We start from the raw sequence: 144,179 nt of genomic DNA, 5'->3' as shown, positions 1-144,179 counted from the left end.
TCCGGGTTTTTGACCCAGTGACAGTGAAGGTACGGCAATGTATTTCCAAGTCAGGATGGTCTGTGACTTGGAGGGGAAGGTGCAGGTGGTGGCGTTCCCATGCATCTGCTGCCCTTGCCCTTCTAGGTGGTAGAGGTCATGGGTTTGGAAGGTTCTCTCGAAAGAGGCTTAGCGAGTTGTTATGAGTTCAAATATCAGGATTGTAAGTTGTAAAACTGAATTTAATAAATTTGTTAATAATTGGCACCAGAAACAGTGTCCATGAAGGTTGGCAGATTGTCATTAAAAACTCAACTTGTTCACTAATATCCTTCAGAGAAGGGAGCTTGGAACCCCTACCCAGACTGGCTTATGTGTGACTCCAGTCCCACACTAACTGGCTGATTCTTATGGCCCTCAAAGCCCCAAAGGAGAAGCAATACTTGCCAGTGTCACCTACATCCCAAGAACAAATTTTAAAAACTTGAGTATTGCTGAAAACTTACAAAAGTCAGAACATAACATTTAATGTTAGATGTGATTTTGCAATTGAACAGCACTTACTGAACAATCCCAAGTGTGCTAAGAATTACAATAACAACCAGTTTAAGATTATTAGTCAGGCTTGCAATGTGGCTCACTTATGCTTGCTAGAAGCGACATATATTCATACTCAAGGAACTGTCCTCTGCAGCAAAAGGAACATGTCCAGTCATTGTGCCTTTTCTGAATTAAATGCATTGGGGAACAATAGTTCCCTGGTGCGTTCTCCATGGCAATGCCTCAACCAATGAGAATCAACTTGCCAACCAATCAGCAGCCTTTTCTCATGCAGTATAAATTGTTGCTTCCTTCAAAATTTGGCATTCTTGCGTTTGTCCTAATGAGTGCAAGACAAAAGGCTTCAATAGCATATTTCTTCTCAGCAATACTCAAGTTCTGTACTAGCAAATTTTAAAAAAGGCCTACACTTAATTTTAGAACCTGCTCTCACCTCCAGCGAGGCTCTGTGCTATCAGTGAAACCTTCCAAAGTCTGGCTACTGTGCCAACTTGACCTTGATTCTCAGCACTGAAAGTTATGCCAGGAATAACTTTTTCTTAACCACCACCCCACCCCCAACAGAATAGCCTCTCTTTCATTCATGAAAATACTGGTGATGCCAGAGCAGTTTCACAGGTGCTGCCAGCATTTTTGATACCTTGCCCAATTAGCCATTCTTCATGCATGAGCCTACACAGGAAATGTTGGCAGGCTGCTGTACCGCCAAGGTCATTATCATTGTTCACTCCTGTTCTTATCCAACATCCACACGTGAACTTTGCAGCAGGGGGTCTCTGCATATTGATCAAAAGCAGGAATCCTGCCTGATTTTGTTCATCTATCTAGGCCGAAGCTATTGAGGAAAGCCACTGCTGGTCTCACTCAGAGCAGCTAATGTAGTACTGGACAATACAGGAATCAAACCTGGAATCTTCTGCAATGATGCACGTATTTATTGAGCCACAGGCAAAGCTGGGAATAACCATTTAAGATGTGAAGAAAAATAATTTTGCAGCAATTGTGGGAACCTGACTCTCATTATTTAAGCATTGAGTTAGGTGTCAGCTGTGGCTCAGTTGGTGGCACTCTCAATTCTGTGCTAGAAGGCTTTGGGTTCAGGGTCTAGACTCAAAGGAAAACAAAGTGGTATTTCCGTGCAGTGCAGTACTGAGGGAGTGTTGCACTGTCAGCGGTGCTGTCTTTTGGATGAGACATTAAACTGAGGCTCCCTCTGCTCTATCAGGTAGGTGCAAAAGATCCTGTGGCGCTGTTTTGAGGAAGAGAGGAGTTATCCCTGGTGTCCTGACCAATATTTCTTCCTCAATCACAAAAAACAAATTATCTGTACAGTATCATATTGCTGTTTGTGGGAGTTGGTTTGTGCAAATTGACTGCCACATTTCCTACATTACATCAGGGACTACACTTCAAAAGTATTTCATTGGCTGTAAGACACTTTGGGACATCCTGTGGTCATGAAAGGCGTAAATGCAAGTCTTTCTTTCTATTTACTGTAGCAGATTCGATAGTTATCAGATTGTTTCTTTGGGGCCTTCAGTAGGCAAAGAATGAAGCCATGCCTGCTCTCAGCAAGCAAAGTCCACTGGGTCTATTAAGAATGAGGTGATGGAATTTCTGGGATAGATTGGGAACTCCACAAGATATGCTCCACTGCTGGTTGTGGATAGAACAGGATGGCCTAAGAGGCAGCCTCCCTTCTTGGTGAGTTATTTGTGGAGGAGCTTAGTTGAGGCCTAAACATGGCAGCTTTGAGTTCAAGCCCAAAATTATGCTCCCCCTCACCAAAATCACACTGGAGTTCTGCACTGCCCTCACCATCATTCTCCCCCATCCTGCCAACCAAAATTTCAAGCCTTACATAGCTATGAGCAAGTGTAAACCAATAGTTAAAAGGGATTTAAATCAATTACAGTACTTCAGCAGTTTATGAGGTGATCAGCATCCTTCAATTAATTGTTGCTGACTCCAATCTATCCACTATGCTCAAAATACAATGAAGATGATTGAAAGGGTTAACTCGCTGACACAATCTGTGCTAAAATAATACATCAACAAAAACTCCCTCTGGCATCCTTTCCAACTCTTAGAGTAATAAAATATTGCAGAACAATTCAGAATGCTGTAACAGACTTCCTTGTGTATATTTCATTGTCATTTATGAGAAAGTTTCAATAAAAGATATGGTCAATGAGCAATGCCATTCAAATAACATCTACTCTGCACCATATCTCTCACTTTTAAATGCAGTAATATGTCAGTTTGTCACTGGAAGAGATCACGCTCACTGCTGTGGCTTAAACAGCTTCTAAACAGTTCAAGAAACAACTTGGCCATTCATATCTCCTGGACTGGAGTTCACTTGCAACAGGACAGGAATGGATCAAAGAACAACAAAGACCTTCTTTTCCATTTTGTTTTAGTTTTTCTGGCAAGTTTTCTTTAAAGATTACTTTCAGTTTCTGAAATAATTACCCCTGTTTCAGTTTTTTTAAAAAGTACGTTCTACTGAGCTGTCTCATAATCCTAATAGAGTCATACAGCACAGAAACAGGCCCTTTGGCCCATCGTGTCTATGCCGGCCATCAAGCACCTAACTATTCTAGTCCCATTTTCCAGCACTTGGCCCGTAGCCTTGTATGCTATGGCATTTCAGGTGCTCACCTAAATACTTCTTAAATGTTGTGAGGGTTCCTGCCTCCACCACCTCTTCAGGCAGTGTATTCCAGATTCCAACCACCCTCTGGGTGAAAACGTTTTTCCTCAAATCCCCTCTAAACCTCCTGCACCTTACCATAAATCTATGCCCCCTGGTTATTGACCCATCTGCTAAGGGGAAAAGTCTCTTCCTATCTATCCTATCAATGCCCCTCATAATTTTTTATACCTCAATCATGTCCCCCCTCCGTCTTCTCTGTTCTAAGGAAAACAATCCTAGCCTTTTCAGTCTCTCTTCATAGCTGAAATGCTCCAGCCTAGGCAACATCCTGGTGAATCTCCTCTGCACCCTCTCCAATGCAATCACATCCTTCCTATAGTGTGGTGCCCAGAACTGTACACAGTCCTCCAGCTGTGGCCTATCTGGCATTTTATACAGCTCCATCATAACCTCCCTGCTGTTATATTCTATGCCTCGGCTAATAAAAGCAAGTATCCCATATGCCTTCTTAACCACCTTATCGACCTGTGCTGCTGCCTTCAATGATCTATGGACAAGTACACCAAGGTCCCTCTGACCCTCTGTACTTCCTAGGGTCCTACCATCCATTGTACATTCGCTTGCCTTAGTAGTCCTCCCAAAATGCATCACCTCACACTTCTCAGGATTAAATTCCATTTGCCACTGTTCCGTCCATCTTACCAGTCTATCTATATCGTCCTGTAATCTAAGGCTTTCCTCCTCACTATTATGACACCACCAATTTTCGTGTCATGCAAAAATGTATATCCAGAAACCCATTGGTGTCTCTCGGTTGTCTCTTGTTGCAATATTCTATGCATCAAGCAGGCATTTTGTGCAGGATTTCATGATGTCACAGGGCAAGTTCCATACAAAACAAGGTCAATCTTAACTTTGAAAGATCGTGTAAGATGGGTCTTGATGAGTCCGCAGCCCATTTTACACAAACGCACAAAGCCAAGATCTACTCCTTGTGTTTTTTGATTGGCTTTTATGAGAGGTGACAGGATTCAGCAGTGAGCGAACAGATATCTCCCTTTATTACATTCAGGACTGTCGCCTAATGCATGAGGATGTGCTTCCTCTTTAAGCACTGATCTATCAATCATTGTAGTTATTGTGCCATTTTAGATCAGGGTCTGAGGCAGCACTCCACTCTGCCATTCATCTGGTTCAGAGATATCTGGATGCGTAAATGTAGATATGAGGTGGGTAATGGGATCGTTGCCCACTTTTGTGCCCAATGTGTTTTCTGCCAGATGCTGGAAGCACCCAGCCAGTCATGAATGGACGCATTTAAACGAGGTGATACTGGTGGAATGGCATTTCCCATCATTATTGCCTCAGTAACACTGGTTCACACAAACACCAGCATGCAGCAGGCATCCAGTATTGCTAGCCAATCGGAACCTTTAAATGCCTAAGCAGGGACAGTGAGGGAGTGAGGGGCTTATGAATGCTGAAAAGGGAGAGAGGGGAAAATGGGTTTGATGGTGGCATGACCCTGGAGGTGGCGGAAATGGCAAGAGATATCGGTTGAATGTGGAAGCTGGTGGGATGTAAACTGAAGACAAAGGGAGCCATTTTATAATTTTGAGAGGTGGGGTAAGGGGTGAGAGCAGAAGTGTATGAAATAGGTTGGGCACAGTCAAGGGTCCTATCAACATAGTGGAGGGGAATCCTCGGCTGAGAAAAAAGGGAAGACATATCGGAAGTACTGGCGTGGAAGATGACATCATTAGAACAAACGTGATGGAGATGGAGAAACTGGGAAAATGGAAAAGAGTCCCTCCAGGCAGTTAGATGGGAGGAAGTGTAATCAAGGTATCAATGGGAGTCAGTGGGTTTATAACAGATATCGGTTGACAGACTAACACCAGAATGGAGATAGGGAAGTCAAGGAAAGGAAAGAGTTGGAGATGGGCTATGTGGAGGTGAGGGAGGGATGGAAATATGAAGTAAAGTTGAAGAAATTTCCCAGTTTGGGGTAAGAGCAGGAAGCAGCACCAATACAGTTATCAATGTATGAGAAAAAGAGGTGAATGAGGGAACCTGAGTGGGACTAGAAGAAAGAATGTTCCATGTATCCCACAAAAAGACATGCAAAGCTAGGACCCATTACAACACCTTTTATTTAGAGGAGGTGAGTGGAGTCAAAGGAGAAGTTGTTCATTGTTAGAATAATTTCAGATAGGAGGAGGCTGGTAGTAGATGGGGACTGATTGGGCCTCCAGTCAAAGAGGAAATGGAAGGCCCACATGCCAGCCTAGTGGAGGATGTAGAGGGATTGGATGTCCATGCTCAAAAGGAGATGGTAAGGGCCAGAAAACTAGAATCTGTTAAAGTGGTGAGGGCATCAGAAGAGTCATGGATACAGATTGGAAGAGACTTGATAAAGGGAGCAAAAAATAGAGTTAAGCTGGGAAGAAATAAGTTTATGTGGGGCAAGGACTGGCTGAAATGATGGATCTACCAGGGATGTCCTGGTTGTGGATCGTATAATGGTGGTAGAAGGAGCCTGTGCGGGGTTGGAGGCCAGAGGAGTAGATCTGCAGAAGGGTTGAGGTGAGTGACAGTCTGGGCAATAGTAGCTGATGCTCGGTGGTGGGATTGTGGCCCAGAGGAGGTAGGAGGAAGTATTGGAGTGTTGGCGGTCAGCATCCACAAGTTTTGTTTGCGAAACAACAACAGTGCCTTCCTTGTCAGCAGCTTTAATGACAACATCAGGATTAGACAAGAGAACGGAATGCTGCAAGTGCAGAGAAAGGTTAGTTAAAATGCGTGAGCGGACTAGGGAAATTGAAGCAGCCGATACCACGCCAATCGAAAGATCAAGTGAGGGTAAAGGCCAAAGGGAGGAGTCAAGGTGGAAAGAGAATTATGAAGATGGATCCACTGTGCTGCATGGAGAAGACAATGGAAGAAGAGCTCAGAGTTGTGTCAAGCTTGAAATTCATTGAGGTGAGGTGCAAGCAAATGAATCTGAAGGTTTTGCTGAGGACCCATCATTCAAGATCAGAGAGGGGATGGTCAGAGGGCATCGTGAAATCATGACAAAGGGTGAGACTGGAAGGAGGGATGGGATTAGTGAAATAAAAGAAGGATCAGGAGGGAAGTTGTTATCTGAAGAGATCTTGTTAATGCAGTGGACTAAGAAGTTAGGACTGAAGCCATTGTTTTGAGTACCCACTACAAACTCTGCTCCCTCCGACTGTATCCCTTTCCCTGGCTGAGATTAAACCAGACTGTTCACAATATTGGTGCCATAGTTGACTCCGAGATGAGCTTCCAACAACATATTTACGCCATAACTAAGACCGCCTATTTCTACCTCTATAACATCACCTGACTTTGCCCCTGTCTCAACTCATCTGCTGCTGAAACTCTCATTCATGCCTTTGTTACCTCTAGATTTGACTATTCCAGCAGTTCTGGCTGGTCTCCCACATTCTACCTTCTGTAAACGTGAGGTCATCCAAAACTCTGCTGTCTATGTCCTATCTCACACCAAGCCATGTTCAACCATCACCCCTGTACTCACTGAACAGCATTAGCTCTGGGGCAACAGGAAGATGGTGGCATCGTGGTAATGTCACTGAGCTAGTAATCCAGAGCCCAGGCCAATGGCCTGGGGACATAGGTGCAAATCTCACCCTGGCAGCTGGTGGAATTTAAATTCAAATAATTATTTTTTTTTAAATGTAGAATTGAAAGCTAGTCTCAGCAATAAGTGCCATAAAACTATCATTCATTGTCATAAAAAGCCATCTGGTTCATTAATGTCCTTTAGGGAAGGAAATCTACTGTCCTTACCTGGTCTGGCTTACATGTGACTCCAGACCCACAGCAATGTGATTGACTCTTAACTGCCCTCTGCAATCACCTAGCAAGACACTCAGCTGTCAAGGGCAATTAGGGATGGGCAACAAATGCTGGCAACATCCACATCCCATGAAAGAATAAAAAAAGCAGCATCTTAGTTTTAACATTCTCATCCTTGTTTTCAAATCCCTCCATGGCCTCACCCCTCCCTATCTCTGTAATCTCCTCCAGCTCCACAACCCTCTGAGATATCTACACTCATATAATTCTGGCCTCTTGAGCATCCCCGGATTTAATCTCTCCACCATTGATGGCAGTGCCTTCAGTTGCCTAGGTCCTAAGCTCTGGAAACCGCCTCCTCCGCCACCCCCCCACCCCCCCCACCCCCGTACACCTCTCTGCCTCTATACCTCACTTTCCTCCTTTAAGATGCTCCTTAAAACCTACCTCTTTGACCAAGCTTTTGAACATCTGACCTAATATTTTGTTTTATAATGCTCCTGTGAAGTGCCTTGGGACATTTTACTACATTAAAGGTGCTATAGAAATATAAGTTGCTGATGTTGTGTAAGTACAAGAGTTCTTATTTAGTAAGCAGGGTAAGTGTTACTGACAGATAACTGGATTGGAATCATTAGTGAAGCAAGGAAAAGATTAAGCCTATTCACTTGTTATTGACTGCTATAGTATTTGGTGGGGGTGGATTGTGGATATTACCCCTGTTTTAACTGAGATTAGATTTGTTTTGTATTTTAATAAATGAAAGATCCTATTGAATTCTAAAGCATTTCTAATTGGAATCAGGCCTCAGCGTTTCTCACATCGTAGTGTTTGTGTTTATCTGTGATTGTTTGTGTTGGTAATTACTCTGGGTGAAATTTGATATTTTAACAGTTTGTGCGGTGAATGAACCAGAATACCTTCAACATTTGGTGGACTATATGCACTAATATAAGACTGTAACCAAAGCATCACGTGCTTCAGTCGGACAGATTAAATGTTCGATGACATCTGTTTTCTTACTTGTAAGCAAGAAAATACATTTGCTGTTAAATACTACTGCCCGTAAGGAGGTTGGATGTTTTGTATCATATTTAACAGTCATAAAGATGGCAGTGTGCCAATCCAGCTCCTTGAGATTTTACAGAAAACATCATTTTTAAATTTTAAACTTGTTGCTATGAAGAATTTGCCATTGAGAATACTCAAATTGTTATTTCGTATAAATTCGCAGAAGGCTTGATCTGTCTGCCACCTTCTCAACTTAACAAAGCAAGCTGCTCCATCAGTAGCAGAGGCCTGACATGCTGGGCTGCTGTCAGCAGGATGTTCCTGCTTCAATGCAAAACCCCTGACAGTACAAGACCTTGAAATGTTCATTCCAGACACAATCCTACAAAAAAAACATTCTTGCATATACAATATACACACTTGGGAATAGCAGAGTATGAAAGATATACACTGGGGAAGAATGAGATTAGGTTTACTGGGTTGCATGTTCATGGGTTTGCTGGGGCTGTATGTTTATTTTTCTTCATTCATGGCAGTGGGCATCATTGGCAAAGCCAGCAATTATTGCCCATCCTTAATTGCCCTTGAAAAGGTGGTGGTGAGCTACCTTCTTGAACCGCTGCAATCCATGTGGTGTATATTCATGGGTTCTCTGACGTTGTGAGTTCATGGGTTTGCTGTCATTATGCGCTGGTGCTGCTGCTTTCAGATGGACTGCCAATTGCTTTGCTGCATTCTGCCCAGGAGCAAAAATTAAGCTGTAAGGGATTGATAAAATAGGGAGGTAAGATTGTGATCAATCAAAATGAAAGTTTTCTTATGGCTTAAGACCATTTCCAGGCTCCTAAACATGCTTATGTTACTGTTTTACTGAGTATGTACTTAGTTTTACACAGTTTTCTTGGTTGTGCTTACAGTGGGTTTGGTAGTATACGAATCCTAATTTTAACACTGGGCCAGTTTTTGGTGGATATTTTAACATCTCCGGCCTCATTTAAATCCTGCCAACTGACTTCTGACCCTCTTCGGCAGCAGGTGAATGGCAGGATTGGCTGCTGGACCATCTTGTGGGACACCTGCAATCAGGATGGTGGGGATGAAGAGGAGTGAGGGGAGGCACGTTCACTGCAGGAGAGGAGCATTACAGCCCGTCCTTGTTCCACAAGGAAAGCAAAGAGAAATAATTAAAATGTAGCATTTTCTGCACCTCTACAGGCCCCGATATTCTTTACTGGGTTGGCCTGGTTGGTCGTTTCCCATATCGGCCACCTAGTCAAAATTATTGTCATTTTGAGGTCTGGTCCTCAGTTAAATAGAGCTGGCAAGCTGCAGGCGCCAAACAGATGCAGTTTTCTGGATTCAGGTAATACTAGGCAGCTGGGAATTGTAGCTGCCCATTTGGTGATAAGGTATAACATGGGGGCAAAGAGGAAGGCCATGATCATAGAGGTGGGGAGCCACAGCTGCAACTGCCCAGTTTAACTTTGTGGAGTGCCTCCTGGCACCAGAAAAAATAATTAAAAACTTGGCCTTTTTGGGGGCCTCTTTGGCTGTACTGCTGGTAAAATTGGGCAGAGTGTGCACAGTCCATGCCCCGCCGAGTTGTGTCCTAAAATGGCAATCGGAGTCCTATGGTCATCTTAGGATCCTAGTTTGCAAATTCGAAAGGGGCCTACCGCCTGATATAGACAACCACTTTGGCTGCCCAGTGGTAGGCCCCTGTCAAAGTAGCAGTGACTGGAGAGATAATATTAACGAAATGCTAAGTCTGCCCGACCCCATTTTGAGACCGTTTCCACCCCACTATCATCAATTTCAGTGAGTAAAAAACAAGCCCCATTGACTCTGTTTGGCCTACAATGCAAAATAATTCTGTTCTGTGCCTATATCCTTCCTTCATATAGCTCTGACAGAGGACTTTGCGTGTCATCTTTTAACATGAAGAAGCCGGCATGCAGTTGAGAACCACACAATCTTAATAGGTTGGCAATCTTTGCCCAATGATGTGGCAAACACTGACGACTGGAGAATGTCAATCCTACTGCAGCCTTTATCCGCCTTCATTGCCATGCGCACACGTGCATCATTCATTCCCCTATTCCACCATTGAGGACTTGAAACACATGTTATTATTGAGATTCGGCCCTCTAAATCCGCCCAGATCAGCGTAGCAGGCTCACCCCATGCAGGTTTTAGCTATGACGGTCTTGGTGTAAAGACAAGCTGTGAACAGAGCCACAACCAGTCCGCCTCCCTGGGATGCAAGGACCAATACCAGCGGGAAGTTGCTACTCAGCAAAGCCCTTTAAGCATGACAGACGTCATCCTCATTTCAAGGGACTGACAGCAACAACAAAAATACCTCAAATATGTCTTTGGAGAAGGAGGTTGCCAGGATCATGAATATATTGAAACCCACAAAGCAAATAGGAGTAAAGATAGAGATAAATAGAGATCAACAACATTGCACTTAAACCTTAGCATCATTCCCCCTTTCCAAATGCCTAATTATCTTCATTCATATTTATACTTATGTCCGGATTTTGATTCAAAAGCTAGGAGAGAGCAGCCAGTCTTTGTGGAACTATACTATATCATGATAATCTGATTCCCTTCATCTCTTCATTGATCACTAGGCGGCTTTGGCCAGTCACCTCCTTTTGTTTATTTTTACAGTTATTTGGTTATAGTATGAAGTGGTGACTGATATAAAACTTCATTATAAACTGGCCACTTGTTGCTATGGACTCGATTGGAACAACATTTAATTTTTGATGCATATGACATGCTGATAATGAACTTACCCATTTTAAATGGGTCATTCTGGATTAAGTCATAGTTATTTCCATTCCTTTTATTTCACCCTGAATGCTACATGTGGCACATGTCAACATGATTGCTTGAAAGTAATAATTGTGTAAATTTGTACATCTAGCCCATATGTATTTTCTGCCTAGCTTATGAATTTTGCTGTAGAGCTTACGTTTGTCACCATTATAATTTAGTGTCTGGTTGCAAATCCTAGGAGCTGTCCAAGCTCACGTGGCATTGCCAGCTGTGGCTCAGTACTGGCACTTTTGCCTCTGAGCCAGAAGCTTATGAGTTCAAGCCCCACTCTAGGTACTTGAGCACATAATCTTGGCTAACACTTCAGAGTAGTATCGAGGGAGTGCTGTACTGTCAGAAATGCTGCTTTTCAAATGACATGTTACACTAAGATCCTGTCAGCCTTCTAAGGTAGATGTAAAAAAATCCTGTTGCGCTGTTTTGAAGAAGATCAGAGTAGTTCTCCCTGGTTTGCTGCTAGTGTTTATCCCTCACCCTACACATTATCTGGTCATTATTACATTGCTGTTTGATTGACCTTGCTGTGAGTACTTCGCTCACTGTAAAGTGCTTTGGGATGTCCTAAGGTTGTGAAAAGCACAGAATGCAAGTTCTTTCTTTAAATCTGTTTCTCACCAGTATAGATTTGCAATATTAATGAATGGAATGGTGTTGTTGAGTTGGATAGGTGGGACTGCATTCTGAGAAAATCTTTTTACACATTGCAACTCATAAGCACCACCGGGCTGGATTTTCTGCTCCCGCCGCCGTTCCCGGCAGCGGGCTAAAAGAAATGGCGGCCCACATGTGTGGACCGCGTGCCCGCCATGCCGCCGCGATCTACCTCGCGGTGCCCCAGTATAATGCAATGGTTGGGCCAAACCCCCCCCCCCCCACCCCAAATCACTTGGAGGGGGTGGGTTCTGCAACGCTAGCAATGGTGTCAGCTGCCTGTGCGCGTGCGCAGGCGCGGGCGCCATTTTTAAAGGGCAGCCAGTCTTGCCGGTACATTTAAATTTTTAAAGTCCTAACCACCTCCCCACCCTCAATGTACCACAGAAAAAACTATTACACCTTCCCCCCCATAACAATTGAATGCAATATTTGTCCTCTCCCCCCCACCAAAACACTTCCCTGCAACACTTGACCTTCACCACCCCCCCACCATATTGATCAAAGTGCATTAGTCACCCCTTCTCACCCTCCCCTACACTAGTAATTTACATTTGACTCCATCCCAACCCCCTGCACCCCCCCCCCCCCCCCCGCCCCCGCAACTGCAGTGAAAATCATAAGTTTCCCACTTCCCCACCACGGTGGCGCCTGCTTTCTCTGGATGGGAAAGTGAAGGCAAGTGAGTGCCAACTGCTGCTCAGAAGATCCTGGAAAGAAGGTAAGATGACGGTGAATGGTATTTAAATGTATTCATTGCCTTTATTTAAATTTGTAAAGCCAGGTCCCATCGCCCAGCGGCAGGGGGGCCGCCACGGAGTCTCACCGTTGCCGGGAAGATCAGGCCCAGCACTCCCGGTGTCAGGCTCTTTGACGGGCTGCTGCCAGAACAATCTTCCGCACCCCTCCCCACCCATTGTCAAGGAGCCCGATGTCGGGAGGTCAGTAAAATTCCAGCCACCATGTTAACCCAACAGCCAGTGCTAAGAAGTTAGCATAAAAGACATTACAAATCATTAAACAGCCTTTTTATTCCAATGCACCATACCAAGAATATTTTTAATTACTGATGCTCATAGATTCCCTTTGATGCAGGATTTTTATTGGGTTTTACTGGGCTTTGGCCTAATTTGGCCTAACCATCAGCCTCAAGAAAACGAACATCATGGGATACGACGTCAGAAATGCCCCATCTATCAATATCGGTGACCACACTCTGGAAGTGGTTCAAGAGTTCACCTACCTAGGCTCAACTATCACCAGTAACATGTCTCTCGATGCAGAATTAAACAAGCGCATGGGAAAGGCTTCCTCTGCTATGTCCAGACTGGCCAAGAGAGTGTGGGAAAATGGCGCACTGACACAGAACACAAAAGTCCAAGTGTATCAAGCCTGTGTCCTCAGTACCTTATTCTACGGCAGCGAGGCCAGGACAACGTACGTCAGCCAAGAGCGACGTCTCAATTCATTCGATCTTCGCTGCCTCCGGAGAATTCTTGGCATCAGGTGCAGGACCGTATCTCCAACACAGAAGTCCTCAAGGTGGCCAACATCCCCAGCATATACACCCTACTAAGCCAGCGGCGCATGAGATGGCTTGGCCATGTGAGCCGCATGGAAGATGGCAGGATCCCCAAGGACACATTGTACAGCGAGCTCGTCACTGGTACCAAACCCATCGGCCGTCCATGTCTCCGCTTTAAAGACATCTGCAAACGCGATATGAAGTCCTGTGACATTGATCACAAGTCGTGGGAGTCAGTTGCCAGCGATCGCCAGAGCTGGCGGGCAACCATAAAGGCGGGGCTAAAACGTGGCGAGTTGAAGAGACTTAGCAGTTGGCAGAAAAAAAGACAAAAGCGCAAGGGGAGAGCCAACTGTGTAACAGCCCCGACAACTAATTTTATCTGCATCACCTGTGGAAGAGTCTGTCACTCTAGAATTGGTCTTTATAACCACTCCAGGTGCTGCTGCACAAACCACTGACCACCTCCAGGCGCTTACCCATAGTCTCTCGAGACAAGGAGGCCAAAGAAGAAGAAGTCAGTTATATTAATCAAAGTTGTATTTCATGTTGTTATTTTAAAATTGAGTTTTACAGCCAGAAAACAAAAGGAGAAAGGAATCGCAAACATTCAAATGGCATTAGCAATGAAAATATTTGCAGTCAGTAGAAGTGTGGTAGACATACAATAAAACTGTGCTAAGGGCAGTAGGAAGTTTTTTGTAAATCATTTCAAAGTATAGCCCCAGATGAAATGAATCCTGCAGTCATGGAAAGCATGATTACCTTAGTGTGGAAGTTATAATAACGAATAAGGGTTACATATCCAATTTGTTCAAAGAAGGGTAAACAGCTCTTTTTTTATTGTTCTTCGCTACTTGCTAAAAAAAAAAATGGCAGCTTGTGTGATTCTTGATGTGGGCAATTCTGCACGATATGATTTAGTTAATGGTAATGATAACAAAACGGCCAATCACAATTCAACTTTAATAAAGACTCTTGCATGTGAAGCTGTGGCTCAGCTGGTAGCATGCTTGCATCTGAGTGAGAAGGTTGTGGGTTCAAGTTCCACTCCACAAACATCTGGGCTGATACCCCAGTGCAGTATTGAGGGAGTGCTGCAACATGGGAGGTGTTGTCTTTTGGATGAGATGTTAAACCGAGACTCTGTCAGGCCGTCTCAAGTGCAAGTAAAAGATCATATGCACTATTGTGAAGAAGAGCAGGGGAGTTATCCCTGTTGTCCAAATTTATCCCCCAAACAAAACAACATCACAATATACTGATTATCTAGCCATTATCACATTGCTGTTTGCGGAGCTTGCTGTGTCCAAATTGACTGCTGTGGTTCATACATTACAACAGTGAATATAATTCTAAAAGTACTTCATTGTATGTAAAGTGCTTTGAGACGTTCTGAGGTTGTGAAAGGCTCTATAGAAATGCAAGTCTTTATTTCTCAAGCCACTGAATCAGCTTAAAGGCCAGATAGTTCATTAATCTAGTCCAATTATTGTGCAAAATAGCTGACGAAAAATTCCAATTTTACCCAGAAGCTGCTGCATTTCCAGGCACACATCCACTGGATTATAAAAAGAGTCAGGTGTGAATGCTTACAGCTCCTTCGCAGTTGTTATCGTAGCTTCACACTTCTCCCTTAGAGAATAGTGTAAAGTAGTGGAAGGATTTACAGGCTGGTGGAGAGTCTGACAGGACACAACGTGCGTGGCTGTTTGTATGGCTGTGACTATCTTTATATCAGCTTATATGATGGTTAATTTTATACTGCAGGAGGGTTTAATGGACTCCCACAACCCATGTGATGGTGGTGGTAGTGGGGATGGAGTATACCATCAACTCAGAATTCAGTCAGAGCCCAGACAAATTTCTGCCCCAGTTTGTTGTTAAACTATGCATATGTTCTGTTCCGAGAAAAGTCTAATCATGAGGGTTTTAACAATTTAAGTGGTGTGAGATCTTGTTTCTTTATAAAATAGTGCCGATTAATTTATTCCAACTACTGTGGATCAGCAAGCAAAGCTCAGAATGCCCAGTGAATGCTACGTATGCTGTTCTAACCATTACAGATACATTAGATAAAGTATCAAAAACCCCAGTTATATAGAGGCAGATATTGTCAGATCTCCCCCAACCCCCTTAGAAAATAAATCTTGGGCCTTCTGCACTTGTAACGAATGTGTAATATTACCTGCTCGCCAACTGCTTTTAAAGTTGAATAGAATACACAGCAATCTACTAATCAGCTTAAAACAACAATTTTTATTTTTATTTTCTTTTGTTTTAATCCTCTTCCCCCACATCATATGCTGTATTCAGGTTGATAGATTTTTGGATACTAAAGTAATTAAGGGATTTGGGAATAGTGCAAGAAGTTGGAGCTGAGGCACAAGGCCAACCATGATCTTGTTCAATGGTAGAGCAGGCTCGAAGGCCCAAATGACCTATCCAAGCTCCTATTTCTAATGTTCTTATGTCCCATCTCTGGCCAACAGACTAGACCAGCTGCTTCAAGGCCTCGGCCTCTGCCTTTCGTGATGTTTTGACAACTTCCCTTTCATTTATGTCACTAATGCAAGGTCTAAGTCGGAACAAAAGAGTCACTTTTCAGTTTGACTATGCAACAACAACAATTTACATTAATATAGTGCCTTTAACATGATAAAGTGTTCCAAGGCACTTCACAGGAGTGTTATCAAACAAAATTTGACACCGAGCCGCATAAGGTGATATTAGGACAAATGACCAAAAGCTTGGTCAAAGAGATAGGTTTTAAGAGGAACTTAAAGGAGGAAGAGAATTAGGGAGTGAATTCCAGAGCTTAGGGCCTAGGCAGTTTAAGGCACAGCCGCCAATGATGGAGTGACTCTTTAGTATTGTTTTACAGCATTCTATTTAAATAAGGCTTATAAATGCAGCTAAAAATATGCACATTTCATCATTAATATCATCGACGAGACTTAACAAGCAAAAATTGTTCTTTAACTCCGTGGTTGCTAATGTTTTTGAATCAGTTTATTTTGGGAAGGTTAGAAATGATCAAAACAGCAAGGAACAGCAATAAAGAGCTGGATTTTGCTCTCTCCCAGGTGTTGGGTTCCATGACAGGGGGGAGCCTGAAGATGCCTCCGGGAGAGGGCCACTACGCATCCCGTGTCTGGCGCTGATGCCATTTTTAAAGGGCTTTGAGCCCTACTGGTAAACTTAAAGTCTTAAAGTGCAAGTAAATAAAAATAAATAAAGACATTTCTTCTGTCTCTCTCCCATTCCCCCCCCCCCCCCCAAAACACTTACCTTGTCCACTTGACCTGTTCCCCCACAAACTGCATAAAATGTAAACTATAACCCTTCCCACCATCCCCTAGCCAGACCTCTCCATGTGATTGGGGAGGGTGTTGCCCCGGCTATTTAAATGAGCCAGCGCATGGAAGATTGCGGAGGCCTGCATGGGCGGTCTGCTGTGCTCTTTGCCCACCATCGGCGGAGGGCACAGAAGATTCAGCCCAAAGACTCTGTCAGTGTTTGGCACAAATTATGTCACTTTTACAAATATCATATTGGAAGGGACATGCTCAAGCTAAGGCTCCTGTTTCATGCTTGTCCACTATAGCTGCCCTAACCTCATTTTATAATTGAGCATGTCACCTTTGTTTTAAAAGCAATGTGTCCATGACTCTAAGTTTCACTTATCACTTGTTCAGTTGAAAGGGAAAGTTTTGCAGAGTTATGGGCAAAGGGCAGCATATTGGGATGGATTTGACTAGCTCTTTCAAGGAGTCAGCACAGGTACGAAGGGCAAAATCATAAAATAATGGAATCCTGCTCTTTCAAAGAACTATCCAATTAATTTCATTTCCCTACTCACTTCCCATGGCCATGTAATTTTTATCCCTTCAAGTATGTATCCATTTCTCTTTGAATTTTAGTATTGAATCTGCTTCCACCACTGTTTCATGCAATGCATTCCAGATCACAACAACTCACTTTGTAAAAAATGTTTCCTCAACTCACCTCTGATTCTTTTGCCAATCACCTTAAATTTGTGTCCTCTGGTTAATTATCCTTCTGCCAATGGGAACAGTTTCTCCTTACTTACTCTATTACTCTTTTACTCTAGTTACTCCCTATTTCCTCTATTGGGGAGGCGGTGGCGTGGTGGTATTATCACTGGGCTAGTAATTTAGATCCCAGGCTAATGCTCTGAGGACATGGGTTTGAATCCCACCATAATAGATGGTGAAATTTGAATTCAATTAATAAAACAAGTCTGGAATTAAAAAGCTAGTCTAATGGTAACCATGAAACCATTGTTGATTGTTGTAAAAACCCATCTGGTTCACTAATGTCCTTTGGGGAAGGAAATCTGCTGTCCTTATCTATTTTAGCCTATATGTATCTCCAGACCCACAGCAATCTGGTTGACTCTTAAAATGGCCTAGCAAGCCACTCGGTTGATGGGAAATAAATGCTGGCCGAGCCAGTGATGCCCACATCCCACAAACCAAAAAAAACTCAATTAAAGCCATTTGTGATTTTGAACATCTTCATGAAATCTCCTGTTAAGCTTTTCTGCTCTATGGAGAACAACCCCAGTGTCTCTAATCTATCCACATAACTGAAGTCCCTCACTCCTGGTACTATTCTAGTAAATCTCTTCTGTACCTTCTCCAATGCCTTGACATCCTTCCTAAGGTGTGGTGTCCACAATACTCCAGCTGAGGCCATACCAGTTATTTTATAAAAGTTTAACATAACTTCCTTGTTTTTGTACTCTAGTCCTCTATTAATAAAGCCAAGGCTCCTACAATTTTTTTACAAACAGCCTTCTCAACTTGTTCTGCCACCTTCAAAGATTTGTGTACATACCACCCCTCCCCCGCACCCCACCCAGGTCTCTGTTCCTGCACCTCCTTTAAAATTGTACCACTTAGTTCAGAACGCCTCTTCTCATTCTTCCTACCATAATATATCACTTCACCCTTTTCTGCCTTAAATTCCATCTGCCATGAGTCTGCCTATGTTACTAGTCTGTGGTCTGGGCTCCAGTCAATGGCCACGTTCTGTGTTGTATTATTCTCCGATTCTCTGATTATGGACTGTGGAGTGGGAAAAAGGAAGAGGGAAGTTTTGAAAGTTGAAAAATAGCACTCATGGCAGCTTAGCGTGAAATCAACTTAACAACAAATCCTTTCTGCTTACCATGCACCAGAGACAATACATGAAAAATTCCTGTTGCCATTCGTTCTGGGCAGAAGATTTAACATTTGAAGTGTGGTTTGACAGAAAGGGTATGTCTCCCTGGACGTGCAGTTGATCTCTGTCTTAGCTGTGGCCTTGATGGAGCAAACTGATTTCCTTCCCTCTCACTGCTGCGATGATAAATAAACTCAGAACAGGACAGCACTCCAAGAAATGCTAGCTGACACTGACTGAACACTCTGACCTCCAAATGGAGAGAATTGAGAGCTGCTGTCATTACTGAATGAAAGCAGCAGCTAGTGTCATCAGGAAACACCAGTTTGAGAGCCCCTGGGCACCAAGCCAAGATGGCCAGTAACAGACTGACACAAACTGGCAGCAGGCTCAGTGGGTGTCAACATATGTAACCGTGAGATGTGATCTAGGGTGACCTCGCCACCTTGCCATGATATCCAGGTCAACTGTGACAGGAAACTTCTGCTGGGTGCATAGGGTACAGACTTAAAAGATGACAACTAGCAAAGTTAAATGGTTTGTGTGGCTATGACAGAACACTGGAGCTTTCCTGGGTTGGTTTTACATTGGGATGGTATTCCTTTTTAAGGGGACTTGCAAAGACCAAACTGGCTTCTGCCTGTGTTTTCCAGGGTCATAGAATAACACAGCACAGCAAGAACTTATTTGGCACATATGCCGGCTACTCGAAAGAGCTATCCAATTTGTTTAAAAGATTCTAATTGGCTAGTTCTCTATTTATTGGCACAGCATTTTCTAGAAAACAATCTCAAAAAACTTTAAATAATCAGCACTGTCAGGAGAGAAGTAGCGCTATTCTTAAAAAATAGTTACAGGCTTATATAATAAAAGCAAAATACTGCAGATGCTGGAAATCCAAAACAAAAACAGAAAATGCTGGAAATAGACAGCAGGTCAGGCAGCATCTGTGGGGCGAGAGACAGAGTTAATGTTTCAGGTCAGTGACTGATGAAAGGTCACAGACCTGAAACATTGGGCTGGATTTTACCAAGCCCTCGACGTGGGCTCTGTGGCCAGGGGGGGCGAGGTATGCCAAAAGATAGAGCCTGCAGTGGTCCGCCATGGAGGCTGACGCTGGGAAAGCCTGGCCCGATCCTCCCGGCAGCGGTGAGGCTCCATGACAGCCCTCTGCCACAGTGCCATGGGACCTGGATCTCAATATTTAAATTAATTACATGCATAAATTTAAATGGAATTGCCTTCAATCTTCTGGGCCCACCACGGTCTTCAGTTCAGCAGCCGGCACTACCGCACCTTCAATTCACCATTCAGGGAAAGCCAGTGTGACGCTGGTGGGAGGGGGGAGGAGTAAAAATTTTCAGTGCTGGGGGTGGGGTGGGATGGGGGTGCGAGAAACGGGGTCAAATAAACGTAACGGCTGTAGGGGATGGTAGGAAGGGGTGAACTTCAAACTTTGTGCAGTCTGATGGGGGAAAGGTTAGATTATTTTAAAGGTGTTTTGGGGGGGGAAGGGCGAATAGTTAATGTAATTCTTATTAGGGAGTGGGATAGGGACGTTAGAAATTTATTTAATAGATTTCGGGGAAGTGTGTCTTTAAAAATTCAAATATTCAAATTGACCGGCAAAGCTGGTTGCCCTTTAAAAATGGCGGCAGTGCCTGCGCACAGACAGCTGATGCCATTGTCAGGACAGACAGCCCGTCCCCACCACGAGATTGTGGCGGGCGGGGGGTGGGGGGTGGGAACGGGTGGCGGGCCGCCCCAGCTATTTAAATGAGCCGCCGCACGTTGGATCGCATTGTATCGCGGCGGCTCTTTGGCGTGTGGCCTGCACGTGCGTGCTGCCATTTTTTGAGCTCGCCACGGAGATCGGCGGCAGGCTCTTAAAGTTCAGCCCGTTAACTCTGCTTCTCTCTCCACAGATGCTGCCTGACCTGCTGAGTATTTCCAGCATTTTCTGTAATTACAGGCTTATGCAGTGAGTGCATATCTGCCCCAGATGTCCAAACAGGAGGTGGACAACTTCCTGGAAGAGACTGAAAATGCAAAAAGTAGATGGGATGTTGAGTAATGTGCCTCTTATCTCTGAGAACTTGATTTTGGTTGCCTTTAGGAATCAGAGAAGAATTTCCCAGAAAACCTGCTCCAAAGGTCAATGACCCTCTGCAAAAAGAAAAACCTCCTGACATCTACCCTAATTCTAAGTAACAAATAGATATGTCTATTCATTCTCTCAAACTTATTTAAATACTCTGTTCACCATGCCACAATCAAGCCATTCAACATTTTAAATACATCAGTTCTAAAAAATCCCACTCCAGCCAGTAGAATAAAAAGAATGAAATACTAGCCCCAAAGAAGCTAAAAATGATCCATCCTGAAATGTTGGGCTTTCATCTGATTAAAGCACAAGGTTTCAGACCCTCAGTTGTCTAAAGCAAATGAGTCATTGAAGTCTGGAATTATTTCATTGCACAAAGCACTATGAGATGTTCTGTTGCGATAAGGTGCTATATAAATGTAGGCGTCATTACAGTGAACTGACTCATGCTGCAAAGTTCTAATAACAGTAATCTATTCTAGTGCACTCACACAGCAACAACCAGCATTTAAACAAAACAAAATACTGCAGATGCTGGAAATCTGAAATGAAAGCAGAAAATGCTAGAAGTACTCAGTGGACAGGTAATATCTGCAGAGAGAAACAGAGTTAACGTTTCAGAACGATGACCTTTCATCAGAATTGAAAGGTCATTGACCTGAAATGTTAACTCTGTTTCTCTCTCCACAGATGCTGCTCACAAGCTGTTCCCTTTAAGATACCACATAGCCGTGCAAAAAAATGTAAAAGGTGCCGTACATTGAAATAAACAGGCTGCGCACAACAAAGAAATTTAGAGAGATTATTAGTTGTCGGGGTGGAGGAGGTTATAGACTTACACTATTATCTCAGCAGGAAAAATCTCAATAAGACCCTATTCTTCAGATGGGAGTTAAAATGGGTTGTGCTTTCAGTGCTCTTGGGGCTCCTCTGCTTGTGTCAGCCAGGCCTATGTGATTCTTTTTTAATTTAATTCTTTCATGGGATGTGGGCGTCGCAGGCCAGGCCAGCATTTGTTGCCCATCCCTAATTGCCCTTGAACTGAGTGGCTTGCTCGGCCATTTCAAGGGCATGTAAGAGCCAACCACATTGCTGTGGATCTGGAGTCACATATAGACCAGACCAGGTAAGGACAGCAGATTTCCTTCCCTAAAGAACATTAGTGAGCCAGATGGCTTCGACAATGGTTTCATGGCCATCATTAGACTTTAAATATTCTTTAAAAATTCCTTGGGAGAAGGTCATTTAAATGGCAGGGGATGTTGGAAACAGAGGCTCCAAAATAAATGGAAGCTCCCACTTAAAGGTAAGTGGTTGCATGGAAAGGCAAAATATCATCCAGCCTTCCTAATTACTGAAAAAATAGTTTTAAGAGATTTTTCAGCCTTTGTCAGGTAAGGAAATGGCAGACAAAGGAAGGCAAAAGTGAATAATATGGAAACATGAAATGGAATCTATGGGCAAGTGGTTGAATGGCACAGCTTTCAAACCCATGTTTGGTGGCTGGTGAAATCAGATTGCTGGTGCATGAGGTAAGTAATGTAAGCCTTGACCTGAATGGTGCCCTGGGCACCCTCCACAGAAGGCAGCACTGGCAGGAGGTGACAGCCAGACTGAGCTCTATCTTAGATATATGAAGACAGTTTCAGGAGAAGACAACAGACCTTAAGGGATCTGGCAAGATGGCTGTAAAGATTGATAGGGTATCTTTTTTGGGCATCTTTCATAGCTTTGACTGATCAAGTGACAAGCTAGAATATAAACTCGGGTTGTCCAGCCTTTTCACATTGTTCAACTCCAGAAAGCTTGTTATGGAAGGATAATGCTGGAGCCCATATTTAGTCAGTTTCTCATTTATCGTGTACAGTAAAAGGATTACAAACATGTAACTCCTCACTCAAAATCCTCCACTAGGCTCAGTGAATGTCTGCTTATATGTAGACAACTAAGAGCCCAATTAACACCCTTCACCTGCATATAATCAAACCATTGATACACAATTAACAGATTAACACACATTACAATTTTTGTCTTACATAGGGGGCCGGTGAGACAATTTCAGATAGATTATTTAAAAATGTATCTATTAATCAAAACGACAAATGTATATTTTTATGAAGAAGCTTTTAATGATGAGACTAATTTATTGACTTACTTTCTCTTCACTATGTTGGACACTGATTTAGTGAGATACCTAGCATTTTTATGCTTGTACAAGTAGTCAATATTTGCCCGCACACTTGATGCAGCCATGCAGAGTATTCCGGATAGATGTCATTCTGTCAGGAGTGATCTTTATCATTCTCTCTCCCTCTCTCCCTGTCTCTCTCTCGCTCCCTATATCCTCTCTCTTTGAGTTGTCCCCCTCTCTGTATCATCCTCGCTCTCTCTGTCCCCCCTCTCTGTCACCCCTCTTTCTCTGTTCCCCTCTCTCTCTCTCTCTGTTCTCTCTCTGTCCCTCCACTCTCTCTGTCCCCCTCTCTCTCTGTCTGCTCCCCCCTCTCTTTCTGTCCCTCTTCTCTCTCTGTTCCCCCTCTCTCCCTCTCTCTCTCTCTCTCCCTCTCTCTGTCCCCCTATCTCTACAGTTGCAGAGAGCGGGAATGCTCGGCAGATGGTTGGTCAGCTTTTTTTTAAAAAGATCGCAACTCAGTTTCACAGCTGGCAGCTACTGATATCGAGAACAGCCATTTCCTAACTTCGGGCTGACTCAGTGTTTTCCGGGCAATTCCAACTCTTTTTTAAAAGGCCGCTAGAAAACCCTGAGATCTTTGAGATGAGGTGCTGGAACTTTCTAAGAATGACAAGGCCTCAAAAGTGATCAACTTGAGAAAAGCAACCGAGTATGCTAACAGGCTAAAGGCAGAGCAATATAAACTGAATGCAGAGAGAGAAAAAACTTCGGAAAGAACAGCAACAGATGAGACACAAAGTCCCCAAGCGAGTATTGTCAAACCATCGAGATGATATATGGACTTTTGAGCCTCTTTATTGTAAAGTTCATAATCTCTATCCATGTGTAAATAATACGAGACTTATCTTTGGAAAGAAGGGGGATGTTGTGTGATTGCCTTTAAGAGTGATGTTCCTTTAAGATCCCAGTCTCCTAGTGCCAGGATGCAGTCATGTGAGTACAAGCCAGTCACTCTATAACTAATGCCAAGAGGCAGCTTCTGTAAATAGTTTGCTCTGTGCTGTATATAATAGCTGCTAATAAACCTGTTTGAGATCTTCAACAACCTGAACTCCACACATCTCATTTATGTTCCATCAGACAGCATAAAAAGCTTCTCATTGCATTAGATGATGTAATTGTGTCAAAGCTTTCAATTGTAGATTGTATCTGGGCTCTCAGTTCGCCGGCATATGCAATGAGAACTACAAGATTGCATGAGAACTGATATCAGAAGAGCAGTAAACATAGACTACACTTTATGGCACATGTCAACAACATAGTGCATGATGCTGTTGGTTGGTCTTGCCTTACCAGAGTCCCACAACAATGTTAAACTTGACAGCTCTGTCCTGCCAGGCATGAAGCCCTGCCATTTTGGATATACTAAAAAGGCCGCACCTTCTCATGCTCACCTTATGCAGTAGAACATCCACTTCACTAGCCCTCAAATAAATGGTCAAGGGGGAGCCCTGGTCTGCCATTTTCCCATAAAGTCTATTTTATGATTTCATCCTACGATTATGTAGAATTACATAGAACCAGAAATAGGTCCAACTGGTCCATGTCGAATATTATGCCCCACATATGCCTCTTCTCACTCCTTTTCATCTAACTCTATTAGCATACCCTTCCACACCTTTCTCCCTCCTGTGTTTATCCGGCTTCTATGCTATTTGCCTCAACTATTCCTTGTGGTAGAAAATTATAATTCTAACCACTCTCAGGATAAAGACATTTCTCCTGAATTTCTGATTAGATTTATTAGTGACTATCTTTTATTTATGGCACTTGGGGTAGAACTATAGAAACGTCAGCTGGAATACGCAGAGAGCCGAGATCCATTTTCCTGGAATTGCAGAATCAACTGTTATATCCCATAGTTTGTGCAGGAGAAGTTTGGAATCCAGCTTCTTTTTCGAACGAAGGTTATGGTGCACATGCCTAATCTGTTAGCTGACAACATGGAAGCCAAACACTGATTTTTTTCCATCCCCTCACTCAGCCTCAACTAAGAGAGCTACACCCCAGAAATTCATTCTTTGCTGCCACTGGGCCATTTTGCAACCTTTCCATTGGTGCAGGACACACTCCACATGCAGTATGGGTCATTTGAATTTCCATTCTGATTGTAATGCTGCTGCACTTTGCACAAGGACAAAAATAGCAACTCTGTCAAAATGTGAAGCTGGCAAAATTTGTGTTACATTAGTGCTGAAAATAGCAATTGAAATGCAAGAAAGTAAAATGGTGTCCAATTAGCATGATAGCTTTCATTCAGCAAGCTGTCACAACAGCTTTGTGCAGGACATCCCATCCCCAGATCATTATCTGATGAACATTAAAGAAGAAGCCCATCACAACATGCACATGGTTGGGAATCCTGACAAGAGTTTCAAAAGTTAAGCATCAAAATTTAAAGTGATTGTAAGGGGAAAAAAAAGGTCTCCATTCTAGGAATGTAATTTATTTTTTAATGTTAGAAACATGACTCTGATAGATCCAGTGCTCAGATTTTTCTCAATTTAATGAATGTGACTGATTATTTTGGGAAGTTGTTTTCGTTGCAATTCCTTTATGAGCGCCAGTGTCATTTTTTGTTTAATGCAGTACATGAAGTGACTTGTTTAAAAAAAGCCCAATGGACTGTTTACAAATCTTTGCAAACTTAATTATGTTGTTGCTGTTGACTTTCCAAGGCTAAATAATCCTGAAGCATCCTGCATTAGAAGGCTATTGCCTCAGACGAAGCAGTCATGTATTCTTTTCTGGATAGAATGAGTGTATGTAGACGGCAGTGATAAACAGTCCTCGGAGACCGCAAACATTCCAGACTCACTATTAATGTCTGGATATGCATTCAGTAAAGCCCTGCAGGAACTTTGGGGAGTTCAGCTTCAGTAAAACAAAGTGGTCAGTAAAATGGGAAAATAGATGCAAGCTAATAAAGGATAATGGGTCTTGTGACCTGGTTGAATCTGGTTAGTGTGTTGTGCAACATGAGGTCAAGTATTTATTTAATCAAAGTGGAACTTCAATTTTCTCCACCCCCTGAAAAAAAAACTTAATAGCACAAAGTAATAAACACTAATTTTTACATTCAGAAGCTCGCTGGTTTCAGTGGGTGGAGAGGGGGAGAGTGGCTCACAAATCTTGCTGGTGACGGTGCAGACTCAATGCACAATAAAGTGCATACATGTGGCCACAAAAAAATTGTTGTTTACTTAATAGCCCAGAGAAGTAGTAATCTTCAATTCTCACACAAGCCACTGTAGCCACGCAAAGAAACAGCAGCTATTGTCCTGACCGCACAGCCGGTCATGTTGAGCATGCTGCAAATTGTACCTGGGAAGGGTCGTTGGGTAAATGCAAGTTGCTACAACCCATGTCCATGTTCTTCACTTTGATACCTGAGCATCCAGTGGCCTCTGAGCTCTTGCCATGCTTTTTAGCAGATTCTCCCACACTAATTCCTGCTACTCTGAGGCAGACCGCCCATTAGACTTGGCCATATGTCCCACACCTATCATCACCTGCCACAGCAATGTTCCTGACAGATTTTCTTAGGAACTTCCTAAGCCATTTTGCATTTGTTTCTACGGGAGAATTTTCCATATAAACTTCCAAATACTCTAACGGCAGCAGTACATACGGATAAGGTCCAGTTCTCCACAGTTGTTTCCAGATAGGTCTGACAATGACTGCATGTGTGAGTGCTTGTAACTTGGCGGGTATGGCCAATCAAATGCTACTGGCTGTTGATCTCCCTGTCAATGACAGTTAGTATTAAGTGAAAGAAGTACAACTGGTTGGGGTAGTTCTGAGGAAGCCTGCAATGTCATGGTTAGTCAGGCCTTCACATATCTTATTTGCACTGTCCAGTCTGCTGCCGCAGATTTCTTTGCAAGTAAGAAAGTAGGAGCTTCTTCATGCACTAATTCTCTCCCAATGCGAGGCACTTGCACATTTGCCTGAAGATTAGGGTGTGAGCTTATCCATGGATGGGTACAGAATACTTCTGGTTCAGACTGAATTGACTGGAATTTCTGCTTTGATTTTCTTCTTCCAGAAAGATAAGAAAGGGAAGTTTGCATTCGGAAATCCATCAATATCATCAAGGGTGCTAATGGGGAAAAGAAAATGTACTGAGCAATGAGCACAAAAGCCTGATGAGAACCAAAAAAAACCACATAAAAATGTGAATAAATGGTGCAGAAGAAGCCTGAAAACACATTACAGCTTTATTTTATTGTGCTCTGGAAATAAACACCTAGGCTCCAATGACCTTTTCAAGTGGAAATAAAAGATCCCATGGCACTATTTCAAAGAAGGGTAGGTGAGCTCTCCCAAGGTCCTGACCAACATTAATTTTTCAACCAATGTTGAAAGTGAATTATCTGGTCATTTATTTCATTGCTGTTTATGGGATTTTTGCTGTGCACAAGATAGCTGCCATGTTTCCTACACTACAACAGTGACTATACTTCAAAAGTGCTTCATTTGCTGCAAAGCACTTTGGGACATCCTGAGGTCTTGGGAGGAGCTACAGAAATGCAAGTTTTTCTTTTTATAAGTCTTCCCAATCCCAAGCTACCCTGTATTCCCAGTTTGGATGAACCTTATTTACAATGAGTGCCCTGTGTACAGGACATTAGGAAATTCCAGGCAGGATGCTATGACTTGCCTTTCAATATTTAAATGATGCTCCTGTGAGTTTCAGGTGGGACCTTTCTCCCCCCACCCCATCTCCTCCTGGGAATCCACATCTGGTGTAAAAGGCCGTTGCAGATCTATGCCCATTTTTCTGATTCCACGTAACCCATAAGCTAATGACACACAGGGGCATAAATGGGCATGAGAAGAGGAGAAAACTACAAAAATAATTGACGAGTGTGAAGGGCTGAATAAAATACAAATCATGAAGGTAAACTTGCCTAGAGAATAGGTGATGAACAATTCAACATAGAAACAATGCTTAAAAATAAAATAGTAATTGTGTATTTAATTAATTACTACCTGCATTGACTTGTTGGAGCCAATGAGGTAAATTTGCAAGATCCGTATAAACAGATGAAAGGGCACATTCCCTAGTTTTTTGCTCCTGCCGCAGAGCTTCACTCAGAAGTGCACATGTCAGAAGTAGGGGTACCAGGTCCCGTAATTTGAATGGGTTATGGGCACACAAGCAGGTAATACATGATAATGAGATTCATTAATGAGAGTCAAATTTGGCAACGCCGGCTCATTATTCTGTCGGAACAGATTTTGGGCTCCACGCAGGCCATTTAGCGAGAATCTCTGAATCAGCCATATGGCCTCTGTATAGAGATTCAATAGTAGCCAGCAACATGAGTATATAGCTAACACCCCCCTCCAGCAAAGAAAGTTGTGATCAACAGTACTGAAGATAATTAGCAATACCTATTAATGGTGATTCTGCAATTACGATGCTATTCCTACAATAAGGAAGCTGAACAGGAATGAAGCATGAACTGGAGATCGGGCTACAAGATTGGAGCCCTGATTCACTTTGCCCCAGTCCCTGTGAGTGCAGCTCCCTGCTGGAAGTGCAGATTCACACATACTTAGTCAATCAAGAAGAGTCAATATCCAATTGATAATTATGAGTCAAGTCTAGTCCATTTAAACTGCTGTGGATGGCAAGTAATTCCTTGTTTGAATTGTTTTGAGGCTTCAGTTCCTTTAAAGAAGTTTTGCAATAGCAATTTGTTGTAACAAGGTTCCATTATATAAAAGTCAGGAAGCTCTTTCTAGGCATTAGCCAAGATATTCCAATTTGGGGGAAACCTACTGTATTGGCAACAAGACACCACTTCTGCCCATCCATTTGTCCCAGTGCTGACCCCTCCGACAATTCCCAAGATTAACCTAAAGTTGGCGGGCTCTTGACAGAGTTCTAGCATGTTCTGGGGAATCCCAGAAGACGAGGGAAGGAAAATCTTTGATGAAGGTAGCAAACAAAGGCTGGCTGCCTCTGAAGCAGCTGGAGGGGAGTCAGGTTTTAGCTTAGGTTATGAAATGTAGCAGAGTTTGCAAGTGTAATTGATCACCCTGTGAATTGTAAATCTCTTCCCACCCAACAAAGCAATACTGGCCACCAGCAACACTTTGGTATCCCTTCTATTCTCTAACGCAACTGTGATAATGACAAGAAATATGTTCCTAGAAATCATAGAAATTCACAGCACAGAAGGAGGTCATTCAGTCCATCGTGTCTGTGCCGGCTGGCAAGGAGCCATCCAGCCTAATCACACTTTCCAGCTCTTGGTCTGTAGCCTTGTAGATTACAGCACTTCAAGTGCATATCCAAGTACTTTTAAAATGTTATGAGGGTTTCTGCATCTACCATCCTTTCGGGCAGTGAGTTACAGATCCCCACCACCCTCTGGGTGAAAAAATGTCACCTCAAATCCCTCTAAATCTCCTATGTCTTAGCCTAAATGCCGCTTATGGACATCTCAACCAAGGGGAATAGTGTCTTCCTATCCACTCTATCTAAACCCTTCAAAATTTTATACACTTCAATTAGATCTCCCCTCAGCCTCCTCTGTTCTAAAACAAATGTGAGCCTATCCAATCTTTCCTCATAACTAAAATTCTCCAGTCCAGGCAGCATCCTCCTAAACCTCCTCCGTACCATCTCGCGTGCAATCACATCTTTCCAATAATGCAGTGGCCAAAACTCCATGCAGTATTCCAGCTGTGGCCTAACCAGTGTTTTATATGGTTCCAGCATAACCTCCCTGCTCTAATATTCTATGTTCATAACATTATTGATCATTTTGGACAGGCCCACCCTTATTTGGGCTGATGATCTTGTGGCTGCGGTTGTTTCCGGTGGGAAATACCAGTTGTGACTGAAGTCAGTGGAATGGTCCCAAGAAGATGTTCCATGCCTGCCAGCCCCAGATCCACCCGAAATTAATCAGATTTGAGCAGAAGGTTGTCCTTACAATTTTTAAGAAGGAAAAGAATGACTGCACAAAGTTTCAGTTACAGAATATTTCCAGTGTTCATTCCTCTGTAATATTCAAGGCAGTAAACAAGTAACCACACATATATTTAGGAATTCAAGTTTTTAAGAAAAACCTAAATGGAGTTCTTCATATTTTTGGTTGGATTTGTTTAGCCATTCCAAATCTTCTGGGTACATGTGCATCAATCTGCACCCTCTTCTCATCCATCCCTTCTCTCTCAGCTCCATAAGATCAAGTTAAAAAAACTGCTTCTCCTTACTGATAAGTATAGTAACTGGATAATCAATGCAATGGACTCCCGCAAGTTATCAAGGACTGAGGAAGCTAGTGTATGACTTTTAATAGCTTTGGAAGACAAACAAATAACGGATTTGGAAGTCAGAGACTGGAACTTGGATAAGTTTTCTGCCCTTTGTTCCCATTATCTGAAGTGCTGGCATTAAACTTGTTACATATGTTAGGTAGGCTCCTTTGCTACTGAATCTTGTTAGTAAACTGGTTACAGAGAAAGCACACACTCTACTCAGTGTCCATGGAACCCAATGGTCTTTAGAAGCACTCAGACCCACTTGGCAGGTTATGCTGTCTGTGTTTAACATATTTGTCACTAAAAACTGTGGAGAGTCTGGAACCATGCCAATATTTTCCTCTACTTATTGACGCCACTGAGATCCTTTGTTGTTATAGTAACAGAACGTTATGTATAACCTCCAGGCACAGGGCAGAGGTGATAAACTGTGGGACAGTAAATCACAGAATGCCTGGTGATTTCTGGGTGTTTCATAACTGCAATTGAAAAGAGATTGACCAAGTTAGCATACTTGTAACATGAGCCCCACCCCGAATATAAACCCCTATCCCATTCAACTAGGTACCCAATGTTTTGGGTTAAGATAGGGCAACATCTCATTGGTAAGCAAATTACAGGCACCACTGGGGAGGATACTGGCTTAAATGTTTGGAATTGTTATACAAGAACTTTTCAGAATTGGCTCCTGGGAGATGTCAGTCAATTATGGTGGAAAGAACATTCAGTTAGAGGGAAGGAATTTACTCTCTCAGACCCCCAAATACCTTCCATTATTAGTCTGATTAGTCTTATTGAATGTGGTTCAAAAGAGAGGTTTTTTTTAGAAAAAGCAAAATACTGTGGTGACTGGAAATCCGAAACATAAAAAACAGGAAATACTGCAAACACTCAGTAGGTCAGTTAGCATCTGTGGTGAGAACAGATAAGTTAACATTTTGATGCAGACTTCAGCAAAGGAACAGTTTCTCTGAAAGAACAGTGAGAGTAAAACTAGTAGTGTAATACCTGGGTTGGTTGCCATTTTCAAAAGCTTAACTTATCCAGTGCCAAAGCAATGAAAAATCATCAATAGCTGGGAATGATTTTAAAAAAAACTTACATTTATATAGTGCCTTCCACAACCTCAGGCCATCCCAAATCTCCTCCCAGTCAATGAGCTACTTTTGAAGTGCAGTAAAGTAGGAATCGCAGCAGCCAATTTGCGCACAGCAAGCTCCCACAAACAGCAGCATGTTAATGGCCAGATAATCTGTTTTAGTGATGTTGTTTGAGGGATAATTAGGGAAAAGAGTTCTGCTTTGAATAGTGCCACGGGATCTTTTATGTCTAACAGAGAAGGAAGACGGGGCCTCAGTTTAATGTCCCATTGGAAAGACAGCACCTCCAACAGTGCAGCACTCACTCAGTACTGCATTGGAGTGTCAGCCTGGATTTTATGCTCAAGGTGTTGATTGGGACTGTAATCTTGCAGTTAAATTCAAATTTTGATCTTATTTGAGAACCTGCCCCTTCGTGTAGGGCAACAACAAGGTTCAAAAGATTAGGAGAGACGATGAGATAAAGCAAATTGCAACTTTGGATTGTAAAAAGAAATGATGTTAGGGTCAAAGAACAAAGAACAAAGAACAGTACAGCACAGGAACAGGCCATTCGGCCCTCCAGGCCTGCGCCGATCTTGATGCCTGCCTAAACTAAAACCTTCTGCACTTCCGGGGACTGTATCCCTCTATTCCCATCCTATTCATGTATTTGTCAAAATGCCTCTTAATCGTCGCTATCGTACCCGCTTCCACCACTCCCCCGGCAGCAAGTTCCAGGCACTCACCACCCTCTGTGTAAAGAACTTGCCTTGCACATCCCCTCTAAACTTTGCCCCTCACACCTTAAACCTATGTCCCCTAGTAACTGACTCTTCCACCCTGGGAAAAAGCTTCTGACTATCCACTCTGTCCATGCCACTCATAACTTTGTAAACCTCTATCATGTTGCCCCTCACCTCCGACATTCCAGTGAAAACAATCCAAGTTTATCCAACCTCTCCTCATAGCTAATGCCCTCCAGACCAGGCAACATCCTGGCAAACCTCTTCTGTACCCTCTCCAAAGCCTCCACGTCCTTCTGGTAGTGTGGCGACCAGAATTGCACGCAATATTCTAATTGTGGCCTAACTAAAGTTCTGTACAGCTGCAGCATGACTTGCCAATTTATATACTCTATGTCTCGACCCATGAAGGCAAGCATGTCGTATGCCTTCTTGACTACCTTATCCACCTGCGTTGCCACTTTCAGTGACCTGTGAACCTGTACGACCAGATCTCTCTGCCTGTCAATCCTCCTAAGGGTTCTGCCGTTTACTGTATACTTTCCACCTGTATTAGATATTCCAAAATGCATTACCTCACATTTGCCCGGATTAAACGCCATCTGCCATTTCTCTGCCCAAGTCTCTAACCGATCTATATCGGGGTCAGCTAAAAGAGTTGCACAGTATTGAGGACCTGTAAAACAAAGATGGATGAATCATAGAATCATAGAATGGTTACAGCACAGAAGAAGGCCATTCGGCCTGTCAAGTCCCTGCCGACTCTCTGCAAGAGCAATTTCACTAGTCCCACTCTCCCACCCCACCCCCCACTTCTTGTAGCCCTGCAAATTCTTTTCTCTTCAGGTGTTTATCCAATTTCTGCCTCGACCACACTCTCAGGCAGTGCACTCCAAATCGCAACCACTTGCTGCGTAAAAAAAAGGTTTTTCCTCATGAAGGCCCAAAAGATCTGTAAATGTCCTAAAATTAGATTCCAGCCTCCAGAAGCCATTTAAAAAAAAATATTATGTACAAACTGTAGTTTGTGGAGGTATTTTAATTCTGTTTACAGCTCTTTCTCCTTTGCTGGTTGACAGTGTTACAGGTGACTGGATGCTCTATTGTTAAGCAATGCTGTTTGCACTGAAGGATTAATGATTGTGACATCGTCATTGTAAATTTAGTTGAACGATAACCACAGCTGATAACTGATAATACTACAGTCAGTATATATTATACGCAATGCAACAACCAGTTTATAAATTTGAAGATAGAAAACTATAAGAGGCTATTTGTTGCAGTGCAAACAGCCAGATAGTAACAAGGGGTTTACTAAGAAGGTGGAATTCCTATCACTGGGCTGAGAATTCTCAAAGCAAATTGGATTTTTTAAAAAAGCCTGTTGAAAGTTATGATAATGAAATCCACTTTTATTCATGTTTACTGATTAGGAAAAATAGTTTGCTGGCAATTTTACCCCAATTACAGGATCATTCTCAAGGGAACAAACATAATCCAGTTGAAACTTTAGTGATATGAGTAGTACCCTAAGTCCCTTGAGCATGGTCAGGGAATTAGAATCCAAACTACTAAGAAATAAGGCTTCTGCCACTGGCAATCTTCTGAGTCTCAAATATTTATTTATAACATCTTATGGTTTTCTGATTATTTCATACTGGCATATAAAGTTTACCTAAAGAAAAAAAACCTCTCTAATAAAACTGTCATCTAACCGAAACAAGCCGAGGCTACAAGATCTGCCTTGAAATGAAAACCAGCTGAACTTCAAACATTTTTCATATACAAAACCATTTCCATTCATTACAATGTAAAGTCTCCTGATTAAAATCAATTCTATAGGAGCAAACCTCTATTAAGTTAAAAGAAAATAATATCGACATTGTAATTTTAGTCTGTGGTCATTTTAAGCTAAATATTCTCAGCCCTTTTACCCTTTCCCACAATATATCAGGTTCTTTGAGACTTTTACAGGGATGTCGCACTGCAGAGCTTGTGCCGATACACAATGGTGTTGCCTTCACTTTGATGCAAACTGGCTGACTCCCATCGCACTTTCTTCACTGCTAACTTAAGTTGTTAGGAGTTATGGAACTGAATACAAGCTCCAACAAACAATCCCAGATGGTAGATTATGAAGGAAAGAGGATAATGTGTAGACGGGATTTCAGATTATTGTCAATTGCTTCAGACATGTTAATTCGCTCAAGTGGCAATAAATATTTCAGCTTAATTGCAAACAGTGCAGAGCAAACTTTTAAAACAATCACAGCAGCTAGTTGGACTCCCTGATACCTTTCAAACATCATACTTAAACTGTTAATTATCAGCAAAGACCTGGCTCATTGCTCGTATTCCGACCAGGTGAGAAAGAGGTCTAGGGTTCCCTTTCAGCCTTCACCAGGTCTTACTGTAACAGGGTTTAATTTTAAACACACCATTTTTAGCTTCCCCTTGGTGAATCCTTGTTCTCCGCTTTCCAATTATAAGGCAAAGAAACCAGCACAAACAGGCTTTCTCAGCTTTAAAGAAGAAAAGTTGAAATTTATTAAACTTAAACTCTAATTCGGTTGATGCCTACGCATACAAGAAGTGCCCATGCTAGCATGCATATGCAATACACACATGCAAATAGAGACAGAAAAGAGCAGAAGAAAAATAAAGTGGAAAAGTTTCAGGCAATATCTGAAGAGTTGTTGTAACGGTTCTTTGAGCTCACTGTAGAGTCCTTGATTGTAGGTAGATCTTGCTTTTCGTTGGGGCCCAGTATTCTTCTTAAACCTTGTTCACTGTCGGAGACTTTTCTCTCTTGGGGTTCATGTGTCTTCAGTGGATTCAGAGGCTTGTTAGAAAGAGATGGGAGCAGACAGAAGAGATCTTCTCAGTTCAGGAGCAAACAGACACTCTGCTTTCAAAGTCTCTGTGGCCAGTTCAAAAGAAAACTCTGGAACAGCCAGTTAGTCATGTGACCAGCTAGTCTAACCAGTCCTGGCCCTTGTGGATTGTATCCTCCTTAGCAGGCCCTGGAATGCCCTTCCTCACCTTTGATGTCTGTTAGTATGTAAATGTTTCTTTCCAGCCACGGCTGATCTGTTTAGCAAGTCATTTCCTCACTCCAACAACAGTTAAAAATCAATGTTCATGACAAAATTCATGTGCCTCATTCTTGGTAGGTTCGGGCCTAGCATGATACTAGCATTGAAAATTTAACCAGCATTTTGATGTCAGCCAGTGCCTGCAAGAGAGGGGTTCAGAGTTGGTAGTATAACTCAGCATCACTAAATTAGTACCAATATCAAAGTACCTGTGATACAACTGTGGCATAACAGCGATTTGATTTAAAAAAAAGAAGCTGTAACTTTCAAGTCTGTTCCATGTTTCAGCAAACCTTGTATCTATTGTAATATCTCAACTGCTGACATCTAGCAACCTTGGTAACCCAACTCTGTTGCCCTTTTATCCAAGAAAAATAGAAGGCCCCACTTGCCATTCGCTGGTCTTGCATAGAGCTCCATAGGACCAACCATCTCTCATTTATTTATATTAAGTGACAGAAATCTTCTCATTCATTGTCTCAGACCTTCCAATTGATTGTGTAAAATTGGCATGTAAAATGGTCACATAAAATTCCTATTCTAACAGGGGAGTTAACATGTTTCAAATAAATGGACTGCTATTTCTGTTAAAATAATAAGGGAATTTCACATGAAGCAGTTTAGAATTCAAATGCTAATTAAGACAGACATTTCAACATGCAGGTTTATTTCTAATAACTGAAGCTGTTTCCCTTTAATTTATGTATTACAAAATCCCAGTTCTACAAATCTCTGCCTGTTGACTCCTGTTTTACAGGTTGTAAGATTAAACCACTGAATCACAGACTCCTATTAAATACATTTCCAATGTGTCTAACTAAATCAATTGGCATGGATCACAACCACATCAAATTCAGTTAGAGAAATGTAATTCCTTTTTTCTGTCTATTATTTTCCCATTGCAGTGATTTCCTCTCCTCTGCCTCTTCTCCTCTAGGTGGTGACCCTTCATTAGGGTTATTGGGCTGGCTGTCCTCTGCCAATCTCGCCATGTAAGCCATTCTCCAGGAATGAGACTAGACAGTGAAGGATTGGCATTCCTTTGTGGGTTATTTTAACTCATGGATTGAATGGGAGCACATCAAATTCCTCTGGGTGCTATTTTAACACCTGTTGGAAGAAAAAGGATTAGAAACTTTGTTAAAATAGTGCATATGTGAATTTAATATGAAACCCGCTAACAAGTGCATTTGAAATCATGTACAGAAGATTTTCAATTCCTGGGCGGCAGCAGCCTATATGACCAGTGGGGGCACCTGCTGCACCTGATTTAAAAAAATCACCTTATGTTTCTGCAATCAAGAATGTTTGCTGATTATCCCACTGCAAAATGCAAGGGATAGAGGCCAATTGCAGCAAGCTGCTGCCAGCTTGGTATAGACCAGCTCATGGCCTTAATCCATAAATCCAGACTTAGAGGGAGTGGGAAGCAATTACTTCTCCAATAGTAATTTTCATAGCACACTGCAACTATAATCTAAAGCCTATAATTAAGTTACAGGTCTTCACCTAACGATTGTCTCAGGTTCATATCCAACCACCTGGTGTGGCTCACAATCTGCTGTCCTGCTCAATGACAGCTGTAGTGTATAGCTCTGTCATTGTAGAGTCAGCTTTCGCTCAGTTGGCTGCATGTTTACCTCTAGGTTTGAAGTTTGTGGATTTAAGTCCCACTCCAGAGACTTGAGCACATAAATCAAAAAGCGAGCACTCTAGTGCAGCACTGAGGGAGTGCTGTACTGTCAGAGGTGCTGTCTCTCAGATGAGATGCTAAACTGTGGCTTCAACTTCCCTCTCGGGTCGTCACTTAAAGATCCCAAGGCACTATTTTGAAGAAAAGCAGAGGATTTATCCCTAGTGTCCTGGCAAATATTTATCCCTCAATCAACATCACAAAAACAGATTATATGATCAATTATCACATTGCTGTTTGCAGGAGCTTGCTGTGCACAAATTACCTGCTGTGTTCCTTATTTCACAACAGTGACTACGCTTCAGAATGACATCAATGGCAGTCGAGCATTTTGGGATGTCAAGATGTCCTGTGGTCCTGAGACATCCTGTGTAAATGCAAGTCTTTCTGAATGTTATGAGCCAATTGGAAGTCCAGCAGGATGGCACTGACTGGCTTTTCACTTGGCCTGCGACTGTCTACAGCTGTGCAGGGATTGGGTGGAAAGTTGTATTCGATTATCACATGGAAATTGTAACTATTGGCATCACTTTGGAATAAGAGGGACTTGGATGAGGAAGAATCTAGTTTAGAGGGAGAGTTTCTGTCTCTCTTTATACAGCTGAGTATAAGGCGTTCTGTAATCGGGATCCAAGGAAGATACCTCCACATATCCGACAGCTCCAGGAGTCATAGAATCATTACAGCACAGGAAGCCATTCAGCCCATCAACTCCATGCTCTCTGTCGAGCAATCTAGTCAGTCCCATTCTCCTGCTTTATCCCAGTAGCCCTGCAAGTTTATTCCCCTCAAGTGCCCTCCAATTTTCTATTGAAATCATTGATTGTCTCCGCTTCCACCACCCTCGTAGGCACCGAGTTCCTGCTCATTCCCGTTCTTCCTCACATTCCCTCTGTATCCCTTGCCCAAAACCTTAAATCTGTATCCCCTAGTCCTTGTCTCATCAGCTAATGGAAACAGCTTTTCTTTGTCTACCTTATCTAAGCCTGTCATAATCTTGTACAACTCTATCAGATTTTCCCTCAATCACCTTTGCTCAAACATCTCCAACCTAACCTTGTAGCCAAATTACCTCATCCCTGGATCCTTTCTAGGAAATCTCCTTTGCACCCTCACATCCTTCCTCAACTATGCTGACCGGAACTGGATGCAATACTTTAGTTGTGGCCTAACCAGATCTTTTAAGGGTTCAGCATAAATTCCTTGCTTTTGTACACAACACCTCTGTTTGCTAACCACTCTCTCAATATGTCCTGCCACCTTCAAAGATCTATACACCTGCATCCCCAGGTCCCTCTGTCCCTGCACACTCTTTAAAACTGTGCCATTAAGTATATATTGCCTCTCCCTATTCCTTCTGCCAAAATGCATTGCCTCACACTTCTCCAAATTAAATTCGATCTACCACGTCTCCTCATTCTGCGAGCCTATCTGCGAGTCACTGTTATAAAATAAGGAACACAGCAGATCATTTGCGCACAGCAAGCTCCCACAAACAGCAATGTGATAAATGACCAGATAATCTGTTTTTGTGATGTTGATTGAGGGATAAATATTGGCAGGACACCAGGGATAATTCCCTGCTTTTCTTCAAAATAGTGCCTTGGGATCTTTTATGTCCTGTTGCATTCGATTGATGTCATCCTCACTGTTTGCCGCACCTCCAAGTTTGATATCATCGGCAAATTTTGAAATTTTACTCTGTATTCCATATCCAAGTCATTTATATGAATCAAAAAAGCACTGAACCTTGGGGAACTCCACTGTCTACCATCCTCCAGTCTGAAAAACAACTATTTACCACGACTCACTGTTTTCTGTCTTTCAACCAATAATTTAATGAAGCTGACACTGACCCTCCTGTTCCATGAGCCTCAATGTTGTTAACCAGCCTTTTATGTGGTACTTTGACAAGGAATTTATCCTTGCAACTTTTAACAATAAGCCTGCAGATGTGGCAGCTGTATCTTTCAGATTGTTTAAACAATAAACTTAGCTAAATCAACAGTGCACAAGATAATAAACATCTCCTATACACAGAATCAACAGAGGGAGGAGAAAGAGACAGTTAATTATTAGCTTTGAAGAAATGTCCCCCGATTTGTACATACAGTTTTGGATCACCAAACCCATTGAAAATATGTTAATTTACAAATGTTAATGAAAAACTACCGAAGCAAATGTAATTATTGTGTGCTGAATTGTAGGCCCCTGACATTCTTTAAAATCTTGAGGGCCTCCCCTATTCTGTTGACCTGTTCAGATAACTGATGCTGTCTATGATCGGTAGATTTAACAGTGGAACAACTGAATGTCTTCAATGACTGAATGACAGTAAAATTTTAAAGTGCAGCAATAAAGGCTCAAAAAACCTAAACAAAATCACTTATGTTGCTGCTCAACGAACAAAAATTTAACTGGGTGCATTTCAGTGTAACCTTAATTATAGTGCCGTGTTTGTTTCCACAGGGGCTACAATTAGCAGGGAAACTGGACCCGAACACACCTTAGCTGGGGAAACTAACAGTGGCAGACCTCACCCAAGGTGAGAGTAGATGATTCAAGTAACACAGAAGGTAACAGGGATGAACTTGATGCTAACCCAGGCTTGGTGCTGATAGAGAAAATTCAGACTCTCATTATCTATCCATTATTAGCATTAGATCCGACAGTAATTCAGCCTGCACCCACCCCCCTCCCCGCCTCCCCCCACCCCACCCTGCCTGACAACATTGTCACGCAAACAGACATCCATTTTTTCGCCAGCTAAGTTTTCCTCTTGCTGTGGGATGGGTTGGAGGTGGACATGATTTCAACTGTAAAACTGCACCTCTTGCAGCCATATGGCCGAATTTACCCTGCTGCCATCAGCCACATTTTACCCCAACCCTTTGAGGGGTTCGGTCTGCCTTTAAGTGGCATCAGAAAAACATGATTTCCACTCCCCACTTCCCCAAAACAGGCACATAGTCAATGGGAGGAGTCGGCAAGGGTGCAGCAGAATCCAAAACTGGCCAAGGAACGTGATGAGGACGGGGACGTGGAATCCCTGCCCAGCTCTATGGCAGGGCCTCATTAACATAATGTAGCATCGCTTCCCAACCAGTAGCTGGCAAAATGCACAGGCTGGCCTTTTTTTTCTTCGTTTGTGGGATGTGGGTGTCGCTGGCTATGCCAGCATTTATTGTCCACCCCTAATTGACTTTAAACTGAGTGGCTTACTAGACCATTTCAGAGGGCATTTAAGAGTCAACCACAGCACTGTGGGCCTGTAGGCCAGACCAGGTAAGGATGTCAGATTTCCCTCCCTAAAGGATGTCAGTGAACCAGTTGTTTTTTTTTTACAATAATTGACAGTGATTTCATCGTCACCATTAGACTAGCTTTTTTTTTAAATTCCAGACTTATTACCGAAATTCAAATTTTACCATCTGCAGCAGTGGGATTCAAACCCATGTTCCCAGAGCACTAACCTGGGCTCTGGATTACTAGTCCACTGACATTACCACTACACCACCACCTCCCCTGTGGGGAAAAGATAATGTTTGCAGCAGGAGGCTGCAGCCAGGTCCTTTGAGGATGTTCCCTGGCACTGGGATGGGAGTTCTGTGTGGTGAACAGGAGGGAAAGAGAGGAGGTAACAAACCTGGAGGAATATGGGATGGGGGGTAGGCTGGAGACCAGGACTGGAGAAGGCCGAAGGCTTCCTCCTGGATCCTGCAGGGGAAGCTTGCAAGAATTGCCAAAACAGCCAGTTACCTTGGGGAACAGGCAGCTCCCGGCCACAATCAGCAGCTGGGAATCCCACAGCTAGAGCCTCCCTCTCACTTACTATTAAATATATATGATGTCGTCAGGCTGCGTCTCTGGTATGTTCACGAGGCCCCTGCCTGCCTTTTTCGGGAGCCTCATCCATGGCCTGATTTCTTTCCAATTTCTTTTCTCTACGATTAAAAATAATCCTTGCAAAGTTTTTGAAAGTTCCCAGGAGGCCCAATAGAACAGCTGGGCACATAAAATGCAGCTTCCACTCGAGTTAGACTGAATCTGGGAAAATTCTCTGGTGTCTCACACCTCAACTTTAATGTACTTGGGATCAGATCAAACTTGATACCAGAGCTACGCCGCTACTTTTAAAGTGAAGCACACTGAAGCTGCTTTTCTCCAAATGAAAGTGGCAGCATAATTGTGTAATGAGTTCTTCATGTTGTCTGATGCAACATAATTGAAATGTGTGGAGTCCAGTTTGCTGAAGATCTCAAACAGGTACAAAGCAAACTATTTACAGAGTTTTCATTTGGGTGTTACAGTTGCAGAGTGAATCTGGCATGTAGTCACATGACTACATCCTGGCACTTAGCTCATTAGCATACTGAAATCTTAAAGGGACATCACGCTTAAAGCGATAACACATCTGATTTCTTTCCAAAGATGAGTCTTGTATGCTACAAGTAAAAACACATAAAATTAGATAACATTAAAACTAGTTATATGGGATATAGATTATAACATTTACAGGTGCAAGGATAAGGATTGTAAAATTTACAAGTGCAGAGGCTTAAAAGTCGATATATCATTTCAGTCTTACTCACAGAATTTGCATCTCATTTGTTGCTGTTTTTTCTGACGTTTCTCCCTCTCTGCATTCAGTTTCTGTTGCTCTGCCTTCATCTGTGCTTTTCTCAAGATGACCACTTTTGAGGCCTTGTCATTCTTGGAAAGTTCCAGCACCTCATCTCAAAGAGCCAACAGACAATTCTTCAACTCATTCCTCCTCTGCCTCTTCAGGACATTGCGTGTCCTTCCCGTCTCCTCATCCTCTGCATCTGAAGGTCTGGGGCTCAAGGTCGAGGACTTGTGGGGTGAAGAGTACTTGGCCTCATGGAGGTACCTGGCTGTTCCAGCTTGTTTCGGTGATAGTGGTTCTCTAGAGAGCAGGAGTGAAGGCGCAGCATAGTTGTGCTGCTGCTGGATTTCCAGACAGCACCATTTGATGCTGGCTAGAGTCTGCAAGCGGGTTTCGGTCCTTGGAGATTTCCCCTTGGCAATGCTCCCCACTGCCAGCCTTTGCTTCTCAGTAGTGACAACACCAATCACTTCTTCTGAGTTGCTGGAGTGTGAAGAAATACTGACTGTTGACAAAGAACTTTCACCATCTGAGTTTGGATCTTTATTCTTTTGGTGTGGCATCTTTGAGAAGAGGCTGATACTCTACAAATCAGAATCACTGAGATCCTGGAGGAACTGTGACTCAATGTGGGTATCCTTGATCTCTTCTGCTGTAATGGGTGCCTTGGTGACTTCATGGATAGTCATGATGTTGATATCCTTACACGCTGGTAGTTCTGCCACTGCTGGTCCACTCATGTCTACCAGGTAAAATATTTGTGGTTTCCATGCCGACCTGCCATAGCTGCATTGCGTTGTCAGTGTGCCACTGCAAGGGATGGGTGACCCATTGTATGCAGATAACTTTGCAGTAGTCAGTTGTATCATTAATTTGCAACAACTCCGGTACATATCATTCAGAATTCAGACTGGTAGGATATCTGCACTAGCGCCAGTGTCAATCTTAACCCTGAGTGTGCGTTTGCCAACTTTCTTTGGGCACACGATGTTAATGGTAGCAAAAGCTTCCACTTGTTTGATGTCATCAACTTCTTGTATCAGGTTCACAATGTGAAACAAAAACAAGAAATGCTGGAAATACTCAGCAGGTCTGGCAGCATCTGTGGAGAGAAAAGCAGAGGTAATGTTTCAGGTTAGTGACCCTTCTTCAGAACTGGCAAATATTAGAAATGTAAAAGGTTATAAGCAAGTAAAGCGGGGGTGGGGCAAGAGATAACAAAGGAGAAGGTGTAAATAGGACAAGGTCACAGAATAGCTGACCAGAAGGTCATGGATCAAAGGCAAACAATATACTAATGGTGTGTCGAAAGACAAAGCAATCGTACAGATAGGGTGTAAACAGACTGAAAATTGAACAGCAGCAAGTACAAACATGAAAAAAAACAGTGGGTAAGAAAACTGAACAAACTAAGATGAAATAAAATAAACACACAAAAAAAAAGAAAAAAGAAAAAAATAACTAAAAATAAAAGTAAAATGGGGGGCCCGCCATGCTGAAAATATTGAACTCAATGTTCAGTCCGGCAGGCTGTAGTGTGCCTAATGGGTAAATGAGATGCTGTTCTCGAGCTTGAGTTGATGTTGACTGGAACATTGCAGCAATCCCAGGATAGAGATGTGAGCACGAGAGCAGGGGGGAGTGTTGAAATGGCAAGCAACCAGAAGCTCAGGGTCCTGTTTGCAGACTGAGCGGAGCTGTTCTGCAAAGCGGTCACCCAGTCTGCATTTGGTCTCCCCAGTGTAGAGGAGACCACATTGTGAGCAGTGAATACAGTATACTACATTGAAAGAAGTACAAGTAAATCGCTGCTTCACCTGAAATGAGTGTTTAGGGCCTGGGATAGTGAGGAGAGAGGAGGTAAATGGGCAGGTATTACACCTCCTGCGATTGCAGGGGAAGGTGCCATGGGAAGGGGACGAGGTGGTGGGGATAATGAAGGAGTGGACCAGGGTGTCACGGAGGGAACGATCCCTTCAGAGATACTGACAGGGGAAGGGAGGGGAAGATGCGTTTTGTAGTGGCATTACGCTGGAGGAGGTGGAAATGGCGGAGGATGATCCTTTGGATACAGAGGCTGAGGGGTGGAAGGTGAGGACAAGGGGAACCCTGTTGCGGTTCTGGGAGGGAGGGGAAGGGGTGAGGATAGATGTGCGGGAAATGGGCCGAACACGGTTGAGGGCCCTGTCAACCACGGTGGGGGGAAAGCCTTGGTTGAGGAAAAAGGAAGACATATCAGAAGCGCTGTCATAGAAGGTAGCATCATCAGAGCAGATGCGTCGGAGACGGAGAAACTGGGAGAATAGAATGGAGTCCTTACAGGAGGCAGGGTGTGAAGAAGTGTAGTCAAGGTAGCTGTGGGAGTCAGTGGGCTTATAATGGATATCAGTAGACAATGTATCCCCAGAGATGGCTTATAATCTTTGACATTTATAACCACCTCCGCTTTACTTGTTTATAACCTTTGACATTTCTAATATTTGCCAGTTCTGAAGAAGAGTCACTGACCTGAAACGTTAACTCTGCTTCTCTCTCCACAGATGCTGCCAGACTTTCTGAGTATTTCCAGCATTTCTTGTTTTTAATTCAGATTTCCAGCATCCGCAGTATTTTGCTTTTATCACAATGTGAAACGCCTGTTTGTCTTTTGACCGAGAATTACTTCTCTCTGACTCTGGTCTGAGGTTTGTTTCATTATGGACTTCATGCATCGGCTTGCTTTTACGCAGGTCTCTGGCGCTTTCCTTGCTGCTGTTGCCCTGTTGCTGCACCTGTTGTCTGTTTGTTTCTGTCCTACTGTGACTTCTGGCTGCGTCTTTGGGGCCCAATTTCTTACATAGACGGGCCCAGTGTCCTTTTGCACAGAATGCCTTGCACAGGTCTTGAAATGCAGGACACCTTTGTGGTGAATGGGACCAACCACACTTACCACACAACTTGCTTGCTCTTGTTGACCTGGTTATCATGCTGATACTGTTGGCTGCATCTAGTGCTTGCAGGTGCTGTTGTCCAGCTACAATGGCTTCATATTTCCTGACATCTTCTAGCAGCACATCAATGCTGTGACCTTTCTTTTTCCCCAAGAAGTCTTTCTGAAATGCTTCAATGGGTGTTGCGACAATCACCAGATCCATTAGACACTCTGACACCTCAGCGTGGGAGAAATCACATTCATTGCCCTTAATACAGCATCTACTGATGAACTGGTCTATTGATTCCTGTGGCTGTTGCCTGTAGGACATCAATTCCAGGTGGTGAATTCTAAAATACACTCTTAATTGTAACTGATCTTCTAGCACTTTCCAGATCTTGCTGGGACCTTTCTTGTCCTCTTCAATACAGAGGTGTTGATTCAGTGTGACCCCTCATTTCCAACTGCTATTAGTATTTTTACAGGCTGCTTCTCTGGTTCTACAATCACTTGGTCTGTGAAGCATAACTGCATTCTTTGTTCAAAGAGTTTGAATTTGGATAGGATATTAATAGCCTTCCAGATCATGCTGGGAAATTTGATATCCATCTTCCTGCTGTTCTTTTGCTTTCTGCTCTTTATTTAACTTTGTTCAGCTCTGTGTTGTTTCCCCTTTAAGAAATTCTCTATTATTTAGACTAGCTGCATTGATGGAGAGGAAAAAGTGTTTTAAAGTGTTCCCTGTTTATCTTGCTTGCAGCACTTAAGCTTGTTTGTTTACACAGCTGTTCAATAGGCACTTCAATTGCTATTTTTGCTCGAGTTTGTTTATGTTCTTCATGCTGAAGTGGTTTAATTTTTTTAACTGTGGCTGTGTGAATGGAGACTGTTCTTCGTGCTCAATTGGTTAATGATTTCTTTAACTCTGGATGGAGACTCTGCAGTGTTCAGAGGTTTCCCAAGCTTTTTGCAATCAGACACCTCCTGTAATGGCACCAACCTTGATCAGCCTGGGAGAGGAGTCAGGTTTTCCCTGTTTTTTTTCTTCCTCTCTCCCATGGAGCCTTTGAAAAGAATCAATTTTTTAAGCACTTCAATGCTTCTTTTTTAAAGACCGTCGGCACAATGATTTACCCGATCGCAGGAAGTTATTTGCAGCCTGTTATTCTGTGCTCTGTCTTTTACAGCTGGAGGAAAGTTCTTTCTTCTTTCCATTTTTTTGGCCAGTATTGCTTTTGAACTTTCTCTCTAGTGGTGTAGGAAGGGTCATTTGCAAAGCTGTTTTACCTGTGGTCTTCAATTTTGACTTTATCCTTTCACCACAGCTGCCACTAAATAATGAGTTCTTTATGTTGTCTGATGCAACATAAATGAGATTCATGGAGACCAGCTTGCTGAATATCTCAAACAGGTTTATTAACAGGTAAACTATTAGATACAGTATAGAACAAACTCTTTACAGAACCTTCACCTGGGTGTTACAGTTGCAGTGTGATTCTGGCTTTGAGTCACATGATTACATCCTGGTATTTAGCTCATTTTCATACTGAGATCTTAAAGGTGCTCACACAACAAATTACCCCCTAACAAACTTAGTTTTCACCACCCTTTAACCCTCCATTATTAGGCATATTAGGCATATCAGAACAATTTCCTGTCAAAGCTGTTATATATAAACCCATGGGATCTTATGCTGATCCTTGATGGTAGCAGGACAGGTCGATAAGGTGGATAAGAAGGCATATGGAATATTTTCCTTTATTAGCTGAGGCATAGAATGTAAGAGCAGGGAAGTTATGCTGGAGCTGTATAAATCATTAGTTAGGCTTCAACTTGAGTACTGTGTGCAGTTCTGATCACCTCATTACAGAAAGGATGTAATTGCACTAGAGAGGGTACAGAGGAGATTTATGAGGATGTTGCCAGGACTGGAAAATTGCAGCTATGAGGAAAGATTGGATAGGCTGGAGTTGTTTTCCTTGGAACAGAGGAGGCTGAGGGGAAATTTGATTGAGGTGTGCCAGGTTGTGAAGGCCTGAGATAGAGTGGATGAGAAGGGCCTATTTCCCTTAGCAGAGAGGTCAGTGACTAGGAAGCATAAATTTAAAGTGATTGGTAGAAAGATTAGAGGGGAAATGAGGAAAGTTTTTTCACCCAGAAGGGTGCTGGGGGTCTGGAACTCACTGCCTGAAAGGGTAGTAGAGGCAGAAACCCTCAACTCACTTAAAAGGTGCGTGGATATGCACCTGAAGTGCCGTAACCTCCAAAGCTACGGAGCAAATGCTGAAAATGGGATTAGGCCAGATGGTTCATTTTTCGGCTGGCACAGACACGATGAGCAAAGTGGCCTCATTCTGTGCCATAGATTTTTCTACATTTTCTAAATATTCTAAATATCTGAAGAGGAGGAATGTGCAGGAATGTGGGGAGAGGGCGGGGACATGGCAATATGTGAATTGCTCCTTAGGTGGACCAGCAAGGACACGATGGGTCCAATGGCCTTCTTCAGTGCTGTAACAATTCTATGACTATGATCGCGGCACAGTGGCGCAGTGGTTAGCACCGCAGCCTCACAGCTCCAGGGACCCGGGTTCAATTCCGGGTACTGCCTGTGTGGAGTTTGCAAGTTCTCCCTGTGTCTGCGTGGGTTTTCTCCGGGTGCTCCGGTTTCCTCCCACAAGCCAAAAGACTTGCGGGTTGATAGGTAAATTGGCCATTATAAATTGTCACTAGTATAGGTAGGTGGTAGGGAAATATAGGGACAGGTGGGGATGTTTGGTAGGAGTGTGGGATTGGTGTAGGATTAGTATAAATGGGTGGTTGATGTTCGGCACAGACTCGGTGGGCCGAAGGGCCTGTTTCAGTGCTGTATCTCTAATCTAATCTAATCTGAGTGCTGCAGTGGAAGCTCAGACTGAAGTCATGAAATCTTAGCTTTTTGCATGCAGGCTCAGACAGCAGTCATCGTGGCTGCAGGTGCCAGTGCTAAAAGGGACTTTCATGGTCTCACAGCAGTCCAGCAATCTGTGCTTCTGCAGATTACTAAGATTGCTGAGACACTCCCCCTAGGGAGTGGCAGTGGCTCTGTGCAGCATGGGCCTGCTGTCTTCTCTCAGGATGACAGCATTCAAGCTCCCTCCAAAGCTACTCTGCGGTATGAGGAAAGTTTTTTCACCCAGAAGGGTGGTGGGGGTCTGGAACTCACTGCCTGAAAGGGTAGTAGAGGCAGAAACCCTCAACTCACTTAAAAGGTGCGTGGATATGCACCTGAAGTGCCGTAACCTCCAAAGCTACTGCTACTCTGCCAGTGCCCCTGGTGTTGACTGTCAGCCCGTCAGCCAGTCCAGATTGCTGCCACCCATGCAGTCTGAAGCCGGGACTGTAGGTCAAGTGCTGCTTAAGGACCACCTGTAAGATCATCTGCAGTTTCCCTCAGTGAAAGTCAACAGCCTTCCAGCATTCCATGCTGTAGCCACTGAGGTAGCACTGTACAGGAGCACTAGGCCAGGCAAAGGCACCAGCAAACCAGGCACTAAGGGAATGTACAAGGGTAATTAGTTGAGTTTTGTATGGAATATTGAATATTTTGTTGGATAAAGTTGGTTTAGAATGTTTGTTTTGTGGTGGCTTTTATTTCAGGAAATTGGCCACAAACACTGTGATGCTCAGTGACAGAGGAATGGCAAGGTGTGTGACTGTTGTATGATGGGATTTTGGGGTTCTGTTCAGTAGAACCGTAATAAAATGAGACTGTGACAGACAGCCCAGCAGAAAGGGCGTGTGTTGGTTTTCTCCTCCTTTTCCTCCACCACCTGTTCATCCTCATCCTGCTGGCCTGAGCTGCTTCCATCTCCCTGGTGGCAAAGCTTGTACCCCTCCAATGATGGCCAGGTTGTGGAAGATACCTTCTAGTTTAACGTGGTGGCTCAAATACTGAGGCAACAGTGAACAGGCATAAAATAGAAGCATCGTAACCGCTGCCAGGATAGCAGGTGTTCACCAGCATATTGTGCTGAGCTCAGTGGCACACCAACTGCACATTCAGCAATCGGTAATCTTTACCGTTGTGTTCATCTCAGCATTGAGTTTCAGTGCCTGCAAGTCACATGTTGATAACACCCTGCACCATGGGGAAGCCCGCTGACCTGGCAAAGCCACATGCATGTTCCGCCTGCTTCTCTCTGGTCAGAGAGAACACAATGAGCTCCCCTCTCCTGGCATAAAGAGCATCTATCACCTCTCTGATGCAGCAGTGGACAGTGAACTGGCAGATGTTACAAATGTCACCCATTCCAGCTTGAAAGGACAGGAAGACATTCAGGACCACGGTCACCTTCACAGCCACTGGCAGCGCTGTCCTCCCCCTGCTCTGAGATTGCAGATCTTGTTGCAAGAGGTGGCAGAATTCGGTGAGCACCTTCTTGGTAAATTGCAGATGATGCAGACATTCTTCCTGGCTTAGGCTGAGGTAAGAGAAATGTTGATGGAAGATCCTAAGTGGATAAAGCCTCCAGCTGAGAACAACTTCTTCCCCTCTTCATCTTCCGTTCTTCCTTGCTGCCTCTGCTCCATCTAACTCTCATCTTGTAGCCCAAGGGGATGGTAATTACAGCACATGATTGAGAGCAGGTGGTCTGGCCAGAACCCTTGAAGTCAGGACAAAGGCCTTCTCCACTTGTCACACCACTCCCTGTCAACTTCACCAACTTTAAACAACACTGCAAACTACCAAGCACTTCTACAGACTCAAACAAAGCTGGTAGAAATTAATCAGCAACTAACCTGAGAGTGGCTGATGATCCCTTTAAATAGTGCTGCTGGGGGGTCCTTCCAGCTGCTGAACTCATGTTCAGTTGTGCATGTTTATGAGACAGCATTCGATGGAGCAGCAAAGTTGAAAATGTCAGCACTGGTGTCAAATTACTGTTACACCCTAACAGACATTATGATGTGGCTACTTTGCATACATCCAGTGCACATTCCTAACGCTTGGGTTAATGTACTCACCAAGATGGCGTTCAGTGCTGGCCATGCCAGAGGTGTGCATGTACATGCATGGCACCCATAATGCCAAAACTAAGAGCACTACTGAGCCCAATTTTGCAACCATGATTTTTTTCCTATGTACTGTGATTACTTAGAATTCCAATGGACTAAAGTGCTTTCCTTTGACTCTGTATAGAACTCCAATGCTCTTATTCATTTTCTTTTCACTCTGACTCTACAGAATTCTAGTCAATGAAACCTTATTCTATTATTTCTATTTCACTGGGCCAAATCATTTACACTCAAACCAAGTACAGGTAATTTCATTGCAGCGAACTTATTCCCACCACTTGTCATTGTATAGAATTCCAATACAGCAAACCAGTTCAGATCCACTCTCACTATATAAAATGCCATTGTACCAAATAACTTTCCTTTCGCTTTAGTGGTATAGTATTCCAATAGATTAAGTCACTTCCATTCACTCCTGTTGTATAGCACTTCATTAGACAAAATGATGTCTCAATCAGTCCTCTATATTAAATACAACTGTAATGTACCAAACTGTTTACCATTCAGTCCAAGTACAGATTCATGCAAAATATTCAATTTTGTCTCTTGGTGTTATTATCTTCAGTTTATTAAATTCCTGATTGAAGTATAACATTTGGTAGACAAGTTCAGTATTGAACAAGACACATTTGTCAGGAAGCAAATATGGTTAGGCCTGATTTCAAGACAAGGATCTTGTTTGTCAACCCACTTAAAGAGATTTTCTAAATAAAATTATGAACCCTTAATTAATTAGTTCATTCGGTGTCAGCCTTAACTCAGTGGTCAAATTCTTGCCTTGAAGTTAGAAGGTCATAGACTAGGCTGATACTTCAGTGCACTGCTCCACTTCCAGATGAGATGTTAAACCGAGGTCCTGTTTGCCATCTCAGGTGGGCATGAAAGGTAGAAGAGCAAGCAAGTTCTCTCTAGTGTCCTGGCCTATTTATCCCCAATTAACACCACCAAAGCTGATCATTTGGTATTTTTATTTCATTGCTGTTTGTGGGATCTTACTGTGCACAATATGGTTGCCACATTTCCCCACATTGCCACAGTGACTTCACTTCAAAACTACTTTCTTGGCTGGAAAGAGCTTTGGGATGTCCCGAGGTCGTGGAAGATGTTATTTAGATGCTCGTCTTAAGTTTTGGAGTATCCAGTGGGATGATTATATGTTTTGTTCTGAATATTTGTTTGGATATGATAATCAAAGCAAAGTTATATAGATTTTCATGGTCATGGTAAGCTCTGACAAAACACAAGCAAGATGAACTCTCGGTGATTTAGAAACATCTGTTAAGCACAGTTTCTCTCCTTCCTGCTGCTCTTCATAAGCTCACTGACAAAAACAAAAATCATTTCAATTGCAGAGCTACATTTAAAATATCTAGCAATCTTAGATTATTAAGTCACACTAGTTGTTCCACATAGTGTGCTAGATGGTAAAAGTTAATTTTATCAATGTGTAAAGAGGAAATTTATCTATAAAGAGAAACTTTTAGCCAACATTATTTTGAAACACTTGATTGACGCAAGTATGTAGGGATGAATTTCAGAGAGAACAACCTGCTTAACTTTTCAGATTGCAGTCTGGAATGGGAGTAAATGTCCTTTTCGTAATGTATATGGTGAATGCTTGTATGATATATCACAGAGATCAAAGCATGGCCCATCTAGCCCCACAGCAAGTAACTGTCCAGAAAGCGCATAAGACATTTTCCAGGGAAAATAACATAAGACAGAGTATCTCAGCGATATGTTTGGTTCTCATCTAACATTCTGAAGTAAGAAAGACATTATCTGTTAATTTTAAGACCCATCTTTCCGTACATACACCTAACCCCACCCTTAGTGATTGGCTTGCAACCAGTACTTTCAAATATTTAAAACTTGCATCTTTCACGACCTCAGGGCATCTCAAATTTCTTTACAGCCATGAAAGTAGCTTTGAGGGGGAGTCACTGTGGCAACATGGGGAAATGTGGTGGCCAATTCGTGTACAGCAAGATTCCACAAACAGTATTGAGATAAATGACCAGATAATCTACTTTTTTAGTAATGTTGGTTGAGAATTAAATATTGGTTAGGAGATCAGGAGAACTTGCTTGCTCTTCTTTGAATAGGCCCAGGGATCTATTACATCCACCTAAGATGGCAGACAGGGCCTCGATTCAATGTCTCATCCAAAAAATAGCAGCTCAAACTATGTTGCACCCCTTCAGTACTGCATTGTGGTACCAGCATGGATTATGTGCTCATGTTCTGTAATGAACTTGAGCCCATGGCCTTCTGACTCAGAGGTCAGAGTACTACCACTGAGCCAAATTGATTGTTTCCACACAAGAAACAATCTAAGACACAAGTATGCTTAAAGATGGGTATTGTTCCTCTGCTGGCTTAAGGGTCTTCTATTATATGAGTTTGGACAGTCAAAACCCAATTCCTAGTGCGCATGAGCCAATGACACAAAACTTCCCCTCATTCAGTATTAGTCCGCAATGCTATTCAGACAGGGCTTAGCATGGTTGGTGTGTGAACTGGAAAAAATGTTAGATTAGGTAGTAGAGGATGCTCTTCTGAGGTTATGGCTGAAGCACAGTGTTGGGAACTCGGAGTTTTACTCTGCATCTAGCTGTGTTATACCAGGCCGGAGAATGCTAGATGTTGACACTGGCTGCCTAAAATTGAAGATGTTCCATTCCTGGACATTTGAAGCTTTCACCTGGATAAGCTAAAATGAAAAAATTCAAATAATAAAACAAAAGGTACAGATTGCCAAGCACTCTGCCCACAAGAGCATAAAAACTCATTCAATGCGCCCGCTCCCCAAAGAATTCAACATCTGGCTTGTCCTCATTGATTTTTCTCTTGGAAAGTCATTTGAACGTCAACTGTGATTTATTCACTAGTGGATCTGCTTCTTAATTAGCTAGGGAACCATTAGTTTGGAATGTGCTGTGTGAAATTACCAAATTGGTTCTGAGAGGGGAGAGCAGGGAGAGGAGTGGTGGGAGTATCCTATGGCTTCTATCGTGGAAGTGTGATATAAATATATATTTTTTATAGCTTGGTAGGGTAATCTATACACATCAAATTAATGGAATACTGTTTCTTTTCTTTCAATATAAATAACATTTTGACTCCTGCCAGTTTCCTCTTGTTGACTCAGGTACAGTTAGCTCTGGTTACATTTGTCCTGACCATAGATCCATATTGACAACTTCCTTCCTCTCAAACATGCATTTGACACTTGAAAAGTATTGCCAAAATCATGACAATTAGTTTGGGAAAGTTAACAGAGCTAGCTGTCAAACTAACTGTTTAATACAATGCAAACAGTTCTTTGACATTTCTCAGAACTGTTGGGAACGAATCAAGGAATGTTGCATGTTTTACATTTTTTGCTATATTCGACAACACAACAATGTAAAATTGTTTGTGCCCTATTACAGGCATCACTCCATATCTAATTCCAATGGAATACTCTGGTGTGCACTTCCTGCTGAGTGGATTTGGGGTGCTCACCTCCTTCCTCCTCCTACATTTTCCATTACCACACATTGCCAGATTTCACACATTTCCGAGATGGAACTCCTCACTCCCATGTGGCACTTGATTTACAGGAGCCAGCCAAGACTTGTCAATATTCACCCAAGTGAGAGCCCAACTGAGATGACTAACTGCAGTAAAATGAGTGGGAGGTAATCCAAAAAGGACCATTGGAATGTGGTCGGCTTAAATCCTTGCACAAGTTCAAATGAGAGAAGTGAGTTTCAATGAAGGATAAAACTGGATAAACCCGACTGTTGTCAGTGACTGGTAGCCCAGATCAAGCAGCTCAAGAAAATCTAAATCTGAGACAATGTTTGGACAATAGCTCAGAAATTTCTTTTTGAACGTCTGGCACCAAACTGCTCGAACTTCTGGAAAACCAATTACCGTCTTTTCTGAACTATTAAATTACAAAGAGTTTTCCAAACTTTTAATATTGACTGTGGAGTCAAGGTCAGATGTAAAGATAGTTTAACAGAAGATGGAGGACTTTGATCAACTGTCCTCCACAGAGGAGAGGACAGTTCTGAAAGATTACAAACTCACATGACAGTTAATTAGAGACAGAATTTAAGAACCAGACCTGAGGCCCAATTTTGACATTTTCACACAATATTGTAAAAGCGTTTGCAAAGGATTTCAGTGCTTTTTTTATGTTGGGCAAGGGAATGGAAGCTTACTTTTTATTGCAATGCAGAATTTTATAAAAAGCTCCACAATGCTGTTAAAAATAGTGACTTGATAAAATTCTGCCAAAATTCCGCAACTTGGAACTACTGTGGAAAAAACAGCTTTCGTGAATCTGAGGACGCTTAGTGAAATATCTAAACACCTCAAGTGCTGTACTACACACAGTGAGTAATCATTCGGATAGCAGCAACTAACCGCATTCCAAAATAAAGGAGCCAGGCATAATGGGGAGAAAACTGTTGACAATATTAGTGAATGAATGCTTTGCAGATGCATATAACATTCCTCCGCTGACATCCTCGGGACATCCCAAAGTATTTCACAGCCAATTAATTGCACTTGAAATGTAATTACAGTTACTTTTTAAGCAAATATGGCAACTAACTTGCACACAGTAAGGTCCCACAAACAACAAATTCGATAAATGGGCAGTTAATCCATTTTTGTGCTGTTGGTTGAGAGATAAATGCTAGCCAGAACCAAGAGAACTCCCCATTCTATTTTGGATGGTGCCATGGGATCTTTTAAGTCCACATATAGAGGCAGACATAGCTTTGGTTTAATATCTAAACTGAAAGACATTAAACTATTTATTTTTAATGGTTTCAACATGTCCATCTGTTCATCTGCTAGCATAAGAAGCACTTACTTCTAAGTTAAGATCTCATGAAAAGGTTGCTTGAATTTGCCAGGTTTATATTCAATTTCTACTTCTGTCTGCAATGGGTGCAAAGGTGACGAAGCAAAGCATTTTTTGTTCGGGCGTCATTTAAATGCAACTTGCAAGCTACAGGCACCAACGGGTGCCTCACTGCAGCTAACTGTCAGTGGGGTTGTTGTGGGGGGAGGGAGAACTGCTGGGTTCCACACTGGTGCAGATTGCATTAGGCGAGCCTTGGGCAGTTGAAATGCCTCCCCCTCCCTCCCCTAATTCTCAACTGCTGGCTACCCACTTTTCCAAGCAGCAATGGACAGTTGCGGGGATGTGATGGGGGTGGGGAGGTGGGGAAGGGTGTTGAAAATTGATCCAGTTTGAGAGGTTGTTTGAGAGTGTGCATCATTGTGAATGTAATGTGAATGGACTGGCAGCAAAGGTATTTGAGAGTAGTATACCACAATTGTCTTGAGAATTTCATGGCATTTGCTCAAACACTAAAAATTGCTGCCTCTTAATCATTTGGGAATGATACAAGGGCTTTTAGCAATCTCTCATTTATGTTTTTTCTTCTCAACTCTGTCATCATAACAATCATCTACTTCATATTTGGAAGCCCTATGGTAACCTAGTTCTCAGAGGGTTAATTCTCTAATGAGAAAGGATATGACTTGTGACAGTAAAGCTGGCAAACAGCTGCTTTTTAATAGAAAGCATATGCAGATTAGTAACACAGACACACACCTGCAGATCCAGTATCAAACAGCACAATTAAATTAATAAAAACCCATGAAAGCTTCTTCATTTTACTCATAGCTTTTATTGAGAATTGGCTTCAGTACTTAGCACAGGCATTTGTAAGAATATGAAACCACATTTGTTGTAGCTTATTTTTCTCTCACCCATATCTTCCCTCTCCTCATGCCCCGCAGCATACTTACACACCCTGACCCACCCTCTTTCTAGGTATCTGCCAATATTGCTTTACAACTGTGTTCCAAGACGTGCAAACGTTGACCCACAGGACTGATTCATCTTTTAGTTTTCCCCTCCCTTCCTCTGAGGGAGTGCCTCTTCTCTGCTGCCCCAGACGGTGCTGGCTGAGATCAAACATTCACCTTCTGGGAAAATCGCAGAGATCACCCATAATCAAACACTCTGAACTTTCTCAGAGTATTTTTTTGCCATTCAAAATGTAGCACAGACCCCTTAGCATCTTACTGCAGTGAAATACATTGAACAAAAACCACCAATTAGCCAGTGTCAATCTCAAAAAGCACTTCATTTCTGAGAATAGGTAACTTCAGTTACAGTGAGCTCTTGGGTGTGACTTCTTGTTGACTTTGACTGAGCATGAAATCATCCCAAAATTTTATAAAATAGGGTGTGAGAATGTTCTGCTAATACCATATTGATCGTGCTTACTTCACAATCATGCACTTATATCATGGACTTGTACTCTACAGCCATCTGACCAACAGTTTTTCAAACTTAATAAATGCTATCTCGTACATGTAAATTCCTTGGGGTATAATGTGGGTGTATTAGATAGTAGCTCATATAGAATATATATATAATGATCTGCAATATAGATGCCCCGAAGATTAGATAGCTCCCTGCTATAGCAAGCAGTTGATCTGCTTTTGAATATGATAGCTAGGTGCTTTCTCTTCTATAAAAGGTAGTTGTCCTGGTAAAAGAACGGGTTTGGTTTATGATGTATCTACCCTGATATATGAAACAATTCCTTATTCCTGGTCTTATCTATATGCTTGCCTATATTTGATTTTTATTCTTTCTTAGGAAAGGTAAAGAGTGCTTTATTTCCTGACACAACTTACATTTATTTAGCGAGAAAGGAATAGAAGGATATGGTAATGGGGTTAGATGAAGAAAGGTGTGAGACCGCTCATGAGGAGCATAAACAATGGCATGGACTTGTTTCTTTGCTGTAAGTACTATGAGGGAAATATTAATTGGTGTAGCTCTGCTTCAAGGCGGTGCTACACACATTAGGTAGATTTCCTGAGGGCAGCCAACGCCATCGGCCGCTACCTGCTCAGCCTGCATGGTGTTTACTATTGATATCGTTGAAGAAAGCCACACAAGTCATGTAGGTAGCTGCCGGCTACCCCAGGGAATCTATGTAGTCTGCATTGGTGCCAAGCAAACAAATTTTCCTCCTATGTATCTATGTGTATAATATGGTGACTTTAATATCGAGAAGCATCTTGTGGTGCTTCAGAGGCAAGAGAAAAATGGATGTAGAGGAAAAGAAGAAGTGATTAAAAGGGGTGACCAAAAGCTTGATCAAACACGTGAGTTTTAAGAGTCTTAAAGGACAAGAGGGAGGTAGAGAGTCAGAGGAGTTTAGGGAGGGAATTTCAGAATGTAGAACCTTGATGGCTGAAAGTATGGCTACCATTGGTGAGGTGGAATAAAGGGGGGTCATAGCAAACAAGGTCAGAATCAGAGGAATAGAGAATTCGGGAAAGAATGTTTCAGAAATAGTAGGTGATGAAGCCATGGAGGGATTTAAAGGCAAGAACAAGAATTTTAAATTTGAGTCTTTAGAGGACTGAGAACCAATGTCAGTCAGTAAGGAGAGAGGGGATGTGTGAGTGAGATATGGTGTAGGACAGAATAAGGGCAACAACATTTTGGGTGAGTTAATGTTTACAGAAGAGTCTGGGAGGAATTGATGGAAAACATGTATACGTGTGTAAATGGGGTTTTCCTCAAACTTCTGGTGAAGTTATGGTGGTCAAGCAGGAGCAGCTCTGGGTAAATTCCCAGCCAATAAGTTGTTTGTCCTTGAGTGTTTAAGTTTGCATAAACATCCCAATAATGGTAAGGTTAAGGTTAAAGGTGGCTGACTTTATACTTACTTCTTGGTAAAATTTACTAATTAATGAATTATCTATTATACTATAAGTGATTAATAATTGGTTTGAATTGAAGCTGAATGCCAATATTTTACTACATAATTTTATATTATAATAGTTTTGTTAGAATGAATCTAGGCAATCCCACCTCTGAATCAGAAAGTTATGGTTGACACCTGACTTCAGACATTCCATGTAAGTGGAGCTGAGAATTCTGGTCTGTGAATACTGAGACTAGAGGGGAGGATAAAAGGAATGGGAGCAGCAGCAAGATGCAGACGAGTGGAGAGGGGCTGACCAGTCTGGAGAGGCGGACCAGCAGGAAGGATAAAAGAGCGGGAGCAGGTGAGACTAGGTGTCCAGGTGCGTGAGTTCAGATCCCACCGACAGCATTTGATAAAATGTGTGTGTGACGTCAGAGAAAGTTGGATAAGTGATTAACTGTGGCATGGGCCTGGCTGGAGACACCAGCAGCAGCGAAGGAGCGAGAGAGAGAGAGGGAGCGGGGGAAATGCCTAGTGTTGGCTGGAGAGCTCAGGGGATGGAGGTGACAACCTGGAGGCGGGAAGCGATGACCTTGAGCTGCTCCTTTCACGCACCTGGAGAAGATCACACCTACGTTGGTGGCAATCTGGGCCCTGCCTGTTGGTACCTTCAACATTAATAACAACAACATCAAGAGCTCATGGCTAAGGGAGTAAACTAGACAAAATCTGGAGCGGAGTCCCATTGGGTGGTTGGTGTTTCCCTCAAGTTAGCACCTTCTGGCAACCTCTGCAACCGAAAAGGCCCCAAACGCTTTCGTCTTTCCTCTGGACAGCAGCCTACGAGATCGAGAGGCGTGCAGATGCTAGGCAAGTCTACACTTCCTAAAACTATGCCTAGGCTACGTAGCAAACAAAGAAAGGTAACCTTTTGGCTCAGAAGCTGGAATGTGAGGACTATGTATCCTAGAATAAACAGCGACCGACATTCCTCAGCAAGTGTATGCAAGACAGCCCTGATTGACGGTGAGCTACTCAAGCTTGGTATTGACATCGCCGCTCTATAAGAAACCAGATTAGCTGATACAGGCTCTATTCAAGAGGCTAGTTACACCTTTTACTGGCATGGAAAGAGCACTGAAGATAGCCATGAGCAACTGGCTGACAGTCAATTGAGCCACCAATAACAACCTCGGAGGGCCTCATCTCCCTGTGGTAATCATCCAATGGAGGCACAGTCAACATCATATGTGTCTATGCACCAACTCTGAAAGCCAGTATCTCAGATAAAGAGCATTTCTATGACTCCCCAGGTGATGTTCTAGGAACATCCCAAATGGTGTGAAGATATTCATCCTAGGTGACTTCAACGCATGTGTTGGGGCAGACAGTGATTCATGGCTAATGTGCCTCAGTCACCATGAGGTGGACAAGATCAACGATGACAGACAATGCCTTCTTGAGCTTGAATGAACTCTGCATCACCAACACCTTCCAGGCCATAAGGTATCAAGGCGTTACACACGGTCTGGTCATTGGCACCAACTAGACCTAGTCATCACAAGGAGGTGTGATCTGCCCAGTGTTCTTCACACCCACGCCCACACCCACCATAGCGCTGATTGCGACAACAACCACACTCTTATCAGCAGCAGAGTGAAGGTGCATCCCCGAAAGTGCCACAGCTCCAAACACGATGGCCCGCCACGCATCAACCTGCCTTGCATAAGCAATGATGCCAAATACCGGCACCCTGCACTGTCGCTAGAATGCTTGCTACCCATCAAAGCCTTAATGGGAAGCACCGATGACTGCATTGATGAAGCTTGGAAGTCACAAAGCTCAATCATCTATGAAGCAGCAGAAGCATCATTTGGTAAAGGCGGAACCTGCAACAAGGGCTGGTTTGAGACCTACTCAGCTGAGATGATATCTGTCATTGATACAAAAAATAAAGCCTACATGATGCACAACATAAACCCAGCAGCTAAGACACTGCACAGCCTGAAAGTAGTCCATACAGCTGTGCAAATGACAGGGAGATATTGTGCAAACAAACACTGGATCAACTTATGTCAAGAAATCCAAACTGCATGTGTGAAAGGAAATCCATGAGCTATGTACGAAGACATCAAGAGGGTGCTTGGCCCTAGCATCACCAAAGTGCTCCCCTGAACTCAGCAGATGGTGAAGTACTCACCGACAGAAGTAAACAGATGTCCCACCAGGCTGAATACTACTGTAAACTGTACTCCTGTGAGTCGGGCATCTCCCAGTCCATGCTCGTCGATCTCCTGCAACTTTTGTCATGGGTGAGTGAATGAAGAACCCTCATCACTAGAGTTTGAGAAGGCCATAGACCGCCTAACAAACAGAAGGGCACACAGCAAGGATGGAAACCCAGCCAAACTGCTCGAACACGGAAAATCTCATCTTGCCACACATTTCTGAACTTCTCCTTCTCTGCTGCAAAGTAGGCTCTGTTCCATGGGAGATAGGTCATGCCAAAATCATCACACTATATAAAAACAAAGGTGACCAAGGAGACCACAATAACTACAAGGGCAACTCACTCCTTAGCATCACGGGGAATACCTTTGCAATGGTCATACTTAAAAGAATCCATTTACTTGCAGACTGAGTGCACCCGAAAGCACTGTTCAGTTTCTGTGTCGGCAGATCTATTGTGGACATGATCTTCTCCATACGCCAGCTACAAGAGAAGTGTAGGGAACAGGGTATACCCCTTTACCTTACTTTCATAGATCTCACAAAGGCATTCAGCACTGTCAGCAGAGCAGGGTTCTCCAAACTTTTAGAAAAAACTGGCTGTTTACTGAAGCTCCTCAATCTTATCCACTCTTTCCATGGTAACATACACTGCATTGTATACTTTGACGGATCCATTTCCGACAGTTTCGGAGTGAAGAATGGAGTGAAACAAGGTTGTGTCCTGGCCCCCAATCTGTTTGGCATCTTCTTCTCCATGCTCCTGACCTTTGCCTTCCCTGCAGCTATGGAAGGAGTCTACTTGCACACTAGGTCAGATGGCAAGCTCTACAATCTATCAAGTCTCCAAACAAAGACAAAAACACATCGCTTCCTGATCAGGGAACTCCTCTACACTGATGATGCTGCACTAATCGCTCACATGGAAACTCAGCCACAAAGACTCATAGACTGTCTCTCCCGTGCCTGTAACTTGTTCTCCTTGACTATAAGCATTAAGAAAACCATGGTCATGGGGCAAGGTGTTGCATCTGTGCCCCTGATCAGACTAAATAACACCCAACTGAAAGTGGTTTGCAAATTCTGATATCTTGGGCCTATGGTGACAGACAATCTGGCCCTTGATGCAGAGTTCGATACACACATAGGGAACGCAGCTACCACCTTTGGCTGACTTGCGAAATGTGAATGGGATAAGATCAAGTTGACCCTTAGGACCAAGCTGATGGTTTATAAGGCCTGTGTTCTCAGCACCTTGCTGTATGGTTGTGAGACATAGGCGACTTACAGCTACCAGGAAAAGAAGCTCAATAATTTCCATCTTTGCTGTCTGCAGCGCATTATGGGTATGTCCTGGCAGGACAAAATCACAAATGTGGCAGTCCTCTCAAAGTGTGTTGGCACTATTCAAACAGAGATGGCTTTGGTGGATTGGACACGTCCGTAACATGGAAGGCAATTGCATACCCAAGGGCCTTCTGTGTGGTGAGGTAGCTGGGGCCAGACAACCAATGGAGTGCCCAAAGCTCTGCTTCAAGGATGCTTACAAGCGTGCCATGAAGGCATTAAACATCGACTATCGCACCTGGGAGTCACTAGCTGGCGAAAGAGGGAAATGGCGACACATCCCGTGGACAGGTGTACACTACCACAACGACCAATGGCTACAGCAGCTTGGCAGCAGGCACCAATGCCAAAAATAACAACACACAGCATCACTTGGCAGCTTCATGTGTGACACTTGTGACAGAACCTGCCTCTCAAGGATTGGCCTTCACAGCCATCAACAAAGGTTCATCAAGAGAAGACACTCCACATAAGTGGATTGTTTGTTGCGTGTCCATCATCTTTCATAGATGGAAGGATGCCAACATCACAAATACTGGGTTGACATCCAGCGGGACACTTGTGTCCGATGGTTGTTGAGTGATGACCCTCATCGCATCGAGCCAATTCTCTTGGTAGTGAGTTGCGAGTCAGGCCTCTGTAGGTAAAAAGGGATCTCATTATGGAAGAAACCCAGAGCTGAATGCAAAGCAGTGGAAAAAATGGACTGCCTCATATGCTGTTAGGTATGATTCAGATGAAGAATAGTTTTGCTATTTACACTGCAGTTTCTTTTAGAAGGACCCATTTAATGAAACTTGACTGAAGAGTACAATAACATTTCACAATCTGTTGACAGATGGTAACTGGGAAAATGCTCCCAATTGAAGAATGTTGAGAAAGTTATGAAAATACTATATGGATATATGTTAAAAAATGGAACCATGATGAAAATAGAAAACAATCGTGTAAATGTTAATGTAAACGCAAAGATTCCTACCACAATAACGCATCATCAATGCAGTAAAATAGACCTTTTCCATCCCAATGGAAACCCAGCTTAGGTTCCCTAAACCAACCATTGCACATTTGGTGAGTTCCATTTCATCAGGCTAGAAGGGGCCAGCACAAGAGGTTCAAAACTGGAAACTGTACCATGGCAAGTGGCAGTCCAAGAATCTTTCATGTGCTTAGTGCTTGGTGCTGCCAATTCATAGCTGGGCAGCAGCAAAAGGGGGGCACCATATCAAAGGGAAAAACTTGACATTCTACAGGAATGCATGCTTGCTGCTAGTCCATCTATGAAATAGCATTGAAGCCTGCAACCACTGTGCACTCTATTCTGTAGTGGCTGCTGTCAGATGGGGTCAAGGTCAATCATTATGAAGAGCTGAGGATGCAAATAAAAATAAACTTCCCTATACAAAAAAAAATCAGGAATAACTGCACTGAGCTTGCGATACTGGTTCATATTTTTCTTAATATGCTATTACAGAGTTGGAATAGGATGAAGAATTTGTAGCTCAAAGCCATATTTCTTATAACAAATATTATGTGACTTGGCATACTACTGTTATTAATGAAGTCAGCAGCATGCATCCAACAGAATGTGTACGTATTTTTTTCACCTTTTATACAGCAGCTTTCAAATATAAATATGACACCACTTGAGGTATTGAGAATATGCCAAAACCTTTGATGGATTTGATTGTTTTATGTAGTGACTGAGGATCTCATTTCCTGAAACAGTCCACATCTCTACTGCCAAATCTAAATGGAAACCTGTTAGAGTTACATCCATACTCTCCTTTCAGCCAATACATGTTTAAATGGATGGATGGGTTGGGTCAAAAATGCAAGGTCCCCAGCTTCGTCAGGGACATAGCAAGGTCCCAAGGCATGTGGAAGCACTTTAGAAGTGATAAATGATTGCAATCTGCAATGTGTCTTGGGGGCTTTTACCCACAAAACCTCTAAAGCAAACAAGTGCTAACGGATGCAAGCTGAAACAATTCACAGCCTTTTGTTAAGAATACGTTTTGCATGTGTTTCACTCCTGGAGGCTGTTTGTTGTACTTGGTGGAGTTGACAGAAGCATGCAGAGTCTGACAAACCTCATTGCTCTTTTTTGTGCCAATATTATAACATATATGCCTGAACCCATGGGTAAAGGTTACAGCTAAGGGCAGCTCAGTACTAAGTGCATGCAGAACCCAAGAGTATGCATCCATTAAACCCCAACCAGAAAAAGCGCTGTTGTCACATTGGAGAAAAGAGCAAGATTTTGTAAATAAAGTTGGGCTCAGTGTGACCAGTCCATGTCATACTGGCCTTATATATTAATTGTAATTTATATCTTGATTTTGTGGATTCATTCAGGTCCAGAGCTCCACAGCTTGGCGCAGGTCTGGAACGATAGCAAAGGTTACATTCAATCAAAATTATTGGTTCGGAACAAAGTGATCTTGTTCCTTTGGAACAAGCAAACACTATTTCAACATTTGCAAATTCAAGTGAGTTGAATATTTTTTTTCATTTTTCTTCTTGGACTGAAGGTAATGAGGATAGTTAAGAGATGGGGTATAGAAATGATCTTGCAATGAGGTGGGAGGAGATTAAAATATTCATAAAGGTTCTGAAGAAAGATTTAAATAATGGACCACATTGAATGTACTGAATGACATCTCCTATTTTCTTGCATTATTATAGACACTATACTGCCAGAGATGAGATAGACATAAAATAAAAGCAAAATACTGCGGATGCTGGAAATCTGAAATAAAAACAGGAAACGCTGGAAATACTCAGCAGATCTGGCAGCATCTGTGGAGAGAGAAGCAGAGTTAACATTTCAGGTCATTGACCCTTGGATGAGATAGACATGTTTAATTCATGATAGTTCTGTGGGGATGTTTGATTCTGGTTGATACGACTGGGTTAAGTCAATAGAGACATGGCACTCCTGGAGGTTCCAGAGGGTTTAATGAGTAGATGTCCAGTTGTTGATGGATTAATTGGGACATCCAATTCCCAAAGATCTGAATCCTTACAGTTTAGTAGGGATGTCTTATTTCTGACCATAAGGTGGTAGGGAAGATTGAAGCAGAGAGGCTCCAGGTTTACTCTGAAGTCCTAGACGAGCACCCGTGCTCTCATCAACAGTCTTCTGAACCTAGCAGAATGGCACCAGGATTCCCTGACAAGCTGACACTAGGCGCCAAACACGCAACTGAGCTTTAAAATCTAGCCAGGGTCAGGTTTGAATACTTATGAGGCCTCGCCAGTCTGTGGTGGGAGCCACTTATACCTCCTGAAACCCAGGTATTAAAATTACAGCCTGTGAGAAAACAATGCCAAGTCAGAGGGCAAGATGCTGCCTTAATTTTAAACCTCCACATGCCTTGTTCTGATTGGGGTGGGTGGCGCGGGTTATATCAGTCAGCTGGTTTAGACCTATAGGAGAATGGTAGTGTAGTGGTTATGTTATTGCACTTATAATCTTAAGGCCTGGACTAATAATCCAGAGAATGTAAGTTCAAATCACAGCATAACAGATTGAGAAGTTAAATACAGTTTAAAAAGTCTGTAAATAAAAAGTTGGTATCTGTAAAATTGACAATGAAGCTGACAAATTGCTTTTCAAAACCCAACTTGTTCACTAAGAAAGGAGACCTGTTGTCCCTCCATGATGTGGCCTATGTTCAGCCATGTTAAGCTACTAGACTGCAGCAGGAAGGCCCAGCACTTTCTCAGGACAACTAAGGATGGGCAATAAGTGCCAGTGATGCCCACATTCCAAGAATGAATACAAAAATAAACATGTTTGTAGAATCTATTAGCCCAAAGTCCCACTACCTTCCTCCAGAAATTGTTTCAGAAATAAAACTATTTAAAGCTCTTGAGAATTCAGTTTTTCTTGGCGGAATCTGGAGTGCTTTTGACGGTAAATCTATTAAAATTCCAGCACAATTGATTTCAAATCACAATTTCACAGTGGGATATGGTTACGCATTTTAATCCAACTACAAATCAAGCTAATGAATGAATTTTACAGCATAGGCATAAACCCCCTGACCTTTATTAATAGGCCTAATGTTCTTTGTGCCAATACAAAGGAGTAAAGAATGTAAAAGAAAAGTAAAACAAATCTGATCATCTCAGAGAGGTTATAAAAATGGATGAGCCGAACCCATTTCTGAACAGAAATTAGCCAAACCCATGTTGGTGCCTCAAAGGAAACATCTCAATGATGTTAAAAGTCTATCAAGGTGACAATTGCTTTTCGGCAGTAATCTAGAAATAAGAGTAGAGAGGGATCCCCATCCCCAAAATTATTAGCGAAGTACAGAAGGGCTGTTGGCTGTTCAGCAGCCATAGACAAAGAGGACAGAGGTAGGAGTGTAAACCTTTAGTTACGAAACAGTCTTTCATTTTCAATAAAAAACCTGTTTAATACTGTCATCACTGTTTATGCAGAAATGTAGGTGCAAAAATTAAAGACTTATGTATGCAAATTATTTAGTATCTAATGCTTCTCCACAACTTCTTAAAATTCAAACACCATCATAAAAAAACTTGCATTTATATAGCGTCTTTCACAACTTCAGGATGCTTTAAAGCACTACACAGCCAATGAAGTACTTTTGAAGTGTTGTCACTGTTGTAATGAAGAGAAAGGTAGTTTAGATTTCATAGCACAGGATGCATTCACAGAGCTCACTTTAACTTGCTGACAATTGTACTCTGTTTAAATCTTGCTGGATCTGCTGGTACGTCACAATTACCAGGTGCTGTAGACAGCAATGAGGATGTCATCATGAAGATGAGTCTAATAAGCAGCTCAATGTACCATCATCTGAGGGCATTAATTCTCAAGAGAACTTCAAATGATGAACCTGACTCAGCAATCACCTCACAAGAATATTTGGAACTTCTTCAGGTGAAACTTGAGATGAAGGTAAATACGGTGTAACTGGAAAGAGAAAAAAAATGGCCACCTCAAACAGCTTGGGTCAAAAATTGATAGTTCGGGCAGAATCTCCCTGGTCCCACAGGAGTGGGCTTCAAGGCGGAAGCAGGAGGAATTTCAGAGAAATATGCGTCGGGTGAGTGGCCCAATGTGCTCCCGCCTCCAGGCGATCTTCCCAGAGGTGGGTCAGCACCGACAGAGGACACCCACCCGGCAATGGTGAGTAGCCAATCTGTTTAATTAAATGCTAATTGGGCACATGGCCGGGATCTTCCTGGAAGAGGATGGCCCCTCGCTGAGGGCCAAGCCTGGCAGGTGCCTGGAGGTGACTTGCTGGTGGCTGGCCTGGGAGACCCTCGCGGCCTCCTGCTTTAATCTCCCCCACCAGAGCCACGGCTATCAATGGGCCACAGCTGTGGCCACCGGCCATTCTGTGGAGGGGTTTCCACACCTGTAGCCACTGCTTATTTAATTAGATTAAATGCCTGTTCAGAGGGCGCCTCCATTTTGAGGCACCCATGTGGTCCCCATCCTGCAGTGGCAGTGCCCGCCTCTGATGGTGGGGCTGCCATCCTACCAAGTCTGCAAGCCCTCTGATTGGACCTGCAGCCTCAAGAACCCAGATGGCGGACTTGGAGGTAGCCTCTTAATTGGCCGACTGCCAATGCAATGTTGGGATCTGGAAATGGTCCACGCCCTCGACTATTTTTTACCGATCACAAGATTCCACCCTTCACGTTCAAGAAAATGAGAAGTTTAAAGTGGATGGAATAGAAATTTTCAAAATTCTGGAAATTTTTGAGTAAGTAAATAATGACACTCTGTATCTGCTGGTTTGTAAATCAGTAACAAGGTTATGGATCATCATTAGAAGAACGAAGACAGAAGGTTTTCAAACTGTGGGTTATTAGAACATGGAATGCTTACCACAAGTGGCTATTGAAGCAAAGACAATAACATAATTTAAAAGGATAAGTATTTAAAAAGGAAAAAATAAAGCATAGGGGATCCCCAAGCTTTATAAATAGAGGAATAGATTACAAAAGGCAGGAAATTATGCTAAACCTATTGTTACAATCAGGTGAGGAGGGATCGAAAGGCTCCCCTCTTTTCCCTCTCCTTGTTTGACTGCAACAGGTTTGTTTCTTTTTGAAGTGGATATACTTGCCAATTCAGCAAATGTTTGACTGTTTACGCTCCATGATCATAAAAAGAACCAATTGAGCAGGTTTCTTGAGTTTATCAAAGAAAGAGGTTAGCTTTATTGTACTTAAACCGATATAAGTAAAATAATTAAATACACTTCAACCTTCACACACACACATACTCGAAGTTCACATGCACACTGTTGCAACCAGGTAAGAAAGAGGTCCAGGGTCCCTTTCAGCCTTCACCTGGTCTTACCGTAACAGGGTTTAATTTTAAACACACTGTGTTTTTTAGTTTCCCCTTGGTGAATCCTTGTTCACCGCTTTCCAATTATGAGGCAAAGAAACCAGCACAAACAGGTTTTCTTAGGTTTAAAGAAGAAAAGTTGGAATGTATTAAACTTGAACTTAAACTCTAATTTGGTTGACGCCTATGGAGACACGCTAGCATGCATACGTGATACACACAAGCAAATAGAGACAGAAAAGAACAGAAGAACATAAAGTGGAAATGTTTGAGGCAATATCTGAAGAGTTGTTGTTACGGCTCTTTGAGCTCACTGTAGAGTCCTTGATTGTAGGTCAACCTTGCTTTTCACTGGGGTCCAGTATTCTTCTTAAACCTTATTCACTGTAGGAGACTTTTCTCTCTTGGGTTCGTGTGTTTTCAGTGGGTTCAGAGGCTTGTCAGAAAGAGTTGGGAGCAGACAGGAGAGATCTTCTCAGTCCAGGAGCAAACAGTTTTTCTCTGTTTAAACTGTTTGTACAATTTAGTAAACCCCAGGTTGCCCAGCAGGTTAGTCATGTGACTAACTGGTCTGACTACGTCTTGGCTCGGTGGATTGTATCATCTTAGCAGGGCCTGGAATGCTCTTCTTACACACAATGCCTGGTGATCAAGGTTCACTGTGGGTTGAATGTGTCAGGGAATGGTCCTTTGTCCTTACAATCACCGTCTGTTAATATGAAAATGTCTTTTCCGGCCACAGCTGATCTGTTTAACATGTCCTTGCTTCACTCCAGTAACAGTTTAAAATCAATGTTCATGATAAAATTAATGTGCCTCATTCTTGGCAGGTGGTGGCCGAGCATCTCACACACACACACACACATATGTACAGAGTAGGGCAAGGATACATTGGTCAAATTAGAGTCCAAATAAATCAAAAGAGTATACAGTCTGTGGAGGTTGGTGACTTGGTTGGCTTCCAGCTGAAGTCGATGGTCATGTGACTTTTCTTTGGTGGTCATGTGACTTTTCTTTAGTGGTCCTGAGGCTTCAGATTTGAAGATGTGGATGTCTAATTCAGTGTTTCTCCTGGAGACAGTAGCGTGGCTGATTTCCTTCAAGGAGTCTCTGTCTGTAGCAGGGTCATCTCTGGGTTTTAATGTTCAGCAAACAGGGTTTGAAGCTTGCAAGGTGGATTGGAGAGAGAGAAAGGAAACAGGGATCTCACTCAGGTCTTTCATCAGTATCTAGGCGGCATAGATTTAAAGTGATTGGTAGGAAGATTAAAGGGGAGATGAGGAAAAGTTTTTCACCCAGAAGGTGGTGGGGGTCTGGAACTCACTGGCTGGAAGAGTAGTTGAGGCAGAAACCCTCAACCCATTCAAAAGCTGTCTGGATATGCACCTCAAGTGCCGTAATCTGCAGGGCTACAGAAAAAATTCTGGAAGGTGGGATTAGAATGGGTGGAACATTTTTTGGCTGGCACATACACGACAGACCAAGTGGCCCCTTTCTGTGCCTTAAACTTTCTATGATTCTATCTAGGAGCTTAAGAAGATAAGAAATAGGAGCAAGAGTAGGCTATTCAGCCCTTTGAGCTTGCTCTGCCAGTCAATGAGATCATGGCTGATCTTTGACTTAAACACCATTTTCCTGCACTATTCCCCAAATCTCTTGATTTTTTTAAATATGTAGAAATCTATTGATCTCAGTCTTGAACATACTCAACGACTGAGCCTCCACAGCCCTCTTGAACAGAGAATTCCAAAGAGTCACCATCCTCTGAATGAAGAAATTCCACCTCATCTCTGTCCTAAATGGCCTTCCCTCTATTCTGAGACTGTGTCCCTGGTTCTAGACTCCTGCTGCAGGGAAAACTCCAGCTTAAGCACACAAAGGGTGGGCCTGTCATATGACGGTCACCCAGTGATTCAAAGCATGGTAGTACTAGGGTGTATTCTCTTTTGCAACTTATTATAAGCCCATGCCTAGAAATTCCCTTCTCACAGCTAGAGTCCCATTGTTCAAGTGATTACGTTTGAGTGCTTCTTCTCTACCAGTTGAATATTCAGGTAATGGACTTGATGCCTTGCTAATGGGAGCAGCATAGGTGGTTCACTCAGATTCCCTAGGTCATTGTCCTTGATGGGTCTGTGCAGACATGTGTCTCCATCTCAATGCATTGGAAAGTGGAAAGCAAATTGAGGTGGCCATCTTTAGCTGCCAGCATTGAGTCACCATTTTCTGTTTTGTTTTAATTCATTTCAGATTTCCAGCTGGTGGATTACAATTCATCAGTCATCATAAAGCATATTTTCATGACACTATACAAAACACTAGTTCAACCCCAGCTGGAGTACTGTGTCCAATACTGGGCACCACATGTCAGGAAGGATCTGAAAGCTTTGAAGAGGGTACAGAAGAGATTTACTAAAATCGGGAAGAGGGATGAATACTCCTAACTATACTCAAAGGCATGTCACTAGTTCAAAGAGATATTGAAATCACTGCACAGTATGAATCATCTCACAGAACAGTATAAGCTAAATAGAATGCGGATGGACTGGAGAAGCAGGATTGTTCTCCCCAGAATAGAGAAGGCTAAGAGGAGATTTGCTAGAGGTTTTTAAAATCATGACGGGTTTAGACAGAGTGAATAAGGACAAATTGTTTCCACTGACTGAAGGGTCCATAACCAGAGGAAACAAATTTAAGGTGATTAGCAAAAGAACCAGAGGCGATATGAAGAAAAGCTTTTCCATGCAATGAGTGGTTAAGATTTGGAATGCACTGCCCGATAGTGTGGTGGATATAGATTCAATGGTAGCCTTCAAAAGGAAATCGGCTAAATATTTAAAGGAGAAAAAAAATGCAGGACTATGAGGAAAGAGCGGGGAAAAGTGGGGCTAACTGGCTTGTTGCTTGAAAGAGCTGATGCAGACACGATGGGCTAAATTACCTCGTTCTGTGTCATACTACTATATGATTCTATGAGTCTATAAAAAGATATGGGGAAATAACAGGGAAATGAGTAGACAGAGCTAGGGCCAGTACAAGTATGATGGACCAAATGACCTCTTTCAGTGCTGTGGTTTCTGTGAATCTAGCTCACAGCACCATGCAACCAGGGGAAAACAATAATCGGCTATTCAACATCCTCAGTAAACTGGAAAACTCCATTGCCTTCCCTAATTCCATACGCATACAGTTACACAAACTGGCTGGGAATGAATCGCTTGGCCAGGATGGCTTGCTGATTAGTCACTGACTCAAACCATTTAAGATGAATCACTATCTTCTACATTCCCAATGTTAGTTTTGATGGCCTAACCATAGGGAATCTAGAAACAATTTGAAACAGTGACTAAAGTGCCCCATGACAGAGCCAAATTTGACGCAGGTTGCCAGCTCTGATATCTCTGTTAGAGGCTCCACACTGAGTCTTTTGATGTTGCAGAGAAATGAGGATGAGGAAAGGAGCTGTTTGGTGAACACATGGTGAACAAATTTAAGAAAAATATTTGGAATCAGGTTTTTCTTTTCATAAGAAAGCAACATTCATTTGAGTGCAACCATTTCCGTTCTATGTAGCTAATTCTGTGAGATGCTTCATACTGTGCCGTGATTTCAATCCCACTTTGAACTAGTAACATGCCTTTGAATATAGTTAGGAGTATTCAGCTAAATTGTTGGGAATGTAGACATTGACTGATGATTATTTAATTGGTGCTGAGAATAAACCAATAGCATCAGTTATGTAATTGCTGTAAATTTTAGGGTTACAGGTAACTTAGGGAAAAGAAGAGTAAGGTTTGAACTTACTCCAGAAATTCTGACATGGGTGACAGGACATAATGCATTAGGTAAGTAGTAGGTAATTCATGTAAGTGCTATACGTTCCAGTTATAGTTTCTCCTCCACTTGGATTCTGTCCTATCTTTCTGTTATTGGATTGCTATACTTGTATGAACCATTTGGCTGGGATGTGCTCCTCTGAGCTCCGCAGGGTTATTAACAAAATGAAATCCGTCATTACAAAATTGCACATGGAAACTTTTTATGCTTTTGATTGCTGTGGCTCAGTGGGTAGCACTCTCATCTCTGAGTTAGAAGATTGTGGGTTCAAGTCCCTTTCCAGGACTTGAGCACAAAAATCAAGACTGACACTAGTGCAGTACTGAGGGAGTGGTGTGCTGTTGGAGGACTGTCTTTCTGATGAGACATTCAACTGAGGTCCCACCTGTTCTCTCAGGTGGATGTAAATGATCACCCAGCATTGTTTTGAAGAGGAGTAGTGGAGTTATCTCCAGTGTCATGGCCAATATTTATCCCTCAGTCAACACCACAAAAACACATTAGCTGGTCAAAGAACAAAGAACAAAGAACAGTACAGCACAGGAACAGGCCATTCGGCCCTCCAAGCCTGCGCCGATCTTGATGCCTGCCCAAACTAAAACCTTCTGCATTTCCGGGGACCGTATCCCTCTATTCCCATCCTATTCATTTATTTGTCAAGATGACTCTTAAACGTCATTATCGTACCTGCTTCCACCATCTCCCCCGGCAGCAAGTTCCAGGCACTCACCACCCTCTGTGTAAAGAACTTGCCTCGCACATCCCCTCTAAACTTTGCCCCTTGCACCTTAAACCTATGTCCCCTAGTAACTGACTCTTCCACCCTGGGAAAAAGCTTCTGGCTATCCACTCTGTCCATGCCGCTCATAACTTTGTAAACCTCTATCATGTCACCCCTCCACCTCCGTCGTTCCAGTGAAAACAATCCGAGTTTATCCAACCTATCCTCATAGCTAATGCCCTCCAGACCAGGCAACATCCTGGCAAACCTCTTCTGTACCCTCTCCACAGCTTCCACGTCCTTCTGGTAGTGTGGCGACCAGAATTGCATGCAATATTCTAAGTGTGGCCTAACTAAAGTTCTGTACAGCTGCAGCATGACTTGCCAATTTTTATACTCTATGCCCTGACCGATGAAGGCAAGCATGCCGTATGCCTTCTTGACTACCTTAGCCACCTGCGTTGCCACTTTCAGTGACCTGTGGACCTGTACGTCCAGATCTCTCTGCCTGTCAATACTCCTAAGGGTTCTGCCATTTACTGTATACTTCCCACCTGCATCAGATCTTCCAAAAATGCATTACCTCACATTTGTCCGGATTAAACTCCATCTGCCATTTCTCCGCCCAAGTCTCCAACCGATCTATATCCTGCTGCATCCTCTGACAATCCTCATTACTATCCGCAACTCCACCAACCTTTGTGTCGTCCGCAAACTTACTATTCCGACCAACTACATTTTCCTCCAAATCATTTATATATACTACAAACAGCAAAGGTCCCAGCATTGATCCCTGCGGAACACCACTAGTCACATCCCTCCATTCAGAAAAGCACCCTGCCACTGCTACCCTCTGTCTTCTGTGACAGAGCCAGTTCTGTATCCATCTTGCCAGCTCACCTCTGATCCCGTGTGACTTCACCTTTTGTACCAGTCTGCCATGAGGGACCTTGTCAAAGGCTTTACTAAAGTCCATATAGATAACACCCACTGCCCTTCCTTCATCAATCATCTTTGTCACTTCCTCAAAAAACTCAATCAAATTAGTGAGACACGAATTATCACATCGCTGTTTGTGGGAGCTTGTTGTGCACAAATTGGCTGCCACGTTTTCTACATTACAAATGTAACCATGCTTCATGGCTGTAAAGCACTTTGGGATGTCTGGTGGTTGTGAAAAGTGTTATATAAGTTCAATCTTTTCTTTTTTCTTTGTCATAACCTCACTTGTTTTCTAATTTCACAGGTGCTGAGAGCATAATTGCTGCTTTATTGCTCTAAGTGGAAGCTTCATGACACTGATAAATATGCCACATGAAAACAAAGTGTTGCCATCACAGTTAGCCCCACGTTAGCGCCAACAGCAAAAGCCATTCCCTGCCTGTTTGCATGAAGAACTTTTTTTCTGCCTTTATTGAGATAGTGTGATGAGGAGCTGTACCAGTCCCAGAGGAAATATACCAGTTTTGTTACTGAGTAGAGGGAAAGGGGGAATTGGGAAAATAGAATCTGATTTCATTTCAATTCGTATTATCATACTTCCCAGTTTAACTCTGTAAACATTAGACATTTTGCAACATGCCTATTTAAAATCTGAAGGGTAGAAGATAATCTTGAGCGGTGGCAAAAAATGGGCAGTATTGGATCGGCTGCCTATTTATACACAGCACCTGATATTCAGTTGCCTTGCAGTCAACAAATTAAATATCAGGCACTGTGTATACCGGGCAGCCAATCCAATACCAGCCATTTGTGCCACCACCCCTGAATGTATCTTCCAGATGTGAAAAACACGTTACCAGCTTGTAACAAGTATCTGCCTAAAACTGAAGTATTCAGCCATGCAGAAGTCAGAAAAAAGGTTCTAGCCAATCACAACAACAACTTATATTTGTATCATGCCTTGAACGTTCAATGAAAAGTACAGGAGGATACCTAAAAATGAAGTGTCAACCTAGTGTAGCTACAACACAGGATAACTTGCATGATAACAGTGGATGCAGCATGTGATAGATCAGATCTAAGCTCTGCAGTCCTATCACATCCAGTTGTGAATGGTGGTGGCCAATTAAACAACTATCACTAACAGGTGGCTCCACAAATATCCCCATCCTCAATGATGGGGGAGCCCAGCACATTAGTGCAAAAGACAAGGCTGAAGCATTTGAAACCAGCTTCAGCCAGAAATGTCGAGTGAATGATCCATCTCGGCCTCCTCCTGAAGTCCCCAGCATCACAGATGCCAGTCTTCAGCCAATTTGATTCACTCCATGTGATGTCAAGAAAAGGCTGAAGGCACTGGATACTGCAAAGGCTATGGACCCTGGCAACATTCCAACAATAGTACTGACGGCTTGTGCTCCAGAACTGGCCGTGCCCCTAACCAAACTGTTCCGATACAGCTATAACACTAGCATCTACCCGACAATGTGAAAAATTGCCCAGGTATGTCGTGTGCACAGAATGCAGGACAAATCCAACCCGCCCCATCAGTCTGACTCTCAATCATCAGCAAAGTGAGGGAAAGTGTCATTTACAGTGCTATCAAGCGGCACTTGCTTCACAATAACTTGCTCAGTGATGCTCAGTTTGGGCTTTGCCAGGGCCACTCAGCTCCAGACCTCATGATAGCCTTGGTCCAAATATGGACAAAAGAGCTGAACTCAAGCAGTGAGGTGAGAGTGACTGCCCTTGACATCAAAGCAGCATTTGACCGAGTGTGGCATCAAAGAGCCATAACAAAACTGGAGTCAATGGGGATCAAGGGGAAAATTCTCCACTGGCTGCAGTCATAACTAGCACAAAGGAAGATGGTTGTGGTTGTTGGAGGTCAATTATCTCAATCCCAGGACATCAATGCAGGAGTTCCTCAGGGTAATGTCTTAGACCCAACCATCTTCGGCTGCTTCATCAATGACCTTCCCTCCATCATAAGGTCCAAGTGGGGATGTTCACTGATGACTGCACAATGTTCAGCACCATCCGTGACTCATCAGATACTGAAGAAGCCCGAGTATGCAGCAAGTTCTGGACAACGTTCAGTCTTGGGCTGATAAGTGGCAACTTACATTCACACCACACAAGTGCCAGGCAATGAAAATCTCCAGCAAGAGAGAATTCAACCATCTCCCCTTGACATTGAATGGCATTACAATTGCTGAATACTCCACTATCAACATCCTGGGGGTTACCATTGGCCAGAAACTGAACTGGATCAGCCATGTAAGTACTGTGGCTACAAAAGCAAGTCAGAGGCTGGGAATCCTGCATTGAGTAACTCACCTCCTGACCTCCCAAAGCCTGGCCATCATCAACAAGTCAGGAGTGTGATGGAATACTCTCCACTTCCTGGGTGAGACCAGCTCCAACAACACTTAAGAAGCTCAACATCATCCAGGACAAAGCAGCTGGCTTGATTGTCACCCCATTCTCCACCTTGAATAGTCACACCCTCCGCCACCGTCGCACAGTGGCAGCAGTGTATACCATCTAGAAGAGGCACTGCAGCAACTCACCAAGGCTCCTTCGACAGCACCTTCCAAACCCGTGACCTCTACCACCTAGAAGGACAAGGGTAGCAGATGCATGGGAACATCACCACCTGCAAGTTCCACTCCAAGCCACACACCATCCTGACTTGGAATTATATCACCATTCCTTCACTGGCGCTGGGTCAAAATCCTGGAACTCCCTTCCTAACAGCACTGTGGGTATACCTACCTCACACGGACTGCAGTGGTTCAAGAAGGCACCACCTTCTCAAGGGCAATTAGGGATGGGTAATAAATGCAGGCCTAGCCAGCGACACCCACATCTCATGAAAGAATAAAAAAAAGTCTGGTAAAGCATCCCAAGATGTTTCAAAGGAGCTTTAGCATTTTAAGGAGCAGCTTAAAGGACGAAAGAGAGGGACAGAGGTGGAGAGGTTTATGGAGGGAATTCCTGAGCTTAGGGCCTTACAACTGAAGACATGGCTGCCAATTGTGCAATGATAAAATTCGGGGATGTGCAAGAGGCCGGAATTGGAGGAATGCAGAGATTTCAGAGGGCTGTAGGTTGGAAGAGGTTACAAAGATAGAGGGGGAGAAATATGTTCACATAGCTCCCTTCTCTTAGGCAGTCCCTCGGGTTGGGGGATGACTTGCTTCCTCTCTGGTTCGATAAGTTCTGAGTTGCTGTTAAGTCCAATGTGTGATCTGCAGACTCGGCACATGAGGGTCAGGTGGTGCTTGAAGGGTCAGGTAGATAGGTAGTTTGGAATTTTGTGCACTCCCTCCAACACCTCGACTTCACCTCCGCATGTTCCCGATGCAATGCCTCGAGGTGTACGATGCCTTCCCAAATGAGCTTTCTTCGTCTCGGACGGTCAAGAGCAAGGGACTCCCACTAGTCGATGGTGATGTTTGATTTCTTCAGCGATGCTTTGAGGACATTTCTAAAACGTTTCCGCTGTCCTCCTGTGGGTCTCCCACCGAAACCAAGTAGGGTTGTAATCTCGGGATTACTCCATGTGCCACGTGCCAGTGAGGCTAGAAATAGGAAGATAGTGCAGCGAAACACGTGGCTGAGCAGCTGGTGTAGAAGGGAGGGTTTCAGATATCTGGACCATTGGGCTCTCTTCAGGGACAGTTGGGACCTGTACAAGAAGGACGGGTTGCATCTAAACTGGCGGAGCACAAATATCCTGGTTGCAAGGTTTGCTAGCGTCACTCGGGAGGGTTTAAACTAGTGTGGCAGGGGGGTGGGAACCAGAGCAGTAGGACAGCTAGTGAAATAAATGAGGAGGACATAGTAAATAAGGCCAGTAGGACTAAGAGGAAGAGCAGGCAGGGAGATGTTGCTGAGCACAGCGGGACTGGTGGTCTGAAGTGCATTTGTTTCAATGCGAGAAGTATAACAGGTAAGGCAGATGAACTTAGAGCTTGGATTAGTACTTGGAATTATGATGTTGTTGCTATTACAGAGACTTGGTTGAGGGAAGGGCAGGATTGGCAGCTAAATGTTCCAGGCTTTAGAAGCTTCAGGCGGGATAGAGGGGGATGTAAAAGTGGTGGGGGAGTTGCATTACTGGTTAAGGAGAATATCACAGCTGTACTGCGGGAGGACACCTCAGAGGGGTCATGCAGCGAGGCAATATGGGTGGAGCTCAGGAATAGGAAGGGTGCAGTCACGATGCTGGGGGTTTACTACAGGCCTCCCAACAGCCAGCGGGAGGTAGAGGAGCAGATATGTAGACAGATTTTGGAAAGATGTAAAGGTAACAGGGTTGTGGTAGTGGGTGATTTTAACTTCCCCGATATTGACTGGGACTCACTTAGTGCTAGGGGCTTGGATGGGGCAGAATTTGTGAGTAGCATCCAGGAGGGCTTATTGAAGCAGTATGTAGATAGTCCAACTGGGGATGGGGCCATTCTGGACCTGGTATTGGGGAATGAGCCCGGCCAGGTGGTCGAAGTTTCAGTAGGGGAGCATTTCGGGAGCAGTGACCATAATTCCATAAGTTTTAAGGTACTTGTGGATAAGGATAAGAGTAGTCCTCAGGTGAAGGTGCTAAATTGGGGGAAGGCTAATTATAACAATATTAGGCAGGAACTGAAGAATTTAGATTGGGGGCGGCTGTTTGAGGGTAAATCAGCATCTGACATGTGGGAGTCTTTCAAACGTCAGCTGATTAGAATCCAGGACCAGCATGTTCCTGTGAGGAAGAAAGACAAGTTTGGCAAGTTTCGGGAAGCTTGGATAACACGGGATATTGTGAGCCTCGTCAAAAAGAAAAAGGAAGCACGTGTAAGGGCTGGAAGGCTAGGAACAGACGAAGCACTTGAGGAATATAAAGACAGTAGGAAGGAACTTAAGCAAGGAGTTAGGAGGGCTAAAAGGGGTCATGAAAAGTCATTGGCAAACAGGATTAAGGAAAATCCCAAGGCTTTTTATACATGTATAAAGAACAAGAGGGTAACCAGGGAAAGGGTTGGCCCACTCAAGGACAGAGATGGGAATCTATGTGTGGAGCCAGAGGAAATGGGCGAGGTGCTAAATGAGTACTTTGCATCAGTATTCACCAAAGAGAAGGACTTGGTGGATGATGAGCCTAGGGAAGGGAGTGCAGATAGTCTCAGTCATCTCATTATCAAAAAGGAGGAGGTGTTGGGTGTCTTGCAAAGCATTAAGGTAGATAAGTCCCCAGGGCCTGATGGGATCTACCCTAGAATACTGAGGGAGGCAAGGAAAGAAATTGCTGGGGCCTTGACAGAAATCTTTGCATCCTCATTGGCTACAGGTGAGGTCCCAGAGGACTGGAGAATAGCCAATGTTGTTCCTTTGTTTAAGAAGGGTGGCAAGGATAATCCAGGAAATTATAGGCCGGTGAGCCTTACGTCAGTGGTAGGGAAACTATTAGAGAGGATTACTTGGGACAGGATTTACTCCCATTTGGAAACAAACGAACGTATTAGCGAGAGACAGCATGGTTTTGTGAAGGGGAGGTCGTGTCTTACTAATTTGATTGAGTTTTTTGAGAAAGTGACGAAGATGATTGATGAAGGAAGAGCAGTGGATGTTATCTATATGGACTTTAGTAAAGCCTTTGACAAGGTCCCTCATGGAAGACTGGTACAAAAGGTGAAGTCACACGGGATCAGAGGTGAGCTGGCAAGATGGATACAGAACTGGCTCTGTCACAGAAGACAGAGGGTATCAGTGGATGGGTATTTTTCTGAATGGAGGGATGTGACTAGTGGTGTTCCGCAGGGATCAATGCTGGGACCTTTGCTGTTTGTAGTATATATAAATGATTTGGAGGAAAATGTAGTTGGTCTGATTAGTAAGCTTGCAGATGACATGAAGGTTGGTGGAGTTGCGGATAATGATGAGGATTGTCAGAGGATACAGCAGGATATAGATCGGTTGGAGACTTGGGCGGAGAAATGGCAGATGGAGTTTAATCCGGACAAATGTGAGGTAATGCATTTTGGAAGGTCTAATGCAGGTGCGAGGTATACAGTAAATGGCAGAACCCTTAGGAGTATTGACAGGCAGAGAGATTTGGGTGTACAGGTCCACAGGTCACTGAAAGTGGCAACGCAGGTGGATAAGGTAGTCAAGTAGGCATACAGCATGCTTGCCTTCATCGGTCGGGGCATAGAGTATAAAAATTGGCAAGTCATGTTGCAGCTGAACAGAACTTTAGTTAGGCCACACTTAGAATATTGCATGCAATTCTGGTCGTGGAGGCTTTGGAGACGGTACAGAGGAGGTTTACTAGGATGTCGCCTGGTCTGGAGGGCATTAGCTATGAGGAGAGGTTGGAAAAACTCAGATTGTTTTCACTGGAACGACGGAGGTGGAGGGGCGACATGATAGAGGTTTACAAAGTTATGAGCGGCCTGGACAGAGTGGATAGTCAGAAGCTTTTGCCCAGGGTGGAAGAGTCAGTTACTAGGGGACATAGGTTTAAGGTGCAAGGGGCAAAGTTTAGAGGGGATGTGCGAGGCAAGTTTTTTACACAGAGGGTGGTGAGTGCCTGGAACTTGCTGCCAGGGGAGGTGGTGGAAGCAGATACGATAGCGACGTTTAAGAGACATCTTGACAAATACATGAATACAAAGAACAAAGAACAAAGAACAAAGAAAATTACAGCACAGGAACAGGCCCTTCGGCTCTCCAAGCCTGCGCTGATCCAGATCCTCTATCTAAACATGTCGCCTATTTTCTAAGGGTCTGTATCTCTTTGCTTCCTGCCCATTCATGTATCTGTCTAGATACATCTTAAAAGACGCTGTCGTGCCCGCGTCTACCACCTCCGCTGGCAACGCATTCCAGGCACCCACCACCCTCTGCGTAAAGAGCTTTCCGTGCATATCCCCCCTAAACTTTTCCCCTCTCACTTTGAACTCGTGACCCCTAGTAATTGAATCCCCCACTCTGGGAAAAAGCTTTTTGCTATCCACCCTGTCTATACCTCTCATGATTTTGTACACCTCAATCAGGTCCCCCCCTCAACCTCCATCTTTCTAATGAAAATAATCCTAATCTACTCAACCTCTCTTCATAGCTAGCGCCCTCCATACCACAGGAAGGGAATAGAGGGATATGGGCCCTGGAAGTGCAGAAGGTGTTAGTTTAGGCAGGCATCAAGATCGACGCAGGCTTGGAGGGCCGAATGACCTGTTCCTGTGCTGTACTGTTCTTTGTTCTTTGTTCTTTGAGTAGAGCAGCTGCGTCAGGGGTCTGGTGTCAGGCATGCGAACAACGTGTCCTGCCCAACAGCGCTGGTTTTGGGTGATTAGTGCCCTAATGCTGGGCAGGTTGACTTGGGAGAGGACACGACTGTTGGACCGCCTTTCTTGGCACTGGATTTGGGGGATCTTGCAGTTGCACCTCTGGTGGTACTTCTCCAGTGCTTTGAGGTACCTACTGTAGGTTTTCCAAGCCGCCGAAGCATATAGAAGAGCAGGGATCACAGCTGCCCAGTCAACCATGATTCACATAGTACCGCTACACAGACTTACATCGATTCACGAGGGCAGGCAGTGCTATGGGCCGCTACCTGCATAACCCATACAGCATTCTTCAAATATATCAATGAAGAACATTGTGCTAAGTGAATGAATTTCTCCCCATGGGAATTAGGAAACATGTTCCTTCGTGCATAGAACACAAAAGTGTAATCGGAAGAATAGCGGCGTACTCTGTACTGTCCCATATCTATAAATGTAAATGGATTTCCTTGGTTCAGTGTTATTAATGTCTAAGAATTGCCAGTACTAAAATACTGAGATCGCTTCGGAAGGACGTAGCAGCAACAAGAACTAATCGTACCTCTATAGCATGCCAACCATACAAAAACAACTTTTTTCAGATCTATGACAGTGCAGTAGACATGGGAGCATATAGAGCAGGAGGGTGAGTGTGAAGAATAGCTGGAAAAGGAGTTAGGGCATGGAGCTCAACGTAAAATCAAAGACGAGGGACTTTAAGAGGCTTTTGAAGGAAGAGAGTGAGAGAACAAGCAAGAAGGATTTGGGGAGGAAGTTTGAGAGAGCAAGGCGCATTACTGTAAATGTATTTGTGAATGCATGCTCCATTATTTATTTCTAGTGAAATCACGAATGTTTTCTAAAAATACAGTTTTGCTAGAAATACAGAACCAAGGAAATCCTTACAATGGTAGTTATGGTAGGTGGGAACTTGCTGTTGGCAATAATATAGAATAAACAAATGATGCAGTTGATCCGCATTTCTCTGTCCACTATTTTAAGGGAGACACTAATTAATTTGTTTTAAATTAGCAGATCTCTCATGGCATTGCTCACTGAGAGTTGTAGGTTATGTTGAGGTATGAAATTTGAAGTATGACAATTAGAGCTGATGGGAAATAGCTGGGATGTTTGCAAAAATATGTACTGCACATAAAGCCTGTAATATATTATATAGACAGGTTAACGTCGCTGTTAAAATGTCTCATGAATACATTTTTATTCCACTATTAAAGAAAGACTTGTGTTCACATAGCACCTTTTATGAAGAAGATGCTGCCAAAGTCATAGTGAAAGAGAAGTTAGTTGAAGCACTGGAAGGGCTATAAATTGATAAAGAGGAGGTATTAGAAAAGCTGGCTGTACTTAAAGTTGACAAGTCACCAGGACCGGAAGGGAGGCTAAGCGAAGTAAGGGTGGAGATTGCTGAGCTATTGGCCATAATCTTCCAATCCTCCTTAGTAGAGTGGTGGTTTCAGATGACTGGCGAATTGCAAAAGTTACACCCTTGTTCAAAAAAGGGTGCAAGGATAAACCCAGCAACTACAGGCCAGTCAGTTTAACCTCGGTGATGGGAAATCTCTGAGAAATGATAATCTGGGACAAAAAGAACAGTCATTTGGACTAGCGTGGATTAATTAATGGATGGATTTGTTAAAGACAAATTGTGTTTAACTAACTTGATTGAGCTTTTTTGATGAAGTAACAGAGAGGGCTGAGAGGGTTGACGAGGGTAATGTAGTTGATGCAGTGTATATGGACTTTAGAAATGCATTTGATAAAGTGCTGCATTGTAGACTTGGCAGCAAAGTTGAAGCCCATGGAATAAAAGGAATAGTGGCAGCATGGATATGAAGGTGCCTGAGTGACAGGAAACAGAGTGTAGTGGTGAACGGTTGTTTTGCAGACTGGAGAAATGTATATAGTGTGTTCCCCCAGTGGGGCCAGTACTAGGACCACTGCTTTTCTTGATATATATTAATGGCCTCAACTTGGGTGTACGAGGCACAATTTCAAAATCTGCAGATGACACAAACTTTGGAAGTATTGTGAACTGTGAGGAGGATAGTGATAAACTTCAAGAGGACATAGGGTGGTGGAATGGGCAGAATCATGGCAAATGAAATTTAATGCAGAGAAGTGTGAAATGATACATTTTGGTAGGGAGAATAAAGAGAAGCAATATAAAATAAAGGATACTATTTTAAAGGGAGTACAGGAAAAGAGAGACCTAGAGGTAAATGTGCTACAATTGTTGAAGGTGGCAGGCCAGGTTGAGAAAGTGATTCAAATGTATACGGGATCCTGGGCTTTATATACAGAGGCAGAGTACAAAAACAAAGAAGTTATGATGAATCTTTATAAAATACTGGTTTGGCTTTAAGTGCAGTATTGTGTCCAATTCTGAGCACTGCACTTTAGGAAGGAAGTGGAGGCTTAGAAAGGGTGCAAAAAAATTTGCAAGGATGATTCCAGGGATGAGAGACTTCAGTTATGTGGATAGATTGGAGAAACTGAGGTTGTTCTCCTTGGAGAAGAAAATGTTGAGAGGAGATTTGATAAAAGTGTTTAAAATCATGAGTGGTCTAGACAAAGTAGATGGGGAGAAACTGTTCCCATGGGCAGAAGGGTCGAGAACCAGAAGGTCCTGCTTTAAGGTGAATGGCAAAAGAACCAACGGTGATGTGACAAAAACCTTTTTACGCAGCAAGTGGTTAGGATCTGGAATGCACTGCCTGAGAGTGTGGTGGAGGTAGATTCAATCATGGTTTTCAAAAGGGAATTAGATAAGAACCTGCAGAGGGAAAACTTGCAGGGCTAAGGGGAAAGAGTGAGGTAGTGGAACTAGCTGAGTTGCTCCTGTAGAGAGTGGGCATGGACACTGAATGGCCTCCTTCTGTGCTCTAACCATTTTATGATTCTATGACCTCAGGATGCCCCAAAGCGCTTTACAACCAATGAGGTGCTTTTGAAGTGTAGTCACTGCTGTAATGGAGGAAACACCACAGCTAATTTTTACACAGCAAGGTCCCACAAGCACCAATGTGATAATAACCAGATAATCTGTTTTTTTAGTGAGGTTGGTTGAGGGATAAATATCATGTCATGGGACCTTTTACGTCTACCCGAGAGGGCAGACAGGATCTTGTTTTAATGTCTCAAAAAAAAAAGCACTGCTGACAGTGCAGTATTCCCTCAATATTGCGCTAGATTATCAGCACACATTTCATCCTCAAGTCTCTGGAGGGGGAACTTCAACACTCAACCATATGAATTAAAAGCAAGTATGCTACCACTGAGCCCCAGTTGACAACATTACAATCAGTGTTGGAGGATTTCTTTGCGATATGATAGATTAAAGGTGTCCTTGGATATTTGTCGACATTTCTGGTAATGAAAGCAGGAATTCTCAAGCATTTCTATGTCGTGAATTCCCTGCAGATATTGACATATTTCCGGGGACCCTGCTGAAAATACTGACACATTGCCAGGGACCTCTTAATCTCTGAAAGACTTCCTGAGCTACACAAAAGAAAGCAATGGTACCACTGCATGAAAACTTTTTATTTGGCATATAGAAATAAAATGCTAGTGAGTCAACAAACTCAGAAAAATACTGAAATCTGATAATAACTGGACAGAAATCAGACGACCTTGCAGACCCCTGGTATCCCATTGAATACCCTCTAGGATACATTCGCGGGCCTCCATTCTGAAAACCTATGTTGCAAAGACAAGGCATTGAAGTTTATCACATTACAGTGTATTTAAAGGATCTTTGTACATGAATCTATACCACCATTCAATCCAGAATCCACATTGCAAATCTTTTCTATGTTATGGCAGAGCACTCCATGGCCTTGTGCTACTGGTGGGATGTCACTAACAATAGCAACAACAACCTTCCCTTAAATTGTACCTTTAATGAAGAAATATGTTCAGAGATCATTCACAGAGCCATAATTAAGGCATAAGTTAAAACAAATGGAGGAGCCAAAGAAGGTGTTATAGGAGTAATGACCAAAAGATTGGTTAAAGAGATGCATTGTAAGGAGGAGAGGCAGAAGGACATTCTAGAGCAAGTGGTCTAGGCAGCTGAGCCACTGATCTAGTAAGGCAAAGCAGGGGAAGGATATATAAGAGATTTGATGCATAGTGGAGAATTGCAGGAGCTTTGCACGTGATTTTCTACCCCTTGAAACCTATGATTTTCCTATAAGCTGCCTGCTGTGTGCTTTGGTTCTGCCTGGAATGTCCGTCCGCCATTTTTAAAAGATCCCATTTGAAGGCAAATTCGCTGTATTACCGTCCTTTTGCCATTGGCAGGCCAATTTGGATGCAACCCTGTAAATTAAAGGAGCTGCTGCTCATGCCTTCAGAGGAGGCAACACCTTCAGTGGCACCTGAAGCATTGCCACATGGAGCTGGGGCAGCCACCAGTTCTGCCTGTTCACAGACGGAACAGCTTGGCTCTCCCTCACCTGGGCTATTGTTGCAGTTCCTTTCCTATCACTGTCCTGTCCAGACTGTGCCCAGTCATCAGGGAAGATACAGCAACCAGAAATAAAGCTACAAATTACAAATGGAAAAAATTTCACATGTGCAAGATTGGACCTGTGGATTCTACAACACAAAGGAACTTCATGTGCAATATAAATGAGCCTGAACATTTACCGGAAGCTCTACTGGTTTCAATGTGATCAATCTGGAGCATTTGACATTTCTCCCTCCCTCCACCACCTCCACCAAACCTTCCTCCCCCAAACGTCATGGGAAAATCATAGAGTTTGAACAGTTAAGCATATTCTCCCAGATGCCCCAATTAGAGTTGGGAGCTCACCATGTGAGGAATGATAAAGTTAAAAAAAAACCCGACTGTGTTGTTGCACAGCTGGTATTATTTTTGTAACTGTAAACCTAGAACAGAAAAAAAAGGGTGCACGCCACCAGCCTCTGGTGTGGCTGACTTTATCTTCGAATAATAAATTCTGAAAACCACATGAAAATTTGTGCAAGAGATGAAGCCTTTGAAAAAAGAAGCAGAGGAGATCAAAATTGTTGATAGCTGTTAACTGGAAGCTTGAGAAACTTTAAAACTGAGCTCAAAGTGAACATTTTGACTTTTCTGGAATGTAGTCGATCAGAATCAGCCACTTTTTCTTTTACTATATGTGTTTATTTGAAAAATAAAACACAAAATCATTACCCACTCTGTTCTGCTCTTGATCTAATATGAATGACAGGCATGTTTAGAGAATCTGTCTTATCTCCTTGAATAGAGTAGGATTGTTAAGACTTTTAACCTATTCTTCATTCAGAGTGATGTGCAATGTATCAAACTCCTGTTAGCTCTTTTGACAGCTTTCAACAAAATGCCTCTAGGATGGTATTAACCCATATTTAAGGGTTGCAATGTGTGTTCAATAATATTACATCTGTGGTACTCCAAGAATAAAGCACATATAAAATTACACTGCAGTTCCATAAAAGGATTAAATATATTAAAAATAATTGAAAATGCCTTTGTCGCTGCAAATGGCAAATTTCAAACATGCTTAGCTCCCGAGATTCAGATGATCCACCCACTATAAAAGATCAGCCCAGGCTATACTGCATTTGTTGTGGCAGTCCCAGATAATATATAGACTGCAATGTAAATTGCAACAACACTTTCCCTTACATAAAATAATTAATTTGGCGCAACAGGTAAGATTGTCAATATCACATCATTATTTGTTTCACTGTTTGCCCCAGTGAGATGTTTCACATGAGATTTTAACAGATAGCACTGCCCCTTTATATATGAACTGAATCACACCAAGAAGCAAATATTCCCCCTGGGAACTGTGCCCGAGAGGCACCTCAACAGTTCTGGGTTAGGCCAAGCAGCTCTTGTTGTTTGATGGCATGAGGTTATATAGGAACCATCTGATTAAAAGGTTGAGATGGTCCTAGCACACCTAATGCTACCCGAGCCTGTCATTACAAGAGAATGGAAAGATTCCAGTACACCCTGTAGTGGATGAGAGTGGCCTCTCGATATGTGATGGACTGTAATGCAAACCTAAATGAGTCAGTGTAATGTTGGAGTTTATGTTCAATACTGAACTCAAAGAAGTCAAGATTCCACCACACGCACCCACACAGACGTAGGGTTTATTTGAAGCTTTTATTAGTCCCACATGATTAATAGTCATACAAAAAAATACAGCGTCTGCTACTTGTGCCACCATTCTAATTGTACTGTACTGTGCTGCAGCCCATTGTATATAACCTGCTTTGAACAGCCCTACTCTCATTCTTCTGGTCTGTCTTATGTTGTAAGCACAATAACATTTTCTTCATAAAGAAAGAGAAAGGGAAGAAGAAAAACAACTCCCCAGATTGAAATGAATAGCACTGCCACCTTTAGCTGAACTTAAAACTTGACAGGGGGCAGGTTAGAGGTGGAATCATAGCTTGATTTCCCTTTGCTGCTGATGAAACTTCATTAAAAATCTTACGTAATTCAATAATTGACATTTGATATTGTGGGGCACGCAGTGCATGGAAAAATAGGATTTTGCTTTGAACAGTAGTCTTTGGCATCCAGTTTATCTCACAGCAATTTTCAAATAGTGCACTGGAAAACTAACCTGCCAGTCCAAAATTAGGCAAGTGGTATCCACAGAAATAATCCCAACTCCAACCCTGAGATCCTGAATCCAAGCAAGTTCTTTGCATTCAGGAGATGGAGCCAAAATCAAACTTAGCCACATTTCTTTTCAAAGTCAGATTTTCTTTCTTAAAGGTGAAGCACAAAGTTATAGTGGAGCGAACATTTTAGTTTGCTATCACTTTGGAGACAGATGATAATTTAATGGTTCAGATCATGGATTCATCCCCAGTCTTCACATGAAGGGGAGTAGAAATTTGGAACTGTCTGTCCCCAGTAAGGCAATGAATGCTGGGTCAATTGAAGTTTTCAAGAAAGAGATTGCTAGGTTTGTGTTAGATTAGGGTATCAAGGGATATCGAGCAAAGGCAGGTAAATGGGACTGAGGTACAGATCAGTTTTGATTTAATTGCATGGCAAAGTAGGTTGAAGAGGCTAAATGGCTTACTCATGTTCCTATCTTCCTAGTTAGAACCTGGTGACGTAGAAGTTTTCAGCATCCCAGAAGAGATTGAGGCCATAAGATTTGGCTCCGTGGTGATGGTAGATTTGAATGCCATCTTGGTGAGGGCTTTAGCGCGGGTGTTATGAGCATGTGCTGGAAGTATGCAGAGTAGGCAGATTGGGGCGCCAGTCAGTGTCTAACGCTGATTTGATGCACAACCTGCCATTTTTGACCTCACCTCTCTAGTTAACATCCTCTCTTAAACACACACAGCTGAACATGCGTTCAGAAGCACGAGGGATATTTAAAGTGAACATCAACAACTTGCAGATTAGATGCTTCTTACTTTACATTGGCTCTTGCTGAGTTTGTGGAAGTACTGGGTATTTGGAAGAGTTGATAATAGTTGGTAAAGTCTGCAGGGAGGGAGGCATTAGTTGCTACTGCAAGGACTCTTAGCACATTAGTTGCTCCGAGCCTCAGTAGCAATTCCGCCTTGGGCTGCAGTTTTAGAGGGAGGGGGAAATGGAGTACAAGCAGCAAGGAAGACAAGCTGCTCACAGAAGGAAGACAAAGAGAAGGGGGGGTCAGAAGGAGGTTTTACCCACCTTCAGTTTTCCGGGAGCAGTTCTCCTACCTCCAGCTAAGCCAGGAGCAGTGTGTTCAGAGGCTGCAATTTGCCAATGAGGTGGTCACAGAACTCTGCCACTTCTTGGAGCCAGATCTGTCATCTTAGAGCAGGACAAGGATGGTGCTCCCAGTGGCCATGAACGTGACCATGGCCCTGAATGCATTCATGAGCAGATCTTTCCAGGCTGGAGCAGGCTACATAGCCATCTTGCAGTTCATCATCCATCGCTGCATCCGGGAGGGGACAGAGGCTCTGTATGCCTTCATTGTCTTCTGAACAGAGAAGAAGAAAAAGCAAACATGTGGCTTTGTCAGGATAGCAGGCTTCTGCATGGCACAGGGCGGCATCGACTGCACACACGTGGCTTTGCAGCTGCCGCATCTCAATGGTGACATTTATCAGAACAACTCAGTCAATGTGGAGCTGGGATATGACCACTACCAGTACGTCATGTTGGTGAATGCCCACTGTCCTAGCAGCAGTCATGATGTGTTTATTCTAGGCCAGTCTGCACTTCCAGCAATCTTTCAGTCACCGCATTGAGTCAGAGGCTGCTCAATAACAAGGGCTATCCGCCCTACACCTTGCTGATGATCTCCCTCCGCAACCCAACTATACGTAGCCAGCACTCATATAATGAGAGCCATGCTGCTGTGAAGAAGGTCATTGAGCAGACAGTTATGGCGCTGAAGCAATGGTTCCACTCTCGACCGCTCTCCAATACTCGCCAGGGCAGGTGCCCTGATTCATGGTGGTCTGTTGCATCCTCCAAAACACGGCCATCAGGAGGCCACAGCCCTTCCCACCACAGATTCAGCAAGCTCCTCAGCAGGAGGAGGAAGAGGAGGTGGAAGAGGAGGAGGAGGAAGGGAGGAGGCAGCCGATACATCCACATTCTGGACAGGCTGTCCATGAGTACATTATTCACTGCCCCTACTTCAAACCCCAGATGCCCATTGTTCAACAGCTCCACATCTTATCATCCCTCTGTCAGACCATTGCAGCATCCTCTTGGCTACAGTCTTGAAATAAAAGCTATCACAAAGCAATCATTCCATTCCAACTTTATCCAACAAAACATTCAATACTCTGCACAATATTCAACTATTCACCCTTGTGCAGTCCTTTAGCGCCTGTCTTGCAGCCTTCTTTGCCAGGCCTAGTGCTCATATGTAGTGTTACTGAGGGGCTGCAGCATAGCTGGTGGAAGGCTGCTGGCTTTCAGTGGGGAAGATTGCAGATGGCCTAGCAGGCTGACCTTGAGCCACTCTGGGTGTTGAGGGCCCGAGCTTCTGACTGCACCACCTCGGTATGGGTGGCGGTAGTCTGGCTGGCTGAGAGGAAACAACGAGGGCACTGCCGTAGTGGCAATAAGGGGAGCACAAATGCTACCATCCTGAGAGAGGACCGCAGGTTCATGCTCCACAGAGCCAATTGCGCATCTCGCCTGGGCAGCACCTCAGCAATCCTAGTAATCTGTTAGAGGACAGATTACTGGACTGCTGTGAGATCATAAAAGCCCTTTTGAGCACTGATATCTGCTAGTATGACGGCTGCAGTCTGAGCGCGCATGGCAATAAGCTGAGATGTCATCAGCTCAATCTGAGCTTCCACTGCAGCACTCAAAAAATTGGGTGGCTTCTGCTTGTGCTTCAATGGAAGCTCAGGCATCGACCATCGTGCTGCATCGTGGTTGGGTTTGCAAGTGTTTTCATGAAGTTAGCCAAGACTTCCACATTGGAAAGAATGGGCTCCAAGCTCTGCACGAACACTTGTACCATATTGGAGCCAAACTCCCCTGTGCTTCTTAACAATAACAGTCTCTGTGCCAGATCTGTCAATGCACCAAGCATTTCTGTGTGCATACCTATCAGTCCTTTTCTATACGCCGCCCGATTGAAGTCCTCAGCTGAGTTCTATGCAGCAGATCACAGCTATGGCCTTGCTTTCTGGGAAACTGGCACCTTTGCTATCCTATCCTATTCCTCTGGCCTGGCTGCAGGATAATCGTGCCTGGTAACTTAGCACGTGCAGGTTCCGCCTCTATGCTAACCTCCAACGTTCACGTAAGGCCAGCATCTGAGCTGGTGGCTGCAAGTGTCCAAATGCGTGATAGTGTTTGTTCTTCCTCGGTATCTTCTTCATATAGGCCTTCAGCCTCCTGCACCACTGGCTGGTCAAATGGTGGTTCTTGGGTATCTGAAAGCATAAAGGCACAAAGGTAGGGTTGGGATGAGGGGAGGGGAAAACAAGAGGTGCATGGCTATGCCATTTGCAGCAGGTACTTCATAACAGATTGCAAGATGAGGGAAATGTGGGATTTGAAAGGGTGCATTAGGCAGGAATACTGTCATCCTCAATGCCACTTATGCCACCTATGCCACTTGCCTCAGCTCCAATTATTGCCAGCACCGTCTTCTCCATGGGGATGAGCACCTGCAGCCTTTCCCGGCCCTGCCAGTTAGCTGCTGCTGCCACCTATCATGGGCTACCTGTCCTGCAAAGAGAGGGAAGTGTGTCAGTGAGCATGGTGCAATGTGTTTGGGTGATGTGCCTATCACTATTGAATAACGAGCATTGTGCGTTAATTTGCGAGATGTGAGTGTGCCTGTGGATTGCAGCAGTGCTCAGTGTATGAGGATGAGGTGAATATGAATGTGAGGTTTGAGTCATGGTTGATAGAGACTTTTGGTATGTGAGTGAAGAGGCTGTGGTGAATGGAACAGTGTGTGAGGCTAGTGGTGCAGTTGCTAGGATATGGCATGTGAGGATGCACTCACTGACCTTGACTGCTCATGTGAGGCCATTAAACTTCTTTCAGCACTGTATTTAGGTCCTCGGGGCTAGACTGCTGGCACCAATAATTACAATCATCTGCTCCCGCTGCCTTCTCAGTATGTGTCTGGAGGGCCTTCTGGCCCCCTGAAAGAGAGCCGCTCTCCTCCTGTCCACCTCCAGCACCAAGACCTCCAGCGCTGCACGCACCTAACAACATTCTCTTGCCTGTTATGCTATTTCTGTAGCTTCCTCCTGGTCTTCCACTCTTCTTTAAGCAGTTCCAGCCCTACTGCAGTCAGAATGCACCTTGCCTTTAAGAGGCGCAGTCTGGATTTAAATAGTGCAGGCTAGCTTTAAGTGCTGCTAGCCTCACATGAACTTGGGCCCCCTGCTGAGGCGTGCAGTCACTCAACAGTGTGTTCAGGCTGGGCTGCGAGTCACAATCATTATACTTAGCAGGCAGCAAGAAGTTTGCGTGCTGTCGGAATCACTTTGAACAGGTGCGGGGTAATTGCGCAGTGCAATCTCTGCACCTGATTTCAGGACTATCCAATTTACCCCCCTAACTCATTAGCCTCTGCAAAGTTGCTTTACAATTGAAGCTGATCCAAATGTAGACAAAGTGGATTTGAGAACTTGTCTACTTTAGATTTTGGACTAAAGTCCTTCACCTGGTTCAGTGTGAGTTTAGCAATGAATAATGTGAGAGGTAGCCCCACAGCCATCCACATAGAAAAGTGGTGGAGCCATGAAGAAATTCCAAGGGAATGTAAAGATTCAATAAGTAGCATACTAAGCTCAAGGGTGGTGAGTCCCAAGGCAAACTCCATCCTGACTCTCTCAATAGGGAGTTAGTGATTTCTGATAAGGGACGGTTTCAGTTTTGTGCAACATTGTTCCTGAAAGCTTTTGTTATCCATTTTCATTGAAAGTAATTTTTAAAATGCTTGCATTTGTACAAGTCTTAAACACAGGGGCCTCGAAGTTTCACAAAGTCCCAGTCTTTCTGGCCTCTCATGAGTGCTGGGATACAGTGTAAATTTAGTTATGGTGAGAAATCATGAGAATCCCAGTGGAATTTCAGGAGCAGAATATTTTTGAGGTGAAACATAACTCGATGAGATGTAAATTTAACGTGAAATCATAATTGAATTTATTTTGACATTTGAAACCAGCATTTGTAATGTTAGTAATTCAGCTCAGTTGGTGGTAGTCTTGTCTCAAGGTCAGATGATTGCCATTGCAAGCTCCAATATATGGACTTCAGAACATAATCTTGGCTGATGCTGTATTGCACTATTGAGGGGGCTGCATTGTTAAAAGGGTAATCTTTTCGATGAGAGGTTGAACTGAGGCCCCATCTATGTGTTCTGGTAGATATCTAGGATCCCAGGACACTAAGAAGAGTAGGCTGTTGTTCCAGCATACTAGCCAACATTTCTCCATTAACCAAAATGGTCATTAACTGGTTATTCGTCCCATTATCGCTCACGGATCTTGCTAAGCAGAAAATGGCTACTTCATTTACCTACACAACAACAATCATCACATTTCAAAGCACTTGACTGTCTGAAATACTTCAGAAAGTTTCTGAGAAATGCAAGATCTTTCTTAAATATGGCAATTTACAGGTTAAACTGGGCATCGTAATGATTACACAACAGATTTGCAACCATCTATACAGTCAGTAACAGTGCTTCACTTTTTACATTATGCTTCATAACACAGTGTGCAAAATCACGGGTAAAATTAGACATTAAACTAATTGATTAGTATTACATTTTAGCTTTTAGCAGTAATTCATTAAAGTTGCTAATGGCACAGGATCCACAGCAGCAATCCCTGGAACACCACATTTGTTTTGCCTCATGTAACACAAGAGACATGTTTTCTATATAATATGAGCAAGAATGATATCCTTAAAAAATTGCTTCAAATTACACCCTAGGGAGAAGATGGCTGCCAAAACTTGAGGTTTTTTTTAAAGGCTCCTCCATTTTCAGTGCGTGTGTGACTTATCCAAACTGGAGGCCCTCTGCCCTGTCTCTGTGGTTTACATAAGGATCAACATAAGAAGGGAGTGCCAATATTATTTTGAGGCCAAGGGTTCAGAAAGACAGAAGACACTGGTGTTGAATGTTTGGCTAACATGTCCCTTTCCATCTGTCCCTCTATTTATTTAAAACACTTTCATTTGACTTCAATTTCCATTTTGTGTGACAGTGGACTGCTTGGGCTGAATTTTATGCAGGTGGTGGGAGTCCAGACATCAGGCCAGAAAGGGAAGGGAAGGGAACCCCGCCTCAGCCATTTGAGGGACCCACGGCTGCATTTAACGCACGCAGGATCCCACCTCCAAGAGCTACTGGCCAATCAGAGGACCAGCAGTTCAACAGTCCCAGCAATGGTGGGAGCGGTGGCCACTGCTGGAACTGCAGTAGGTCTGGGAGCAGGAGCAGCGTTGGAGGCCTGGAGTGCCGGTAAGTGGGGAGGGGTTGCCGAGGTCAGTCAAGCAGGCCCTGGCGAGGGGTTAGGAGGGAGGTTGTTGAGAGAAGTGGGGTTGTTGTTTGTGCGGGAGTGGCCTTTGCTGCCATGAGCCCTCTGTGAGTCACAGATTGCCCAAGCAGGAGGGCCCGCACCCTCAGCCCGCAGGGAGACCACCAGGTCCCACTGGGCAGTCCCTTCCCCCCCCACATGGCGGCGCTCCCACCAGCCGCTGGTGGAATACGATTAATTGGCCACGTAAGTCCTCAATGCATGGAAAGGTCTTCTTCGGCCTTACCCACCCCGACAAAATTGAATGGCATCAGGAAGGCGACAGGCACTTCACCCCTCGCCTCCCCTTGCTATTTTATGGGCCCCCATGCCTCCCCTGCTTGTCCCTAGATGGTTGATAAAATTCAGCCTCTTGTTCCATCAATGTAATTTGAAGGGAAATCCGCTCAGTAATGCAGAAATTTTCTGAATCTCCCTGCCCTTTTTGTCATAACGGTGTTGTATGATTGTCTTTAAGAGTGATTCCCTTTAAGAACTTAGCTAAAGAGCTAAGTACCAGGATGTAGTCATGTGACTACAAGCCAGAGTCACTCTGCAACTGTAACACCTCGAGGAAGGCTCTGTAAATAGTTTGCTCTGTACTGTATATAATAATTTAGCTGTAATAAACCTGTTCGAGATCTTCAGCATAACTGGACTCCACGCATCTTCACTTATGTTGCACCAGACAACATAAAGAATTCGTTACAAATTTCCTGAAAAGCTATGTGTAACTGTGATGTAAGAGTGGAGTTATGTCACTTTTCTCTGAGGAAATTCAGGTGTAAATGAGATATGCCAGTTTTACAGCGAATGTTCGCTACATGCAAGTTTCCTCAAACATTTGCATTGTTGCTAAGTTATATCTGCTAAATCCCACTTGGCTCATCGAGACAGCTCAGCAGAGAACACAAAGTTCCTCTGTATTTATGACAGTTTTAAACACCCAACATTTTTCGATCCAGAAGGATCCAAATTCTCTATTTCTGGATTCTTAGAGTGATTTTTAAAAGACTCTCCTTGTTGAAAGTTGCTCTGCATTTTCTATATTTGTAGATGTTTATTTATGGCATGAAAATCTGTTGCATTAAAAAGAAAGCAGAAAAGCTTCCACAGTTTCAATTTCTTAACCATGCTGTGATTGATATGCATAAATAGTGATTTTTTAAAAAATCATTCTCAAGATGTGGGTGTCAGTTGGTAAAGCCGGCATTTATTGCCCATCCCTCATTGTCCTGAGAAGGTGGTGATGGGCCTTCTTATTGAACCACTGGTAGCGGTTAGGATACAACTGAGTGGCTTGCTAGACCACTTCAGAGTTAAACATGTTGGTGTGAGACTGGAGTCACATAGGACTGGAACTTGTGGTACTGGCAAGGCTCTCGCGCTAATCCAAAAAGGCGGAGGGAGCCCCACCATGGCCTTTCTGAACACCCCAGCGCAATCTTGCATTGTTCCAGCATTTAAGTGTCCAGGCCTCCAAGAGTTGCCGGCTAATCAGAGGGCCGGCAGCTCAGCAGTAGCGGCAGTGCCACCGGGAGTGGTGGCCACTGCCACTACTGCAGAGGCCTTGCACCCAGCCCCAGTGCCAGAGACCCGGACCTCAGGTAAGTGAGGCGAGATCGCCTGGGCCAGTCTGGAAGACCCTGTCGTGGGTGGGAGAGAGGGTAGATGTGTAGTGCAGGGGGAGTCAGGTCCAGGGATGTGGAAATTTTCCTGGCGGGAAAGGGCTGCCCCAAGCCCACTGGGAGGGCACCTCGTATTACTGGGCGATCTTCCTGCGTGGTGGAGGCCCCACCCCCCCCCCACCCTGTCCCCACAGCTGCTGGTGAAATCCCAATGGCAGGGGGAAGAGGCCCTTAAGTAGCCGTTAATAGGACACATAAGGGCCTCAATTGGCCTCTGGGCAGAAGCTCATTGTCAGCCTATCACGGCCCCAACAAAATCACTTGGCGATGGGGAGGCGATGGGCCCTCCACCTCAATTCCATGGGCCCCCCACATCTGACCCCACCTCAGGGAGGGGGGCATAAAATCCAGCCCATAAAAACCAGACAAGGGCAGCAGGTTTCCTTTCCTAAAAAAATTAGTAAACTATTTCGGTATTTATGAAAATCCAGCAACTTCATGATCACTCTGATTGATATCAGCTTCTTATTTCCAGATTTAGTTTTTAATTGAATTCAAATTCTCAAACTGGGATTTGAACTCAATTTCTCTGGATTATCAGTTTAAGCTTCTAGATTGCTAAACCAGTAATAAAACCATGACACCACTGTACCCCACAGTATGATAGCTCCAAACTTTAATTTTCACAACATCAATAAGACAAGGGGGGACTTAACCAAGGACGATGATCCATATTCATCAGACCCCAATTGTATACACTGATGCCAGCTTGTTTATGTCAATTTTTACACACTAAAATATGCTAATCAGATTCTTAGGACAGTTTATTTAAAGTTGCCATCGGCAAGATCAGCGTAAAAACAGATGCAACTTCTTGTGTAATTTCAGTGTAAGCACAATCTGGCAAATTCTGACTCAATGTGACATTTGGAACAAAAGGCAGCAAACGTGCTCAATCCTTGATAGCCATGGTGATGAGCAAACGTCACTATAATGGAGCACAGCCTGCAATATGTGGCTACAGTTTGGTAAGAACAACTATAAATTGTTCAGGGATTGACAATATCAAGTAGGGATGAATTCAGTCAAGGATGGATGTGTCCAATGGGAATAATATAGTCAGGTGCCCATAAGTGCAATCAGAGAGTAGCATTGGGATCAATTCAGAATCAGTCAGTGAAGGCAAGGGAACAACCAGATCAATTTAGAATAAGCAGAGGCAATGTGGATTTTTTCTAGTGAAGGGAGGAACATTTGGATTAATCCTGAAATTACCAGTGTCAGCGAGCAGCCCTCTGATCAATAGGAAAGGACAAAAGGGTAAGCGAATTGATCGAAATTTCATTTTCAGATCCATTCATTTATCCATCAATAAAATTCCATATGGTACCATCAAATCTGGGAAGAGAAAGTCAAGTTTAGTTCTGCTGTTTTGGTAAAATCAATTGATAGCGATGCTAGTCCATTAAATTCAGCTCTAGGGAAGAACGTGCTGAAAGAAAGACTTGCATTTATATAGCGCCTTTCATAAACTCAGGACATCCCAACGCGTTTTACAGCCAATGAAGTACATTTGAAGTGTGATCACTGTTGTAATGTAGGACATGCAGCAGCCAATATGCACACAGCAAGGTCTCACAAACAGCAATGTGATAATCTAGTTTAGTGATGTTGGTTGAGGGGTAAATATTGGCCAGGACACTGGGGAGAACTCCCCTGCTCTTCTTCAAGTCATGCTGTGGAATGTCTTACATTCACCTGAGAGGGCAGTTGGGGCCTTGGTTTAATGTCTTAACTGAAGGACAGTGTTGCGTTAGCAGGCTGGTGGAGTGGGTTTGTATGAGAACTTGCCCGTAAAAGAAAACCCTGAGTAAAGATCCACCTATGTTTGAGGTACTGCTGTTACTGTTTTCTTTTAGCCATATCTTACAGGCAGGAGTTAATCACTCTGCAATAGGGCCTGCAAAGCAGCCGCCTTTGTCATCAATCCTCATAGAGCACAGACACTGGACAAGATCGCTAACTACTCGTGAACATAACATTGCATGCATAATCGGCTCCTGTTTGTACTGTGGTGTCACACTGACCGGCCTATACTTCATCACTTGCAACAACATCTCCCTCGTCCATCTGGCACAAGTAATCTGCTTTAAAAAATAAATAGTGGATTGGCCCAGTTCCCACAAGCAGGGAGGTACCTCACATTCCGTGAGTATTCATCGAAAAATCTTGGGCCCACTGCCTGTGATTATCCAATGCATGCTTTGCCATGTGAAAGGCCATGTTATGGGCAAGATTACCAAATGTGTACCCCAATGCCATGGCTCAGTAGGCAGCACTCTTGCCTCTAAATCAGAGGAATGGGAGGGTTCAGGTCCCTCTCCCACACCAGAGACTTGAGATTAAAATTTAGGCTACAAGGGAGTATGATCTGTGCTGTCAGAAGTGAAGTCTTTTGGGTAAAGCGTTAAACCAAAGCCCCATCTACCCTCACAGATGGAAGTAAAAGATTCCTGGAGCTATTTTGAAGAACAGGGCAGATCTCCCCGAGCCAGAATTTATGCCTCAAACAAATATCACTAAAACAGATTATCTGGTCATTAACACATTGCTGTTTGTGGGAGTTTGCTGTGTTCAAATTGGCTGCCACATTTGCTATTTCACAACAGAAACTACACTTCAAAAGTACTTAATTGGCTGTAAAGTGGTCTGGGACATCCTGAGATCATGAAAGGTGCTATATAAATGCAAGTCTTTTTTTCCCTTCTTTTGAAGAGCTACTCCATTGAAAAAGGTGAGCTGGACCTCCAATTCAAAAGATCAACTCAGGACATCAGGTGTTACTTGTATGACCAGTGTTGCTTTATAGCAAGGTGAAAGGCTAAGAGTAGCTTGTTACGACCATGTGAGGAAGGGGTCTCATGCTCCCCTCTGGCCCCTTTCCTGGTTTGGCCGTACCAGGGTTTAACTTTTGAAACACAGTGTTTTTAGTTTCATCTCAGTGAGTCTTACTCGCTTCTCTCTAATTGTAATTGTAAATGAACCAATCAGACAGGCCTTCTTAGGTTTAAACAAGAAAGGTGTAAGTTTATTAACCTTATCACTCTAACTCAGTTAAAATTACTAAAAATATGTTACACAACCACACTAGCATGCATACAAGATAAACACACACACAAATAGATTTAGAGGAGGAGAAAGAATTAAAGGGGGAGAGTTTGGAGTAGTAGATGGGATTCAGTTACTGTTTTTAGTTTGGATGCAATGTCCTTGATGGAGTTAAGTCTTGGCAGTTCTCGTTGGGGCCCAGTGCACACTTATAAACTTGTTTCGCTGATACCAGAGGCTGAAGAGGTCCTTGTCTTGAGGCTTAAGCTGCTTCTGTGGATCCCTGGAACTTTTCTGGAGAGAGACAAGGAGAAAACGATGCTTTCTTCTTGAAGTTCAGTTGCAGTCTGTACCAAACCTTTCTGTGAGGCACAATTCACACAGCGACCAGGTTGGCCTGCAAGTTAGGCATGTGACCAGCTCTTTGTTTGAAACAACATCGTCTGCGAGGTTTGCTGATTTCAAAATTTCTCCAGTCACACTCAGTTTGGGGTGGGGGGGGGGGGGGGGGTGGTGGCGGGGGTGTTGTGGAGTGCTGGCTCTTGCACAGACAATGGCTCTCAATGTCTCTTCATCATCACTATTGACAAAACCTGTCTCGCTAATTGAATCAGGAAGCATTTCCATTGTCTCTCTATTCAACTGTCTCTCAGAATGCAAATGTGCAGCCATGTTTTCACCCACTCAGCTCTGTGATTTTTTTCAAACAAGGTATGTTCAATATCCAGTAAAATTTCAAATAGTGTTCCGTATAACAAAATTGATATGTTTCCATTCGACTGGTGTGATTTCCGCCACAAGTGGCATAGTGATTATGTTACTAGGCCTAGTAATCTGGAGGCCTGGACTAATGATCAAGTGATATGAGTTCATAATCCAATTACTGCAGCTGGGGAATTTGAATTCTGTTAATAAAACAAATCTGGAATAAAAAGCTAGTATCAGTAATTGTGACCATAAAACCACTGGATTGTTATAAAAATCTATTTGGTTCATTACTAGCATTTAATGAAGGAAATATACTGTCCTTACCTGTTCTGGCCTGTATGTGACTCCAGTCCCACAGCAATGTGGTTGACTCTTAACTGTCCTCTGAAATGTTCTCAAGGTAATTAGGGTAGGCAATAAATGCTGGCCTTGCCAGCGACACCCACATCCATGAACAAATAAAGGATAAGGCTGTTAGTGCTGGGCACTATTAAGGTGGAAAAGAGTAGATTTAAGATAAATGGTGGTTGGTTAACATCAAGCTTAAGAGCTAAAGACTTTGGAAGGAAGAGGCACTGAGAGAGATAAGGGTTTCTACAGTTGTGAGCTCTTAGGAAGCAGTTAGAGTAGAAGGAACATTCATATAAAAAAACTCTTCAAGATAATCGTTAACATCCAATTACTAAATAAGAAAATAAAATCTCTGACGTCAAGTATCTTAAGTATAAGCATGTGTCAATCTGCATTATCAGCATGATATTATCAGCATGTGTAAGGCCCTATCTCTCCAGGAGCCTAAAAAGCTGCATCTCTTTATCAATGTTATCTCAATAATTATACGCACATCTTTTTTTTATCTGCACGTCTATATATAACAGAACATTCACTCCAGTACAACACACGCGATTAAAAATGAAATATGATCTGTGTTTATGGGTCTGGCTGCCAAGGCTGCTTTCATGCTGCTTTTGGCATGAGTGACAGTTTTACGACTTTTTTGTATAAACTGTTGATGCATTGTCTGTTTTACTGGCTCGCAGACACTTTCTGTAAAATTATCAAAATCGGATCCACATGCGAATGTTTTATAGGCTCTGCACCCTCCAAAGGATTGGGAGATATTTTCAGCCCTCAGAATTCACACCATCTTGTTTTAACGTTCTATCGGCTAAAATAAAGAAGTGTTTTTTTCGCAATGTACACAGGCGAATGGAATTAAATAGGGGAAGAGAAGTGCAGAGTGGAAAAACACTGCAGAATTTACCAAATAGATCTGCAAATCCTGATAGAACTTTGACCTGGGGAGAGACATTCTGCTGCAGTCTTGGAGGAGTTAAAATCTCCTTCCGCATGATGTATATATATTTTTTAAAGACTGAAGCTAATTTTTGTAAATACATTTCACTCAGTACCCAGGAAAAATGATGTCTGCCATTGAATGTAGCCCAGTATATGCTACTTTCTGTTGCAATGGAGCAAAAGCCATGCTGCACGTCATGTACATCTGAAAGACAGCTAATCAGAATCAGATTAGATTGGAGTGATTTCAGACACGTCATTTCACAGCTCCTAGTGCAGTGCAAACCACTGACCACCTCCAGGCGCGTATCCATTGTCTCTCGAGATAAGGAGGCCCAAAAGAAGAAGTGCAGTGCAACACACTGACACTCCACTTTACCCTTCCCTCTTCTTTTGTAATCCCATACTCATGGATTCTGCTTCTTGTCACTGTGCTTCCATATAAATAACTAAGTACTTCCCACAGGTCTGCTGGGGACTTAAGAAACAGCCATTATGATAAATTAAGTTGTTGTCTTTCCATCTAAAAATGGTTAACTTATTGTATTCATGAAAATTCACTTTCTTGATGTTGACTGCAACCATATTGTATTATCTCTTCTCAGCCTCCTTGACCGTGTCACCCACACCAGTCTCCTCCAATACTTCTCTGGTGGCCAGTTCAGTGGGACTGCCCTTGCTTGGTTCCACTTTTACCTATCCAAACAAAGCCAGATCTTCCCACTTGTGAGTCCCACAAGGTTCTATCCTTGATCCCCACCTCATCCTTATTTACATGCTGCTGTTTGGCGACATTGTCTACAGCCATGGGGTCAACTTCCACATGTACACTGATTACACCTTTACTTTACTTCTCCAGCACTTCTCTTAACCCCTTCACTACCTCTCTGATACTGACTGCTTGTCCAGCATCCAGTCTTGAATGAACCACAATTTCCCTCTAACTAAGCATTGGAAAGATCAAAGCCATTGTCTTCAGCCCCAATCACAACTCTGTACCCTTGCAAGTGTCTCCAACCCCATTCCTGGCTACTCTCAGCTGAAACAGACTGTGCACAACCTCAAGGTCTTATTCAAACCTGACTTGAGGGCCTCTCCATCACATACCTCTACTTCCATAACATTGCCCGCCTCCACCATTGCTTCAGTTGATCCGCCATTAAAATTGGCCTTCATGATTTTGTCATTTACAAATTTGAATATTCCAGACAGCGTCTCATCCACCATCCTCTGTAAAAGCCAGCTCATATAAAACCCTGTTGCCCGTATCCTATCCCACAATAAATCCAATTTCTTTCCACACTTACCTACATTGACACTGGTCTCACTATCCCTCAAGTTTAAGTTTCTTATCCTTGTGTTTAGAGTTCCTCATTCCCTCATTTTTCTCTATTTCTAACCCCTTCCCCACACCAGAACACTCATTTCTCTAATTCTGGCCTCTTGTGAGGCCCCCTCTCTTTGCCCATCAATGGCAGCCATACCTTCAACCACCTAGGTCCAACGCACAAGAATTTCCTCCCTAAAGTTTTCTACCAGTCTAGCTCCTGTTCTGGAAACGAATAGATTGAGAAACTTTTTGGTTCAACAATGGGTGCATGATTCATTCCATCAGGTTACCTCCCAGGTGGTGAAGTTGTAAGTTACCCCAGTGAGTTGGCCACCTTCCTTCCCAACCACCACACAATTCCCCCACCACCCCACCCCAACATGATACACTCACATGCATAGACTGATTACCACCTACCGCCCTCCCTCAGCTGATGAGTCAGTACTCCTCCATGTTGAACACCACTTGGAGGAAGCACTGAGGGTGGCAAGGGCACAGAATGTACTCTGGGTGGGGGACTTCAATGTCCATCACCAAGAGTGCCTCGGTAACACCACTACTGACGGAGCTGGCCGAGTCCTAAAGGACATAGCTGCTAGACTGGGTATGCGGTAGGTAGTGAGGGAACCAACAAGAGGGAAAAACACACTTGACCTCGTCCTCACCAATCTGCCTACTGCAGATGCATCTGTCCATGACAGTATTGGTAGGAGTGACCACCACACAGTCTTTATGGAGACGAACCCCCGCCTTCACATTGAGGATACCCTCCATTGTGTTGTGTGGCACTACCACCGTGCTAAATGGGATAGATTTCGAACAGATCTAGCAATGAAAAACTGGGCATTCATGAGGCACTGTGGGCCATGAACAGCAGCAGAATTGTACTCAACCACAATCTGTAACCTCATGGCCCTCATATTCCCCACTCTACCATTACCATCAAGTCAGGAGACCAACCCTGGTTCAATGAAGAGTGCAGGAGGGCATGCCAGGAGCAGCACCAAGCATACCTCAAAATGAGGTGTCAACCTGGTGAAGCTACAACACAGGACTATCTGCGTGCCAAACTGCGTAAGCAGCATGCAATAGACAGAGCTAAGCAATCCCATAACCAACGGATCAGATCTAAGCTCTGCAGTCCTGCCACATTCAGCCATGAATGGTGATGGACAATTAAACAACTAACTGGAGAAGGTGGCTCCACAAATATCCCCATCCTCAGTGATGAAGGAGCCCAGCACATCAGTGCAAAAGATAAGGCTAAAGCATTTGCAGCAATCTTCAGCCAGAAATGCTGAGTTGATGATCCATCTCGACCTCCTCCTGAAGTCCCCAGCATCACAGATGCCAGACTTCAGCCAATTCGATTCACTCCGCGTGATATCAAGAAACGACTGAAGGCACTGGATACTGCAAAGGCTATGGGCCCTGACAATATTGTGGCAATAGTACTGAAGACCTGTGCTCCAGAATTTGCCACGCCCCTAGCCAAGCTGTTCCAGTACAGCTACAACACTGGCATCTACCCAGCAATGTGGAAAATTGCCGAGGTATGTCCTGTACACAAAAAGCAGGACAAGTCCAACCCAGCCAATTACTGCCCCATCAGCCTACTCTCAATCATCAGTAAAATGATGGAATGTGTCATCAACACTGCCATCAAACGGCACTTGCTTAGCAATAACCTGCTCAGTGACACTCAGTTTGGGTTCCGCCAGGGCCACTCAGCTCCTGACCTCATTACAGCCTTGGTTCAAACATGGACAAAAGAGCTGAACTCAAGAGGTGAGGTGAGAGTGACTGCCCCTTGACGTCAAGGCAGCATTTGACTGAGTATGGCATCAAGCAGCCCCAGCAAAACTGGAGTCAATGGGAATCGGGGGTAAACTCTCCACTGGTTGGAGTCATACCTAGCGCAAAGGAAGATGGTTGTGGTTGTTGGAGGTCAATCATCTGAGCTCCAGGACATCACTGCAGGAGTTCCTCAGAGTAGTGCCCTCGGTCCAACCATCTTCAGCTGCTTCATCAATGACCTTCCTTCAATCATAAGGTCAGAGTGGGATGTTTGCTGATGATTGTACAATGTTCAGCACCATTCGCGACTCCTCAGATACTGAAGCAGTCTGTGTAGAAATGCAGCAAGACCTGGACAATATCCAGGCTTGGGCTGATAAGTGGCAAGTAATATTTGCGCCACACAATTTCCAGGCAATGACCATCTCCAACAAGAGAGAATCTAACAAGACTCCTTAGACAGCACCTTCCAAACCCGTGACCTCTACCAACTAGAAGGACAAGGACAGCAGATGCATGGGAACACCACCACCTGCAAGTTCCCCTCCTAGTCACACACCATCCTGACTTGGAACTATATTCCTTCACTGTCACTCGGTCAAATTCCTGGAACTCCCTTCCCAACAGCAGTGTGGGTGTACCTACCTCACATGGACTGCAGCAGCTCAAGGAGGCAGCTCACCACCACCTTCTCAAGGGCAATTAGGGGATGGGCAATAAATACTAGCCTAGCCAGTGACGCCCACATCCCATGATGCCCACCCTCCTCGCCGGCACCGGATTGAGAGGCTGGTGGCTGCTGATCTCTGCTTGTTCCAGGTCCCGTTTACCGGGTGGTGGTGGCACCCCTCCACCGCCTTTGTTCGGCAGAGAGTTTCATCTGGTGACTTTTTTTTATTAAAATAAAACCACCCAGTTTGTATATTTTACAATAGCTTGTTGGGACTTGCTTGTTGGGCATTTTCGACAGTGACTTCTAAAAGACATACATTACCAGATATCCTTTCAAAGCACAATAGAAACAAACACAATCATTTCTTCCAAGACAATGGCTAGCCATCGTTAAGCAACTAGGTCAGAGAGAAAAAATAACCAACAAGTAGAAAAACATTAAATTTGTCTATAAGTAAATGTGCCCTTGGACAGATCACAATAAACCTTTCTGCTTACAGCAAAGAGATTTTATAAGGGTAATTTATTTTAACTGTTCAGTTATTTGGCCCTAAACTCCCCCGCCATCTCATGGCTATAAATGCTAATTTGCAAATTGTTTATTTATATGCGAGACAGGAGCTGATATAAATATCAGGCTCTAATCTCTTTAACTATACTATTTGTTTAAATAAGAACCAGTGCTTCAGTAAATAAAGGATTCGACCATATCATACTTTATAGGGGCTGCTCTTGCGTGCCAGTTAAATAACATAAAGTAAAATAAAAAGACAGTTTACATTTACCTCTGACTGTGTTTCCTAAAACTATTCTCATTTTCGGAGAATGAATTTGTAAAATTCTTGTATTACAAAGAGGAAAATATTGCACCACTCTGGGACAATGCCAGGATGGCTGTGTGATGTATGTGTTGCACAGGGACACATAAGTAATAATGGCTGAGATTGCTCAGTCAGTAGAATGCTTTGCTTGCAGCTGAAAGATTATGGGTTGAAATCTCAGTTCAGTGCACTCAGCTTTCCTTCTTTTAGAGGCTCGTTGAACAAGATCAACCCAGTCAGGAAGGCAACGGTAGAAAAATAGGGAGGGGAGGTAAGCTGTTACTGCTGAAAGCTGTTAAAAAGGTACCCCTGAGTATCAGACAAAGAAAGCTCAAGCAACACCATGTCCAGCATATTTCTGTATAAGAGTGGCCAGGATTACTGGCATCTTGGCATGGTTTTTGGATGGGGTGAGGTGGGGAGAGGCTGGATTAGGGTTAAGGACGCAGGCGTATAGGTTTCTGAATGGGAGGATATGAGGGGACAGTCAAAGGTAGGATCAGGATTAAGAGCACCATATGCAGCTTTCTGGATAGGTGTTGCAGTGGTGGGAGGTTGAATCAGGATTAAGGTCAGCGTGTTCAGGTTTATGGATGAGGTGTGGGGTTTGGGTGTGAGGGGAAGGGAGGAGAAGAGGCTGTATCAGGATTAAGGACACTGTGTTCAGGGCTCTGGATGGGAGTGAAGGGGAGGGGCAGAGAGTCAACATCTAGATTAAAGACTTGAGTATAAATTTGTCTTGGAATTAGTGCAAAGTGGGAAATAATGAATCAGTAGCATGCTTTACACTTCCACAGATTTCCTTCCCATTGACTTCAATGGAAAAGATAATTGGACAGAGTATAAAATGGGCTGTCAATTCACGAACCTCCAAGACAAATTCATCTCCAGAATTCCGGATGGAGGAAGCTGGATCAGGATTATAGGTATCATGTCTAAATGCCTGGATGGTTGGACAAGAGCCACGACTGAATTACTGGGCTGGATTTTGTGCAACTTGCAGGGCACCTGGTGCGGGGCCAAAAGGCAGGGGGAGCCCTACTTCGGCCTTTCCGAGTCCCCCATCTGGTGCAATCCTACATTGTTCTAACATTTAAGCGCCCAGCACATGATCCCCATCCCTTTAAAGACGGGGATCACGTCTCCAAGAGCTGCTGGCCAATCAGAGAATCAGCAGCTCAGCAGTATCCACAGTGCCACCAGGAACAGAGGCCACTGCTGGTACTGCAGAAGCCTTGGACCCAGGCCTAGTGCTGGAACCCCAGACCAGAGTTAGGTGAGGTGGGGTTGCAGGGGCTAGTCCGGAAGGCCCCAGCATGGGGGGATGGGAGGGTGGGCATTAAGTGCAGGGGGAGGGGGGTGGGGTCTAAGGAGGTGGAGTTTTTCCCAGCTGGGGTCCCCCGTGGGCCACAGATTACCCACAGAGGAGGGAACTACCCAAGACCACAGGGAGGGCGCTTGGTATTACAAGATGACTTCTGCATGTAGTACAGGCACTCCCCACCGGTAGTTAAATTCTAGCGGTGGGGTGAAGAAACTATGGCCATTGATAGGCCACTTAAGGGCCTCAATTGACCTCTGGCAGGAAGTCCATCGTTGGCCTATCCAGTCCCAACAGAATCACTTGGTGATGTGGAAGCGATGGGCCCCCTGCCTCCCCTCATATTTCTATGGGCCCCCCCTGCTTCTATCATAAGAACTAGGAGCAGGAGTAGGCCATCCGGCCCCTCGAGCCTGCTCCGCCATTCAATAAGATCATGGCTGATCTTTTAGTGGACTCAGATCCACTTACCCGCGTTCTCACCGTATCCCTTCATTCCTTTATTGTTCAAAAAGATATCTACCTTAGCTTTAAAAACGTTAACTGAAGAAGCGTCAACTACTTCACTGGGCAAGAAATTCCATAGATTAACAACCCTCTGGGTGAAGAAGTTCCTTCTTAATTCAGTCCTAAATCTGCTCCCTCTAATCTTGAGGCTATGCCCTCTTGTCCTAGCTTCACCTGTCAGTGGAAACATCCTCTCTACTTGTATCTTATCTATTCCCTTCATAATTTTATATGTTTCTATAAGATCCCCTCTCATTCTTCTGAATTCCAATGAATATAATCCCAATCTATTCAGTCTCTCCTCATAAGCCAACCCCCTCAACTCCGGAATCAACCTAGTGAACCTCCTCTGCACCCTCTCCAGTGCCAGTACATCCTTTCTCAAGTAAGGAGACCAAAACTGCACACAGTACTCCAGGTGCGGCCTCACCAGTACCTTATACAGCTGCAACATAACCTCTCTGCTTTTAAACTCAATCCCTTTAGCAATGAAGGACAAAATTCCATTTGCCTTCCTAATTACTTGCTGTACCTGCAGACCAACCTTCTGTGATTCATGCACAAGGACACCCAGGTCCCTCTGCATAGCTGTTAGTTCGTTCGCACTATCAGCCTCTGAAAAAGCTGCTGCAACAAAAGGCCATCTGACCCCATCTCAGCCCACAGAATGTACCCTTTTCATTCTGGATGCTGAGGAAATGGGGCCAAGTCAGAATTAAAGGAACCACCCTCCTGGTTATGGATTCTGGTGGAATAGTGTCTCGTCAGGATTACAAAATAACTTCCAATCCTCTCTTGATTCAGGAAATGTCCCCTTAAATTGGAAAATTCCCAATGCCACACCATTATTTAAGAAGAATAGGAGACAGAAATTAAGAAATTGTAAGCCTAGTGGTCTAATGTCCATTGTGGGGAAGTTACTTGAACCTGTTATTAGGGACAGAGCGACTGAGCATTTGGGCATCTATGAACTGATCAGAGTGAGTCAGCATGGTTTTATAAAGGGTAAGTCATGTCTGACAAATTTAACTGATTTTTTTGAGGAGATAAGTAAAGTGAAAGATAAGGGTGATTGATGAGGGAAGGGCGGTGGATGTTGTCTATATAGACTTTAGTAAAGCCTTTGACAAGGTCCCACATGGCAGACTGGTGCAAAAGGTGAAGTCACACGGAATCAGAGGTGAGCTGGCAAGATGGATACAGAACTGGCTCGGTCACAGAAGACAGAGGGTAACAGTGGATGGGTGTTTTTCTGAATGGAGGGATGTGACTAGTGGTGTTCCGCAGGGATCAGTGCTGGGACCTTTGCTCTTTGTAGTATATATAAATGATTTGGAGGAAAATGTAGCTGGTCTGATTAATACGTTTGCGGACGACACAAAGGTTGGTGGAGTTGCGGATAATGATGAGGATTGTCAGAGGATACAGCAGGATATAGATCGGTTGGAGACTTGGGCAGAGAAATGGCAGATGGAGTTTAATCCGGACAAATGTGAGGTAATGCATTTTGGAATATCTAATGCAGGTGGGAGGTATGCAGTAAATGGCCGAACCCTTAGGAGTATTGACAGGCAGAGAGATCTGAGCGTGCAGGTCCACAGGTCACTGAAAGTGGCAACGCAGGTGGATAAGGTAGTCAAGAAGGCATACGGCATGCTTGCCTTCATTGGTCGGGGCATAGAGTATAAAAATTGGCAAGTCATGTTGCAGCTGCACAGAACCTTAGTTAGGCCACACTTAGAATATTGTGTGCAATTCTGGTCGCCACACTACCAGAAGGACGTGGAGGCTTTGGAGAGGGTACAGAGGAGGTTTACCAGGATGTTGCCTGGTCTGGAGGGCATTAACTATGAGGATAGGTTGGAAAAATTCGGATTGTTTTCACTGGAACGACGGAGGTGGAGGGGCGTCATGATAGAGGTTTACAAAGTTATGAGCGGCATGGACAGAGTGGATAGTCAGAAGCTTTTTCCCAGGGTGGAAGAGTCAGTTACTAGGGGACATAGGTTTAAGGTGCGAGGGGCAAAGTTTAGAGGGGATGTGCGAGGCAAGTCTTTTACACAGAGGGTGGTGAGTGCCTGGAACTTGCTGCCAGGGGAGGTGGTGGAAGCAGATACGATAGCGACGTTTAAGAGACATCTTGACAAATATATGAATAGGAAGGGAATAGAGGGATATGGGCCCTGGAAGTGCAGAAGGTGTTAGTTTCGGCAGGCATCAAGATCGGCGCAGACTTGGAGGGCCGAATGGCCTGTTCCTGTGCTGTACTGTTCTTTGTTCTTTGTTCTTTGTATATTAGTGATGACATCTAATTGAACAATGAACCAGAATATTATATGGACTTTCAGAAGGCATTCAATGGCATTTGACACAAGCGATTGTGAACAAAAAGATCACATTGGAGGTCACCTATTGACATGGGTCAGGAATTGGTTAGGAGGTAGGAGACAAAGAATAGATAATGGGTACGTACTCAAATTGGCAGGATGCGACTGGTGATATTCCCCAGGAATCTGTACTGGGGCCTCAAGTTTTCACTATATTTCACAACTAAGATGAATGACTTTGACAAAGAAATAGAAAGTCATATATCCAAGTTTTCTTACAACGCTATGTTAGGTGGCACAGTAAATATTATTGATGGGACAGAAAGTTACAAATTGGGAATTAGATTAAGTGAGTGGGCAAAACTGAGACAAATGGAGTGCAGTATCATCTCAGATAGATTAGAGTATTTTCTAAACAGTGAGAAGCTAGGAACTGTGGAGAAGCAGATATTTAAGGATCCATGGACAGAAATCACTAAAGGCTAATGAACAAATACAAAAAATAATTAAAAAAGCATATGGAATGTTGTCCTTTAGTCAAAGGGATGGAATACAAATGGATGGAAGTTGTTCTACAACTGTGTAAAGCTCTGGTAAGACCTCATCTGGCATTCTGTGTTCACTTCTGGTCACCGCACCTGCAGTGCAGATTCAGCAGAAGGGTTAATTTATGAGGTTAAGTTGCATAGACTAGGTTTATATTCCCTTGAGTATGGAAGATTAAGGGGTGATCTAATTGAGGGGATTTATGATGATTAAAGAATTTGATAGGGTAGTTAGAGATAAACTGTTTCCTCCAGGGTGGCAGGGTTGTCCAAAACAAGGGGGCTTAACTTTAAAAATAGATCTAGGCAGTTCAGTGGTGATGTCAGGAAGCACATCTTCACATAAAGGGTAGGGGGAATCTCCCCAAAACACCGTTGAACAAAGAACAAAGAACAAAGAAAATTACAGCACAGGAACAGGCCCTTCGGCCCTCCAAGCCTGCACCGATCCAGATCCTTTATCTAAACATGTTGAGGCTAGGTTAATTGAAAATTTCAAAACTGAGATGGATAGATTTTTGTTAGATAATGGTTTAAGAGTTATGGAACCAAAGTGGGTAAATGGAATTAAGATACAAATCAGTTAGTGCTTAATTAAATATTGAAACAAGGCCGAGGGACTGACTGGCCTATTCTTGTTCCTATGTTCCTAATACAGTGATTATGCTCATTTTCTGTATAAAGAGGCAGCAGCTGTGTTACAAAGCTAGAGGTTGTTTGTGTTTTGCGATAAATGGCTGAGCCAGGACATAGAAAATTGGAGCAGGAGTAGGCCATTCGGCCCTTTGAGTCTGCTCCGCCATTCGTTATCATGGCTGATCATCCAACTCAGTAACCTATCATCCAACTCAGGACTACATGGGCTGTGCTCATATTTCAAGATCAGGGTTGGGGGTTGGTGTTGAGGGGGATGGGCATTGCGAGTTGATTATGTTGCGTATAGAGAGACAGTAGGCTGAATTTTCGCACCTGAGCTTTTTTTCTGGATGTGGGGACCATCTTTAGGTTGCAATAGCAGGATTGACGGTCCAATCTTGGGAGGCATCCAATTAAGAGCTCGCTTCCGAGATCACTGTCCAATTAGGGCGGATTGAGGAGGCGAGAGAGCAAATCAGCATGCACGATTGAAAGGGCAGCCAGCAGCCTTACCTTTAGCTGCACTGAGAGTGCTGCTGAGGTGAATGGCACAAGAGAGGGCAGAATGAGATGGATACGAGGGAACGGGCAGCCATCTCTGCACCCCAAGCACTGTCTGTGACAGCAGGCCCCAGGAGCTATCCTTGCAATGAAAGGCTTCTGCCTTCAGGTGACCTCAGGCTCACTGATTCGCACATTAAGATGCATGTTATTTTCTTGGCACTCCAACCACCCACTGTGCAATCGTTTCTTGTGAGTTGACAAGCTGCAGACACTGTGGGCGTCCCGTGCACCGCTGGTAAGATACCATTTCCCCAGTAAAATGGCTTCCAATTGATTCAATAACAAGCTCAATTGACTTCCTATCACTGCTGGGACAGATTGCCAGCCGTGCACACAAGTCGCCTCCGGGAAAAGCAGGGGGAGGCGGGAACACGTCAGCGTTCCTGTATGACATCATTTTTTTCTAATTTTCCCAGCCTTCCCCAAACCTCCAAGCTCCTGGGAAAACTCCTCTCCATGTTCCCATTTCTGATTTTCAAAGCTTTACAGGATTTTCCTCATTTGAGAGAACCGTTAACACAAAGGAAATTCACCTTCCCCATAAATAAACCAGAGCTATTATGTGCATAAAAGTAGGCTGATTCCTGGTCATTAGCAGCGAGGCTCATTCAGTACTCAAAGGATTATGATTCTTTCATGTTTAATTTGTCTTTGTCTGAACTTTTATAAACAAACGTGAACTTTTTTGACCCTATTAGCAACGGAGGCATATCATGGTTACAATCTTCAGGGACTGAATAGGCCTTCACTGTCACAGACACATTGCTTAGTACAGGATACACACAGGACAACAGTGAGGTAGACTAACTGTACAATGGGAATGCAAGGCAATGCTGATTGCTCTTGACTGCGATAGCTCTTTGTCATTATTGCAATGTGCTCAGTGTCCCACTCATATAAACTTTAAACATAAATCAGCTTCTAACATCCTAATTAGTATTAAACATAAGAGGCCAGTTCAGCAACTGAGCACAGAAGGCAGTTTAGCCGGTTCATGAGACCCTCTTGTGATGTCACAATGTGTTTGTTGTGGATCTGAGGCACCCCAACATTCATGATCAATTCGGTGACAGTTTTACATTGTCATCGGAACACTATAAAAGCAATGATCAGTCAGAGCCCTGTGATCTGAAAGTGCTGCTCACCCCCCATCCCATCCCATCCCACCCCATTTGAGCATGCTCCTGATCCTAATGTAGGCCTAACAGAGTCCTGAGTGTTGCACTGTGTAGTGTTTGATTAATCTGGATTTGATTGTATTAGTCTGTCCATTGATCAGTGTTCACTGCGCTTGATTGCTTAAGCCTATGGGTGCAGGTGAAGAGTTGAAATTGCAACTAAAAGAGACAGAGCTTGAATGTTCTACTAAACAGTGACTGTTCTGAGAACGGTTGTACTGAGATCTTGTAGTGTTGAGATATTTTAAAGTTCTGTAAATAAGCCAGTTGATGATTTCGTATAAGTGTGATATTTGCATTGCTCTGAGATAAATAAAATATCTATAAAAGTATCCAACAACCAGCATAAACATAACATACTGCCTTCTATAATGCTTCCAAACCCTATGAAAACTTGGGTCTATCATGATGTCAAGAGGGGAGCATGCCAATGGTAGCTGTGGGACCAGGCATCAAGATTAAGGTACTGAAAAGGTATAAACATCAAAGAGCAATGTTAATATGCAAGCAATAGAATTTCTGCCATATATAAACAGTGGCTGAGGGTTATGGAAAGATCTGACAGGTATTTTGAAAGCGTGACTCTCTAGAAGTAATCTCTGAGATGGGTTCCGCCTGTGGTTGATTAAACAACATATTGATTTGAAGGGGCGTCAAGTGACAGGCAGCTGTTGTTGGAGACTACTTTCACTGAGCAATGCAAATCTACCAGATAATCAAATATCTTTCCTTTTACAAAGGTAAAGAATGTCCTGTTGGATTTTATCTTCTCCTATTACGGTATAAATAGCAGCTTTGTGACGCTTGCTAATTGGCTGCAATGTGAATGCCATAACTCAAGAGGTTGACCATATAATCTGTAATTGACGAAGTTGTAGGCTAGTTATGTAAGACTAGTTGGTTGGTTGTGTTAGTCCTGTTCCTAGTTGACTTATTATATCAATCAGGTTTAAAAATAGCATAAGCATCTACAGCTCCTCATGAGACCTGACAAGCCATTTACACCAGGCCTTTTTAAAAATTTATACTTTCATGAGATGTGGGCATCACTGGCCAGGCCTCCATTTATTGCCCACCTCTAAATGCCCTTGAGAAGGTGATGGTGAGCTGCCTTCTTGAACCACTGCAGCTCATGTGGGTAGGTACACCCACAGCGCTGTTAGGAAGGAAGTTCCAGGATTTTGACCCAGCGACAGTGAAGGAACATCAATATAGTTCCAAGTCAGGATGGTGTGTGGCTTGGAGGGGAACTTGCAGGTGGTGGTGTTCCCATGCATCTGCTGCCCTCGTCTTTCTAGGTGGTAGAAGTTGCAGGTTTGGAAGGTGTTGTCGAAGGAGCTTTGGTGAGCTGCTGCGGTGTATCTTGTATGTGGTACACACTGCTGCCATTGTGCGTCGGTGGTGGAGGGAGTGAATGTTGAAGGTGGTGGATGGGGTGCCAATCAAACTGGCTGCTTTATCCTTGATGGCGTTGAGCTTCTTGAGTGTTGTTGGAGCTGCACTCATCCAGGCAAGTGGAGAATATTCCATCATTTATTTATATTTGTGTCTTGTCTCCTCCTGATTTAGTTCTTTACCAACCGTTACTTCATTTGAAAACGTTGTTTGCTGTGTAAAGGTCTTTAAGACTTGAGTTGAAAGGTACTACAAAAATGCCAATGTTATTGTTTTCTTCTCTCTCTGAGTGTGTATCAACTGTGCACCATTTACCACCAGATGTTGGGTTAGGCATTTTGTTTCCAGGCACCTTCTCTGTCACTTGTTAACTGATTGCTAGTAGGGGTTGGTGTTTGCGAGACAGCTGAGCAATAACATATCTTGTGACTTTCCATTTCTCCACTATGTGGAAATGTACCACATCCACTGGCACAGCACTTATTCTTTTGTGGTTCACACAGGATCTTAGACACACTGCAGGAAGTCCTGGGCATAGATCCATATCCTACTATGTCACAGTATTCTATCAATACACGGTGCCACATTAAACTGGCATCCCAAACCAGCGTAACTGATGGGATACCTAGAACTGTAGGGGTTTTCTTTAATGTCAAATCTTTAAGTTATAGCTGGAAGGTGGAACAGTTCATTACAATGTGATCTGAACCAGAAAAATGTCACCATTATAAATCTTGTTGCCATGGAGTGTAAATGTCTGCAAGAGGGGGAGGCCTTCTTAGGAACTGTTTTCTTTAATTTGTTTTTTCTAAAATTTCAATATATTTAACTTGCCACTGTTTGTTTCTGTCTGACTAGTGTGTGTGAGTGTTTGTGTTTGTGTGTATTTCTATGGGAACCATGGAAGTAAACTGGGTAGAATTTATGTGCTTTATGTGGGGGAAGGTCAGTGGAGGTCCCATAATTAAATTTTAATTGCAATATTTTCATACTTTTTTCAATAATTATATAGAAATGTAACACAACTGGTATTAGGTTGTTTATATTATCACACCAGACACGTCACTGCCATGATAGCTACAGGAGATATAACAGGGGACAGTAGGAAGTACACAATGGGGGACAGTGGGATATTGGGGATACATAGTTGAGGATAGTGTACGGCATAATTCAGTATACATACGCAACCTGATTAAAGCTCTTATTCACACCGTAAACATGTTGCAGAAGTAGTACCTTAAATTTCTATTTACTGCAAGGTTATTTTACAACATTTACCACAGCATCCTCCTCCAATGCCTTTCACTGTTGTCCAGTTGGGTGGGACTGCATACGCCTGATTCCATTCTTATCTATCTTATTGTGGCCAGAGAATCATTTACAATGGCTTGTCTTACCTCTTCTGCACCGTTAACCTCTGGTGTCCAAGGATCTATCCTTGAACACTTCCTATTTCTCAGATATATGCTGCCCGTCAGCGACATCACCCAAAAACACAGCATTAGTTTTCACATGCACGCTGATGACTCCCAGTCCTACCTCACCTCCACCTCCCTCTACTCCCCCGCTGAACAAGAACAAGGGGCTGTAATCTTAAAATTAGAACTAGATCATTTAGGAGTAAAATCAGGAAGCACTTCTTCAAACAAAGGCTAGTTGATACCTGGAATTATCTCCCCCAAAGGCTGTGGATGCTGGCTAAATTGAGGCTTTCAAGACTGAGGTCATTTGATTTATTTTTAGTTAAGGATATCAAGGAATATGGAGCAAAGGTGGAAAAATAGAGTTGAGGTGCAGGAAGGCTGTGATCTAATTAAATGGTAGAGAAGGCTTGAGGGGCTTAATGGCCTACACCTCTTCCAAAAGTTCCTAGGAGGACAATCGCCGTTGCCTTGCTCCTGAGGGGAACATATATTCCTTTGTTGTAGTGAGGTACGAATGAACTGGGTGTCTGCATTAGGTTGAGGGCTGACTTCCCTCCATGCAGCTTTCACCTATGCTTTTATTGGAGGATGGTCCACAACCTCATCTAGGACTATCTCCCTTAAGTACATCTGATGCGGTAGGACCCCCAAACCTTAAGGATCAAAAGGAGCAATGTGCCCATGTGTCTCCATTGTGCCATGATGAACAATTAGGTGGCTTTTCTGTCCCCACCACAAGTTTCTCTTTAATGCTGAGCTCCCTTGTAAGATCTGCTCCCATGACCAATGCTCTGATCCCCAGCCACATTTGCTGCAGGCAAAGATCCCATGTAGTATAGTCAAAATATATCCTATATAAATATATAGAGGCACTGGCGAAGGTGCAAAAGAGATTTACAAGGATGATATCATAACAGGCTGGAGCTCTTTTCTCTAGAAATGAGGAGGCTGAGAGGTGACCTAAGAGAGATCTTTAAAATTATGAAAGAGTTTGATAAGGCAGACATAAAAAAAAAGTTTCCAATTGTGGAGAGTCCAAAACTAGGTGTCATAAATATAAGATAGCCACCAATAAGTCCAATAAAGAATTCATCAGAAACCTCTTTACCCAGAGAGTAGGTAGAGTGTGGAACTCACTACCACATGGTGTAATTGAGGCGAATAGCATTGATGATTTATGGGGGAACTGGATAAAAACATAAGGGAGAAAGGAATAGAAGGATGTGCTGATAGGGTTAGATGAAGCACAGTGGGAGAACGCTGGTGTAGAGTATAAACACTGACATAGACCAGTTGGTTCAAATGACCTGTTTCTACACTGCAAATTCTATATATAAAATAGAGAGTGAAGCTTATATCAGAATGGTTGATGCAACCACCCTACTCCAGAGACATGAGTGCACCTACAATGTGGGCCAGCAAATTTTTGCTAGTGTTAAGAACAGGTGAGAAAGAGGTCTAGGGTTCCCTTTCAGCCTTCACCTGGTCTTACTGTAATAGGGTTTAATTTTAAACACACCATGTTTTTAGCTGCCCCTTGGTGAATTCTTTTTCACCGCTTTCCAATTACAAGGCAAAGAAACCAGCATAAACAGACTTCCTTAGGTTTAAAGAAGAAAAGTTGAAATTTATTAAACTTGAACTTAAACTCTAATTCGGTTGACGCCTACAGATACACGACGTGCCTCACTCTAGCCTGCGCACGTGATACACACATGCAGATAGAGACAGAAAGAAAACAGAAGAAATAAAGTGGAAAAGTTTGAGGTAATATCTGACGAGGATTTTTGTGTTATGATTCTTAGAACTCACTGTAGAGTCCTTGATTGTAGATAGATCTTGCTTTTCGTTGGGGACCAATATTCTTTTTAAACCTTGTTCACTGTAGGAGACTTTTCTCTCTTGGGGTTCATGTGTCTTCAGTGGATTTGGAGTTCCGTGAGAAAAAGACGGGAGCAGCCAGCCAGGAGAGATCTTCTCAGTCCAGGAGCATTCTGCTTTCTGCCCAAACTGTTTGTACAAGTTCAAAAAAACTCAGGTTGCCCAGCAGGTTAGTCATGTGACTAGCTGGTTTGACCATGTCGGTTTGTGTATTCGACCATCTTATCAGTCAACCTGGAATGCAATCTCCCCCACCTTCAACGTCTGGTAATCAAAAGTCCATTGTGGATTGAATGTGTCAGGGAATGGTCCTTTGTCCTTTCCAAATACTATTTGTTAATATGCAAATGTCTTTCCAGCCACAGCTGATCTGTTTAACAAGTCCTTTCTTCACTCCAGTAACAGTTTAAAATCAATGTTCATGACAAAATTAGTGTGCCTCATTCTTGGCAGGTGGGGGCTTAGCATGACACTAGGATCAGAAATTCATGTCCTATACATGGACAGGATTATTTACAGTAAGGTATAGATAATCACAATATTAGTCAACGCACAGTAAATGTTACAGGATTGGTCATTGTGAAGGATATATTACAAATTCATTACAGTACTGTACATATCAGAGTTAGCCACTGCACTGCATATATTACAAGTTACTGTATAATGTATACTATAAGATTGGTCACTGCAAAATGTATGCTGTATAGTCTACTGTTAATTCAAATTATCTGTTAATTTGCATTGAAATCATGAAAATAGCTAAACATTAAAATTGTTTAATTCAGGCTACTGGATAATTTGAATTATTTCAAGCAAAAAGCAATTTAGAGTTAAAATAATTACAGCAAACCCCATTTGGTATATATTAATAAATTTTGATTCAAAGTATTATCATGTGTTGCAACACCTAAAATATTACCTGAAATGTCATTCCATTTCAGGCCTTAAATTTGAGATCTTTCTATATTCTTGTCGACCATTAATTATTGGATGTTTTCAGCATTCAACATTTTCTCAGATTCACCTTTCACTGCTTTGCTGCCAAAAGTAGACTGCCAACTTAAAGCAACTTTCCTTCTGATGCCTAGAGATACATATTCTATTCATCTTTACATCAAGGGAGCATGCTACTGAAATCAGTGGATTAATTTTGTCAAGGCACTGGTATGTAACTTAAAACCTTACAAAATGCACTATACATTGACTCCAGCAGTGTACACTGGGCTGATATAAATGGCAGACCTGGACTTTATTCCAATTATTTGTTAACACGATCACTTTTTCTATGACTTCCCCAGAAACCTGATGCATATAATACATTATTAGATGGAGGTTCACACTTCCTGTTAATTGGCACAAAATCTTCAGTGTTAAGGGTCAAACTTTGATCCGACTCTAGATGGATCTGAGGCAGATCAACTGACCAGGAATGGGAAAGGGGATGCAAGGAAACTATGCCTGGATTTTGCCCAGTGTTTTCCATGTGACCATTTTCTAGTGGCAGTGGGGCATGGTTGGATCTTCTGTCCAACTCCAAGCCATTGAGGGAGCCTTAGTTGGGTAAGTTCCCAGGCTTCCTGAGGAAAATCTGCTTAGTTCACCATCCCACAGCTCTAAAGAAAGCTACACTTGTTGAGAACAGTTGTGTATTCTGTTTGGACCTGGTAAGGGCCCCAGCATGCCGGAGGGAGCAGGTAATCAATCCCAAATGGGACTGATAACATTGCTAGACATAGGCATATGCTCCCTTGTGAGCAACTCAAAAATTGCCAGCATTAACTCTATGGGCCTTTCTCAGGCTTCCTTCCCTCCAGCAGAGGGATTGCATTGCTCTGACTTTTCAGACTGCTGTCAATGCAGGCGCCTCTGATTGGCCACTCAGCCCGAATATTTAAATCATCCCATACTTGGGATTTTGGGCCATACCCGTCTTCTATAAGTGGATGGGCATTCCATACAGCTGTAATTCGGATAATCCAATGGTAAACAAAGAGCCCAATGACCTCCTTCTTTAAGACCCTGGTTAGGTCTCATCTAAATTACAATGTTCAGTTCTGATCTCTTCACATGCTCGGAGATATAGAGGCCCCAGAAAAGTTTCAGGGGTAGGCCCCTAGATTAATACATAGTTTAAAAACCCTTAGCTATCACAATAGTGTCAGGTAGCTAGGTCATCTTAGCCTAGAAAAGTGTAGGACTGGATTTTGTGCAGGAGGCGGGGCTCCCAGCACCAGGCTGAAAAGTTGTGGGGGGAGCCCTGCCTCTGCATTTATCAGCCCCCTAGAGCAATCCTCCAGTCCTTTGGGGTGAAAGTTTAAGGAGGCAGGATCTCCGTCCCTTTAAAGACTTAATAGCGATGAGGATCCCGCCCCCAAATGCTGCCAGCCAATCACAGGGCCGGCAGCTCAGCAGTATCAGCAGTGCCAGCGGGAGCAGTGGCCATTGCCAGTACTGCAGAGGCCTCAGACCCAGGCCCAGTGCTGGAAACCCAGAGAAGAAGTAGGTGAGATGGGTCACCGGATCCAGTCCGGAAGGTCCCAGCAAGGGGAGGGGGGGGAGAGGGTTGGGCATTCAGTCCAGAGAGGTGGGGGGGTGGTGAATTGGTTCCTGGTGGAGGTTTTCTATGGGCCACAAACTGCCCACGAAAGGAGGGACCCACCCCCAAGCCCACAGGGAGAGCGCCTTGTTTTCCAAGATGTCCTCCCCGCACGTCGGAGTCTCCCCCCTGCTGGTGGTAAGATCCCAGCTGCGACAAGAAAAAGCCCTTATGTGGCCGTTACTAGGCCACTTAAGGGCCTCAATTGGCCTCTGGGCGGGATGGTCGTCATTGGCCTAACCCGCCCCCCAGGACAATCAGAACCAGCAATCCCGGCGTTGGGTTCCGTGGCAGCCGCTGCCACTCCAATTCTCCGGCCCACCCCGCCACGAAACCCGCTGTCGGGAGGAGAACAAGAGACAGCCTGTCAACTTTAGGGAGTCTTGATTGTATTATTTAAAATGATAAAAGGACCTAAACTGTACACATGCACCTTTTGAATTAACTAAGTTAGGGAGAACAAAGGTGGATGTGCGCAAGTACGATGTCAGGATGATGTTTTCCCCAAAGAATCATGGAAGTGCAGTTTTTGATGCACCAGCAGTGGTCTCTTTAAGGGCTCAATACTAGTATGTGGGTAGATTGTGCACAGTACAAAGTCCATTCAAGTTTCCCTTACAATTGTAATTGGGATCCTAGCTAAGTCATAGGGCCCTTATTTGCACAGTAATAAAGCCTAACGCCTAAAACAGTTCAAAAATAGTGACATCTGGAGCATTGGTGTTAGGGGTATTAACCATACTGACCCTATTTTGAGACCCCGTTGATGATGATTTCTGCTAGTTAAAATTTGCCCCAACGTCCCTTATCAGTTATTTGGCCTTTTTTTTATCTTCATCTCAACCTATTAAGCTTTGAAGTTTAGACTACTGGTCCCCTATAAATGAAATAGTGGCTTAAATGGAGCAGAAACTGAAAGTGAGTTATGACTGAACAAAAATATCTCTGAATAAACAAATATATATAGAATAGAAATATGCAATGACCAGGATTATCCACCGAACACGATAATTCACTTAATTGAAGCAGGCTGTACATTTCTTTTAATCTAGTTTTTTTTTAACATAATAATGGTTGAGGAGCTTTAAAACTTAATATAGCTGCCAGATCTATTAAAAATATCACTGCCTGGCTAGAGGAAGCATCTCATTTCTGGTGTATGTCAGCCATGGCTCAGTTGGTAGCACTCTCACTTCCTAGGCAGGAGGTCCTAGGTACGAGCACTAAAATAAAGGTTGATATTTCAATGCAGTTCTGAGGGAGAACTGCACTGTTGGCGATGCTGTTTTTTGAATAAGATGTTAAACTGGGCCACATCTCCCTTCTCAGGTGGATGTAAAAGATCTCAGGCACTATTTCAAAGAAGAGCAAGTGTGTTATCCCTGGTGTCCTGGCCTCTTTTGAAACTCCAAATAAGTTAAAGGAAGGGATTAGATATCCCTAATGAAGGGGCTCCAGTACCATACAGCAACAAAAAACAAACTATAAAGGAAACGTAACTAAATCAAACTAAGTATTGCTGAAAATAGAGACATGTTGTCGAAGCTTGTGCCCAGTCTTCCTCAAATTACCCTGGAAGGGTAACATATCCCAAAAATTTGAGCAACAGGTGAAGCTAGCTGTTTCACGCCGCTACTATGCTATGCAGTAGCAAGATGTGTGGTGTTCACCACCAACATGATGCTGCCGCCAAGCCAAAAGGATGTCCTGCCACCACACAAATGAATAATGTGATATATGAATTTCAATGCCAGTGTGATGCTAGATATATAGACCGTACATCCCAATCCCTGGCGGACTGTATCAAACAACATCTCCCTTCTGCTGTTTGCAAATGGGCAAGGTACAGGCTGTACCCAACCAGCCCGTGCTTGCAAACCTCAAAACACAGTGTCCAACATTAGATGTGATTCCGTGATTGGATTATTTAGCAAATGTTGTCCACAGTGTGCTAGGAATCACGCTGACAACAATTTAAGATTGTCAGTTGAGCTCACAGTGTGGCGCATTTACACATGCTGGAAGCTACATATATTAATACACAGGGCCCTGTTCTTTTCAGACAGAAAGAATATGTACAAACATTGCACCTGTTTCAGCTGAACTAAATAAGTGACAGCCATTCGCTGGTTCATTCCTCAGGGCAATGTCTTAACCAATCAGAGTTCACTTGCCAACCAATCAGCACTCTCTTCTCATGCAGTATAATTTGTTGTTTTCACTTACATTGGTTATTCTTGCGGATTGTCCTGATGAGTGCAAGACGAAAATCTTCGACAACATGTCTCAATTTTCAGCAATTCTCAAGTTCTGTACTACTAAATGACAAATCAAACTAAAATATAATTCCTGGTAGTGATAATGCACTCCAGTCCCTCTGATGCCCACCAGTTGTGGAAGACCTCAAGCATACCGGTGTTGTTTCCTCTCCAGGGATACCCGGGTCCTGACGGAGCCACTCCTGGGTAATATATATCCCTCAATCAATATCACAAAATATTACCTGGTCATTGTCACATTGTGGTCTGTGGGAGCTTGCTGTGTACAAATTGGCTGTTGTGCTTCCTGCATTACAACAGTGACTACACTTCAAAAATACTTCACTGGTTGTAAAGTACAACTGATTCGATGGACTCATCTTAGAGGTTAATTTGTAGCTTGTTATGTAGTCACTGGAAAGCATTGTCAGAGCATGAGGAAATAAAGTTAAATAATAAATTAAAACCACCTCAGTTACAAGCAGCAGCAGCTTTACCCCATGGGTTTAATCAGCTTCAAAGAGCTACAAATCCAATAAAATGTTTCCTTGAGCAGAACCAGTCTGAACCGGATAGAGTTCTCACAGCTGCCAACCTGTTTGGAGATAGCTGACAGAGTGGCTATAATAGAACAAAGGAAGCTGGGAAATGAAGGGCTCCGGAGGGAGCCAGCTGGTCCCTGTCTTATCTGATGTTACAGAGTTGTAAGTAGTGTCTCCTGTTCAGAGGCAGTAACTGCTCTCAGGGTGGAAGTCAAACTGGGAATAGTAAATAGAGTTAAAACAGTTAAACCTCAAAATAAATCTGTTTGCCTGCCTGATTTCTATTGATTTCGAAAAAAAAACCCCTGCAGTGTCCGATGCTGAGGATTGACTGAAATGGACATGAATGGAGCTTCAGGAGGCAACGGCTGAACTGCATGCACAGGAGCAAATACTGGCTTGGCGATAATGCAAAGATTACTGTTTGCAAGCCTTCACAATCGCACCAAAATGCTTCTTGACCAACTGAAACCTTTTCTTTTTTGAAATTTCCTTGCTGTTCAAATACGCCTTTCGTTAGCACATTGCCAGACGAGACAGCTCTCATTTTTGTCTTTGCCCACTTCAGGTGCCCAGCATGGTAGCATGGACACTGGACATGGAGAATTCTGATTCCAGCTGGGCAGCACAGCGGTGCAGTGGTTAGCACCGCAGCCTCACAGCTCCAGGGACCCGGGTTCGATTCTGGGTACTGTCTGTGCGGAGTTTGCAAGTTCTCCCTGTGACCGCATGGGTTTTCGCCGGGTGCTCCGGTTTCCTCCCACCGCCAAAGACTTGCAGGTGATAGGTAAATTGGCCATTGTAAATTGCCCCTAGTGTAGGTAGGTGGTAGGGAATATGGGATTACTGTAGGGTTAGTATGAATGGGTGGTTGTTGGTCGGCACAGACTCGGCGGACCGAAGGGCCTGTTTCTGTGCTGTATCTCTAAATAAAAATGATCAGTGGCTGTGGGATCTTGTCCAAATGTTCTGGGCCCCAAGTCCATTGTTGTGCACTGTACATTCTGTGTTTTTGTTCCTAGCACCCAGGCCGTGGGTTCTTGATTACAAAGAGAAATGTTTCCATTGGAAATAAATGGGGAGTACAGTGTCACTGTACAAAGATAGCACACCTCAGAGCTACAGGATGGTGCGCATAACTAAAATCCTTCAGTTGATAAATCTCAATCTGACCAAGCTAGCGACATAACAAAGGAGGAGAGTACAAGTGATCACCCTAAAACACTCTTATGAGCTCGTCAACATCTGGCAACAGAGTACCTTTGACCGAAACTTGAGAGTAGAAGGGTGAATGGAACTGAGGGAATCTAGGAGGAGAGACAACATTGTGACTTCCTTGAACCAATATTTATTTTTTCTCATCAAGGCTCCACATAAAGGAGAAAGGAAAAAAAAAAGAATGACCTCATATCTCACTGTGAGCGAGTTCTGTAGCTTATTTACTAATTAAAATCTTCCTACCCCAAAGCCTGAAGTATGGTGTAATATTTGTATCACTTTTGATTTCGTAATTTTGAGTGGATTTTGCAGCATGTTTATTTTCTTACTGTTTTGAGTGGGACTTATTAAAAATTTATATTTGAGGAGCATAGATGGCATCTGTACTTTACAACTGAATATTTTCCTGAAAGCAGGAAGTTCCTTTTAGTGTGGCATCACTTCTTGGAATTGGAATCTTTTCCTATGGAATTCAGCATTGTATAGGGCCAGAAGAGGCCATTGCAGTCCATCTGGTTGGCCCACAAATTTATAAAATAGCATGCACTGCTCCCTTGTTCATTCTCCTCAATCACTCTCTCTGCCAAATATCTATCCACTCCCACTTTGAACTGGCTAACATTATCCACTCCTACTGCTCTCTCAGACAGTTCATTTCAGGGCCCATTGATCCTGATGATCCATCCTTTTCAATTAATGGGTGAAAAATCATGGCTTCCTCCCCATGGAAGATGACACGAATGGGCATCATGTAGTTGACAAAGAGGACAGGGCTGAGTTTAGATCTTTATGGGACTCTGGAGGTAAAGGTCAGTGGGGGAAGTGGGGCAGGGGGGGTATGGATTGCAACATAAAAAGTCATTGTTAGATATACTTTGACTATGATTGGATCGGGAAGAGTGGAACAGTTCCACTGAACTGAGAAAAGGCATTGTAGGAGGGTGGTGTGGCCAACTATGGGAAAAGTTCCAAGAGGTTGAGCTTGAACAAGGAAAGATAATGCTTGTAGCACATCATGAAGCAAGTGGCAATTGCAGGGAGTCCTGAATGGAAGACCCAAGGTCAGTGTCACAGAAAATGTCATTTGTGACTTTGAATAAGGATGTTTCAGTGCTGTTGCAGGTATATAAACCTGGTTGGAGAAATTTAAATGGAGTTACAGGACAGCTGGGCACAGATCTGGAAGGTGACAACATGTCCAAGGGCTTGAGGGGGATAGGGAAATGAAAGGGAGATTGAAGATGAGGTGGTAGTTTGCAAGGAGAGAGGACCGAGGGGTGATAATAGTCATCTTGAAAGGGAGGAGGCAGTACCTGATGAGTGGGAACCATTTACAACGTCAACTGGCATTGGGGCCAGGAGGGAGGTTGAGTGGTTACTGAGGTAGGTCTCATGGATGAGATGAACATAAGAACATAATAAATAGAAATAGGAGTAGACCGCATGGCCCCTCGAGCCTGCTCTGCCATTCAATGCTACCATGGCTGATCTTCAGCCTCAACTCCACTTTCCCACCCACTCCCCATATGCCTTGATTCCCTGAAAAGCCAAAAATGTGACTAGCCCAGTCTTAAATATATTCAATGATGGAGCATCCACTACCCTCTGGAGTAGAGAATTGCAAAGATTCACAACACTTTGAGTGAAGAAATTTCTCCTCCTCTCACTCCTAAATGATCCACCTCTTATCCTAAGACTGTACCCCCATGTTCTAGGTTCCCGAGCCAGGGGAACCACTCTCTCAGTGTGTACCCTGTCAAGCCCCTTCAGAATCTTGTATGTTTCAATGAGATTGCTGCTCATTCTTTTAAACTTCAGAGAGTATAGGCCCAATCTATTCAGCTTCTCATCACAGGACAACCCTCTCATCGCAGGAACCAATCTAGTGAACCTTCGGTGTACTGCACCCAAGTATATCCTTCCTTAGATATAGAGACAATGCACAGTACTCCAGGTGTGGTCTCACCAAAGCCCTGTACAATTGTAGCAAGACTTTCTTATTCCTATACTCCAATCCCCGTGCAAAAAAGGCCAACATGCCATTTGCCTCCCTAATTGCTTGCGTGCCTGCATGCTAACTTATTGTGTTGCTTGTACTAGTACACCCAAGTCCCTTTGAACATTGACATTTATAAATTTCCCACCTTTTAAAAAATATTCTGCTTTTCTATTCTTACTACCAAAGTGAATAACCTCACACTTCCCCACATTATGCTCTATCTGCCCTTTGTTCCCACGCATTTAACCTGTCTATATCTCTTTGCAGCCTCTTTGTGTCCTGAACTTGGGGTGGGAATGAGGAGGGTTGGAAGACAAACTAAAGAGAGAAAAGTAGATAAGTTGCCAAGGCCGGATGGATTGCATCCCTGGTTGTTAAAGGAAGCCAGGGAGGAAATAGCGGATGCGCTGAGCATTATCTTCAAATCCTCACTAGATACAGGCAAGGTCCCAGATGATTGGAGGTCTGCAAACTTTGTGCCATGTTTAAAAAGGATGTGAGGGATAGGCCAAATAATTATAGGTTGGTCAGTCTGACCTCAGTGGTGGGTAAATTGTTAGAATCAATTCTGAGGGATAGGATAAACTGCCACTTAGAAAGGCATGGATAAATCAGGGATAGTCAACGTGGATTTGTTAGGGGAAGGTCATGTCTTACTAACTTAATTGAGAGTATTTTGAGGAAGTAACAAGGAGGATTGATGAGGGAAGTGCAGTGGATGTGATATACATGGATTTTAGTAAGGCATTTGACAAGGTCCCGCATGGCAGACTGGTCAGTAATACAGTAATACAGGGGAATGTGGCAGGTTGGATCCAGATTGGCTTAGGGACAAGAAACAAAGGGTAGTAGTCAACAGATGCTTTTGAAAATGGAAACTGTTTCTAGTGGCGTTCCACAGGGCTCAGTGTTGGGTCGCTTGCTGTTTGTCGTATATATTAACGATTTGGACTTAAATGTGGGAGGCATGTTTGGGAAATTTACTGATGACACAAAAATTGGCTGTGTAGTTGATAGTGAAGAAAATAGCTGTAGACACCAGAATGATATCAATGGTTTGATTGAGTGGGCAGAAAAGTGGCAGATGGAGTTCAATCCGGAGAAGTATGAGTTAATGGGGAGGACAAATAAAGCAAGGGAATACACAATAAATGGAAGGACATTGAGAGGGATAGAAGAAGTGAGAGACCTTGGAGTGCATGTCCACAGGTCCCTGAAGGTGGCAGGACAGGTAGATAGAGTGGTGAAGAAGGTGTATGGAATGCTTTCCTTTATTGGCCGAGGTTTAGAATACAAAAGCAGGGATGTAATGCTGGAACTGTATAAAACACTGGTTAGGCCGCAGCTGGAATATTGCATATAGTTCTGGTCACCACATTACAGGAAGGACATAATTGCTCTGGAAAGAGTACGAAGGAGATTTACAAAAATGTTGCCAGGGCTCGAAAGTTGCAGCTATGAGGAAAGATTGGATAGGCTAGGGTTGTTTTCCTTAGAATGGAGGAGGCTGAGGGGTGACTTAATTGAGGTGTACAAAATTATGAGGGGCCTGGATAGAGTAGACAGGAAGGACCTGTTTTCCCCTAGCAGGGAGGTCAGTTACCAGGGGGCACAGATTTAAGGTGATTGGTAGAAGGATTAGAGGGGACATGAGGAAAAGCTTTTTCAACCAGAGGGTGTTGGGTGTCTGGAATCCACTGCCAGGAATGGTGGTGGAGGCAGAAACCCTCAATTCTTTTAAAAGGTACCTGGACATGCACCTGAAGTGCTGTTACCTGCAAGGCTATGGACTAGGTGCTGGAAGGTGGGATTAGATTGGGCAGCTAGATTTTTTTCCAGCCAGCGCGGACTCTATGGGCGTCCTTCTGTGCCATAATTTTTCTATGGTTTTATGGTTCTAAAAAAATGTGGGTTCTAGGGTGGGAGGAGCCTGGGTGGTGTTTTGGCTTTATGAACAAGGAAACTTTCCTCACAGAGCAAATGTGTAACAGGCATAGAAGGAGGGGAGGACCTTGTCAATACATATCCATCGGTTGCTGGAGCAAATGTAAAAATAAATCTTTTAATTCTGATGGAAAGTACCAAGATAATCTTTAACAAATGGTGTGCAGTGAAAGGAGTAGAGATACCTGCACTGTGAATGCAGCAAATGCTCAACTCACCACATGTTGCCATACCAGCACTGAAGCAACCCCATCATAAGAGGCCATCAAGGACTGCACTCGCTACAAGCAGCAGCACAGATACATCCACTGTGAGTGAGATAGAGGGAGGAAGGTGGGAGCACCTGGTGAAGCACAAAGCGCCAGTGAAGAACAGCAATGAACAGCTTGTCAGTTTCAGTGGGACCCATAAATTTGCACTTTACTATAGTTGCATACTGAGTTTCACAGATTACTCAGCAGAAGTACTTCATTTTGAAGAACTTCAGAGTTTCCTGAAAGGAACTGAAAACAGCAAGCAGCATCTGTATAGGCAAGCAAGTGCATTTCAGGAACTTGCAGAGCACCGTGGAGCTAATGTAAACTGCAGGACATCCTGTAGGAAAGTCCCATGGACAGAGGATCTCAGAAATGATGCAGTTTTTTCTCACCAGCACTCTCTTCCCCTACTGCGAATGTGAAATTCAATTTACGGGAGGTTATCATAGCTGGCCCTCAGATGCTCAGGAATCAGCTGGAGAGGGCTTTGATGGGGGAGATGGTGGTGTAATGTTAATATCACTGAATTAGTAATCTAGAGGCCCAGGCTAATGCCCTAGGGACACAGGTTCAAATCCCACCACGGCAGCTGGTGGAATTTAAATTCAATTAGTTAATAAAAAAATTCTATTAATAACAAAACCTGTAATTGAAAGCTAGACTCAGTAATGATGTCATGAAACTATCATCAATTGTTGTAAAAATCCATCTGATTCACTACTGTCCTTTAGGGAAAGAAATCTTCCGTCCTTACCTGGTCTGGCCTACATGTGACTCCAGACCACAAAAATGTGGCTGACTCTTAACTGCCCTCTGAAATGGCCAGGCAAGCCACTCAGTTGTTAAGGGGATTTAGGGATGGGCAACAAATGCTGGCCTTACCAGTGATGCCCACATCCAATGAAAGAATAAAGGACTTATTTTTTTTATAGTGCCAGCCAAGGGTATGTACCGCACCTACAGGAGGAATCAAGCAGCTAGGGCATCGTAGGAGGAGAGATGGATGAGGACAGGATTTGACCTCTCAAGGTGATTACCTATCTGCTCCTCCCATTTGTCCATCTCAGAAGTCTGCAAAAGTGGCAGATAGGCGTCAGCAGTCAGCAGCCAGTCAGTGTAGCATTGAGTTGTTGGAAATGGCAGCAGGCCCATCTCATTACCAAGCAGAAACAAAGGGATTCTGCTTACCTTAGTGGATTAATTTGAGATGTTATCAATTATCCCAGCAAAAGCAGAAAATGCCATGTCGATTTCCTCCTTTGAAAAGGATAAATACCTTTTGAAGAAAGGCATTGAATGTCATACCGATAAGCTTGGATATAGTGCGCAAATTGCCCAAGATGCATGAATGGCTCCTGAGCTGTTGGGACCCTGAACAAGTGAAGGGATAGATTTGCTTTACTGACTGAGATTTCTAATTGATTATCATTGAGGGTTGGAGAGAACGTTTTTTTTTATAGAGGTTTTACATGTAGCTGGTTGCTTCTTCAGGTGATTGAGTATGCTGGGTGGAGTTCATTGTAAGGCAAATTGTATATAGCCTGGGCAGGGATGTATTTGATGGGCCAAATGTTCATTTTCCATTCCAAGCTTTGCTTACTTTAAAAAAAAAATTTATTACACTCCATATGTGACCACAGATTTAGCATAAAAATAAGCGATTCCAGCTGTCCCACACAGACCTGCCCTGTATATCGAATAAAGACTGCGTGACAATGAATGGGCCTGACATCCGGTGAGTGATACTCTGGTAGGATTTTGCCAGAAACCTGCAAAACAAAATTTTGTCATTAGCAATATACTGGAAATTTAAATAGGTTCAGAAAAGTTTCAGCTTTATTTAGTTTTTGAAACTCTGGCAATATTAACGAAAAATGAGTGCTGGGCAACAACAGAAGTGATTATATGCAAACCGCACATTGTAAAGTGAACAGCTCCTTTAAAGCAAAGGAGCTCCATGCGATTATTTTAAAATCTGTTTGAATATTGCAGTCTATTTTTTTCTGAATTAAAAATAACTGATTGTATTAAGACTCCCCAATAATTAGATACATGGATATTATGGTATAAGGATAATGGAATATGATACATTGGTAACATGATTGCAAGGCAACATGAGGAAGCATTTAAGAACATTGTAATTGCAATGTAGTAAATTGTATAATGATATATTAACATGATAACAAATGGCAATTGTGGAACATTACACTGCAATGGAAAAACAATGTTTACAATAACTCCTCCTTATTCATTTCTCCTTCAATAGGTTTTAACACTCTATTGACATTATATCTGTAATGCAACAGAACATTGTGAATGTGCCTGTTCTTATTTCCAAATCCTTTCAAAGGAGCATGACAAATCATGTACAATCAGATTTCTAAAGTCATCGTAAAACCAGGTAATATGCAATAACAGAAAAACAATGTCTCCCTTCAAGGCAGCCTGCCGTCACACCTTCTTAGAAAGCAGTAAATGTAAATATGAGGCATTATAATTGGAAATCTTTTCACAGAGTGTTTTAAAAGTCTGCCTTACACAATAACTTGGTCCATTTCCAGTCCTTCATCAATCATGCACTCTGGAACAAATATTTTTGCTTTTAAAATAAGAATAAGTTTTGTTGAGACTACTTGGCAAAGATTAGGCTAAAGTAGATGATGGCAGTTGTATATCACAATCTCCTTCTGCAAGATCAGGGAACATTACAGATTAGAACACAAGATAAGCTATGTGGGTGATGGAAATTCTAATGTGCATTTCTCTTGCATTTCAGACAGATATTGGACCCCTATAAATCTCCCATACAGATGGCATATGCCTCCTTTCCAAATGACACACAGCTCTTGTATGATACACATGTGTCTGCTATTATGGAGATACTGGGACCAGATTGAAACATCCATTCATCAGTTCGAAAGCCATTCCAATCCAATGATCTCAAGCACTACTAAACATTTGCTTTTCTGGCATTTGGAAACAGAATCATTTCAGGACATTAGCATGCATAATAACTCCACCTCATCAATATTAGTGAATAAAAGATGTTCAATAGCTTCAATAACCCAATATCAAATAATGGTGAATGTATGGTAATAATATGACATTGGCGCTCATCTTACCTGCACAATAATGCACAATACAATTGATTAATATACCTTGCATTGAAAAATGACTGGTTTTGGTGGTGGGTGTTTAGAATGGGTAGCACTGGCACCATCATCTTAGAGGACAACGGTGGGCATGAAATTCCTCATCATCTTCAGTGTAACACTATCGTAAAGCCATTATAGTATTATATCACTGAAAATGTTAGTGTTAGTGCAATACACCATTGGTACGCTTATTGCATTAAAGGCAAATTTCCTCACTGTTTTTAGCACTGCAAATATATAAACTGTCAATACCCCTCAGGATTCATTTGCATAGATCCATTATTTAAGCATATTGTAATATCCTCAAGAATACAAGAAATAAGAGCAGGAGTAGACCATATGGCCCATCTAGCTTGCTCCACCATTCAATACAATCATGGCTGATATTATTCTTCAACTCCACTTTCCTGCCCGCTTGCCATATCCTTTGATTCTCTGAGAGACCAAAGATCTGTCTATTCAAGCCTTAAATGTATTCAACGATGGAGCATCCACAACCCTCTGGGGTAGAGAATTCCACAGATTCACAACCCTTTGAGTGAAGTAATTTCTCCTAATCTCAGTCCGAAATGATCAGCCCCCGATCCTGAGACTGTGCCCCCGTGTTTTAGATTCCTCCACCAGTGGAAACAATTTCTCAGTGTCTACCCTAACCAGCCCCTTCAGAACCTTGTATGTTTTTATCAGATCGCCTCTCATTCTTCTAAACTCCAGAGAGTATAGGCCCAATTTACTTAGCCTTTCACCATTGGCCAACCCCCTCATCCCAGGGACCAATTTAGTGAACCTTCGCTGTACTGCCTCCAATGTAAGTATATCCTTTCTTAATTGTGGAGACCAAAACTGCACACAGTACTCCAGATGTGGTCTCACCAAAACCCTGTACTATTGTAGCAAGACTTCTTTATTCCTGTATTCCAATCCTCTTGCAATAAAGGCCAACATGCTATTTGCATTCCTAATTGCTTGCTGTACCTGCATGCTAGTTTTCTGCGTTCTTGCCAAAGTGAACAATTTCACACTTTCCCACATTATACTCCATTTGCAAGGTCTTTGCCCACTCACTTAACCTATTTATAAGTTACTTTCCTACCTATATTTGTGTCATGAGGAAATTTAGTAACCATATCTTCAGTCTGTTCATCTAAATCATTTATATAAATTGTAAAAAGTTGAGGCCCCAGCACAGGTCTCTGTGGGACACCAATTGTTACATCTTGCCAACCAGAAAATGATCCATTTATGCCTACTTTCTGTTTCCTGTTAGCTAACCAATCTTCTATCCATGCCAATATGTTACCCCTACACCATGAGCTTTTATTTTCTGCAATAACCTTTGATGTGGCACCTTATCAAATGCCTTCTGGAAATCTAAGTACAATACATCCACTGGTTCCCCTTTATCCACAGCACATGTAACAACTCCAATAAATTGGTTAAACATGATTTCCCTTTCACAAAACCATGTTAACTCTGTCTGATTACCTTCAATTTTACTAAATGCCCTGCTATAATATCTTTAATAATAGCTTCTAACATTTCCCCTAAGCCAGATGTTAAGCTAACTGGCCTGTAGGTTCTTGCTTTCTGTCTCCTTCCCTTTTTGAATAAAGGAGTTACATTCGCTATTTTCCAATCTAGCGGAACCTTCCCCGAATCTAGGGAATTTTGGAAAATTAAAACTAACGCATCAACTATCTCACTAGCCACTTCTTTTAACAGGACCCGGCAACTTGTCAGCCCGCAGCTCCAACAATTTGTTCAGTACCACTTCCCTGGTGATTGTAATTTTCTTGAGTTCATCCCTCCCTTCCATTTCCCAACTTACAGCTAATACTGGGATGTTATTTGTATCCTCAAAAGTGAAGACTGATGATGCTGCATTAACATCCCACACAGAAGAGTGTCTGCAGAGACTCATCGACAGGATTGCGGTTGCCTGCAATGAATTTGGCCTAACCATCAGCCTCAAGAAAATGAACATCATGGGACAGGACGTCAGAAATGCTCTATCCATCAATATCTGCGACCACACTCTGGAAGTGGTTCAAGAGTTCACCTACCTAGGCTCAGCTATCACCAGTAACCTGTCTTTCGATGCAGAAATCAACAAGCGTATTGGAAAGGCATCCGCAGCTGTGTCCAGACTGGCCAAGAGGGTGTGGGAAAATAGCGCACTGACACAGAACACAAAAGTCCGAATGTTTCAAGCCTGTCTCCTCAGTACCTTGCTTTACAGCAGCGAGGTCTGGACAACGTATGTCAGCCAAGAGCGACGTCACAACTCATTCCATCTTCGCTGCCTCCGGAGAATCCTTGGCATCAGGTGGCAGGACCGTATCTCCAATGCAGAAGTCCTCGAGGCGGCCAACATCCCCAGCATATACACCCTACTGAGCCAGCGGCGCTTGAGATGACTTGGCCATGTGATCCGCATGGAAGATGGCAGGATCCCCAAGGACACATTGTACAGCGAGCTCATCACTGGTATCAGATCCACCGGCTGTCCACGTCTCCACTTTTAAAGACGCCTGCAAGCGCGACATGAAGTCCTGTGACATTGATCACAAGTCGTGGGAGTCAGTTACCAGTGATCGCCAGAGCTGGCGGACAGCCATTAAGGCGGGGCTAAAGTGTGACGAGTCAAAGAGACTTAGCAGTTGGCAGGAAAAAAGACAGAAGTGCAAGGAGAGAGCCAACTGTGTAACAGCCCCAACAACCAATTTTTTCTGCAGCGCCTGTGGAAGAGTCTGTCACTCTAGAATTGGTCTTTATAGCCACTCCAGGCGCTGCTCCACAAACCACTGACCACCTCCAGGCGCTTACCCATTGTCTCTCGAGACAAGGAGGCCAAAGAAAGAAAGAAGACTTGTGCAAGGTATCTGTTCAATTCATCTGCCATCTTATTATCCATTATTAATTCCCCAGACTTACTTACTGTAGGACCAATGCTCACTTTGTTAACTCTTTTCTTTTTTAAATATCTATAGAAACGCTTACTATCTGTCTTTATATTTCTAACTAGCTTTCTCTTGTACTCTAATTTTACCTTCCTTATCAATCTTTTAGTCATTCTTTGCTGTTTTTTATATTTTGTCAAATCTTCTGACCTGCCTCCCATCTTTGTGCAATTAAATGCTTTTTCTCTAAGTTTGATACTCTCTTTAACTGTTTTAGTTAACCACGGATGGTGGATCCCACCCTTGGAATTTTTCTTTCTCGTTGAAATGTATCTATTCTGTGTATTCTGAAATATTCCCTTAAATGTCTGCCACTGCATCTCTATTGACCTGTCCCTTAACCTGATTTCCAGTTCACTTTTGCTAGCTCTGCTTTCATGCCCTCATAATTGCCCTTATTTATGTTTAAAATACTAGTCTTGAACCCACTTTTCTCTCCCTCAAACTGAATGTAAAATTCAGCATATTATGATCGCTGCTACCTAGGGGTATCTTAACTGTGAGGTCATTAATTAATCCTATCTTGTTGCATAATACCAGGTCTAGTATAGCCTGCTCTCTAGTTGGCTCCAGAATGTATTGTTCCAAGAAATTATCCCGAAAACATTCTATGTACTTTTCATCTAGGCTACCTCTGCCCGTCTGATTTTCTCAGGCTATATGTAGGTTATAAACCCCCGTAAGTATTATTGTACCTTTCTGACAAGTTGCCATTATTTCTTCCTTTATACCCTATCCTACAGTGTGGTTAATGTTAGGTGGCCCACAAGTGACTTCTTGCCATTATGATTTCTCATCTCTACCCAAACTGCTTCTGCATCCTGGTCTCCTGAACTTAGAAAATCCCTCTCTTTTGCACTAATACCATCATTAATTAACAGAGCTACCCCTCCACCTTTTCCTAGCTTCCCGTCCTTCCTAAATGCCATGTACCCTTCAATATTCATGTCCCAATCTATGTCGCCCTGCAGTCATGTCTCTGTAATGGCTATCAGATCGTACTTATTTACCTCTATTTGCACTCTCAGTTCATCTGTTTTGTTTCGAATGCTACGTGCAATCAGATCCAGAGCCTTTAGTTTTGTCCTTTTATTATTTTTGTAACCTCTAGCCTTATATGTTGATTTACTGTTAGATTTGTACACTCTGTCCCTTCCTATCTCAGTCTATTTATCATTTCCCATATTAATACCTTTCTGTCTTGACTTGTCTCTATTCTTTGATTTACCATACCTTCTCAAATTTGATCCCTTGCCCCCACTATTCAGTTTAAAACCCTCTCTACTTCCTTAGTTATGTGGCTCACTGGAACACCAACCCCAGCACAATTCAGGTGTAGACCGTCCCAAAGGTACAGCCAACACTTTCCCCAGTACTGCTGCCAATGCCCAATGAACTGGAACCCACTTCTACCACACCAGTCTTTGAGCCACGCATTAATTTCTTTAATTTTATTTGCCCTATGCCAATTTGCACTTGGCTCAGGTAATAATCCAGAGATTATTACCTTTGAGGTTCTGCTTCTTAATTTGGTGCCTAGTTCCTCATACTGACTATGCAGAACCTCTTTCCTTGTCCTGCCTATGTCGTTGGTACCAACATGGACCATGACGACTGGAACCTCCCCCTCCTACTGTAAGTTCCTCTCCAGCCTTGAGCAGATGTCCCGAACCCTGGCACTGGGCAGGCAACACAGCCGTTTGGACTCCTGTGCTTTGCTGCAGAGAACAGTGTCAATCCCCCTAACTATACTGTCCCCTCGTACCACTACATTCCTTTTTTCTCCCTCCACTTGAATGGTTTCCTGTACCATGGTGTCATGGTCAGGTTGCTCATCCACCCTGCAGCCCCCACTCTCTTCCAAACAAGCTGAAAGAACCTGTTGGACAATCGCAAAGGCTATGGCTCTTACACTCCTGCCCTCTGGGTCCCCTTACCTGTCTCAGCTGCAGCCATACTCTCCTGTCCCTGACCACTGACCAAATCAGAAGATCCTATCCTAAGGGGTGTGACCACCTCGTGGTACAAAATGTCCAGGTAACTTTCCCCCTCCCTGATCTGTCGCAGTGTCTGCAGCTCGGACTCCAGATCAATGACTCTGAGCTGAAGCTCTTTGAGCCGCAAACACTTACTGCAGACGTGTTTGCCCTGGATCACACTGGCATCCAGGAACTCCCACATGCTGCAGCTGTGACACATCACCTGTCCTGCCACCCTTAATGTGTTTTAATTAACTACTGAATAATTTTATTCAATTATATATTTTATTTTCCTTTTTTATATAAATTTTATTCAGCTTACCACCAATTCCTTTACTATTTTAACCATTAGGATTACAATGGACCTTAATCACTAACCAATACTCACCAAACAGGTAGCATCTTCCCAAACCAATCACCTACCTGCTTGCCTGTGATGTTTGATGCTATGTTTAATTTAAATTAAAAGCTTACCTGTATGCCCACCTCGGCGGCTCTCTGTTTCCCTGCTCTCTCTGTTGATTGTGACGTCACTCTGATGTCACTTTTCGATTTACCCCTGCTCCGCTCCTGCCGTCCTCCTCTCTCTCTCACTCTGTCTCCAATCTCTGACTCTGGACTTTTGGTGAGCTTTTTAAAACCTCCGCTCCCGCTGTGCTCCTCTCTCTCTCACTCTGTCTCTGGAAATCCAGGTATACTACATCTACTGGTTCCCCTTTATCTACCCTACTAGTTACATCCTCAAAAAACTCTAATAAATTTTTCAAACAGGATTTCCCTTTAGTAAAACCATGTTGACTTGTTCTAATCAAACTATGCTTTTCTAAGAGTGTTGGTACGACTTCCTTAATAATGGATTCCAGCATTTTCTCAATGACTGATGTTAGACTAACTGGCCTGTAGTTCCCTGTTTTCTCTCTCCCTCCTTTCTTGAAAAGCGGTGTAACATTTGCCAACTTCCAATCTGATGGGACCGTTCCCAAATCTAAGGAATTCTGGAAAATCATAGCTAATGCATCCACTATCTCTGCAGCTATCTATTTTAGAACCCTGTGGTGTAGGGCATCAGGTTCTGGGGGTTTGTCAGATTTTAGTTCCATAAGTTTCTCCAATACTTTTTCTCTGCTGATATTAATTTCCTTAATTTCCTCATTCTTTTTAGCCCCTAGGTTACCATCTGTTTCTGGTATGAAACTTATGTCTTCTATTGTGAAAACAGACACAAAATATTTGTTCAATGCCTCTGCCATTTCCTCATTCCCCATGATAATTTCTCCTGTCTCTGCTTCTAAGAGACCAACATTTACTTTAGTTACTCTCTTCCTTTTTATATACCTATAAAAGTTCTTACAATCTATTTCGATATTACTGGCTAGTTTACTCTCATTCTATTTTTTCCTTCTTATCGACTTTCTGGTGACCCTTTGCTTGTTTCTAAAACACTCCCTCAGATTTGCTACTGTTTTTGTAACATTGTAAGCCTTTTTTTAAAATCTAATACTATCCTTAACTTCCTGAGTGAACCACAGATAGGTTTTTCTTGCTGAGTTTTTGTTTTTCAATGGAATGTATTTTTTTGAACATTTTGAATTGTTTCTTTAAAGGTTTTCCACTGTTCATTTACCATCATACCTTTTTACCCAATTTAGTTCTCCCCTCATACCTATGTAATTGGCTTTGTTTAAGTTTAGGATTCTTGTTTGTGATTGGAGTATTTCACTTTCAAACTTAACATGGAATTCAGTGGTATTATGATCACTATTTCCTAGTGGATCTTTTACTATGGCATTACTAATTAATCCTGCTTCATTACACAATGCTAGATCTAAGATAGCTTTATCCTAGTCAGTTCCACAATGTATTGTTCCAAGAAACTGTCCCGAAAACTTCTACAAACTCATCTTCTAGATCACTCCTGCCAATTTCATTGTCCCAGTGTATATGAAGATTGAAGTCCCCCACAATTATTACATTGCCTTTGTTACAGGCTCCAATAACATCCTGTTTAATGCTCTGTCCAATGGTATTAATTATGTAAGGGGGCCTATAAACTACTCGCCCCAGTGTTTTTTGATTCTTGTTATTCCTAATTTCCAGCGTTACTGATTCTACTTCATGATCTTCTGAGGCTAGATCCTTTCTCACTAATGTTCTTATGTCATCCTTTACGATCAGGGCTACCCCTCCTCCTTTGCCATTCCGTCTGTCTTCCCAAAATATTGCATACCCTGGAATATTTATTTCCCAACCTTGATCACCATGTAACCATATCTCCATTATGGCAATTCGATCTAAATCATTTACCTTATTTGTGCCACTAGTTCATCCAACTTATTGCAGATGCTTTGCACATTCAGATAAAGAACCTTTAATTTCATTTCTTTACTTCTATTCCCTGCATTGACTTTATTCACTGATGTACAATTTTTGTTAAACTCTTTGTCCCTTCCTGCTTGTCTTTACCCACAACGTATTCTGTTCTGATGCCTCAGCCTTTCTCTTTGGATTTCTAAACCTCCCCTCACCCGAAACCTCCCCTCCCCCACTCCGTTATTTCACAAACTCTAGCCTTATCTGCTGATACATTCTTAAGTTTATACACTCTGTCCCTTCCTACCACATGCTGATTATCATTACCCTTATTACTATCTTGCTCTCTTCTTTAAATTATCATCATTCCCTCACTTGATCTCTCACCCCCACTATTTAGTTTAAAGTCCTCTCTACCACCCTATTTAAACAACTCGCCAGAACACTGATCCCAGCATGGTTCAGGTGAAGACAATCCCAACAGTACAGCTCCCACTTTCCCCAGTACTGGTGCCAGTGCCCCATGAATTGAAACCCATTTCTCCCACATTAATCTTTGAGCCATGCATTTAACTCTCTAATCTTATTTACCCTACACCAATTTGCTTGTGGCTCAGGTATTTTTATTTTTAATTTAGTCTTTCATGGGATGTGGGCATCGCTGGCAAGGCCAGCATTTGTTGCCCATCCCTATTTGCCCTTGACAACTGAGTGGCTTGCTTGGCCATTTCAGAAGGCAGTTAAGAATCAAACACATTGCTGTGGATCTGGAGTTACATGTAGGCCAGACTGGGTAAGAACGGCAGATTTCCTTCCCTAAAGGACATTAGTGAACCAGATGAGTTTTTATGACAATCGATGATAGTTTCACAGCAGCATTACTGAGAATAGCTTTTAATTTCAGATTTTAATTAATTAGTTCACATGACATTAGCCTGGTCCTCTGGATTACTAGTCCAGCGACATTACCACTACACCACTGTCTCCCCTATACTAACCCAGAAATCCTCGTTAACAGGGCTTCTGTGATCAGTGTTACTTTAGACAAACCAGAAAACAGGTCTAGCCCTTCAGATAAGTGTCGGTAGGGAGTTGGTGAGCTGAAGAGAACATCAACTTCCTTTACTGATTCCAGGCTACTGAACAATTTTACTTTAGTCCTTTCACAAATATTTTAAAGATCACTGACAATAAATCTAATTTATCGTTATGCTTCCCTCTCTGCCCAGAAATATATTTTGGGACCCACGGCATCTCCCACCCCCAAGAAGCAATGTTGACTTTGGACAATGGATTCCTTTCCCCATAGGCATATCAGTCTATTGCATCATAATGGAGGAGGCTTTTCCGACCAGGAGAGTTAGGTTGCATGGCAGAGGACAGAAGCCCACCAGATACAATGTTCACCAATGTGTGGACTGGCCACAACAATCCTACATAGACTTCTCCAAGGATGCCATTGGGCATCTCTGCCAACTTCATCAAGAAGATCTGCAGACTCACTCCACTGCCACAACAATTCTGCCCATGACAATTAAAGTGGCAGCAGCCCTCAACATCTTTGGCTCTGGATGTTTCCAAGTTGCCACAGGGCTTTCAGGAGACAGAGTGCCCTGATGGCACACACAGGGTTCTAAAGCTGCCAACTGATTAGTCACTGATTTATGTGGAAGGAGTTCCATTTCCAGGATGCCCTGCCCATCTGTGATGCAAACCAGGCCATTTTCTCACTCGCTTCTGCAAGTGGCAACAGAGGGCAAATTCTGCAAGACGCCACATTGACTTCATTAGCTCGGACTCACCTTCTTTTACCCACCGTAACAGATGGCACCAGGCAGACCATCTTGGCCCCACAGGACTTTTCCACGAAGCAGTGCTTGAGTGACAAAGACCACATCAAATGAGTTCTTCCTTTCCTGAAAGATTATCATATGCTGCTTTGAGAGAGTGAAGAGTGTCATGGCACTCAGGTTGGGCAAGAAAGAAAGGAAAACCACTGTGAGGGCCTTATCTTTCCAGATCTGGTTAGATCATTAAATGTCTTTTTGCAATACACTGTTGTCCAAGAGTGAGGTAGTGATAGTGCCAGTGTCATCTCCTTCCAGGCTTACTACTCTGCCAGACTTATAGGATTGTTGTTCCAGGAAGCTGTGACTTCTCTGCACCACCGCTTACAAAAGGGCATCAAAGCCCTCCTCCCAGAACTTAGTCATTCTCTTCTTCATCTCGTCTGTCTGCTTGCCCTGTGGCCCAGGTGCCACCTACTATGCCAAGCTGCTGCCAACATAGAATAACAATGTAAGTTAGAGATGCTATGAAAAGATTTGAGCAGAAATAAAAGAGTAAACACTTGTTGCAAACTTATCTGTCAGTCTCCCACAGTCATGCTGAAACAGAAGTATGCAGAGTGCTCTTAAACAGGTATGCCATTACAGCACTCAAATTTCCTTGGGTTTCAACTGCTTACATTCATTATATGCATGAATTGTCCCAGAACTAGCGTCTTATATGCAAATGAACTCACCCAGGAAATTTGAAATAAAAACAGAAACTGCACGAAAGATTCTGCAGGCCTATCTGTGGAAATAATGTAGGTTTAACATTTCAGACTCTTGACAGTCATTTGACCTGGAACATTCACCCTATGTTTCTCATTCTGCAGATGCTGGCTGACCTGCTGAATGTTTCCAGTTCTTTTATTTCAGATTTTCAGCATCTGCAGTAATTTTTTTTGTTTTACCCAGGAAAATTCTATTCTACACCCCCTGCTGGTGAATTGCATTATTTTCTAGCACACGATAACATTGCTATGGATATCAAGGAAATTCAGGGCCTATGCCTATTTGAATTGATTTGAAACTCTCTTACTACCATAAATCATAAGGCAATCTATCAGTAGGTAACTGGACTGAAGGTTATTTTAGAAATAAAATTAAACTGTACAAAATCATGCAGATAATATCAATCTTTTATGCATCTCTGTAGATGTGACTTAACTAGTGATTGTTGTAATCTATGATTTCAAAAATGATTTAATTATTAGCTTTCTGTGGATTGAAGACTTTGTGACATTTTTCATTTTATCTCTTGCCTTTTCCTCTAGCTAAGACTTTCTACTGGATTATTTTAAGCTGTGTATAAATTTTTGGTTCATAAACAGAAATCAGTCTTGCAATCAAATGCTGTCTAAAGCCAGTTTACACTCATCTTGGGAGTCATTTCTAGCCCATACATTTAGCAAGTGCAGAGCCTGATCACTGAGACACAGATTGGGTTAGAGGTTAAGGTCAAGGCTTTCTGCTTTGTTCACAATCAGCAATCTAGACGTAATTAAGTTCAAAACTATGCTAGTTTTAAGAAGTGATTTTTTTTCTTTTTGCTTAAGTTTGCATAGCGCCCAATTTATAATCTTCCATGAAGTAGCACAATTGGGCAATGTTTTGGAATGCAATCTTTTTTAAAAATAAATTGCATTCAAAATATTCCATGATATATTTAAGAACAGTAACCTGCTTCAGTTTGATTATTGCTCCTGAAAATAAGCAACTTTAATCAGAGTATCTCATTAACTATCTTCAAATAACTGAAAAAGACTATTAAAAATTATACAGGGCCATTTATTAGAAAATTATTTAGTAAGTTAAAAAAATTAACAATTATAAACTTCTATAAAGCACCCATTATTGTCCTTGTGCCTTAAGAAAAGCTTAATTTTTAGAGCCACCTTGAAGGCCCACAAATAGGCACATTGTGAAAACTTGCTATGGAGATTAATCGGATCTTCGGGCATAGGTGGGGCTAGCTTCTAACAAGAAATTTTTTAAACTAGCACAAAGGATTGTGTAAATTCTGTTTGCACTGAATGTAATTTGCACCTGAAATTCCTTGATCTTTATTGCTGGTTTAGCCAATCTTGAATGAATTGCATTGAAAAAAAACAACGCAACCTAGATCCCATTCTATAAATGGAATATTCCAAGTGCAAGACCAAAAGAGTTCAGGATTAATTTACGTTAAAATGATTTATAATTTGAGGATTATAGCAAACCAGAGTGATTAGATCAAAAATTGCAGACTAGCAATGGGGTAAATTTGACAGATAAGACAGAATGAAATCACTAAAAACAGACTAGCCGTATAACCTTAACCTGAGCTCAATTTCAGCCCCCAGTTAATTTCTCCACCCGTACCCAACTGCAGGGCTGAATTTTAACCTGTCGACATGCTTGCAGTGGGAGAGGTCGACAGCATGTCAGGAATCTGGAAGTTTAAGCAGCGGGTTTGCCAGTAGCTTTTTAACTGAGCGGTGGTATTAGCATCCTACTTCAGGGTTTCTCAACCAATTAGAGCCGGAGGCCGTGATGACGACCCCCACTTGTCTGTGGAAGCTTCACTATTTAAAAGTCCCATTCAAGGATCAGAATGGAAGCATTCTACAACTGTCACGGGGGAGCCAGCTACTTGACAGATGGAGTCTCAACAAGGGAGGACTGCCCATGGTTCTCAGATTCCTCCCTGGACATGGAAGTGGGGACTCTGCTCAAGGTGCTGCATCCTCTCCCCTTGCTGCCCCCACCCCCAGTCAGAGTTCCATATGCTGCCCCCTGACGCTTTGTTCGAGTTTTCCCCTGCACAGGTGCACGTGGGGCAGTATTTGGTGGGGCCCCCATAGGCTCCAAAACCCAGAGGACATCAGCTAGGAATATGAGCAGGTTGGCTCTAGCTCTGCTGAAGCCACAGGAGCAGCACCACATAGGAGTAATAGGAAAACCAAGAGAAAGAATTTGTAGTTGCACAAAGGAAATCACTTGGGTGTTTAAGATTGTTAAATTGTCACTTTTCTGTTCAACATTTACAAACCGTAAACTTTATTTCAAAGCTCCATTGTCCTGTCCTCCCCATTGCTGCCTGCTGCCTGCCAAGTGGCTTTCAGCCTTGAGGAAAATGATATGACAAGAGCAGAAGGTGAGCAATGGGTGTTAGTGAGAGGGTTGGATTGTTGACTGTGGGACTGCTATGTGCTGGGGTTGGGCACAATGGTTCAGCATTGGTTTTGGTGCATGTGCCAGTTGGCTGTGCTGCATCAGATTAGTTGAAACGTGCCTGAATGAGACCATCCCAGGCATCCCTGGCAGCTAAGTGAGTGGCTGCAGGTGCCCTCGCTGCATCAGGCTTCACCTCCTCCTCCTGTTGATCCTCCTCCTCCTCTGAAGATGCAGAGCAGTTGTCACCCTCCTCCTCCTGCAGCTCCAGTCCTCTCTGCTGTCCTCTGCCAGGCACAGCAGACCACTATCATTCTGGAAATCCTTGCTGGTTCATATTGAAGGGCCCCCAGATCTCTCTTGGCACCCAAATCACATCTTCAACATCCTCATGGCTTGTTCAGCGACGACTCTTGTGCTCATGTGGCTGCTGTTGTACCTTGCCTGTTTGTCAGTGGTAGGGCTCCTCACAGGTGTGATTAGCCTCCTCCTTCGAGGACGGCCCTTGTCCCCAAGGAGCCATCCACTGATGCTGCTTGGAGATGTAAATATCTGTGAGAGACTTGACTGTTGTGGAATGAAGGCATCTTGGCAGTTTCCTAGGGATCATGCACAGACATGCATGATAATCTTTCAGTGGTTGCTTACCAGCTGAACATTGATGGAGTAGAATCCCTTTTGATTGATAAATGCTGCTGATTGATCTGAGGCTGTCGCAATTGCCACATCTGTGCAATCTATGACTCCCTGTATGTGTGGGAAGAAAAGCCAGAGCAGCAAATCTGAGGGCCGTCTCATTCTGACTGGCCGTCTCAGGAGAAAAGTGGATGTCAGTGGCGGCCCTGTCAAGCACAGCATCCGGGGAGATGTACTTGTCCACAGCAGATTGTGAGGTACTACAGGTGTCACCAAAACATCCCCAGAAGGTGCTGGAGGTGAGGAAATTCAGGGCTGTAGTGACCTTGACAGCCACTGGCAATGCTTGCTTAGCTGCTCCACTTCGCAGGAGGCCTTCTCCCAGAAGGCTGCAAATGTCAGCAACAACTTGACATGAAAGTCTGAGCCTCCTGAGGCACTGGTGTTCAGTCATGTCCAGAAAGCTAATCCTCTGTCTGTAGACCAGCAAGTATCACCTCTTGCAAGCAGGAGCTCTCTATTCATCCCCTCTGTCCTGTGGATTGGCAGATGGCTGAGGAGAAGGCACTACTGATGTGGCTGGTGCTGCTCCGTTTGTTACTCATCTTCAGAGATCCAAGGTAGAGCTGCATAAGCTGCTGTCACACTACTGAGAAGGCTGACAGCTGGAAATGCAGATCAAAGGCACAAAAAATCTAAGGTAGCAGAAATGTTCTCCAACGTCTTGGAAATCATCTCCAAAACAGTGAAAGCACACTCCCAAACAAGTCCTGTGAGCAAAAGCCTTTCATTTAGGCAAAGAAGCAGCCGTCATATCTCAGTATTTAAAGGCTGACTAACCTGTCAGTTGCTCGGCCCCATAAATTCCTGCTGTCCTCTCGTCTTGTTAAACCTGGTGAGTTCCATGAAGCCGGGAAACCCATGCGCTGAAAGTTAAAGATAGAATCCAGGGTTAAAACTGCGCTTTTAACATATGTACATGGCAGACTTGCCTATCTCACGAACGCACACCAAGTAAGTGAAGTTGGCAGGATCCTGCCAGCTTCCTGACACACTATCATTTTTTCCCTCTTTTAACCAGTCACATGCACAAACACCTGCCCAGCTGGCAGATTAAAAGTCCCCCTCACAGTGTGAGAGCCTGGCTCAGTGCCAGTATCATCCCACATCATCACTAAACAGAAAAATTTGATGGTCTTTTCTCGAATCAAAGGAAATTTAGTTTTTGGCACGGTCAGAACCTGCAAGCCATGAGACGGGGACACTGTTGGATCTTCAATGTCGCCCTCATGACTTATTCACAATCATCCAGAATTAGAACTGTAAGATCAATAGCCAAGAAAATAATTAACTGAGTTTGGGAGGCCTAGACATTCATTTAATCCTATTACTCATAACCAGTTTCATTCTGGGATGTCCAAATTAATGATGAAATGAAATCATATGTTGAAATCAGATTCAAGCACAACTCGGAATTTATATTCCAAAGTCTTTCCAGGGCTTTTCAGTCAAACTGATCCTGTACCCACCCTCCATTTTTGAAACATCCTGAGTATTGATTCTTGAGATCCCAATGCCATAGTGTGGAAATTGAAGAATTGCTTTCCCTGCCCACTTCCTC

This window comes from Heterodontus francisci, chromosome 16 (genome assembly GCF_036365525.1).
Source record: "Heterodontus francisci isolate sHetFra1 chromosome 16, sHetFra1.hap1, whole genome shotgun sequence".
Lineage (NCBI taxonomy): Eukaryota > Metazoa > Chordata > Chondrichthyes > Heterodontiformes > Heterodontidae > Heterodontus > Heterodontus francisci.
Note: the sequence above shows the minus strand (reverse complement) of the source record.